Source organism: Callospermophilus lateralis, chromosome 3 (genome assembly GCF_048772815.1).
Source record: "Callospermophilus lateralis isolate mCalLat2 chromosome 3, mCalLat2.hap1, whole genome shotgun sequence".
NCBI lineage: Eukaryota > Metazoa > Chordata > Mammalia > Rodentia > Sciuridae > Callospermophilus > Callospermophilus lateralis.
Genome location: NC_135307.1, coordinates 62,639,568 through 62,783,046, shown reverse-complemented (window position 1 = coordinate 62,783,046; position 143,479 = coordinate 62,639,568). Strand labels below are relative to the sequence as shown.

Sequence of the window (143,479 nt, the reverse complement as noted above, 5' to 3'; positions counted from 1 at the left end):
CTCCCTCAGACTCCCAAATTGCTAGGATTACAGGTGTTCACTACCACGCCTAGCTAGTTAGTTGCACTTCTATAGAATAAAATGATCAGTTTGAAAAGGAAATTACTAAGACATTTTCATTTATAATAGCAAGGAAAAGAATAAAATACTGAGGAATTAGTTTATCTGAGGAGGTAAAAGACTTGTACAATGAAAACAACAAAATATTGCTGAAAGAAACTAAGGGAAATATAAATAAAAGGGAACATATTCCATGTCATGAATCAGAAGTCTTAATTTATTAAGATTTTAATAAATTAAATCAATTTACAGATTCAATGAAATCTCTATCAAAATCTCAATGACTTTTTTTTTTGGCAGAAATAGAAAAGCCTTCCTAAAATTCATATGGAATTATAAGGGATTGCAAGTAGTCAAAGTTATGTTTAAAAAAATGAAGCTGGAGGACTCAGATTTTTGTATTTCAAAACTTACTACAATGCCACTATAATCAAAACAATGGGATACTGCCCTTTTTATATATATTTTATCTAGAGACAGGGTCTCACTGAGTTGCTCAGTACCTCACTAAGTTGCTGAGGCTGGCTTTGAACTCATAATCCTCCTGCCTCAACCTCCTGAGCTGCTAGGATTACAGGCATGCACCACTGAGCCCAGCAAGTCTTCTTCAAAACAGGACATACTACATATAGGATGTATAGGCCAATGGAATTGACTAGAAACCCCATAAATAAATCCTGAAATATATGGTCAAATGACTTTTGACAAGGGTGCCAAGCCTATTCAATAGGAAAAAAGAACATTCAATAAACGGTGTTGGGAAAACAAGATATCATATCCACACACAAAAAAGCAAAGCTGGACCCTTACCTAACACCACATTACAAAAGTTAGCTTAAAATGAATTGAAGACCAAAATGTAAGACCTAAAACTATAAAACTCTTAGAAAAGTAGGGCAAAATCTTCATGATGTTGGATTTGGTAATGATTTCCTAGATATGTCACCAAAAGAGGGGCTGGGGTTGTGGCTCAGTGGTAGTGCGCTCGCCGCAGTATGTGTGAGGCACTGGGTTCGATCCTCAGCACCACATAAAAATAAATAGATAAAATAAAGGTATTGTGTCCAACTACAACTAAAAAACTAATAAATAAAAGACATCCATAAGAAATATAAATAAATTGAACTTTGAATTTCTTTTAATTTTGTGCATCAAAAGACCCTATCAACAGGGTAAAAAGGCAGCCTACACAATGGAAGAAAATATTTGCAAATATCTAATAAAGCACTAATATTTAGAATATTTCTGGGACTGGGGAAGAGATTGATTGGGGAAAAGTATGGGGGAACTTTTGGGCTACTGGGAATGTTTCATACCTTGACTGGAGTCTGAATTACATTAGTAGAAGCATTCATTAAAACTCAGTTATAGGGGCTGAGGATGTGGCTCAAGCGGTAGTGCGCTTGCCTGGCATGCGTGCAGCCCGGGTTCGATCCTCAGCGCCATATACAGACAAAGATGTTGTGTCCGACAATGCTTAAAAATGAATGTTGAAATTCTCTCTCTCTCTCCCTCTTTCTCACTCTCTCTCTTTCTTTAAAAAAAAAAAAAAAAAACTCGGTTATAGTAAGTATATATGTATATGTATCATTGTATATAAGTTTTACTTCAAAGGGGAAAAATTCCTACAAGCGACTACTCGATCCTGGTTGCATGTGGATGTACCTGGGGTGGAGGGTGTACTGATCGCTCCACCTCCATGGTTTACTCCCATGAGGGAAGGCTGAGCGCCCAGGTTCTCTAACTCTCCCATGCACACAGATCAGTCGGGCTGGATGGCTTGACAGTTGCAGGTTCTGAGTCCATAAGTCTGTCTGGGGCTTGAGACTGCATTTCTAACAAGCTCCCAGGTGCTGCTGCTGGTCCTTAGGCCACACCTAGAGGAGCAAGGGCCTAGCGTCTGGCCTCCCCACCTCTTCACCTCCGTCTCTGTCCTCTCCAGCTTGGACTGCCTTCCCCGCTCTGGTGTTCTTCTCTTCTGGACCCTTCCATGTCCCACCTTAGCCTGTCCTCCCACGCTGGCCTCCTTCCTCCCCTCCTCCCATCAGAGCCTTCATCAAAGTGAGCCTTTCCAAAACAGGACACACCTCAGCACAAGAGCAAACCCTGGCCTCACCTGTAGCTGGGGCATGATGCACCGTTTCCCCTCACACAAGGTTCTGGCATACGCGTCCCCCAGTGACCCCAGGTAGCCATTTCTCTCCCGCTGCTGTGGGCCTCTCCAGGCCATGACCTTGGATTCAGCTCATCCGGTCTCCCAGTTCACTCCTTAAAGGGTACCACCCATCCCAGGGGGGTCCTGAGTCTCCGCAGCAGCCTGGTCCTGGAGAAGACCCCACCAAAGACTCTACTCCCACCCAAAGGCCCTGAGAGTCAGGTCCCCCACTGCGCTGCAGGCTCTGAGAGGGCAGGGACCAGACCTGTCTTTTCCTAGCTCTATCTTCAGTGCCTGGTGGAGTGGGGAGGGGGCTCCTTCCTGGCCTGGACCCTCGAGGGCTGAGCAGGACACCCTCAGCTGACCCCAGGTAATCTCGCCCCCACTCAGTCTCTCCAACACCCTCCAGGCTAAATCCAGAGCCCAGGGGGGGGGGGGGGGGAGACTCGGTGTCCTCGGAGCCCAGGCAACTCCCACTCTAAGCCCTAAACCGAGCAGCAGCTCCCAGCCCATCCTCCCCAGCACCCCCGCTCCCTCCATGTGCTTTTTGGCGGTTTCTCTCCACCCTCCCTAGGATGGCTCTTGGGAGGATATTTTACTTTCCCAGACAAGCTCAGCTATGCAATTTCTCCTCCTCAGAGGTTAGGCTAATTGCTCTTCCCAGAAGAAAATCCTCAGAGGTTTTCCCTGTGGTGGAATAGGAGGTTTGAAAATTACACATTGGAGGCACTATTGGGTTACTATGTTAAGACCAGTGTCACAGACCAGTGTCACAGACCGTGGCACTGGAGAGCAAAAGCGCCACCTGCTGGTCGGCTGCGGGACTCCAGGAGAGGATGGGCCCAGCCGTGTCACTGAGACCACTGCACACCCAGCACAGGTCTGAGGCACAAGCCAAGCGTTCAGTCTCTCATTCACTTTGATGTTTCTCATTTTAAAAGCCCCAGGACAACGCAATGTCAAAGGCACCGACTCCCACACACAGAGATTGTGTGATTTCCAGGGTGGTGAATGTCAGACACACTTTCCTAATGTCAGAAAAAAATGATGACAGTATGTTCATACACATCTGGGGCTCAGAAAGTGATGCTCCAAAATATAGCATCTTTGTGTGCTGCATATATTGAACTACAAGAAACTAAAACTGCCTCGGGGCAGTTTCTCTCTGCCCTCCCACCCTCCTGTCTTCCCCAGCTCCTCTACTCCCTACAAAGAGATGTGTAGAAACCAGAATTCCTCTTCCCCAAAGCAAGCCACAGAAATGTCACTCTCCCCCTTCTCCCTGGAAGACCTACCCTCCAGGAGGAAGGAATGCTGCAGAGAAAGACCAAGAAGAATCTGAACAGGTAGGCCTTGCTGATTCCCCCCAGCCCAAGACCATCCGATCACACCCTTATCCTAGCACATTTTCACAGGGCTCTCAGATATTTTTTTTTTAATGTCTTTATTTTGTTGATTTAGTTTTATGTGCTGCTGAGGATCGAACCCAGTGCCTCACATGTGCAAGGCAAGTGCTCTGCCACTGAGCCACAACCCCAGCCGCAGGGCTCTCAGATCTTTAGCCAACCTAAGCATGAAGATGGACCGGTTCCCTGGGTCTTCAGGTCTTCATTACTGAAGGCTTCTCTGTCACATCCAACTTTGATGAAGTCAATTTGTTATGCTTTTCTCTTGTTAACCCTTTGTTATTGAGGTGTTGACCATGAACTTAGTATGGGTAAGGAAAGATATGAATTGGGGGCAGGAAGTTGCTGGGGATCGAACCCAGGGGCACTTAAGCACTGAGCCACATCCCCAGCCCTTTTAATTTTTATTTTGAGACAGGGTCTCACTAAGTTGTTTACGGCCTTGCTAAGTTACTGAGGCTGGCTTTGAACCTGCCATCCTCCTGCCTCCCCCTCCCCTCTCAGTCACCCAGATTACATGTGTGTGCCACCACACCTGGCAGATAGTCATCGTTTTCACTACTATACACACACACACACACACACACAAACACACACACAAAGACACTAAGACATCTCTACCGCTTCTTATATCAAATTAGGTTATGCAGCTTTTAGATTATTTTATTATTATTTATTGACTTATTTTTGTGGCACTGGGGATTGAACCCAGTGTTGCTATACCACTGAGCTATATCCCCAGTCTTTTTTTATTTTTTGAGACAAGGTCTTACTAAATTGCCAAGGCTGGCCTTGAACCTGCAATCCTCCTGCCTCAGCCTCCCCAGTTACTGGGATTGCAGGCATGTGCCACTGTGCTTGATAGTTTTAAGACTCTCAATTATGAAGGTATGTACTCATTAATCTAGCATTCCCGTTACTGGTAATGAACCCTACAGAGATATCCATGATCAAAGTTGCAAAGACTTAGGTACAGGAATTTCCTCTGCAGCCCAGATAATAGCAGCAAAAGACTGGGAATCACCAGGACACTGCTTGAATAAATGACAGTGCATGCAGGTGATGGAAAACCACAGGGCCCTTGAAAAAAACAAGAGAGGCCACACCTGGTGCTGTGGAGCAGCTCCAAGTTATGATGTTGAGTGAAAGAGCAGCAGGATGGGTCTCACCCGCGCTGATCTTTGTACAACTCTATAAATTGACTTTAAAAATCACTGAATTGTACTTTTAGAACCAGTGGATTTTATAGTGTATAAATTATGCTTCAAGAAAGCTTTTTAAAAAGACCATAAAAGATAATATGTAACTTATTCTCTTCTATAAAACTAAATAAAAGACACATATATAATCATATATGGTTGTCTACACAGAGTAAAATTCTGGAAGAATTTATAGGAAACTTAGTAATGGTGGCTTCTTAGAGAGGAAATTTTTATTACTTTACTTACACTTTGTACAATAAATATTTTTTACTATGAGCATGTATACTCTTTCAATAATTTCTTTTGCAGTACTGAGGATTAAACCCAGAGGCACTTTACAACTGAGTTATATCCCCAGTCTTTTTTTTTTTTTTTTCTTTTTATTCTTTTTTTTAAATTTTGAGATGGTCTGACTAAGTTGCATAGGGCCTTGCTAAATTTCTGAGGCTGGCCTCAAATTTTTGATTCTCCTGCCTCAGCCTTTTGAATCACTGGGATTATAAGCATGGGCACCCAAGAATTTAAGTAAGAAATTATTTTAATATTATTTTAAAACTTCAAGAATGTGGGGGAAAGTTACACTCATACATTGCTGGTGTCTACTGCAAATTGGTACAACCACTCTGGAAAGCAGTATGGAGATTCCTTAGAAAACTTAGAATGGAACCACCATTTGGCCCAGTTATCCTACTCCTCAACATATACCCAAAGGACTTAAAATCAGCATATTATAGTGACTCAACCATGCCAGTGTTCATAGCGGCTCAATTCACAATAATAGCTAAGCTATGGAACCAATCTAGATGCCCTTCAATGGATGAATGAATAAAGAAAATGTGGTACATATACATAATGGAATATTACTCAGCCATAAAGAAGAATGAAATTATGGCATTTGCCAATAAATGGATGGAATCAGAGACTATCCTGCTAAGTGAAATAAGCCAATTCCACAAACCAAAGGCTAAGTGTCTTCTGATATGCAGAAAATGACTCAAAATAGGTGTGGGAGAGCGAGAAGTGGAGGTTCACTGGATTGGACTAGGGAGAATAGGGAGAATGAAGGGGGATGGGAATGTGAAAGACAGTAGAATGAATCAGATATAACATTCCTATGTTCATATATGACCACACAACAAAGTGTAACTCCACATCATGTACAGCCACAAAAATGGAAGTTATACTCCATGTACGTATGATGTCAAAATAAATTCTAAATGTATAACTAAAAAGAACAAATTTTTAAAGAGTTAAAAAATATTTTAGCCAGGCACTGTGGCCCATGCTTGTAATTTCAGCCACTTTGGAGGCTGAGACACGAGGATCACGAGTTCAAAGCCAGTCTCAGCAAGGCACTAAGCAACTCAGCGAGACCCTGTCTCTAAATAGGGCTGGGGATGTGACTCAGTGGTTGAGTACCCCCCTGCACCAAATTTTAAAACTTGAAGAAAAGAGGAACCATATTTTACCAAAAAATATAGGTTTCATACACAAGGTACCTATTTCCTCATAAACAGAACTTAAAACTCTCTTTTTCTAAATTAAACACACAAGCACACAGACATAAACAGCAGGGCTTTTCTTCTGTTTATAAAAATAACACTTGTTTATTACATAAATTTTAAAATGGAGATAAATATAAAAAGAAGAAACAAAAAGCACCTATAATCCTACCTGCTCTCAGCAACTGCAGACAGGTTGGGGTCTTTCCAGCCTGTTCCCAGGTGCACATATTTTCTGATTTACAATATTACTAAAAATAGTTTTGTATCCTGTTTTCCCCATCAATTCCCATATCACACAAAACTCCCCACACGTACATAATATTACCTCCTATGGACGTTTCCTAATTCATTTAACCCACCTTTCTCGTTGACGGATTCCAGAGATTCACTTTATAAACAGTGCTACCGCCACACAGAGACAGATCTTGGTGCACATCTCTGACAGCTTCTCAGGACTGATCCCTGAGCTGGATTATGGGGATGTCAAAGGACAGGTGTCGGGAGCTGCCCTGGATGCAGACGCTTTTAAGTCCTGATGCCCTGGGTTCTGACCAATCATTGCCTTCAGTCTGGCACAGCAGGGCCAGGTCTCGGAACTTGGGCGTTACCCTGCTTGGATAGTGAGGCGTGGCTCCAGGTGTAGGCATCACCCCCAGGGACTGAGTTCCACTCACCTGTTCCTTTGTAAACCTGACCCCTTGCCTCATTTGAATGGCTTCTCCCCAATAAAAGAATACAGCACGTGCTCCTGGCTCTCTTGCCTCTCTTGCCTCCCTTGTGGGAGCTACGACAGAGGATCCGTCACAGAATTCAAAGAAAAAGGTATTTCTCTGTCTCTGTGTGATCATCTCTGGGTTGCCAAGGCCCTCTCTGTGGGGGTCCCAGCAGTTAAATGAGAGTTGGGCCAATACATGGGCAAAGGAGGTGACTCTTAGAATAACAGCAGCTGCTGCTGCAACCATCTTTACCAGATCCCTGCTAAGTACACAGAGCCACCCCAGGCATTTTGTTGCTATTATCTCATTTAATTCTCACAAGAGAGGTGCTATTACTATCTCCACTTTACCCATTAGGAAGCTGAAGCATAGAGGCTAAGACACTTGCCCATCCTAATTCCCAGTTATTTAGTGCCAAAAAAGCCAAAAGTCCCATCTATCTTATTCCCAAACTCATCTGCTTCAATGACAAAAAAAAAAAAAAAAAAACAAAAAACTAAGTATGATACATTTTCCAAAGAAAACCACTTTTCTGGGGCTGGGATTGGGGCTCAGTGGTACAGTGCTTGAGCAGCATGCATGAGGCACTGGGTTCCATCCTCAGCACCACATAAAAACAAAATAAAGATATTGTGTCCATCTAAAACTAAAAAAGAAATATTAAAAAAAAGGAAGAAAACCACTTTTCTGGGAGTCTGAGTACCCAGCACCCACCAAAGTTTCAGAGTAAACTAAGACAGACTTATTGCTTTTGAAATGCTAATACAGTGTTCATATAGGAAAAAAGAATTGCCATGATATCTCAAAACAAAAAAAAAAAAATTGGGGGCGGTGAAAATTTCTGTTTCAGGGCTGGGCTGTAGCTCAGTGGCAGAGCGTTTACCAAGCATGTGTGAGGCACTGTGTTCGATCCTCAGCACCACATAAAAATAAACAAAATAAAGGCATTCTGTCCATATACAACTAAAAAAAAATTCTGATGCATAGCCACCTGCCTTACTTTAAGAGTGTGGAGCTAGAAGCAGTGGCTCAGGAGGCTGAGGCAGGAGTACTGGAGTTCAAAGCCCTGAGCAACTCGGTGAGACCCTGTCTCTAAATAAAATATTAAAAAGGGCTAGACAAATAGTTAAATGCCCTGGGTTCAACCTCTGGTACCAAAAACACGTGTGGCAAGAGTGGAAATGGAGTCATGAGCTCTGTATTAAAGGAGTACACTGGACAGCTCAGGACGGTGGGAGAGCCAAATCACAGGCCACGGCTGGATGACCAGCAAGCTCAGAGACCCTCACAGCACCTTAATCAGTCCCTGGGACACTGACAGTCCCACCTGCAGCTCCGCCACAGTGAAGGAAGCTGTGTGGCAAAGCTCTACCCTCAGTGGCCAGTCAGACAGACATGCAGGCCTTGGGAGAGCTGGGAGACCCAGATAGGCCAGTGCCCACAGCCCAGAGATTACACATGCAGCCCTGCCTGGGACCCCACAGGGATGGTAGGAACCAGTCAACAGAATGTCACTTTACTCTTTAGAGAGAAGCAAATCTGAAAGAAACTAGTGACATGGCTCCTTGTCAGCCAAACCACGCAGCTGGCCTACAGATCCCTGCCAAGTAGCTGTAATGGAGCAGCGGCCCGGGTGGGTTGGAGCACCCATGGCAAGCACAGTCCATGGGGCATGGAGCCTGCGTGGCTGGCCTAAGGCACTTGCAGTCAGCACCTTGGGCTGCCAGGGCAAGCCTATCAGTCTAAGTAAGGGATTCAGGGCTAACTAATAGCATTATTACTTTTCCAAAGCCTAATTAGTATAAGCTTGGGCCAATAGCAGTGAACCAGGTGCTATATAAAGCCCTGGAGAAAACCTGCTATCAGGGCCTGTCCTGTACTGCAAGAGTTCTGTTCTTGTTTCTATTTTTCAGTAAGTCCTGACTCCTACACTCACTCATCCTCACTCATCCTCACTCATCCTGGTCTGTGGATTTCTTTCTTTTTTTTTTTTTTTTTTTTTTTTTTTTTTGTGGTGCTAGGGATTGAACCCAGGGCCTTGTGCATGCAAGGCAGGAACTCTACCAACTGAGCCATACTTCCAGCCCTGGTCTGTGGATTTCATTCTTTGAATTCATAAGAACCCAGAAAAAAGAAATTAACCATGAGTTGCTGGGGTCTGCTGAAACACTTGAGGGCATGGCCCCCCATTAAGAGTTGCAACACTTTTCCACTGCAGAGGCCTGCAAGTTGGTGCAGACACCCACCCACGCCATTTCCACCCAGCAAGAGCAGTTTCCACCCAGCAAGAGCAGTCAAAACTCCAGTTTCACTAGGACTGAGCAAAAGCAGGGTGTGGGGACAGTGTCCTTGTCTTGCAGATCCTCCCTGGCTGGTCTAGGTCAGCAGAAAAATAACTGCAGATGTCATTCTAAATTGTCTTCTGGCAATATTATACAAGCAAAAAGAAACAGGTGAAATTAATTTTTTAAAATTTCTTTTGTAGTTGTAGATGGACAGTATGCCTTTATCTTTTTATTTTTATGTGGTGCTAAGGATCAAACTCAAAATGACTCCCCTATTGCCTCATACATGCTAGGCAAGTGCTCTGCCACTGAACTATAGCCCCAGCCCATGAAATTAATTTTAACTTTTGTAGTACTGGGGATGGAACACCGTGCCCCCTGCATGCTAGGTAAGTGCTCTACCACTGAGCAACATTTCTAACCCTTCTTACGTTTTTTGGTTTTGTTTTGTTTTGAGAAAGGGTCTTGCAAAGTTGCTCAGGCTGGTCTCAAACTTGGAATGCCTCAGCTTTCCCAGGAGTGGGAATTGTGGGTATGCGCCACCATGCCCAGCTCCTTCCTCCCCTTCTCTTCTCTCAAATGTTAGAACAAAATGTAAAGATATCTCTTAAAATTAATGGCATGTAATCCCCCCAAAACCAAATGCTTTCTCTGATATAAGGAGGCTGATTCATAGTGGGGTTGGGAGGGGAAGCATAGGAAGATTAGACAAACTGTAGATAGGGCAAAGGGGAGGGAATGAAAGGGAGGGGGCAAGGGGGTAAAAAAAGATGGTGAAATGAGATGGACATCACTACCGTAATCACATGTAGGAAGCAGACACGAATGGTGTGAATATACTTTGTATACAAGCAGAGAGATGAAAAATTGTGCTGTATATATGTAATATGAATTGTAATGCATTCTGCTGTCATATATAACAAATTAGAATAAAATTTTTTTAAAAATTAATGGCATGCTAGATTCAATTGAATATGATATTCTTTTTAAAATTTTTGTTCTTTTTTGGTATCAGAGATTGAAACCAGGGACACTTAACCACCAAGCTACATTCCCAGCCCTTTTTTATATTTTATTAGAGACAGGATCTCACTGAGTTGTTTAGGGCCTTGCTAAGTTGCTGAGGCTGAGTCTGAACTTGCATTACCTACCTCAGCCTCCCCAATCTCTGGGATGGCAGGTGTGTGCCACTATACCCTGCTAAAATACGTTTTTTTTTTTTTTGTTTTTTTTTTTTGAGCCCTAATTATGCTGCAGGCACCGTGTTGGTCCATTAGCACACACCATCACACAGCTTTGAGAGTCCTGCATTAAAAATGAGAAAAGAGACTCAGAGATTAACTAAGATTCCCCAAGTCACACAGCTAGTCAGCAGCAGAACAGTATTCACACTCAGGTTAGCTGGTCCCCTCCTCCCTATCTTTACAATTGTATTGCTGTAGTCTCCTTCCCTTCTAGATGAAATGGGAAGGGACAGGGCCAAAACCAGTTTGTCATTTCTGTCCTCAGGTCTGTAGGCCCTGGGTAATTCTCCAGGGTAAATGACTCCCCTGTTGGCTCTATATAGACCCTGTTGTAAGAGACTGGATAGTTTCTGTCCCTGCAAAATCCTCATGTTGAAACCTAACCCCTAAGGTGATAGTATGAAGAGGTGGGGCCTGACCATGATTAGGTCATGAGAAGAGCCTTGTGAAAGGGATTAGCGCCCTGACCCTAGAGGCCTCCAGCCAGGCTCTGTCGTCCCAGCACTTGAGAGGCTGAGGCAGGAGGATAGCTTGAGACCAGGCGTTTGAGGACAGCCTCGGTTACACAGGGAGACCCCACCCCCAAACTAAAATAAATAAGGAACCCCAGAGAGCCCTCCCATCCCTGTGCCTTGAGAGAAGGCCTCGTCTGTGGACCTGGACATGGGCCCTCAGACACTGAATCTGCCAGCACCCTCACCTTGGACTTCTGGCCTCTAGAACCAGGGACAGTAAAGTGTTCTTTGCCAGTCACCCAGTCTGGTATTCTGCTATCGCAGCCCGAATGGACGGCTTCCAGTTCAGCAGCGAGCTCAGAAGCTTCTGGGAAGCCCAGGTTCTGGGCTCCTGGCCCACCTGGCCGTGGTAAACTTGGCCCCCGGGGCCTGTCTGCACCTCCCATCCTCCCCAACTCTAGTTGTGGTTTCCTGTTCCCTTCCCGGGCCCACTGGGCCCTTCCCTGGTCAACCCTGCTCCTCTGCCCACTCCAGGCCTTGGGTAAAGAGACCAAAGTTCCTTCCCAAGGTGGCAGTTTGGGGAAAGACACTAATTGCCAGTTCTCTCATCAGACTGGAACTGGCCAGCTCAGGGTCCAACCAGGACACACCTCACTTTCACGCCCGCAGCCACAGTGGGGTCACTGAGAAGGCCTCCTGGGTTTCAGCCCCGGGGGATCAAACCACACCAGAGTCATTGTCCCCCAAATAGGCAGAGTGTCACTCCTCTTTCTCCGTGCCACAGCACCCCACCCCCACTCCCCAAGGACCTGATATTCTCCACATATGCCCCCCCCCACCTCTGGCTTTGTTCTTTCTTTCCCCGCCCCCTTGGTACCAGGGATTGAACCCAGGGGCACTTAACCACGGAGTCACATCCCCAGCCTTTTTTATTTTGTGACAGGGTCTTGCTAAGTTGCTGAGGCTGACTTTGAACTTCGGATCCTCCTGCCTCAGCCTCCCAAGCCACTGGGATTACAGGTGTGTGTGCCACCACACCTGGCCCCTGGCTTTGTTCTTACAGACCACTGCATGTTCAAATTCTCCCTGCCAGGCCTGGTGGACTCCAAGTTTATACCTGGAATCATGAGCCTCCGGTAGGAGGCTGCCTCCAGGCAGCTTTCAATGCTCTCAGGCTGGCTGCAGCCCTGTCCTGCGTCTGGGACACACTTCAAAGCAACAGTTCTCACACCGCCAGGGGGCTTTGCTCCCTCTCCTGCACTTGACAAATATATGTGCCTAGGAAGAGTGGACACTGCCAAGTGCTGAGGATCCCCCATGTAGGGGACACAGAGCAGCAGACAGGTGATCACAATCAAGGGTGGAAAATGTTACAGAAGCCACCTGCACCGGAGCCACTCACAGGGCTGAGTGCCTCTTCTCAAAGCTGAGGTCAGGTTGGTGACGTCAGTTCAATAGATGAAAATCAGCTGTGGTTAGGGAAGTGTTTGCCGCGGAAATCAGAAAACTGCAAGCCAGGGTTCTCACCTCCCCAGACAGCAGGTCAAATATTCACCCCGACGGAGGAGCATGACAGGTAACGGGAGGGCCACTGGCTCAGATTGGGGCTCTAAGACAAGGATTTAAGATCAGATAAGATATTTGGAAGGTGAACGTAGAGGAGAAAAGTTTTTTCTTTTCCTGTCTCATCATGAAGTTCATGGCTGGCAGCCCTGTAAACAAAATATAATATTTATAAACAAAATTAATAAAATTCAATTACAGGTTAAATACAAATCTAATACTGTACATTTTATGTGACAGGAAAGCCTTCAGAAGTGAAGACCCAAAGAAACAGAAATAGGTGAGCATTTTTTAAGGACAGTTGTACAAAACTATGATCAGGCAAGAGCGTCTGACCTCATGGTAATGAAGGGGGAGGGCTTAGCAAGAACATTCCTTCAGATTCTCCTCTGTGTCCCCTTTCTGTGTCTTCAAGAGACAAGGATGTTAATGAGGATCTTTGACCTACTTCAGAGGAGAAGAGCAAAGGTCAGCAAGTGGCCTTCCTGCGTCTGTGGTTTTCTCAATTTCCTTGAGCTTCAAAAATGCTCAGTATGTTAAGGTGCCCGATTTGGGGGCAGTGTATTCTGTGCCCCGTCAGTGACCACAGGGATCAGCAGCAAGACTGGGAGGGAGGAACTTAGTCAGAGGGATATTATCAAGTCATCTTACCAACATGAGCAGCCGGAGCCGAATCCTACGGGGATGCAGACAGTGCGGGGTACTCCTATCATGAGGAGGCCAGGCCACTTATCCACCAGTCCCTGTCACTCCTTGGTTGGGCCGTGGCGCCTGGAATTTCTAGCAGGCTCTATGCTTGGATCCAGGTTGCTCTTGCCTCTGGGAAAACTCACTGTGAGCAGCCTTACTCAGAGGCCAGGCCAGGGAGACCTGGGTGGGGGGACAAGCATCTGTTACAGGGAGCCACCCAGACCGCAGGCTCAGCCTCCCCTAGACTGTAAATTCCCTTCTACCCACTGGGTCCTAGAGACCCTTTCAGAAATCCATGAGGCAGTCAGCACTCAGAAACAGTACCCCCAAAATGGCATTAGAGAAAACAGCAAAACCTGGGAAGGTCACTCTGACATTTTCCCTCCCTTCTCCCTAGAGGCCCCATACGACAGGTGCCCTGCCTTCTACACAGAGGGGAAAGTGTTCTACAGGGACATCCAGAAGAATCTGAAAAAACAGAAGCTGCTAAGTTCCCTCGGTTTGGTGCCCTTTTGTTCTCCGATGCCACTTCTTCGCAAATTAAGTTTCCCAGATCACATAAAGCTTATCTTGACTTGTTAAGCTTTTCTCTTGTGCATCTGTCTTTGCCAGCGAGACATTAACTTTGTGATGGGTGAGAAGAAACTCCTTTTCCACATCTACAAGATCTGAACTCTGTTGGTCCAAGGCCAGTAGTGCTATGGATGACACATCTGACTGTGCAGCAGAAGGTCTCCTGCTTTGCCCTTTCATTCCCTCTTGAGTGTACAGGAACAATTTTCCAGAACCTACATCACACGTGATATTACAGTAGATTAAAGGCAAGAACAAATATGAGAGTCCAGTTTAAAACCAGACATTAAAAAGATTTGCAAAAAATGAGCCAGGCATGGTGGTTCATACCTGTAATCCCAGCAGCTCAGTAGGCTGAGGCAGGGGGATGGCAAGTTCAAAGCCAGCCTTAGCAACTTAATGAGACCCTCTCTCTAAATAAAATCAAAAAAGGGGCTGGGAATGTGGCTCAGAGGTTAAGGGCCCCTGGATTCAATCCCAGTACTCCTCCCCACACACACACACAAAAAAAAAGATTTGCAAAAATGCATACATACCTGTAATCCCAGTGGCTCTGGAGGCTAAGAGAAGAGGATCACAAGTTCAAAGCCAGCCTCAGCAACATTGTGAGGCACTAAGCAACTCAGCAAGACCCTGTCTCTAATAAAATATAAAAAAGGGCTGGGGATGTGTCTTAGTGGTTAAGTGCCCCTGAGTTCAATCCCTGATATCAAAAAAGAAAAAAAAATTTTTTTTTTTTTTGCAAAAATGCATTAAAGGTTAAGGAGTACAGCTCAGAAATAGAGTGTTTGCCCAGCTTACTCGATCCCCAGTACTGCAAAATATAAAAGCAAAAACAAAATAAAACAGATGGCTTCATGATTTGTTTTGGAAAATACAATTAAAAACATTTTATTGTAGACATAACAATATTTACATGGATTCTTTTTTCCCCCCACAATAAATACTATTTTAAATTTTCCTTAATTTTCATTTAATGTGGTAAATATTTTTAATATTTATTTATTTACTTTTAGTTGTAGTTGTCAACACCTTTATCTATTTACTTTCATGTGATGCTGAGGCTTGAACCCAGGGCCTCGCACATTCTAGGCCAGCGCTCTACTGCTGAGCCACAACCCCAGCCCCTAAAGTGGTAAGCATTGATAGCTACAACCTCATAAAAGCTTTTGGAAGTCCTCAGTACTTAAGAATGTGAAAGGGTCCTGAGCCCAAAATGTTGGAGAACCAAGGAGTCACCTGCACATGTGTCCTGGAGCCATGGAGAGCAGGTTCTCGGCAAGTCAGGCCTGAGACTAAAGGCTAGGCGGCCCCTTCGCTGTCTCCTCTCCACTGACCCCATGCAGAGGAAGAGGAGATGGGCCCAGAGAGGGGAAGGGTCTTGCCAGGGCGAGCCCCCTTGGGAGTTGACCGAGGCAGGGTGTCTGAGCCCACAGTGCTCACTCAAACTCTGCCCCCTCCCTGTCCAAGGCCAAGAGCACATCCATGCTGGGCCCCAACCCCCCTCAGCCCGGTGGAGGAGCTAGGGCCCAGGGGAACAGGGCTCTGCACTTCTGTTCTCACTCCCCACCACAAAGCCCTTCTCAAAGACATTCATCAGCCCATGGCTTCCCTACAGCCTAAAAGACCCTGTTCCCACTGCTCAACATCTCAGGGACCCAGACTTCTGGTGATAACAAACGCACATGTGCCATCACCACAAACAAGGGGCAAAGGCGGAGCACACAGGTAGGCAGAAGGCAAATCCACACTGCAGGGGTAGCTTCCTCCCCATGGGTGTGTCAAGGAGGGGGGCTGCCCCAGAGAGACCACCTGCACCAGACCTTCTCTACTCACTGCAGCTCCTCCCTCCCTCACCCACAGCATGCGTCCCCACTGCCCTCCAGGACCCCTCCCCATTCCTTTCTGAAGTTCAGGATGCTATATAAGCTCCTGTCATCTGACCCTTTTTGCAGTCTCATGGTTGGTGGGACACCTGTGCATAGGCACATAATTGAAAATGGATTCCTCCTCTTCATCTGCTTATGCCAATTTAACTTGTAGCCCAGGCAAAGGACCTAGAAGGGTGAAGGGAAGCCACTTTCCCCTTTCCAATGTAATTACATATGCAATAAGAGCTCACTGAGGGGACTGGAGGCTGCTGTCAGGGGAGGGAGCAGGCTGGAATGCCTGCAAACCCCACACCTTCCCCAAGCCAAGTTGGGAACTGTGGTCCCAAAGGCAGCAGCGTGATCCCATGGGCCCCGAGGAGGCAGGAGCCAGCTGGAAGTCCATATTTTGGGTTTCCACCTAGGATTAGCTCCAAAGGGTTGCAAAGGTGGGCTAAGCAATAGATCTGCAAATGGGGCCATCCTCCCAACCCGATTCTGCCCCCAGGAGGGCACACAGGGACAGCCCAGGTAAACCACAGCCCCCTCAACTCCAAGTCTGGTAGAATAGATTGTAAATGAATACAAAGGAGATGACAATAGGAAGTCATATAAACACAGAGCTGGGCACTGGTGGATGGCTTATTCTGCTCTTTGGGGGAAGCCCACTGGGGTGTTCTTATCTTCCTATCCCTGTCTTAGATCAGGAAATAGGAGATGCAGACAAAGTGGCCCAATTGGGATTTGCACCAGGCCACAGTCCAAATCCTTTGCTCCTACTCTGAACCAAGCCAAGACAGCCTCATGAATAACTGTAGAAAGGGGCCTCTATTTGCACTCCCTGCCAATGTTTTGTATTTCTTTCTGTGGAAATAAAAATGATTTTAAAAAATCATAATTTTTTTTCAGTGCTAGAAATCGAATCCAGGGCTTCACACATATTAGACAAGTGCTTTATCACTTAGCTACCTTCCCAGCCTGCACCATTTTGTAAAATTTTATTTTTTTTATTTTTAAAAAGGTCTTTGTAGGGCTGAGGTATAACTCAGTGGTATAGCATGTGCTTAGCATGAGCCAGGCCCTGGGTTCAATCCCCAGAATGTAAAAAAAAAAAAAAAAGTTTTTAAATTAAAAAGGTCCTTATGACCCTTTATCTGATAAAAGTTAGAAGAATATAAATAAGAAGTTTAAATCACATGATAATGCCACTCAGAAATAAGCACTGAAAATATTGGGTGTGTTTCCTACATTAACTCATTTATTGACAATAAATACAATATTGTATATACCACTAAAATGTGGGGCTCAGACCGGAAGTAGGGTGCCTTGGCCTGCTGAGATTGGAAAAGCCTCAGAAGCACAAAGCTCCGACTTTCTCCTTCCTTGCTTTCTCCATCCCATTTTTCCACCTAAGAAAGACATACAAGTCAGGACTTCTGTCTCCCAAAGCAAGACACAGCTCCTAAAGAGATCACTCTCTGACTCACTTCCCCTGAAAGGAAGCCATCACACCCTCATTCCAAAAGAATCCTGCCCCATACCTGGGGTGAGGTAGAGGGCAGGGAAATCAGAGCAGAGAGGCCTTGCTAAGTCCCCCTGGTTTATTACTGCTGTAGTTCAGATCTGAAATGTCCATATGAACATGGGCCCAAAGGCCCACGTTAAAGGCCTGATTGTCAGCATGCGTGGCTATCAGGAGGTGGGGTTTGGTAGGAGGAAGTTATGTCATTCGCAGTGTGCCCTTGAAGAGGATACTGGTACCCCAGTCCCTACCCCTCTCTCCCTCTCCTCTTCCCCACTGCATTGAAGTGGGCAGCTCCTTAATCCTGCACTTCTGCCAGGATATATTGTGCAGTCACAGACCTAAAAGCATCAGGACCAAGCAGCCATGGACTGAAACCTCTAAAACCATGAGCCCAATCAAACCTTTCCTCCTTATAAGTGGTTTATCTCAAGTATGACAGAAAGCTACCATAATCACCATTGCCTCATACCCGCTTGCATTCAGTAATTCTTCTACATGACTGTCCACTCGATTAAACCTAGACATAAAAATACAGTTTCCCTGGTCTCTGAGTCATCATTTCTGACGGCTCCTGGCCACATAGAAGTTTAAGTAAATCTGTTGCCTTCCCTTGTTAATCTGTCTTATGTTGTGGGGAGTGAGCCATGGCCTTGAGATGGTGAGTGAAGCCGTCGCACCTTCTGGTCCTGCAGAGGGCCGCTGCCCTTAGCTCCTCTTACCTGCAGCCTGACATCTGCCTCCGAGGCCCCTCAGGATTTCCTAGACCAGAGTTCCTAGACCTGCCACGTGCAGGAATCCAAATTCTACGAGCACTTTAAGTCTTGTGTTTATTTAATTAAACAGCCTTAAAATATTTTTAGTATTTAAAAAATTGGCACATATTTATAATAATAGGGGGTTCGTTATGCCATATTTGTACAAACATGATTTGATCACTCTAACCCCCCAGTACCTTCCCTCCCTCCTCCCCCTGACCTGCTTGCTTATTTTTACGTGTTTTTAAAGACGTGTTTTATATTGATATCTCACATTTGAAAGGTATTTTAATAGAATAAGACTTTAAATGTCCAAGTGAGAGTTCCCCAAACTGGGGCCCAAGACGTTTTCTTAGAAATCTCCTTTAATCTGTCTTTTGTTATAGGCATCTTAGCCACAAACCTAAGATAGACATCACTTTTTCTTCCCTTAAAGCCTGTTTGCCGGAGGATCATCCAATTTGTGGTTTTCTCCAAATGAAAAGGGTTTTTAAATATATGACCATAAAACTAAACTTGCTTCATGCAAAAAAAAAAAATAGGCAAAATACAAAATACTATAAAGAAGAAATGTGAGGGAACTCGAAAACAAAGGAACATGCTTGAGGAGTGGAGGAGAGAAAGGCCTTGGGTCCTGGGGGATGTTCTAGTCCTCCAGGGGGAGAGCAGGCAAGCAGAGGCTGACCCTCTGGCAAGTTCCCACTTATGGATGCGTTGCTGCTGGAAGGAGCAGTTGAAGTAGCCACTGACCCCCCGGCCCCTGCCCTCCAGGGCCAGATGGCCCCAGAATCCATCCCAGGTTCCCAGGGCTGAGGCTCCAAGTGAAGCTTACATGACCTGGCAACTGCCAGAGACCACCCACCCCATGTAACGCAGAAGTTTAAAATCCCTACCACCACCCGCCCGCAGTGGGTGTCCCTGCCCAGCCTGCTGTCCCTCTCACACCCACCTCACAGAAACCCTGCCAGACAGCTTCTCAGCTCCTGAGGCACATCCAGGAGCCAAACCCTTCTCCACACAGCTGGGAGGGCTGGGTCCCTACTCCACAGCAGGCGGGAGTAGTCACCTGTACCTGTTTACCTCTCAAATCCCTTAAGGTCCCGGCAGAGGCCCTGAAGGTCTCCCAAGGTCTTGAGCCTGGGAAGCAACTAGGCCTATGGCCACTGCCCCGGGGGTTTCGCCATCTTCTTTTGGTGCCCACACTCAGCTGGAAGGCGGGCCAGGAGCTCACCCATGCATGCAGAGGCAGGAGGGCACACATGGGAAACGGCTGGTCTCCTGCCTGCCAGCCTTCCCCAGGGTCTTCACACAGCTCAGGTTCCTGGGTCCCTGGGAGAACCCTAGACTTACCTTCACAGGATCCTGTCCCTGCAGAGGATGTGTCCTGAATTGACAGCACTCTGTGGGCTGTCCTGGAAAGCAGCTTCAGGGCGACAGGCCTCAGCCCTTCATCTCCCCTGCAGGACCTTTCTCCAGGCATTAGCTGCTCTAAATACCAGGATTGATGCTACCCTAGCGACACCTGAGCAGCTGCTCCCTAGGTTTACCAATCCTCCTCCCTCAAGCCTGTTGACAGCAGGTGGCCGTTTCAGCTCAACCAACACTGCTGTGCTCCTCTGTGACCCTTACCAGAAAGCACAAAGTTCCCCAGTGACACTTCATCCCCATGAGCGAAACCCACTGCAGACACATAGTGGAATGATGAATAGAAGCAGGTATTGGACCCTGAATTAGAAGAAATGAGAGATTAGTTCCCTAAGAGATATCAGATCCTGGTGTCCACATCAACAATTGGGAACACCCACCTCAAAGAACCACCAAGGAGTGCTGGGGATGTAACGCAATGGTAGAGAGCTTGCCTAGCTTGCATTAGGTCTTGGGTTCAATCTTCAGTCCGGTAAAGAAAAAAAAGTCACCAAGGAAGAATGTGTATGTAAAAATACCTATCAAAATGCTTACATATAGCATAGATTACATCAGAATATATACTCCTCAAAAGTTCTTGCTAACATCCAGACAAAATTTCCCTTTTAGTAATGGTGAGATTTTAATCTAATGCTTCTCAAAATATGGTCTATAAACTTCTTTGGTGGCTACTGCCTTCCAACCAGAATGTCTAAGGGACAAATTCCCAGTTGTCCTTTCCCCCTCTTACACTCACTCAAAAATCTCTAAAAATAGAGCCCTGGACTCTCCATTTTTAACAAACTCGCCAAGTATAATTCTTGGGCACAGCAAGGTTTGAGGACTGGTGATAAAGTGGATTAGCACTGCTTCTGTAAATTAGAAAGACTGGGTTCACATTCCAGTTCTGGAGATCTCACTAACTTGAGATTTCAAAGCCTTGGCTTTCTGTCTTTTAAAAATTGAGATAATAATAGTATGTGTAATTACTAAATACAGATAAATTGCTTAAGACTTAGGCCAACACAAAGTAAGGGCTCAACAAACACAAGCATTTTTAGCTAGGGACAGGTGCATGCCTGTAATCCCAGCAACTCAAAGAGAGGGTAAGGCAGGAGAATCACAAATTCAAGCCCAGTCTCAGCAACTTAATAAGACACTGTCTCAAAAAATAACAAGGGCTGAGGATGTAGCTCAGTGGTAAAGTACCCTAAATTCAATTTCCCGCATGGAGGGGGAAACAAAGTTAGACACTGTTTTTCTCCGGCGAAATGTGCCTATTTGCCTTCTACTGTCCCTCTGTTGCACAGATCCTGGGAATAGCCAGCCCAGCCAGGCCTGTCCAAAGCAGGTCAAGGAAGCAAGGTTTGGTATGAAATATTGTAATATCATAATTGGCCACTGGAGGGCAGCATCCACCTCTCTTCCTCTTTCATACTGGGGCTTGAACCCAGGGGTGCTTCACCGCTGAGCTACATCCCTCAGTCCTTTTTATTTTGAGAAAGCGTCTGGCTACTTTGCTGAGGGTCTCTCTGAGTTGCTGAGACTGACCTCGAACTTATGATCATCCTGCCTCAGGCTCCCGAGTCCCTGGGATTACGGACATGTGCCTGGGGCTCATTTTCGAGAATAATTTTCCATAAAGAAGCGCTTAGGACCCCTTGCTGTGGGAATGGGGAAGAAGCCTTCCTGGGGGCTTGCTGGACACTGAGTCAGTTGCTTTACCCCAGTACTTCATTTACTTGCAACCTGCATGGCAGCCACTTATGAAAAGATGTAGCCTGAATTATAACATATGATATTATAGGTTATTTTTTAAAATACAGCCTATAGCTGGACATCGTGGTGTACACCTATTATCCCAGAGACTGCAGAGGCTGAGGCAGGAGGATTGCAAGTTCGAAGCCAATCTCAGAAATTTAGGGAAATTCTAAGCAACTAGAGAGACCCTGTCTCAAAATAAAAAATAGTGCCCAGCACAGTGGCACACACCTTTAATCCCAGAGGCTTGGGAGGCTGAGACAGGAGAATCACGAGTTCAAAGCCAACCTCAGCAAAAGCGACATGCTAAGCAACTCAGTGAGCCCCTGTGTCTAAATAAAATACAAAATAGGGCTGGGGATGTGGCTCAGTGGTCGAGTGCCCTTGAGTTCAATCTCCAGTACAATACATACATACAAACATACATAAAAGATCTGGGGATGTGGATCAGTGGCTAAGCCCCCCTAGGTTCATTCCCCAGTACCAAAAAAAAAAAACAAAAAAACAAAAACAAAAACAAAATACAGCCTATAAAATGTAACCTACATAGAAAGATTTTGCTTAAGAATCCAGTTTCCTCATTGCCTTGAATCATAAAATTAAAAAAAAAATTATTCCCAAATGTGGGGTTTCTCACAGGTGCTCAATGACAGTTTTCCAACCCCTCTAGTGCCACATTCCTGCATACCAGGACCCCTCCTCCTCCATGTTTTCCCACCCTGCCAACCACGGGGCTGCACACGGACATAGATGCTGTCGCATCTCCTCCTTCATGCACAGCAGGGATATGATCCAGTACTAGGGGATTGGAAACAGGGCTCCCATCTCAAGGTCAGACAGAGGCTGCCAGGGGGGTGTCACTCCTCCCAAGCAAGTGCTGAGAGTGATCATTTGAAGTCTTCATTTGGGTTACCCCCAAAGCATCCCCTACATGAGGTCTGTGTGGGAGAGGGAGGGGATGGACATGGAAAGAGCTATTGAGAGGGACAGACAGCCAATCAGGGAGCACTGGGAGCTCAGCCACCACAGAGAGCAGCTGCACCGAATCCCCAACACGTGCCCCACAATCATCCCTCCAAGGGGCAAAGGCGCCGGGCCGCTCATACACCACCCTGAGGTAGCCCACCCCACCTCAGAGGGCAGAGTGGCCTCCTGTCATTCTGGGAAAGGCCCCAGTCACAGAGATGCAGGTACTGGCAGTTGGGAGTTTGCTGGAGGAGACTGAAGGGGGACAGGGTATGGGGTGGGGTGGTGACAGAGGCTGCCTTCACCTCCGACTCAGGTACTGACTGCTCATCCTCAGATTCTGATTTCCCTTTCCTTCAGCAACAGCCCCGGGCCTGGTATTTTAGTCAAATTTTTTTGCTGCTGTGACTAAAATAACCTGACAAGAACAATTTAAGAAGAGGAAAAATTTGTTAAGGGGTTCACAGTTTCAGAGGCCTCAGTTCATAGACTGCAGGCTCCATTCCTCAGGGCTTGAGGTGAGGCAGAACATCATGGCAGAAAAGTGTGGCAGAGGGAAGCAGCTCACATGATGATCAGATAGCAGAGAGACTCCAATCACCAGGTACAAAATGTGTACCCCAAAGTCATGACCCCAATGACCCACCTCCTCCAGCCACTCCCTACCCACCTTCAGTTACCACTCACTAATCCCTTCAGGGGATTAATTTGCTGATTGGCTAAGGCTTTCACAACCCAATAATTTCTCCTCTAAACCTTGTTGCACTCTCTCACACATGAGATTTTGGGGGACACCTCACATCCAAACCATCATACCTGAGGTGGGAATCCATTTCGTCCCACTTCTTATTGACTAGCATCAGCATCTGGAGAAGCAGCCCAGTCCTCATGTGAATTTGGAGAAAACAGGGTCCATTTCTATTGCTTGTAGAGCCCTGATACATCACACTGAATCCAGGTGCCCTGGGGCTGAGGGAGCTGCATCCTCTACTCTAGGAGGAACACAAGACCCAAGCCAGGCCTAGTTGACCAGCAAATTCCCTTTCCCTAGCTGGGACCACCATATTGCATCCCACCAGCAGATGCCACTCTTTTTTCAAGTGTCTTAGCTAGATTTGGAATGGCAGGGTGGGGAAACTGGGGCTGCTGGAAGCTATTTTGCCAGCTCAGGGAGAGAGATGTTTGGGAATACAGTCAAGCCAGAGAAGCCAGTTCCTGCGGGTATCACTTGAGCCCCTGCCTCAGCCATCTGGGAAGCCAGTAAATGATCCTGCTGGCTTTACCAGCTTGGGTTGTGTTTTGTGTCTCTTGCACCTAGAAGGGTCCTAACCAATACCCAGACTAATAGTTACTGAGCATTGCCCACCAATGACACTTGGTTGGGTACATTCATGAGTTGTTATTTAATCATCTCAAGTTAATTTTATAGGAAGCCAAATATCTCTAATCCACCCCCTGCCCCCGCACCTCCTGCCACCCACCTTGAATTCAAACTCTGCCATTCTGTAGACCACTGAGCTATCAGTTGGAAGACCTGGGTTCCGGCTCTGCCTCAGTCTGCCCCTATGAACTAGGGCAAACAGTTAGTACTCCCAGGCCTTGGTTCTCTCCCTACTGAATGGAAAGGTTGGACTCAGTGCCTTTAGAGGTCTTGCAACACTAACCTTCTATGAACAGTCTTCCCCTTCACGTCCTATAAATATGGGCCTGTTAGCGAAATCTCCAACCTTTCCTTCTCCCCCTTTCCCACTACCATTACCTTTGCAATAGCAGGGGTCCCTCCCTTTCTTCTTTAAATGCTGCTTTCAATATGGGGTCCAATTTAAGACTAAAATCTTGCCCTGAATAGAGGCTGGGTAGTACTCCTTCTCCCCTCCTCTACCTCACCCCCACAAAAAAAGATATTGGAAGTTACAAGGGGAGACCTCAACGAATTCTAATCCTCAGAGTAAGTCTCAAATGACACTCAGTCCCTGATTTCATCAGATAAATTGGGGTCATTGATCGTCTGCTCATGCCCATCTCCTAAAGTAGGGTACATCCTCTTCTATTGGTTATTGGTTAGGACTTTGGGTTAGTGTCCCAAATCTAACTTGAATTAGGAAAGGGAAATGTCCCCACGGGCTTGGGCTGATATACGGGGTGCAGAGAATGTAGGCACTGAGAGCTTCTGCGTTTCTAAGCTACTGGCCCAGCCCAATTAACCCATTTACACTGCTTCCAAATTGTTACTCATTCAGATTAGACTCTTCTTGGTCCCTTTTCCATGTGATCTCTCACATCTTCCCAAGTTGGAGTTGGGATTGGGGGGGGTTGTTTTTGTTTGGGGACTAGCTTTGGAGTAGAGGCAATGCAAACACTGGGCACTGTGGGATAGACCTCTGCCACGGCAAGTCAGGAACACAGAGCTGCAGGAAGGGCTGAGATTTGCAGGAGAGACAGCAGGATCCCCCTTGTCAAGGGCTTTCCAGGTCCTGTGGCTCGTCCCTAGAAGCTGGCTGTCTCCTAGCTCCTGAGCTCAGACACCCTGAAGCCTGTCGTCATTTCCCATGTGTCTTTGAACTGGCTCATTGACCATGTTATTGACAAAAGGTCCGCTGTGTTTGCTCAGGTCTTTGCTTTTCCGACAAAGTCCTCCCCGCCTCCAGGGTTTGGAGAGCCTCAGTGATCAGAAACCAACTTCTCGGCGGCTGTTCAGGTGATGTTCTCAGTGTCTGCAAACCTTGGGTCCTGCTGCTGCCCAGTTACTCCCTGTTCTGTCCCCGTTCATGGGGCCAAAGGAGGGACAGACAGCCTGTGACTCTGGAGGAGACCTCCATGGGAGGTCACCTACTCCATTCAAAGATTAAGCCCTCAGCGTTTAGTCCCTCAGCCCAATGCCACCAACCAGTTTAGCCAACTCACCTACCCACTGACGCACCTCTGCTGGGCCCGGCCACTCTGGCCCTTCCATGACTTCAGAGCTTTGTAGCCTCAGTTTCCCTCCTTTGGGGGTAGGGCCTGTGGCCCAGCTGCTAAGGCAACAAGGGCCAACATCCCACACTTAGGCTTTTGAAGCTCCAGCAGTTTCTCTCCCAAGTCCCACACCTAGAATATGGTCGTTCTCGCTAAGGGGTGGTCAGGATCCCCAGAGGCATGAACCACAGAGCACTTCAGTTCCCAGTGGTGGTGTTGTAGGGACAAACGAGACAAGGCACCGAAGATAACAGGAAGCAGTTTTATTTGGCTGCAGCCAGGTTCAGAGGGCACAGCTTTTGCTGTAATCAATCAATCCCCTGAACCCTGAGTTCAGGGAGTTTCAGAGTTTTATACCCAGCATGTAAGGGGAGGGGCTCAGAAGTTCACAGTCTGCAGAAGTTCACATAAAAGCAGCTTTTTCTTTCACTGTTCTGGGCAAGTTAACTCTTCAAGGACAACACCTGAGAACGGGAGAGCTTCTTCTCCCCTTTCTTTCCTCCCCCTGCCAACTGTTACCATGGAGCCCAATTGTAACTTATCTTAAAAATGTAGATCCCTGTGAAGCCCAGCTCCAGGCCAGAGGCCTTGTTTGCACATTTCTTCAAAGTACTATACTGATACGTTTGTGAAAAACTAGTAAGGGGGTGTTCAGCACCTGGAGTGCTGGTATCTTCTCGGCCAGTGGCCAAGTAAACAGGGTGACACGAAAATAGGAAGTTTATCTACAATGGACTCTTTTGCTGACAGTCCTAAAATTAGCCATGGTGAAGAGGGCTTTTCTGTGGAGAAAGGGGGTGCCACTTCAGTGGTTGCAGCGAATTGCCACAAATGTAGTGGCTTAAAACAACATGAATTTATCATCTTCTAGTACTGGAGATTAGAAACCCAATACGGATCTGCAGGGCTGTGTTCTTTCTGAGGGCAAATCCCCTGCCTTGGCTTCCTAGCTTCTAGCGGCTGCCTGAATTTCATGGCTTATGGCTTCTCATCATTCCAACCTCTGCTTCCACTGTCCCGTCTCCTCTGACCCTGATGCTCCTGCACCCTCTCATAAGGGCTCATCCAAATAACGCAGAATAAGTTCCCCTTCTCAAGATACTTATTCACATCTGACAACAGCGCAGGTTCCAGGGATTAGGCCATAGATATTGAGTGGGAGCACATAGATTGAAGGAGGGATCTTCTTAACAGTATTTCTCTATAATCAGGTTTTTTCCTTTAATAATATCTAAAATAGCCAGGTGCAGTGGCACGCGCCTGTAATCCCAGCTGCTTGGGAGGCTGAGGCAGGAGGATTGCAAGTTTAAAGCCAGCCTCAGCAACTTAGTGAGGCCCCCCAGCAACTCAGCAAGACCTTATCTCTAAATAAAACAGGGCTGGAGATGTGGCTCAGTGGGAAGGCACCCCTGGATTCAATCCCTGGTCCCAAAAAACAACAAACAAGAATATCTAAAATAGCATAGCTAATTTAAAAAACTGTAGTTAACAGTACTCACTGCTATTTATTAGAAGCCTGCTATGCACCAGGACCAGAAATAAAGAAGCATTATCAGTCCTAGTTGAGAAAGTCATTTGCCCAAGGTGACCCAGCCAGTAAGTGGCAGAGAGACTTGAGCCCATTTGTTTCGCTTGTCAGGCAGTGGTGTTACAAGAAGTTGCATTTCTTCCTTCAGGGACACAGGGCAGACCCTAGTCTAGGCTGTGTGGGAGAGCTTTGGAGCCTTAGATTCAGAGATACCCTCACCACTCACATTACCTGTGGACACACCAAAGGCCTGGCACAGGCGAAGAACTGGCCAAGTCCCCCGTCTCTCCTCACCACCTCAGGAAGTCTAATCTATGCTCAGTCTTAGTATTTGTTATGCTTTGGATATGAAATGTCCCCAAAAGCCCATGTGTTGTCAGCTTGGTTGCCAGCCTGTGACACTTCTGGGAGGTGGTGTAACCTTCAGGGAGTAGGACCTGGTAGAAGGAAGTTAGGTCACTGGGGGCATGCTCTTGAAGGGGGTATTGGCATGGGTCCCTTACCCTCCTTTGCCTCCTGGTGGCCATGGCATAAACAGACCTTCATCATGCACCCTCCACCTTATTGCTGCCCACTACAGACCCAAAGGCAATATACCATGTAACTACTTACTGAAACCTCTGAAATAATGAGTCAAAGTGGATCTTTCCTCCTTACAAATTATCCCAGGTATTCCATCACACTGTGGAAAGCAGACTAATACCTGTAACCATGTGCCCAAGGCCAGACAGCTCTGAGCTGGTCAGCACCTGAGGACATGAGATGGGCTGGGGACTCACTACATTCAGATCTAGCTAAGGGACTGGCAGTCCAGAGAGGAACTGTTTTTCATAGATTGCCCTTCATGAGGCTGTCAACAAAGTCCTGGAAAGGTATAGTGAGAGGCAGATTAAAATACAAAATAAAGGCATGGTCCACACAGACAGGGAGAGAGGCAGGGAATCCATTTCACCAACATAGGAACAATTAATTTTCATCTTGGCCAGAGTAGCAAATTCCATCTGCCCAATCATTTAAAGTGAGTTGGAACAGGGACCTTAAAAAATGGGCAAGTGTGATATACAAAAGATATCCAGGGGCGAGTAATATAGGTCACACAAAAGGCATGGGCTCAGGGACCCGTTTCAGAGAAAAGAGTCAATTGGGTGGAATCACCTGTGTACACCCTGGAAGTGTACACACCTCAATGGTAAAGTGTTGCAGGGGACAGATGAGAAAAGACACCAAATAGGAGCAGGAAGCAGGTTTATTTGGCTATAGCCAGGTTCAGAGGACAAAGCTTTCCCTATAATCAATCAATCCCCCTGAACCCTGAATTCAGGCAATTTCAGAACTTTATACCCAGCACTTAAGGGGAGGGGCTCAGAAGTTCACAGTCTGCAGAAGTTTACATAAAAGCAGCTTTTTCACTGTTCTGGGCAAGTTAACTCTTCAAGGACAACCCCTGAGAAGGGGAGAGCTTCTTCTCCCCTTTCTTTCCTCCCCCTGCCAGTTGTTACCATGGAGCCCAATTAGTAACCTCTTCTCTGAAATGTAAACATCTCTGTGAAGCTCCAGAGGCCAAGTTAAAAGTATCTGTTTTTCTTATGATACTCTGTATTTTCAAGCACACTTCTACAAACTATTATATATGTTGTTATTTTAGGTAGTCCATAAATGTTTGTGAAAAACTAATAACGGAGTGTTCAGCACCTGGAGCACTGATCTCTTCCAGGCCAAGTAAGACAGAACAAGAGGATATAAGAAGTTTAGCTACATTGAATTCTTTTGTAGAGATTCTTGTGCTGATAGTCCTAAGATCAATTGTGGTAAAGATTTCTGGAGAGGCTTAATTAAGACTTTCTGTGGAATAGGGGAGTGCCGCTATGTTACCATCTCCACATGATAAGAGACCACCATTCTGAATCTTTGATCCCCAAAGCCAGCCAACTAGCAAGGGATTTTAAATCTATTAAAGAATAAATAAGTGGATAAAATAAATCAGGTTCTTAGTACTACTACTTCAGCCATGTTCAGCAGTTCTGGGCCTATCATGACAACCTATGGATTAATCTAGGATGCTTCAACTCACAACAGAATCTGGTGTATATTAACTTTGTGGTTTTATTAGACTGCAGTGTATAACTGAAAGAAGACATGTGATTTTAATTTTGGAGGTGTAAGGGAATTGATAGTCAGTAAACACCATTAGCTTGCTCAAAGGGACTTGATTTATGACATTGATAACATTTTCAATTACATTGTGCTGAGCAAGAGTTCACTGCTTGGATTTGAAAATTCCTAAGTGGAGAGTGTGATGTCCTGGAGAGAGAATTATTAAAATATGTAAATATGGCTTAAAATGTTTAAGGAATTTAATGAAGTTTGCTAATGGGGTTGTTTGGGGGATTTTTTTTCTTTTTTTTTTTTTTTGTACCAGGGATTGAACCCAGGGGTGCTTAACCATCCAGCCACCACCCCCAGACCTTTTTTATTTTTTGAGACAGGGTATTATGGTTTGAATATGAAGTGTCCCCCAAAAGCTCACATGAGACATTGCAAGAAGGTTCAGAGAATAATTGAGTTATAAGTCTTAACCCAATTGTTGTGGTGTAAACTAATCAATAAAATCAGTAAGAATCTAAGTTACAGGTTATAGATTAGTGAAAAATATAGATTATAGATATAAGATTTTGATAAGTGAGATAAGACAATTATAAAGCAAGAAACGGCATAGACAGGTCTTCTATAAAAAAAACCTGTAGCATGACCCATTTCTGAGAAACAGAAATGAAAGCTGTCTTCTTTTAAAAAATTGATTTTCTGTACTTTGTACCCCACAGAATGTACCCAACTCAGGAGATGGTGGTGGTCATGGTGAGCTACATTCTGGGTTTTGAGTACAGTCATGGGTCTACATGACTTTAAAATAGATTATTGTCCCTGCTCAGCTGAAACTCAGGATAAGGTTGTCTAACGCTTGTTTGGAACCGAGATGCAGTTAAGCTAACTGCTTTTTTTTTAGCTTCTGTAACTTGCTTGCTTGCATGACACTGAGAAAAGCCCTGGAGTTGTGATTTTTGGTCCTTAAATTCCCAAGACACAGGCCAGGAAATTGCTGCTCTCCCACAGAGCATCAGTCTCTACAGGTGGGGAGACATCCCTGGCCAGGTAAATAAAGCTCTCTTTTGTTTGAATTCAGACTTACAGTATTTTCTGAGGCGGCTCCCCATAACATCTCGGAGGCCCCAGCGAGATGAAAGAGATATTTCTCTTCTCATAGGTAGGAGAATGCTCAGAACCACCCAGGAGACCTGGTGGGCCGGAGACAACCTGGGGAAGGCCCCAGGTCCTCTCCTCATCGGCTCCTGCCAAACCTGCAAACTGCTTATTTGAGAGCACTTGCAATTTGCACTTGTGACCGGGAAAGAAAAACTTAACTCGGTTTGTGTGAAGCCACAGTCTGGGGACATCAGGGAAGGCTGGACGCAGCACCTACCTCCCAGTCCAGGGAAGCAGCAAGGTGTCACTCAGTGGCCCATCTGGGGCTAAAGACCCCGGGGGTTGGAAACTCCATCTAAATCTCTGGTCAGTTAGGTTTGTCTGTTGTGTGTCTCATTGTTAGTCTCAGTCTCATTATGAGCAAAATCGGTCCACTTCATGTTCATTTTGTACACTTCTTAAATGTCTTCTTGTCTAACTTTAAAGAGTTTTCAGAGAAAACAACTAATTATAAAACATCATGTAATGTTTCCTCTCTCAGAAAACTTTGTGAATTAGCCTGGCCAGCCTTTAAAGTCAGATGGCCCCCAAAAGGGGACCACTGGCCTCTCCACCACCTATCGAATTCAGTCATCTCCGGGCGGCCTGGCCATCCAGATCAGTTGCCCTATACAAAGGTTTGAATTGAAATCCTCCTAAAAGAGCCAAGATGGTTAAGATTTTTGCCTTACAGGAACAGCTAAGAAAAACAAAACTGAAACTGTATGGCTAACAAAACCTTCCTCCCTGAAGAAACAGGTCCTACAAGAGAGCTCTGAGGACCAGGATCTTCCTCCTCCGGATCCCTCTGTCCCTCAGGCACGGAGTTCCCCCTCGATGCCTAAGCCTTCCCATCCTATATCCAACTCTTTCTCTCCTACTCTGGTCCCCACACTTCCCCTCCATCAGACTCCCCCTACCACATCGGGAGAAAACAGAAAGCCCTTTCATAACACATGTTCCTTTTTCTACAAGTGATTTCTCTGTTAAAATCAGAAGTCCCAAAACTTCTCTCGGTGTTGATGGCCAACCCGCTGATGATCCAACTCATGTGGAACTCATTTTCCCTTCAGTTCATCCCAGTTGGACAGGTAAGGAGGTGACTGACCAGTGCCACCAGGCTCCAGAAAACCCACCAAACTGGCAAAGGTAAGCGAGACAATTCAAGGCCCAGATGAGCCCCTGGTGGCTTTCCTGGAGCGCCTTCCCAAGGCTCATCCTGTGTACGCACTGATGGACCCAGAGGCTCCAGAAACAGAGGGCTCTTAACATTACTTTTGTGACTCAATAGGCCCCAGATATTAGGAGAAAGTTAGAGACAGAAGGATTTGAGGGAAAGATGCTGTCAAAATTGGTAAAATAGCCCAAAGTGTCTACAATAGTAGAGGAACCCCCCCCCCCAAAGAAAAACAAGCTAAAAGGTTGACAAGAGTCAAGGTGACAGCTGTGTAAGAATCTCAAGGTGCCTAAGGCCTCAAGCTCCTGGACAACAACCCCAAGAGCTCCACTCCCTAAACAACAGCAGCCCCCAGGAATGGAAACTGAAGGGCCAATTTCTAATGAGAACTGACTTAAAAAGGGACAATAACTCACTAGTTCCTTGCAAAGCCAAAATGCCCCTATCCCCTATTGGGCAGAAACTTGCTACAAAAATTGTAAGCTACCATTTCTTTCCAGAAAGGCACAGCCAATCTGTCATTTAGAGGCCCAGAAGCTATTATATACTTGTCCAATTGAGGAAAAATACCTGCTCTTAACAAAAAGACACCCATACCTCATCTTTCAGTTTCCTCACAAGATTTAAAAAAAAAAAAAAAAATCCCAGGGGTTTGGGCAGAAACCAGCCACCTATTACAGTGCAGCTCACCAGCACTGCCACCCCTGTGCAGATCCGATAGTATCCTATCAGACTAGAAGCTAAACAGTCTCCTGATTCCCTGTCAAGCAGCCTGGAACACGCCATTGCTGCTTGTCCAGAAACCTGAGACAAAGGACTACCGACAGGTACAAGACTTAAGAAAAATCAACAAGAGAGTGGAAATTATTCATTCCACGGTACCAAATTCCTACACTCTTCTCAGTTCACTGCCTCCTTCTCACCAAGTCTACACTATCCTGGACCTCAGAGATGCCTTCTTCAGCTTGCCACTGGCCAAGGTAAGCCAACCAATTTTTATTTCTAAATGGCAGACCCAGAAAGGAGATTTTTCAGGACAATTGACTAAGACACAGATGCCACAGGGAGTTTAAAATCTCTCCAACTCTATTTGACGAGGCCCTAAGCAGGGACCTCACGGCTTACAGGCAGCAACACCCCGAGACTGTACTTTTACAATATGTAAATGATCTCCTGACAGCAACCAAAACTAGGACTAAATGTGAACAGCCAACCAGAGATTTGTTAAAAACCTTAAAAACCTTGGGGTACCAGGTGTCAGCTAAAAAGACCCAAATGTGTACCTCATCAGTCACTTTCTTGGGCTATAACCTAAAAGAAGGAAAAAGGAGTCTGTCACAGGACAAAATCAAAGCAAACATGCAGATTCCTCGCCCCAAGACTAATCATCAGGTGCAAAAATTCCTCAGGGCCGTTGGGTATTTCCGCCTTTGGATCCTTGGTTTTTCTGAACTAGTCCAAGCCCTGTATGTTAGTACAGGAGGAAAAGAAGAATTTTTTTACTTAGACTGAGAAAGAACAAGAGACATATTTAGTCTCTGCACCTGCATTGGCCCTCCCAGATGTTCTAAAGCCATCCCAACTGTTTGAACATGAAGTTAGGGGAATAGCAAAAGGGATGCTTACTCAGACTTTGAGGCCACGAAAATGATGAGTGGCATATCTATCCAAAAGACTGCAGGAGGATGGCCAAACTGCCTCCAAGCCATCACTACCACAGCAATCCTGGTTAAGGAAGCAGAAAAGCTTACACTGGGACAAGATTTACAGGTGATAGCCCCACATGCTGTGGTAACCTTGCTCGGAGCCCTCCAGAGCGCTGGCTCTCCAACACTCACATCACCCAATACAGGCCCTTTTTCCAAATCAGTCCAGAATAAAGTTCCTAAAAACCTCAGCTTTAAACCCAGCCACCCTTCTTCCTGATGAAGATCCCTCCGAGTCCCTGCACAACTGCCAGGAAATCTTGGAGTTGCTCCAAAATGTCCAGCTAGACCTGACGGACACACCTTGGCCAGAATCAGATGAGACACTCTACACTGATGGCAGCAACTACATCCAAATTGGAATCAGGTATGCAGGGGCGGCTATAATTACCTTAAATAAAATTATCTGGGCTCAAGTTCTGGGACATGGAAATTCTGCACAAAAGGCAGAACTAATGGCACGTACCCAGGCTCTCAGACCCGACAAAGGAAAGACTGTTAATATCTGTATTGACAGTAGGTATGCCTTTGTTACTTTTCAGGTACATGGAGGTCTCTATAAAGAGAAAGGACTATTAACTTCAAGAGGAAAAGATATCAAACATGCTGAAGTAGCTTTGCTAAAAAGCCCTCTGGTTACCAGAGAAAGTGGCTACCATACATTACAGAGGCCACCAAAACACAGAGACACCAGAGGCAAACGGAACTCCTTTGCTGACAAAATAGCTAAAAAGATGGCTCTAAAACCAGTGGGGACTTACAGATCTTGCCTGTATTGCCTAACCATTTGTTGCCCACTTCCCCCATGTATATAGAACAAAAGAAAGCCCTAGGAAAAACCTTAAAAATGACTGAGGACCAAAACAGATGCAAGATTCTACTGGACAAAAGAATCCTGATGCCGGAAACATTGGAAAAAACTGTTAATTAAGCAATTACATCAAGGAACCCAAATGGGTAATACTAAAATGGCTAAATTGTTGCAAAAAGATTTTTACATTCCTAAGATAACTCAGTTAACAAGACAAGTTTCTTCCAGGTGCCAGACTTATGCTCAAAAAAAAAAAAAAATCCCAATCCAAAGGTAAGCCAATTTACAGGAACCAGACTGCAGGTGGTGGGTGTGGGGAGGATAGACTTCACTGAAATAAAACCTGGACAATATGCTTATAAGTATTTACTGGCACTCATGGGACACATATTCCAGATAAATTGAGATATTTCCTACCAAGACAGAGACAGCAACTATTACAGTTATGAAACTTATTCAGGAGATAGTTCTCTGATTTGGCCTCCCAATAGCCATGGGGTCCAATAACAGCCCAGCTTTCATAGCTCAGATAACTCAAAATTGATCCAAGGCCGTTGAGATTAAATGGGACCTACATTGTCTATATAGGCCCCAGAGTTCAGGACAAGTAAAGAGGATAAATAAAACTGTAAAAGACACCCTTACTAATTGCATTGGTGCAGTCTGGATGAGCCTCCTTCTTCCCTTTGCTCTAAGACCACCCTCGCTGGTCCTATACTGATGGCAGCAGCTACATCCAAAATGGAATCAGATATATGGGGGTGGTAGTTACTTTAAATAAAATTATCTGGGCTCAAGTTCTGGGACATGGAACTTCTGCACAAAAGGCAGAACTAATGGCACTTACCCAGGCTAAAAGATAAAAAACTAAAATAAGTAACTACTCACTTCTTAAGTCCTTATAGGCTCTCCAGCAAGCCTCTCACCAGATTCAGGCTTTAACAAAAAGCCTGACAGCCAGTTGCAAGAGAGACCTTCACTTACCCACTCCAGCAGAGCCATCATCCATTTACCTTAGAACCTTGCTGGCACAGACCCTTTCCGGTCATCCTAACACCCCTACTGCTGTAAAAGTCACCAGAAAACAACACTGGATTCATCACTCCCAAATCAAGAAGACAGCTCCAACAGAAGATCCACCTGGAAAACCGACAATGAACAGTACTCTTGATTTTTACCTTCTGTTCTGTTTCACTTTCAGGCATGCATGCTGCACACAGCTCTACTCAGAAACTCTTGAGGCCAGAAAATGACAGGGAGCCTGCTTCTAAAAGACAGTCGCTGATCAAATGACTACCAAGCTGCTAGTCCTTAGAAAATATAATTATGACATGGTAAACTTAGATAAAGCTAAACTTAAATAAATCAATGATTTGATTTAGTCTCATAAAGCTAGTGGGGAATGTTGTGGTGTAAACTAATCAATAAAATCAGTAAGGATGTTAAGTTAAAGGTTAAAAATTAGTAAAAAATACAGATTATAGATATAAAATTTTGATAAGATAAGGCAACTATAAAGCAAGAGCTGTCATAGACAGGCCTAAGACTCCATTTTGCTGCCTTCTGTTAAAAACAAACAAACAAACAAACAAACAAACTGTTGCATGACCCATTTCTGAGAAACAAAAACAAAAGCTGTTTTCTTTTAAAAAACTGTTTTTCTGTACTTTGTACCCCACAGAATGTACCCAACTCAGGAGATGGTGGTGGTCATGGTGAGCTACATTCTGGGTTTGAGTACAGTCATGGGTCTACATGACTTTATTAAAATAGATTATCGCCCCTGTTCATCTGAAATCAGGTTAAGATTATTTAACACTTGTTCCGACCCAAGACATGGTTAAGCTAACTGCTATTTTTAGCTTCCTTGCATGACACTGAGAAAAGCAACTGAGTTGTGGTTTTTCGTCCTTAAATTCCCAAGACACAGGCCAGGAAATTGCTGTTCTCCCATAGAACATCAGTCTCTCTGGGTAGGAGTCAGTCCCTGGCCAGGTAAATAAAAGCTCTCTTTTGTTTGAGTTCAGACTTAAAAGCATTTTCTGAGGAGGCTCCCCATAACAATCAGTGAATTAATCCCCTGATAGGGATTAACTGAATGGTAATTGAAGTGGTAGGGTGTGGTTGGAGGAGTTGGGAATTGGGGTGGTGGCTTTGGGGTACATATTTGTTTTAGGCAAAGTGGAGACCTCTTTCTGGTTCCTGATCATCATGTAAGCTGTTTCCCTCTGCCACACTCTTCCACCATGATGTTCTGCCTCACCCCAAGCCCCAAGGATTGGAGCTGGCCTTCCATGGACTAAGACCTCTGAAACCATGAGTCCCTCAAATTTTTCCTCCCCTAAAATTGTCAGATCCTTTAGTCACAGCAGCAAAATAGCTGACTAAAATACAGGGTTTCAATAACTGCTGAGGGCCTCACTAAATTGCTGAGGCTGGCTTTGAATTTGCAATCCTCCTGCCTTAGCCTCCCAAGTTGCTGGGATTACAGGTGTGTGCTACCATACCCAGCCAGGAGATGAGTAAGAAGAAAACGGAAAAAGCTGGAGCAAACCATCTAGGAGTCTTATTAAAAATGCAAATTTTGATCCAGTATGACCAGATTTTGATCCAGTATGGCCTGAGATTTTGCATTTCCAACAAGCTCCCAGGTGATACCAGACAGCTGCTGTCCGTGGGCCTTGGTGTGCTGAGGACTTAACTCTAGGTCTCACATATGCTAAGCAAGTATTCTACCACTGTGCTATACACCCTAGCCCTTTGTGGGACAATTTGAATAGGAAGGGGTAATTCTGAGGTGACTCTAGCTGTACCCTGTAGAAAAAACAAAAGGAGTCAGGGATGTCACATAGCTATATGATGCTATAGAGAACAAAGGAAGATGGGGCTTATCATCTGGGAGTGCCCCACACATTCTTGATCTTATTTTTAACTTCTGTGAGGAAACCACCTTTTCCTTTTCTAAATGAAGAAACTGAAGTGTTTTAGTCAAAAACACATCAGAGGTAAGTACAGGTGTGTACAGGTGCCCCTCACCATCTCTAAACACCCCCATATTTCCAGAAAACAGCAAGCAAGGAGCAAAGAGACATCATGGGAGCGTTGTTTTAATATGGTCTGTGCCAAGCAATATCAAAGTTGTCCATAATCTCCAAGTTTGTCTATTTTTGATAGCAATATTAAATTCTTTTTAAAAAAGTATGCACTGACAAAGAGGCTAGCCACACCTCTGAGGAGATTTAAAAATCAGAAGCCACATAAATTATCTTCCTTAAAAAACAGCCATTTCAAAAGATTTTCTTTAATATCATAAAATATTTTCATGGACAAGTGAGCTAGCAAACACACATGCACCAATGTGTCTTTGACAAGAGTACCCCCTCCCCCCACCCCCCACCAAGAGGACATGAGATTGGAGAAATGAATACAGCAGATGAAACAGATAGAAGAAGAAAAAAAATCAGTAAAAGAATGGAATAAAACTTTGTGCTTGGTTATTTTCCTATGTCACAACAAAACAAAAACATTTTGGTGCAAATAGTTAATTTTTCCTCTTTTCCATTTAAGTCTGGTGGAGAAAAAAATACTTTTTCTATAATAAAATATGTAATTTTTTGTTTTTTTTTTTAACTTTTTAACATAACTTTTTTTTTTTTCCTTTTTTGCAGAAAATAATTTTGTAAACTGTCACTTCGCGGGCAGGGAGGTTCAAGGCCGTGTGGTCCCAGCTTGCTCCGTTGGAGGCTGAGAGCTGAAACCAAACTCGGGCAGGAGATGGGGGCAGCGGAGGTGCAGGGCGGGGTGCGCACGGCGGGGGGCCGAGGGGGCTGGGATGGGTTAGAGGTCACTCTCGCCATACAGTGCCGTGGAGAAGGACATGTAGTCCAGAGCACCGGGCACGGAGTCTGGGCCGTTGTAGGGGGCCATTCGTGCGATGCAGTACTCGGCCTGGTCGGGCGGCAGCTCTCGGCGCAGTTCGTCACCTGTGATGTAGTTCTGCAGAGAGAGCGTGGTCAGGTGCCGCAAAGCCAGTTGGCCGTAAAGCAGTATGGTGCGGCATAGCACAGCAGGGCCGCAAAACCCTGTGGCTGTAAACTTTCCTGTAACCTTAGGTAACCTAGGCCATCCCCGTTTACACTCCCTCCTAGTTCTTTTGGATCTATACATATAAATCCAAACATACATCCACACATACACACTCTGTATATGTATATATTCACCTAATATATTTTAAAAATCACTTCATATTTTCCGCTTCTGTATCTACTTTAGCCTCTTTCCAAACTAATTCCACATTTTAATTACACTAATAATCTTCTCATGTATCACACTACTAGTCTGCAATAATCCCATGCTGGAGCAATGTCAACAGGTACTCTGCCTGAACACAGAGATTCCTGAGGGATCCCATACCCACTTAATTGGGCTCTCTGGAAAATCTCAACCAGAGAGTTAAATTTTAAGGAGACCTCCAGCAGATTAAGATGAGCATCCAGTTTGGGTATCCCTGCCAGACCGCATTTAAAATCTATCTGGCTGTCTTAACCATCTTCAAAAGTATGACCCTTACCCCATTCTAGCCAGCTGTCAGCGTTGGTCTTTGCCTTCACCCTGCCCCTCTTGTGTGCCTGTGATAGGTCTGCTCAGAAGCTGTCTTTTCTAGAACATTAGAGGGATCTGTGGCTCTGACAGATCCCTTCAGTTCTCTGGTCTAAAGATGGCTGTGGGTCTGAGTGACATGGGGGGTTCACCGATGATCATTTCAGATGGCTAAGACCTGGACTGGGCTTCTGGTCTCTGCATACAGATAGCCCCTCCCACTTTTCCAATGCTAAGTGGGGCATGACAGGGGACCCAGATTTGGAAACCTGAAGCAGGCCACTGCTCAAGAGTAGAAAAATGAGAGGCATGCTTCCTTCTTATACCCCATCCCCTTATCTTGCTTCCCACCTATATTCCATACCTGTGCCCAGCAGGGCATAAGGGTGAAATCCCAGGGATTCTCAGATAGAGTTCCATTGTTCAACCACATACCCCAACCCATTCTACTACCTTCCACCACCTTCCACCCTCCGTAATCTCATCACAATGTGCAGGAATCCCTCACTGATATGTAGTGCTCCTGGAAGGGGACTCTTTAAACTAATGCGTTGTCCTAACACCTTTGCTGAGCCCCAGGCATTGCAAAAAGGGGTAGAGGTACAAGTAACCAGAAGCATAATGGGGTCCTGGAGAAAGGGGCAATGAGGTATTCACATCCCACCCCATCCCTCCAGATCAGATCCAGGCAGTGCCTGCCACCCAGCATGGTGCCCACACCATAGTAGACTCACCTTGTCTCCAGCCAGGATCTTGAAGGAAGCCATGACCTGGTCTGCTGTATCCGTGTCAGCCGTCTCTCGGGACATGAAGTCAATGAAGGCCTGGAATGTCACTACCCCCAGGCGGTTGGGGTCCACGATGCTCATGATGCGGGCAAATTCTGCCTCTCCCTGGAGGAAACAGTCAACCCAGGCCTGTCAGCCCATGGCCTGCTGAGAATATATCAGATGGACCTCAAATCCCTGGGGGATCAGAATAGCCTATGGCTGGAAGAGGAGGGTACAGCAGTCCCATGACCTTAACCTGGGTCACACTAAGGGTATGACAGGGTCTCAACACTCAACAGTGGAGACCCAGCTCTGGGCTTCCCACCCGCTACATGTGTCTGGGTTCTCCCTGGAGAAAATAATGCTGGTATTCATTATAATGACAATACCATTAACAAAGGCTAATTCACAGAGCATATACTATATGCCTGGCACTATTCTAAATGCTTTTAGATATTTTAGTTCATTTAAGACTCTCTAGAACCATATAGAATCTTATTATGTCCATTGTACAGATGAGAAATCTGAGGTCCAGACAGAACTAAGTGGCTTTCCCAAGGCCATGTAGCCAGTGAGTAGGGAGCTAGTATTTGAACTCAGACAGGCGCTCTCTCTCTACCACACTGTATTTTCTAAGTACCAGCCTTATGTTAGGTTCCCTCATTTCATCTTTACAACAGTCCTATGGGGTTCCCTTTACTTCATCTGAGGCCACAAGCTAGTAATGGAGGAGCAGGGATTTACTTCTAAGTTCATGGTTTCTACCCCAGCCCTCACCCTTGCTGGGAAGCCCATGGGCTCTGCACTTTGCGCCATGGCCAGAAGTTACTTAACTGCCCAGCAAAACACCCTGCCCTGCTTAGAACCCTAGACAAGGGAGGGCATGCTAAGAAGGTTACAGAGAGACCTGGGACTATGGTAGAGCGGTGGCAGGCCTCAATGGAGCCATCATCAGGGCAGGGGAAGAAATCGAAAGCTCCAGGCCTCATGTGAGATGAACCAGGGCCAACCCAAAACCCTGAATGTCCAAACCACAATATTTCCTGCCTGTCTTAGGGTCAGCCCAGTTCTCCATAGGAGTGAAAAAGCTGGTCTCCACAGTAAGTACCAGAGACTAGCCAGTCTAGAGACAGCAGTGAGAATGCCCGGGCCTCCCAGCCCATACAGCTTCCATGGCTGGGCCTTGCTTTCAAGGACTGGGGATTTGAGTTTCCTCTGAGAAGGGCAGTCTTAGGCTCAGGGCTTAGGCCTGCATTGCTAGAACTTGGTTTCTCCAGCCAGCTAGCTGCCTCCTCCTGCCAGGGCAGGCCAAAGCCTGGCAGACAGAGGGTGGGGTTTACGTTACCATGTTGTAACCCATGGAGATAAGGCAGGCGCGGAAATCATCCGTGTCCATCATGCCTGTCTTCTTCTGTGGGGCAGTGGCACCAAGATACAGGAGGCAGAGACAGGTGGAAGAAGGAAGGGCCAGCCAGGGGCCAGGAAGACAGGGTATAGACAGCCAGAGAAGAGGGTAAGGTTTATGGTTTGCGGGTCAGGAAGGAACAGAGAGGAGGAACATGTCCGGGAAAAATGTCCACATAAAAGAGAAAAGGAGAGAGGGATGCAAAATCCATCCACAGAATGAAGAGCGGCGAGGAGGTGAATGTGGGCCCCAGCAGGTTCCCACAGACGACAACCAAGGGCAGAGGGCAGAGAGGTGGAAGGAGAAGCCCGACACAGAACAGGCATGGATGGCAGGAGAGGACGAGGCCCATGGCCCACGGGAAGGGGTCAGGGAGATCCAGACAGAGAGAGAAGAGAAAAAGGAGAAACGTGTTATTTCTCGCCCCGGAGGCCACCCCTGAGCGTGCTCCATGCAGGAGGCGAGTACCTGGGGGTCGTTGCCAATGTCATAGCCCAAGCTGATGAGGCAGGCTTTGAACTCCTCAGGACCCAGCGTGCCGGAGTGATCCTAGGGCCGTGGTGCGCCAGGCAGCCAGCCATGCGGTGCCAGGGAGGTGAAGGCCGTGAGGGTGGGGGTGGGCCATGCCCCAGTGGAGGGTGGTGTATGGGGAGACACAGGGACAAAGGCATGCGATGGAGAGGGTGGAGGTGGAGAGGCAGGGGAGAGGGAAGATAAAAGTGCACATAGTTAGACACACGGATGATGTTCCAGAGGGGCCCAGTCTCTGGCACACGCAGCCCTGCTCTGTGAAGCAGGGCAGGAGGGGCGCAGGAGTGAAAAGCTCCCCCAGGAGTGCCCCAAGCCACCCAGGTCTCCCCCAGGCTCCTCCCACCCAGGTGCCTGGAGGGCAGGAAGCAGGCAGGGTGGTGGACAGCAACTGACCCCATGCTTCCCCCACCATTGTGGCTGCCCCAAGCCCCAGGGCACTGGGAAGGGGCAGCCCACTGTACGCTTGGCCTGTCCTGGGGCTGAGATGAAAACCCAGGACAGAGGACTCCAACATCCCCAGTAAAGGATCCCAAAGGCAGCAGGTTGGGGTAGGAAGGAGTCTCTTCTCTGTCCCCTGAGGCAGAGGTGAGGGTCGGTTCCCACAGCCAGGGGCAGCAGGCCTTCATTTGAGACTCTGGCAGCCTCGCTGTGAGGGTTGATTCCTCATGGTAGGAGAGCGAGGGCCAGGGGTCAAGGGTCTTCTCCCCACCTTCAACAAGAGCACTCTCTCCAGGAAAGCAGGGAGGCTTAGGGGACGTCACAACAGACTTGCCAAGGCAGGCTCCGTGAGGCACACGAGTCGGGCCAGGCTGGCGGAGCTTCCTCCTCTCCCTGCTCCTCACCCGCCCGGGAACCAGGCCCTGAATAGTGGCCCACACCCTGGGCAGTGCCCTCCAGGGCCCTAGGTCAGGGGCTGGGGGCAGCTCTAAATGAGTGAGGAGTGGGGCTCTCACCCGGTCAAAGTGGTTGAAAGAGGCCCGGAACTCATTCATCTGCTCCTGGCTGATGCCCTTGGCATCTCGTGTCAGGATCTGGTTTTCCACCTCGTTGATGGTCCTGGCGATGGTGGTGAGCAGCTGCTCCCAGCCCACGCGGATATGCTGCAGTGGGCAAGAGGCTTGTCAGCAAAAGGGGCTCCAGGGCCTCATGAATCTCAGTGGAGATTCCCCAGGCCTGGGCTGTCCCTCCCTATTCCTCCTCTCCACTCTTGAAAACAGTCAAAGAAATCAAACTGGGCCTTCTGTCTGCAGTCACAGTATCACCAGAGGGAGAAGAACTGAGACAAGGACAACCTATCAGGACACAAGACTCTAGAGAATGAAGGGGACATGGTGCTGGCCTCTGTCTGGGACAGCAAGAAGACCAGGCTTGGCAGTGGGGCCGGTTGGGGAAGGAAAGCAGACTTGACACGGGAAAGATTAAACTGGGTGATTCCCTGAACCTAACCCCACCACACACAAACACGTGCACGTGCTCGTACACACTTCACAGTCAACACAAGTGCCGTTATGTGCCACAGGAGTACCTTCTGATCAGCAACAGGCCAAATAAACAAAGGCGGTCCCAGCAGTCACCTAGTGATGGTGTGGCCGTCTTAGTTTGTGTAAGCATCCTCTATGATGTGCACATAGGAGGAAACTGCCTAACAACATGCTTCTCAGAATGTCAGTCATTTGAAGCTGGTGCCCAGGCCAGTGTCTGGAGCCCACCAGTATCAGATTCGCTGGGAGTGCTTATTAAAAATTTAGATGCCCTTGGGGCTGGGGCTCAGTGGTAGAGGGCGTTGCCTAACATGATTCCTGGAACCACATAAAAATAAACAAAGGTATTGTGTCCATCTACAACTAAAAAAAAAAAAAAAAAATAGATGCCCAAGTTCCATCCCAGAATGAGAAAGCAAATTCCAGAGATAAAGCCAAGAAATATACACTCCCCAAAAGTTCCCTGGATCATCCAGAAGGCATTGCAGATTGAAGATGGGGAGCTTCAAGGGCAAAGAGACGTGAGCACTTATCCTGCTAGTATGACCAGACTCCTTGGGAGGGGGTTAACTGCTCCTCAGCCCACCCCAGCCCAGGTGGAGGACAGAAGGGGACCTGCAGCTCTGACCCACTCACCTCCATGGTGTAGTTGGTGTGCTTGTTGTCAAAGATGAGAGCCTCCTGGATCAGCTGGTGGTCACCTTCCAGCTGGTCAATCTTTGGCTTGTAGTTGACAATGCTCTTCTCGTATTGTCGCAGGTGGCTGAGCTGGTCCTCCAGGGTCCCATGCATTTCAATGGAGATCCTCCCAATCTCCTGCTCATCCAGAAGGAGGTACCTTGTCAGCTTGCCCCACCCTTCACTCATGGAGTGGGGACTGAGCTCTCAAGGTCATTTACGTTAACTACCAGGAAGATTCTCAGTTCCCATCCCAGGCCTAGGGAGGCCAGCACTGGTGATCACTACACATTTAATGTGATGTTCCTTGGTATGGAAAGAGCATCGTAAAGTTGTGAAATAAGCATTACCATCGGATGAAATCTCAGGTACCTGTCAGCCTCAGGACAGGGCTGCACAGTCAGTTGGTGACCTAAACATTCACTCCTTCGCTTTCTTTTCAAATCCTCTTCCCAAGCCTCATTATTAACCACTGACCATCTCAGGGATCCTCTCAGTGTCCCCTGAGCCAGGTCCTCCCCAGTGGCCACCGTTCCTGCTCTTTTGCCTCCTAGGCTGCCTGCCCAGCCCTCTTGAGCCTCCATCAGCACCTCAAAGGACCAGACCTAATGTCCACATCTACATTTGCCTGTCTTCACTCACATCAGCCGACCTCGCTGTGAAAGCATTCTCGGACCATTCAGTTCAGTCCTGCCAATATTCCCTGAGCATTTACTAAGTACCATGTGCTGGAGGAGGGGAAGATACACACACGAACATGAACTTCAAATGGTCTCTGCCCTCAAGGAGCTCAGAGACCACGCTCTAGCCAAGTGGTGCACTTTCCCCACTAATGAGCCCACATAATTCCCCCCCCAAATCTACACTTGATTAGAGACAGCTCAGCTTGCTTTCTGGGCAGATCACCCTCTTTGACTGAGCCTGTTGCCAGGGGAGCAGCAATGGAGGAAGGGGTGGCCCAGCCAAAGAGGAAAGCCATAGGGCTGAAGCTGACCCAGGTGTTCAGGAGCTGGTGGTCCTTTGGGACTGCCATATGCAGCTCTGTAGTGTGTGCTTACTCCCAGATCAGACACTGGGATAGAGCCCATCTGCCTTCCCTGCACAGCAGCAGAACAACTGTGGACTCAGTCTTCAGTTCTCCATGGGTCCTGCCCAAGAGGAAGCAGGCCGCCTGCCTGGCAGGGATGGTGCGGGGAAGCCCCCAGCTTCTTACAACAGGACCCACCTCCATCTTGGTCTGGATCCAGGGCCCGATGATGTTGGCCTGGGCCCCAAACTGCTTGCGTAGCCTCTCGTTGTGCTGCTGGCGGGCATGTTCCTCGGTCAGAGCTTGGTCCCTCCGCGGCACAAGCTGCCGCACCTGGGGTGGAGACAACCGTGGGATGTCAGGGGTGGGTCAGGACAAGGACAGCAGTCAAGGTGTTGACCTGTTCCAGAAATTCACTCACTATGCGGACAAATAATGAATGTTCACTATGAAACAATAAAAATGAATCAAGGAAAATCAGTCAGCCAGGCCCTTCAACTCACGTGGTCCCATTTGCCATTGATCTCCTGAGGCGTGATGGTTGTGTAGGGGTTGGTGCCTGCCATGTTGACGTGGTAGGTCTGGACGATCTTGGACACCTCGTTGTGGATGCCCAGGATGGCCAGGCGCTCCTTGTCAGCATCAGGGAGGGTGGCCTTGAACTGCTCGTGGGCTGTAGTCAGTCCCTAGACAGACATGAGGATGCAGGATCAGTACAGACATTCAGTGGGGGCTGGTGTGTCCCTTGGACTAGACGAGTGAAGGGAGCCCTAGAAGTCCCAGGACAGAGGCAGGTAGAAGGGCCAAGGGAGACCTGGAGGCATCTCGGCCACTTTGGTGGCTAAGAATCAGGAAGGCAGGATGGCCACAGGAAGGGGAAGGCAGAGCTTCCATCAAAGCCATGGCTGCACCTAAGAGACTGGTGAGGCTGTCCAAACCTCTCTGGGGCATTCAACACCCCTCAAATCAAGGACAATGGGGACCCCTGAGCTCTGCTCTCCAGGTGACCTCCCTCAACAATAGCTCCCTCAGCTCTCTGCAAACCCTTTTGAATCTAATACTTTGCAGTTATATAGCAGATAGAGGAAGATGTGAATTATGCAATGAGCTCCAAGATAAATATTATAGTACAAATCAAGGCTCAGGATAAATAATATATAACAGAAGCTTTTTTTTTTTTTTTTTTTGGTGGTACCAGGGATTTTTCCAGGTACCTCCAAGCTACATCCCCAGCCCTGTTTTTTATTTCATTTTGAGACAGGATCTCACTAAATTATCAAGGCTGGCCTCAAACTTACAATCCTCCTGCTTTAGCCTCACAAGTTGCTGCAATTACAGGCATCTACCTGAAGCTACTTTTTGTGTACAAAAATGAAGGGTAGGGGGTTGAGAAAAACATATAAATGAATATACTTGTTTGTGTATGCAGAAATATTTTGCTTACCTCTGGGGAGGGGAAATGGGGGGTTAGGGGACAGGAGCAGATGGTAGACCTTATCATACACCCTTTTACTTTGGGATGTTATAGCATGTACACATATTCTCTGGTCAAAATAAATGAAATGCAAAGTTTCAGATCTATGGAATCTTGGGATGCTCTTCCTCATCAACCCTACAGGGCAGGCCCAGGGAGTGGGACCTACAGAGTCATGGGTCAGGAGCAGCAGGGGGAGAGGTCTCTGGAGAGGGGATGTGGCCTACCTGGATCTCCTCAATGGTGTGCACGATGAAGGTGTCCTGCAGGTCCTCCATGGCGCCCTCCATCCAGTTGTTGAAGGGTGCGGCTCGCTTGGCATACTCTAGGTACAGCTGGTCAATGGTCTCCAGTAGCTTCTCCGTCCGCTGGGAGTGCCGAATGGGGTGGGGGGCGGGGTGTTTAGCAGAGGGATGCCCAGAGAGCCCTCACCCCCACCGAGATTTTCCTGGAGAGCCCTAAGGGGTCCCAGTCTAGAAGCAAGGGACTGAGCCAGGCAAAAAGAACAGGCTGTCCCTAGGTGGATGGGCCACCTCTCGCTGGAATCACCTGGCCTGGCCCCCAGAGAATCCGACCCGCAAAACAGGAAAGTTCTCAAATGGCTGAGGTTGGGTCCTTCAGTGAACTCAACTGGGAGGATGAGATAGAGTTGAGGTCAGAGAGGAAGCATTTCCACAGACAGCCCAGGGTGGAGAAGTCTGGGGAAACCATAGCCGTTTAAAGCAAAGGGAACCAAGGAGGAGGAAGGTTACCCAGAAGGTAACCAAGGAGGAGGAAGGTTACCCAGAGCCGCAGACCATGTTCTACCTCTAAGCTCCTCACCTCTAGAGCTTCCCTCCGCTTCTGAGTTAGAGCTCCCAGATTGTCCCACTGGTCACAGATCTTTTGGCAGCGAGCATTGACACTGGGTGAGTCGTAATAGTCGAGCTCACTGGGGAGAAGAGACGAGGAAGTCAGGTGAGGTCGGTTAATTTGGGGGCTACTCTTCCTCCTCCTGCAGCTGGGAGTACCAGTGGTGCTGGAGAGTCAGGGGTGCCCCCTTCTGCAGACTTTCCAGTACCCTTCTCACTTCCTTGGCCTCAGAAGACTTCAGGCAGGAGATCAAAGGCCAGTCCCCCTCTCCAGTGGCCCCGCCCCAACCAAAGCAAGAAATGATAACTTCCTTGACCTCAGTGCCCGATGGCAGGGAGCCACCAAGGACCAAGGAGACAGCTCAGCACTCAGAACCAAGGTTGGGTCACCCTCTGGCCCCATATTAGTGACAGATGAGGACCAAAGGCCTATCACAGGAAGGGAATAGTCCAGGGCTCCTTCCCCAACAGGAGGCATTCCTTGCCTTCTGTATGGACTCCCTCCACACCTAGGCACCATCTGTACTCCTCCCTCATGTCCCCCATCCACCTGGCACTCCCACAGCAGCTGTTTCAGGGCACAAAAGGATGAGGGTAACCGGGGCAGGCCTACTTGAGCTCCTGTGCGATGGCCGCTATCTGCTCCACGCGGTCCTGGTGGGCAGCCAGGTCGCTCTCGAAGGCCTCGTGCTTCTTGAGCAGGGCCTTGATCTCAGACAGGGTGGCCGTCTCATAATCCTTCTGCCGCAGCATGGCCTCTTTGCCTGGGTTGAGAGAAAGGGGTGCTCGGCTGAGCAAGAGATGGCGAGCAGGGTAGGGGGCATCTTCTTGGTCCCAGGCATTCCTCCCTTGGGCCCAAGCAACTCCACTGGAGGTGTGCACCACACAGCAATCCGCGGTGTGAGAAAGCGGAGGTGCCGCCAGAACAACTACGGGGAACAACTAGGAACGTCAACCCTCCGCAGTCTCTTAGAAGTCTGCTTACAACAGCACCCGCGGGACCTTATGAGCAATAAGGGGTGGAATACTGTCAGGGGTGGAAAGAAAGTGAATCAGCTAGGCCACTGAAATTTCACCTTTCCCAATGCTCTTTTTTTTTTTTGGCACTGGGGAGTGGACCTAGGGGCCCTTTTTTTTTTTGTATTTTATTTAGAGACAGAGTCTCACTGAGTTGCTTAAGGCCTCGCTAAGTTGCTAAGGCTGACTTTGAACTCATGATCCTCCTGCCTCAGCCTCCTGAGCCGCTGGGATTATAGGTATGTGCCACTATACCCAGCCCAATGTTCCTTCCATGAATGCAAGCTTGTTTGATTTTGAAGCTTTCTGGATGCCTATATATCAGAATGACTTAGGAGCCTACTTATTTACTCCTATCCAGTTTTTCCTTATATGGACATTATATTAAGACACTGGGCAAAAATTGTTTTCTGCTTTTCAAATATTTAGCAGCACATGATCAGAATTTCTCCTGTGGCTCCACAATCTTCCCATGTCCCGTAGTCCCTCAGTGTCCAGGTGGGATTTTCCAGGATCCCTTGCAAACACCAAAACTGGCAGATGCTCAAGTCCTTTATATAAGATGGTGTAGTATTTGCATATAACCTACGCACATCATCCTGTACACTTTAATTTTTTTATATTTATTTTTGTTGGGTTTGGGTGGTATTGGGGATTGAGCCCAGGGACTGGTGCATGCTCTAGACAAGCCTCTATTTTTATTTCATTTCAAGACGTTTCCCTAAGTTGCCCAGGCTGGCCTCCAGCTTGTGATCCTCCTGCCTCAGCCTCCCAAGGAGCGGGATTGCAGATGCACAGCTTCTCCTGTATATTTAAAATGATCTCTAGATTGCTTGTAATAACTAATACAATGCAAATGCTATGCAAATGGTCATTATGTTGTATCATTTAGGGTGCAGTACAGATGAAATTCATTTTTGTTTTCAACATCCCAACCCACAGTTGGTCAAATCCTCAGATGCAGAAACCATGCCACAGAGGGCAGCCTGTGCCACCCCACCCGCCCAGTTGAGGAACCATTCACGGCCCTGCTGTGGGCATGAGGGCGAGATGCACTGTGGTAGATGTCTCACCACAAAAGCCTGCAGGCCTGATTTCCTGAGGTTCAGGGTTGATTCCTTAGTCTCAAGAAATGCAACTCCCAGGTTAGACTGCAATTAATTAAGTCATTGGGTGTGAATGCAGATAGCCAAACTGCTTTCCCTAGAGGTTATGCTGGCTCGCCAATGGGGCCATCCTTGCCTGTGTCATGGCTGTGAGCTGTTTCTTGACCCAGGAGAGGATACTAGCAGCAAGCAGGTGAATCAGTGCCCTCTCCACCATCCCCTTCTACTCAGAACTTGCCCATGCACGCGCTTCCCACAGGGAGGTACACCCACACCCCTTAGCTGAGTCTAGCTCACTCCTAGCCCCTGCATCAAGCCAGGCTACTCTACTCCCAAATGGCCACAGAGTGTGGCTCTCCTTATTCATTTCTAGTCTGAGAAGCACAAAAAAGGGCTGAAAGGGGGAGTCTTAGGGCTTTGAGCTCTGCCAGTCCACAGGTCTGCCCAGGGGCGTCAGCTGATAAGACCTGCAGGGCAGGAGAGGCAGCCATCCCTCCCTCCAACCCCCCAAGTATGACTGTCTCTTCAGAGTTAACCTCGGCCACTCATGAGTAGACTCCAGACGTGGTTCCAAGTACCTCACGGTCAAAGAAAGGGGGTCATACATGTTCTAAGGCAAAGGCCAGGAAAGAGAAAGAGGGAAGGACCCAGAGGGAAAAAATGTCAAGAGCTGCTCTTTACTGAATGTACTCTACCCGCTGGGCCCTGAACCAGGTGGAAAATGTAAGCCTCACAGACACCCTAGGAAGAGGTTTCACCAGGTTGACTAGTGTCACCCTCTCCACTCATGTCACTCCAGAACCCCTGAATTTGGAAATAGGGATTGTGCAGATATAAGCAAGGTAAGATGAGGTTAAACTGATTTAAGGTCTTTACTAGGAAAAGGAGCAATTCAGTCTCAGAGACACAGAGAAGAGAAGCCCCGTGAGGATGCAGGCAGGGTCCAGAGGACACAGCGACAAGGCAAGGGATGTCAGGGATGGCTGGCCTCCACTAGAAGCTGGGAAGCAGCACAGAACATTCTGTGCAGGGTACCAACCCTGCTGACACTTCAGTTTAGGACTCCTGGCCTCCTGAACCGTGAGGATGAATTTCTGTTGCTTTAAGCCACCAAGTGTGTGGTGACTCATTACAGCAGCAAAGGAATCCAACACAGGAGGGCACACCATCCCCTGTATTTTACAGGTTCGGGAACAGACCAAGGTTAAGGCACCAATTCTAACTTCTAACTTCCAAGGGGCAGAGTCAGGGTTCAAACCCACTCAGTGACTCAGGGGAGGAAAAACAATGACAGTGACAAGAACAATTACAAACTAGCATTTAGATAGCACTGTACTATGTCAGGAACTCCTGTCAGTACTGCCCATGCCCTTGTTGATTTACTTCTCCCCTATCAGGTTGGAACTGTTATTTTACAGATGAGGAAACCAAAAGGCTAATGAACTTGCCCAGTGCCAGAGCACCAGTACAAGATAGGACTAGCAAGACAAGGTGCCGCAGTCTGGCTGGGCACAATTCAGGAGCCACTTATCAAAAGAAACGAACTTTATTTTTAGAACACACGCCACACCACAGAGCTCCTCAGGAAAAACCTTCAGAGCCCAACTGCCACCACTGGCTTCCCACAAGCCTCTCAACCTCCCCCACTTCTCCTGCTCTTGAGGCCTATTGGCTGGGTCGCGTGGGCGGAGCCAAAAAAGTCCCCCAGTGAGCAGCTCTGTGGTCTGAAAGGGCAGGGAAACAGCCCAATGAGCATCATCGCAGAGGAGCCAATCAGTTGGCAGCTAGAAGTTTGCTGGGGCCGCTGTGAGCCAATCATCAGCTGGCAGCTGGAAGTTTGCTGGGGCCCCTTTTGGCTGTGGCTCTCAACATCTCCCCCTCTCTGTTTAAACAACAAGCATGTGGCTTAGGGACCATGCTTGCCTTAGGTTGTCCAATACTACAAGAAGGAAGGAGCCAGGGCTGGTGGCCAGGTGGGAGAGTTGCAAAGCCAGAACATCTGGGGAGGTGGGGCTGGGGGGGCCTCACCATCCGTCCAGGCCTCGTGGATGGAGGCCTTCTGCCGGAACTTCTCCGCCAGGTGGTCCAGCCGCTCCAGCCTCCGGATCTCATTCAGCAGCCACTCCTCATAGCCCTTCTCTGCCTGCTCCAGGCAGCCCCAGGCATTGTTGATGTCCTGCAGGGATAGGAGGCACAGGGTCAGGACCTGACCTGGGCCTGGACCCCAGCCCTCTGGGACTCCTACAGCTGCTCCATGTCTTCCAAGAGGAACCTCTTCCCAATCTTTGTCCCACACCCACCCCAGCCAGCCATCCCAGCCCACCTCCACATAAGCCACCCAGCCACAGGGCTTCTGAGCATGAAGTCCTGTAGGATAAGAGCTCAAAGCCCTCCCTGCCCAGTCTGGCTTCCCACAGGACTGTGGTCAATCACAGAGGTATTCAAGGCCAGTCAGGGAACCAGAACAACGATGAATGAGGCAAGCAGGCACTGGGGCCACCCCACCGCCACCACCACATTCCTGGATTCAGGCCTCTGGGCTCTGGGCAGTAGCCTGGGTGACCCAGCCCAAGGTTCTGAGAGGGGCAGCTGCTGAGTACAAGCACACACATCTTTTCAGACAGGGCCACCTCTACTGTCAGTGCAAGGACACCCAGGTGAGCACACTTGGGGCTGAACCTGGCCTATGCCCCCAGGGCCAGGCTGCATCTGTCCCACCCAGGGCAATTTTTCAGCTTTGCAAGAGCACCCCAATTAGGCCAACAGCTGCTCTCCCTAAAAGCTACTGAATCAGACCTGGAACCCAAAAGAAGGCTGTAGTTTTCCACACTGCACATAATATCAAAAAGTTGTAGTGTTTTGTTTTGTATTAAGGATTGAATCCAGGGGTACTTTACTACTGAGTTATATCCCCAGTCCTTTTTATTTTTTATTTTGAAATAGGATCTCACTAAGGTGCTGAGGCAGGTCTTAAATTTTCAATCCCCCTGCCTCAGCCTCCCAAGCTGTTGGGATCATAGGCGTGTACCTCCATGCTCTCAGCTCCTATATAGCTTTAAGATTTACCTAAAAATCATATTCATATATAAAGACTAAACAATTCTTTCCGAATTTTTTTAAAAACATTGATAATGGGTAATGGGATCATGAATAATTTCTTTTTTTTAATTTTACTTAATATCCTACCTTAAAAAAATCTACTTATTAAAAAATTAACATTTTTATTAAAGTTATTAAAGTTCCATGAAAGTAAAAAAAAAAAAATTAACTTGTGGCTTGGTCCAACATTTCCAAGGACATTCTATTTACAGAATGATTTGCGGGTGGTGGGGGGCTAGTGGTGCCAGGGAGGTCAGGGGTGGATGCTCAGCCTCTGGAAAGGCTAACCTGATCTGGGTTAGCAGAAGCAGCTGTCCCCTGAACTTGGGCTGGAGCCTGGGTGGGAATCTAGAAGGGAGCACTGTGGATAGGTAGAAAACAACCCACCCCACGGTGCTGCATGGGCCCTAATAGAAGTGGCTGGGGGCTCCCGGCTGCTCACCGAGACCATCCTGCCCTCGGAGGGCATGAAGGCGGGCCGGTTGCTGAGGCGCAGCTTGGTCTGCAGGGTGTTGAAGTTGATCTCCAGCTGGCACTTCTCCTGCACCTTGGGCGGCTTGTGCAGGCGCCGGTAGTCGCGGAAGTCCTCCAGCTTCTGCTGCATGGCGTGCATGGTGTTCTCGGGCACCCGGTTCTCCAGCCAGGGGATGGTGCGGCGGATCCACTCCAGCAGCTGGAGGGAGAGAGTGGAGGCCCTGGGGCTGAGGATGCTGGGAGGGGCTAAGGATGCTGGGAGCAGGAGTGCCTACTCCCTTCGCAGGGCAAAGGGTCTCTCCCCACAGCACAGTCCTTCCCTACTACCATCCTTGGGCATTCCCAGGCCTTGAGGCCAGGGTCCAGGGTGTTCCCTTTAAGAACCAGAGGCTGCATGAAGCCTGGCTACTGGGACCTGTCAATTTGTGGCCAGCTTCATTCACCCTATCCACCCTGCAGGGGAAGAACCATGGAACTGTAAGCTGCTGGCCAAGAGTCAGAGGCCTGAGTTCTAGTTCTAGGTCCTACTGACTGAGTGGGCCTCAGTTTCTTTGTCTATGCCACAGACAGAGGATCTAAAGGCTGCTACCTGAGGTCCCTGTCACCAGATTTTCTGGGATTTAGAATGTGGGTCCCTGACCCTAAAGAGTTTCTAGGGTAGAGAGCTGCCTAGGGAATAGTCTGCTTGCTTTTCCCGAGTCAAGGTAATGGTGGTGGAGAAGACGAAGGAGGAGTAGAAATGATGGCAAGTACATGCAACACCTGCAGGGTGCCAGGCACATCCCACGAATTAACTCATCTGAATAACCACAGGAATTTTATGGTTTAAGTATGTGACCTCCCCTTGACATGGAGGAGGCAACCAATGCCCAGCGTGAGACTGGCTACGGCAACCTGGCTGGAACAGTGGGTCAGAGATTTAAGCCCTGGATCCTCTCTACTTTCTGAGGGAGCCAGAGCAGAGCCCAAGCTGTCCCATGCTAACTGCGTCAGGATCATGGATGACACCCAGCCTAGGACTATGTCTCCATGATAGATTTGGAGGTATAGGCTCTGGGGGCTCCTTTTCCTTCAGGATGAGGAGGTGCAGGAAGGACCCTGCTGGGGCCAAGTCAGAAGAAACCCAGAGGGTACCCACATCGCTGGCCAGCTTCTCGTAGTCTTCCATTAGCTGCTCGTTCTCCTGGTTGACGGCCAGTACCTTGCAGATGCGATTGGCAGCTGTCTCCGCCTGGCAACAAGAGAAAGTCATGAGTAGCCGGCCCCAGCAGCAGGGGCACCTGGACACACCTGTGCTGACCATGCTCCTCCTCCTGAAGCTCCCTGTGGATGGAAGGGAGCCTCCGAGGTCCTGAAGTCATATCCCTCCTCCCTCTTCCTCACCACCCTCTTTGCCAGCCCCCATGGCCAGGTCTCGTGGGTCATGGGAGCCTGGATAATGGTCTCAGTGGCTGACCCAGGCTCCTGGAGAAGGACCTGAGTCTGGGACCCAACATGCATGTTGGGAAGAAACCAATCCAATGACAGTTACACTCAAAAAGCACTCAGGTCAGGTGGAGAGGTGAAGAAATGCACGCCCATCCTGGAACTGCAAGTGGAGGCCTTGGATGCAAAGGTTCAGGGCCTCAGTCTGGATATGCAAGGATCTTAGAGATGTAGGAATTCAAATCTGGGAGTCTGGGGAGAAGATGCCAGCTGAAAAACAGGAAGAGCTCTAAGAATCCCTGCTAAGGATCCCTGCAGAACCTCCCAAGAACCTAGGCCCATCAGGAAACCAAGGGGCATAATAAGGGCAGGACAAGGGATCAACCCAGCCCGGTCACTGCTGGGAAAGCTAAGTGCCAGGCACACAAACACCACAGCCTTGAGAGGAAAGAAAGGGGACAGAATGGTAACCAGACATAGGCCTGGAGTCCCCTCAGAGACCCATCTTCCGCAGCCTAACACTAGCAAGGGCCCCACGTTCCTAGATATACTTCACTTAGGTGGTTTGGGGATGGAGCTGTGTCCTTGCACACTCTGCCTCTACACCGAAGGACAGTGAACTCAATGCCCTCTGGGGGCCACAAGGCAGAAGACAGCCAGAGTCGGAGAAGATAATGCCTGGGGGGAGAAAGAGATGCATCCTGGGAATATAGAGAAAGGTGACCGGCAGCCAATAAAAGATGCCTGATTTACAGGGGAGGAAGACAAAACCTCACATCCGGCTGATGAATGCAACAAAAAGGGTTTCAACTGCAGCAAGACCACCTGAGGCCAGGCAGAAGGAAGAACCTGAGAATGAGGACTCTTGGAACTGGCAGGAATGAGGGAGAAGACGCAGAAGCTTTTTCTGTGAAGAACTTTTCAAATAGGATGCAGGCCCCCCAACTCACGGGCCTTGTGAGTGACTGTGCTGGGGTATACATCGGGGTGGGACAGAATGAGATCATCTGTCATCACCTCCAGTTCCCTTCCAGTGTAAAATCAAGAGACCGTATGCTACAGGGCAAGGTGTGAGAGTGGCTGGGACTTCACCAAGAAAATGTGGGGATGGCTTGAGGGTGACCTAAGAGTCCTTTGGACAGAGACTTCAAGGTCTTCAGAAACTGGGGCAAGACGTCATCCTGAGGCCCTCATCTCCTGTCCCCTGTCCTGGAGCTTCCATGGCCATCTCTCAATGGAACTCCAGATTGGCGTCATTCCTCTTGAGAACCCCTGAGTAATAACGGGGAATCCCAAAAGGCCCTGAGGAGGGAAATTCCCCGCCTGGAGCCTGTGCATAAGATGCGGTTGCAGAAAGAAAGCAGGGTCATGCCAGCCAAGCCCATGAGACTGGCTGGGGCGGGCACACTGCCCGAGGTCACTGAGGGCACCTCCACTGAGGACAAGGGCAAGGACCAGGAAGAGCAGAGGCGTTTGACTCCAGGCTGAAATTTACGTAAGGAGGTGGGGTGACCGCAGACCCTGCCACTAATGCCCTCATGAGCAGAAAAGGATGGGTGGCCACCCATCACAGGTGAGCAGCAACTGCAGCTGTGATTTCTGACAGGAGAAGCCCACCTGCACCTCACTACCCTCCTGGTGGGTGCTGAATCCTGGGCTCCGTCGCCCTAAACTGTGACGTATATGTCATCAAACTGATGCGATGGATGAGGTCTGAGTTGGTGGGATTTTAGATGTGTCCGTGGGCCTCAAGAGCCTCACCATCCCCCAGGGTCACTTGGGGCTTCTTTGGATGAAGTCTGGGGAGATTCCCATGTGGGCCTCGGGGGGACTTTTCACAAAGATCCAACTTCTTTCCCAAGCCTGTGTCCTGGCCTGCCCCTCCCAGGGGGGCCTCAGCAGGAGAGGATGACTGAGAACAGGACCAACACAATCACCACGGTCCTGCCTTTGGGGATCACAGGGACACTGCACATGAAACTAAAGGTCACTTTCTTTTTTTCTTTCTTTCTTTTTTTTTTTTTTTTTTTTTGTGGTGCTTGGGATTGAACCCAGGGCCTTTTGCATGCAAGGCAAACACTCTACCAACTGAGCTATATCCCCAGCCCCAAAGGACGCTTTCTTTACAGAGGGTCTATGGGCAAACATCTCTGGGTTGCCTCACAGATCAGCACTGTTACCTCCCGGAAGCAGGAACCTGAAACTTGATTTTGTTTTTGAATATTTTTAGTTGTAGATGGACATCATAACTTTTATTTGTTTATCTCTATCTATCTATCTATTTATTGTGTGTGTGCTGAGGATTGAACCTGATGCTTCACCCATGTGAGGCAAGCGCTCTCCCACTGAGCCACAACCCCAGCCCCACACTTGATGTTTAGAGAAAAACAAGAAACCTTGCTGCTTCCCTCACCCTCACTTCCTGACTTCCTCGGCGGGGGGCGTGTGCTAAACTTGCTGTCAAGTGGCTCAGTTACCACCAAGCCCCTCCCAGGAGGTAAGAAGAGGTCAGCCAGGAAGCACCGGCTCAGCTGGGCGTGGAGTTCAGGGAAGCTCCCGTCCATGACCCCAGTTATCACTCTCTAGCTTTCCCCCATCACTGCAAGAACCCCACACACCATGGGGGGTTTAGGAGAGCGACACCCAGACCAAAGGGATCTCAGAGAGACTGCCTGAGGGAGAGGTGGTCCCAGGAGGGAAAGACATTCCCTGGGGGAATGGCAGAAACCGGAGCAGCTTCAAAAGACCAGGCAAGTCCCCACCTCAGGTTGGTTCCTGCAAAAGGAGAGGGGATGCTCTGGAACCCCAAAGCAAAGAACCAGAATGCTCCAGCCTTTCTGATGAGGACAGATTGGTATGAGATCACATGACGTAAGCACAGATAAGCAAGGGGCAGAGAAAACACAGAAAAAAGGCAAGGTGCTTTCCAAGTGTCAGGGAAAAGACAGCCGGAAGTTGTTTCCTGTTCCACAGTCTGTACTTTCATGTCTTTCTGTGACCTACTTTCCATCTGTACCATCATCCAGCTTAACACACAGCAGGACACTCCGTTTGGTATCCAGGTAAGTTTTAAAAGGACTGTGGGCTGTTACCTCTGGAGAACTTCACAACCCAAGCCAGCGGTTCCCTTCATAGTCAGCACCAAATTATCTGGTGCAGGTAGAGGCTAGAGAGGAAACGTCCTCAACGTGACATAAAATATCCAAAGAGGAACTGGCCCGAGGGTGGCGGAGCCCCTCTCTCCAGCTGCACCTTGGCTCCCCCAGGAGTCCCTGCTCTATAGCAGCCAGACAAGGCAAACTCACTCTCCTTTCTCAGGCTTCTATCCCTGCACAAGTTGCAGCCACCTTTCTCTACCCATGTTCGCCCCTTCCCAGTGGGAACCCCGATTCCACCCTGAGGCCCAAGGTCAAGTGCTGCTGCTCAGGAAAAGCCCACAGTCAACCTCCCCTGCTCGGATCTGCAGCAGAATGAGAGCACTGCTCAGGCCTGATGGCTCCCCGTGTCCAGGGCTTTCCCAGACAGACCATGAACTCCAAGGGCAGGAATGGGGTTCCTCCCTGAGAAAGTCCACAGCAGTGGAGCATGTGTCTGATGGACCCATGGATCCCTCCATCCTGAAAAGCATCCAGAAACACCTGCATCAGCCTAAGCTCCTGCCTACAAGGGCTGATTCTCAGAAACAAGTTCCCAATAAGACCATGAACTTCAAAGGAAAAACTATACAAACCAAATCTTGAGATGCTCTCCAGCCATTCTAAATCCCCAGAGTGGAGGAGAGCAAGAGAGAATCAGCACCCAAACCAGCCTGCCTGAAAGAAGTCGGTCTCCATCTAACGAGGAAAGTCAATCAATAAACTTACATGTGTGGGCACATGTGCTGGGTACGTGTGTGTGTGCAAATGCACACGTGCATTCCCCTGCTGCCTTTCTAGTTCCACTATCCACAGTTTGTCCAGAGAAAGGCAGGAGAGGAAGGAGGGCCCTGGGTGGGCATGGGTTTTGGAAGAGTTCTGATCAGTGCCAGCCCCCGAGACAGTCAGTCAAGGCCAAGGCCACGTGAGGCAGAGCCTCCTCCTCCCCCATTATCCCCTTCCCACAGGAGAGGTGAGAACCCCTGCCCCCTGCCTGCTTAGCTCTAAGTAGGTGCTTCAGAGGTGGCTGGGGACACCCAGGACACCAGAGGAGCACCACCCCTAGTTTGTGACCTTGTCCTCAGATGGAAACAAAAGCAGCATGAAATGATTGCAACAGAGGTGGGTAGATGGGAGAGGGCACAGGGGAGGTATAGAGGATTGCAGAGGGAGAGCAGGCCGCCACCCTCCCATATGCCACACACTCCTGTATCACACCCCGTGCCCCCCCCACGGCACACACATGCACACTCCCTCCCCCACACACAACCACATGCCCCTTCCGAGCAGCAGCAGCCAGGACACAGACTTCAGAGACAGGTAAGGCCAGTGCCAACAGGCATGAAGCCCAGGACAGAACCCTCAAAGAAGGAGAGGAGGTGGAGGAGGAGGCAGAAGGAGAGAAAGGCCCCGCAGAGTCAGCCCGGTGGGCCGGGCCAGGCACTCTCTGTGGTCACCAGGTTGGGAGCCTGACCTCAGCAAGCAGAGATGCTGCTCGAATCCTGGCTAGGAGGTGGGGTGGGGGCACAGGGTCAGAGGAGGTCAAGGAGACAGAGTGTGGGGGACAGAAAGAAAGCAAGTAGGATCCAGCCAGAGGGGGCTGAACAGGCCGTCCTGCCTTCAGCAGGTGATGAGGTCGGCCTTGGGGGCCCAGCTAGGTAAGGAGCAGGCTGCTGGTGGTCCATCTGGTTACTCTGTAGAATTTTTTAAAGGTGCCTCCTCCCCAAAGCACTATTATTTGAAAAAGGTCACACTGATTTTGTTAGAAGATGTTTTTACTGCCATCTGCAGGATAATTTTTAGTCACAAATATTCAAACCGGGCTGGGATTGTGGCTCAGTGGCAGCACCACATGAAAATAAATACACAAAATAAAGATACGGTGTGCCCATCTTCAACTAAAAAAAATATTCAAACCCCCATGGTCTAGGGCACAGGCCGCCTACTCTTCTGTAGTACACAACCTCCACAACCATCCAGGGCAGGTCTGGTTGGGAGGTATCAGGCAGGGCTCTGGCCTAGACACCAGGGAGAAGGCAGGAAGACTTCTCCCTGCACTGGCTGCTGGCTGAATTTGAGATGATGACCTTGCTTAAGCAAGAAGGAGGGAGGGAGAGACAGAGGGAAAGGGGTCTTGGGTATTTAAGGGACTAGCCGGAAACCATAGCTAAGCGCTTGCACTGCATGGGACATGGACTGTGCTGGGTCTGGTAAAGGAGCTAGGGTGGTAGTCCTTCCCGTCTCGGGGATCCACTGCCTCAGTGCACGGGGAGATGTGGGGGCCGCGCAGAGGCAGGGTTCCTCTGGCATCGTCAAGTGTCCTGGCCAGGGTTCAGGGAGCACCCCGTCCTCCTGCGGGGAGGAGGGGATTCTCTCGCCTCCTTGGCCCCAGGCCTGCTGCCGGAGTGTCCAGAGAGGACGGAGGGAGGGTGGGCGAGGCCGAGGGGGAGCTCACCTTCTGCGCACCTGGGAAGGTGTGGCAGTGACATGAGACACTAGGTCACATGGCCTTCCCATCCAGCCTTAGCGTGCCTACACATCTGCACAGAGAAGGAGAAGAGATTGAGAGGAGAAAGCAGCAGCCGCAGCACAAACCCAAACAGCCATGTCGGACAGAGAGAGCACGAGACAGGAACCAAGAGGCAGAGAGAGAAACGGGAGGTGGGAGGGAAAGGGGCAGGAGGTGGATGAGCAGGTGGAGATCAGCGAGGGGGACGGGCAGAGGGCAGGAAAGGGCCTCCTGTCCTGCATTTCACGACAAGCCACTCAGGGGCCACGCAGAGCACCTGGCAGGCCCACAGACTGAAGCCAGAAGGGTTTTGTGGTCAGGGCAACACCGCTTCTTCTGGGGTCCGGCCTTCAAGGGAGGCCTGGGGGAGGGACATCTGCTATCCAACCTCAGTCATGGAACATTCCTCGCATCGTGACGCCCCGCCTAGTGCGGAACCTGTACAACTGAGCTTTCACCTGAGGCCTCCTTGAGCAAACCTGGCCCGGGACATTTGAAGGGGCTCACGGCCGCCCACCTCCTCTCTCCCCTCCTTGTCCTAAGGGTCACAATCCTGTCTGGGAACACAGAGTGCAAAGTGGAGGTACTGGGGACAGAACTGCGTCCTCAAGGGAAATCCTGGCACTGTCGAGAACACAGCTGGACCTGGAGGGTGGCAGCCCACTCCACCCACTCCCCACACCCAGGCCATTCAGGAGGCTGACATCACACAGGCAGGCTCCTGCCTCCACCAGGTGGCTGGTCCCAGAAGGCCCAGAAGCTCTTGCTTGAGTTTCTCAGTAACAGAGAAGAAGAGAGCGGGAGGGGGGAAGGGAGAGGGCAGAGGTGCAGGGTGGGAGAGGAGCCAAGCCAAAGAGAACACGCCACCTAAGAGCCAGGGCTAACTCTACCCACGAGACGAGGCCATCCATCCAGGCGCTGGATGGGGCAGGCAGGTGGGAGGGGCAGGAGGGCAGGGCTCAGGGTCCGGCATGAGGTGTGCTGGGCATGGAAGGAGCAGGGGCCCCGGGTACCTTCTGGGCTCCAGAGAAGGCATGGTAGAAGCTGGACACGTAAGTCATGATGGCTTTCTCATCAGGCCGAGCAGTTCCAACAATGTCTGTCAAGAAAAATTGGGAGTTAAACCCAGCAGGTGACAGTTATCCCATTCCTTGGCAAATACCCAAAGGACTTAAAATCAGAATACTATAGTGATGTAGCCACATCAAATGTTTATAGCAGCTCAGTTCACAAGCTAAGCTATGGAATCAACTTAGGTGCTCTTCAACAGATGAATGGATAAAGAAAATGTGGTATATATGCACAATGAAATATTACTCAGCCATAAAGAAGAATGAAATCACGGCATTTGCTGGTACATGGATGGAACTGGAGAATATCATGCTAAGTGAAATAAGGCAATCCCAAAGAACCAAAGGCCAAATATTCTATCTAATATGTGGATGCTGACTCACAATAAGGGTGAGGTAGGGGGAATAGAAATTCACCAGATTAGACAAAGGGGAATGAAGGGAAGAGAGGGGAGATGGGAATAGGAAAGAGAGTAGAATGAATCAGACATAACTTTCCTGTGTTCATGTATGAATACACGACCAGGGTAACTCCACATCACACACAACCACAAGAATGGGAATGTTAGGAGTCGCCCTGGTTCCAAAGACTAACTTCTCCATCCCCCCCAGAAGAGCCATCCAATGGTGAGCCCTGCTGGCTCACATGATCCTTATCCACCAATCAGACTAGCCCTGCCTGCTCACATGATCCTTATCCTCCAATCAGACTAGCCCTGCTGACTCACATGATCCTTACCCACCAATCAGAAAGCACCCCATGCCAACTGTCACACCCTTCAACCATTAAACTGTCATAACTGTCCAACCACCCCCGGGGCTCTATAAATATGCAGAGCTGATCCTCAATAAACAGGCATTTTCTCCGATGGCAAGTCTTGTTTGTTCTTTCAGGGAAGTTATACTACATGTGTGTAATATGTCACAATACATTCTACTGCCATGTATAACTAAAAAGAACAAGCCAATAAATGAATAAATGAATGAATGAATAAATAAATAAAATAAAAAGCCAGTGGATGAGCACACAGCACACCTCCCAATAAGACGCAAAAAGAATCCTGTAGGACCACGAAGTCTTCTCACCAAAATGCTCAGCCAAAACCTAGCCGGCCTCCCGCTGATGGGAATGGAAGAGGCAGGGAAACAAGAAAAGCCGTAACCCCAGGAAGCAACAAACTGGGAATACAGAACATTCCACAGGACAGCAGGCCCCCACCTCCAGAAGTTCAATGGGAGGAATGACAGAGTGAGCAGAGAAGAGACACCCCAACTGCAAAGCCAAATGCCACCCCTGACCCTTGTGTGCCTCCTAATTAGAACAAAACAACTCTTGGCTCTTGGTTTCCAGTACAGGGATTGCACCCAAGGCTCTGTGGGTGCTAGGCAAGGGCTCCACCACTGAGCTACATCCTTAACCCTTCAAAGGCATCTTTTAAACAACTAGGGAAATTTGATAATGAACTAGATAATAGATATTTCAAGAAATTATTGTCGATTTGCTAGATACGAAAATTATTTTATGGTTACCTTAGAAAATATTAATATTTTCCAGGTATGTATTCTGAGGTAGTGGTGAAGTTATGCAATAGCTGAGATCTGACTCAGTATATGTCAACAAAGAAAACAGAAATAAAAAGAGAAAAATAAAGTGACAAAATCTTAATAATCTATATCTGGATGATGGATATACAGAAGTTCATTATACTATTATCTTTTTTTTGGTAGATATTTGAGATTTTTCCTAATGACATTTTTTAAAAATGTCTTTAGTTGTTGATGGACCTTTATTTTATTCATTTATTTATATGCAGTGCTGAGAATTGAACCCAGTGCCTCACACATGCTAGGCAAACGCTCTACCACTGAGCCACAACTCCAGTCCCCTTAATCAAATTTTTTACTTTTTTTCTTTCTTTTTTGTTGTTTTGGTACTGGGGATTGAACTCAGGGGCACTCGACCACTAAGCCACATCCCCAGCCCTATTTTGTATTTTATTTAGTGACAGCGTCTCACTGAATTGCTTAGCACCTTACTTTTGCTGAGGCTGGCTTTGAACTCATGATCCTCTTATCTCAGCCTCCTGAGCTGCTGGGATTCAGGTGTGAGCCATTGTGCCCGGCACCATTTTTTAATTTAAAATGTCACTGGTGGTTGGGGGCAGGGAACAGAGGGAAAGGGGACAACCTTCACATCCCTTTTCCAACCTCTTGACATGAAGCAGGCACTTTCAAGATGGCGACTGAGCATATGGGCCCAGGGAAGGCCCAGAGGGAAAGTGGCCATTGTGTCCAGGGCAGAAACAAAGACAAGAAGATTTAGATGGATCCCAGCCATGAGCCTCCCTGGCCCCCATGATTCCCCTCAACTGACAACTTCTGTCCCCCCACCACCCATCAGAGCTGCTGGGCATGGTATGAGGCAGAAAGCCGGGTGCAGTGGCCAGGAAGCACCGAGTTTCCAGCCCCAGGACCATATGTGTGATCAGGATGTTCTTGTATTAAACCCTGGACCTGTCCCCACCCAGGTGGCCGGACTAGCACCTCTCCCTCTGGGCCTCAGGAAGACATGGAAACCCTTATAAGTGGGCAACTCCTGGGAACCTCAAATGAGGTCCCAGATGGCCAGGCCTTCTCCCTTCCTGCTGCAGGCTGCTCGGGCCCCTCTTAGCCCCTGGGGAGCAGCTGGAAAGGACTGGAGGCCCCAAAGGGGAGAGAACACTGTTACCTTCAGCATCGAGCATCTTGGGGATGTCCAGATACTTCTCTGCCACATCGAAGGCCGTGTTCAGGTTTGTGAGTGGATCATCCTAGAGGGAGGAGAGGAGGAAACAGTGATAAGGGAAGCCATGACAAGTCACAGGCCACCCCTGGGAGGCCACCAAAACTGGGGGGCAGAGGGGCCTTCCCGCAGCCCCTCCCAGGCTCCAACCTCAGGGCACAGCCGTGGGTGGACAAGGCTGGCCTCATCACCAGGGTCACGGGCTGGAGGTTCAAAACAGTCTCTTTCCTCCTTAAGCTTCATTTTCTTTTCCAGGGAAGTGAGGATACCTGCCTGCAGCCTGAGTCAGGATAGGAAAGAATTGCTAACAAGTACATGCTGGGAGCAGGATATCAGCTGTCCTGGCTTCTGGCTTCATCCCCAGCCAGAGGGACTCATGGGTAAGTGACAAGGACTCAGTTTTTCCATCTGTAACTCAAGAGTTGGGCTAGGAGATCTTAACTGTGGCTAGTTAGTGGGAGAGCACGGGTCCTTTCCTGTTCTTATTTCATGAAATCTTGGCGTTTCTTCAGATAGCCACAGCTTCTAAACTACTCCTACCTCTGCTAACTTTTCCAGGAAACCGAGCAGGATGAGGAGAAACTGGGATCCTTGTGCATTGGAATGTAACGTCATCATGATGGGAGTAGAATAAGATGCAGCCACTTTGTGGCAAGACCATATGATCCAGCAATTCCAACTTCTGTGTGTACAACCCCAAAGAATTGAAAGCAGGGTCCCGGTGAGATATGCGCACACTCACATTCTCAGAAGCATTATTCACAAGAACCCAAAGGTGGAAGCCAAGTGTCCATCAACAGAGGAATGGGTAAGTGAACCACGGTTCATACACACACGGAATATCACTCAGCCTTAAAAGGGCGGGGGGGGATTCTGATACGTGTTCCAACACAATGAACCTTGAGGACATTATGCTAAGGAAAAACACTAGAGGATGCTACTTTTTTGAAGTACCTAGAGGGTTGAATTCGTGGAGACGGAAACTCCCCAGGGGCTGGCGAGAGTGAGGGGGCACAGTATTTCAGTTTTGCAACATAACAAGTTTTGGATGTGTAATGTTTGCACAACAATGTGAGTGTATACACGGGCACTGAACTGCACACTTAAAAATATATTTTTTTAATGTTATGCATTTATTTTACCACAACTTTGTTTTGTTTTATTTTGGGGGGGCTCTTTCTTTTTTTGGTCCTGGTGATTGAACTCAGGGGCACTCAAGCACTGAGCCATATCCCCAGGTCTATTTATTTTTTTTATTGAGAGACAGGGTCTCGTTTAGCTGCTTAGGGCTTCACTAAATTGCTGAGGCTGGCTTTGAACTCGGGATCCTCCTGCCTCAGCCTCCTGAGCTACTGGGATCACAGCGTGTGCCACCACACCTGGCTAGTTGTTTCTTTGTTTTTTGTTTTTTTTTAAAGAACTTTAATGTAGGGTGAAAAAAACCAAACCTTTCATGAGGAGAGTCCCCACTCCCCTGCTGTTCCCTGAGACTGATCTAAGAGGGCCAGTTCTGCCAGTCTAGGGCTGTTTCCCTGTTTTACTCAAATGAGAATCACAAGCAACAAAGAGATGAAGACGTTCACTTTAGAAGTTTTCAGGAGGAAATTGCTCAAAATAGAGCAAGTAGAGTCCTTCTAGGAAAGTCTCTGACAGCAGCCAGGATGATAAAAACACAGCCAGACGGTAAAGGTCATTTCCACCCCGGGCCTGGCACGGCGGCTGCCAGCACACAGGCCTAGGTGCACCCTGGCTGCCCCGTGTGGGACCGCCAAGGGGCCTTCCCACAGCCAGGGCCAGAAAAAAAGAGCTTCCCAGCTGGAGTCCCTGGACTCTGTCCCCAGTGCCCAAGGCCCAGTGGGTTCTGGCCACCTGTGTGCTCCAGAAGGCCTCCTCTGTTCCCTGGGCCTGGCTCTGTGCTGGGACTTGGGCTGGACTTCAGTGATGAGCTAAAGAGACGGGGAAGCCAAACAGGGAAGAATGTGCAAGGGCAAATCAACAGACCCAGAGAGGGACAGAGGGTGGGGACAGCACTATCGGGTACCAGTCGATGTCCCCTGGACTCTCGACTCCCAACGAGCCAAGACGGATGGGACCTCTGGGCCAGGGATGGGACTTCAGAGGCACGGTCAGCCCAGACCCCTCTCTATACGACAGCAGGCAACGGCTGTGTGTTCACTTGACTGCTGACACCCACAGCCCCCACAGGGACACAGGCACACACACGCCCATCACCAAAGCGCAGCAGCGCAACAGGAAGCAGGCGTGTATGACGCCTTCAAAAGAAAACGTCGCTGACTGTAGGGTTTCCCACTTTGGCCCTGTTTGATTTGGGCACAGAGTTTCCAGGCAGGCCAGGGGGTTCTCAAATAGACTTTCTTTCACTTTCAAAGCAGCTGATCTAGTGAGCTAGGATCCACCTTCTCCCCCAAAAGGTTAGCTGGGGAAAGGCTGTTGTACAGCTGTGCACAAGGCCACATACAGGGCCAGGCCAATGGCCTTCTGCAGAGAGGCCCTTCCTAGGGCTGAGGCCCTGCAGACAAATGGAAAATGGGAATCTCCTCCTTTCCTCCCTCACAGATGCCCTCTAGTGGCTTGCTCACCTACACCCGCAGAACAGGGGACCTGCCACTACCACAAGTTGCCAGGGCAACATCAAGCCCTGCTGGGCCACTGGTTAGCCTCAGGCCTTTCCTGGGGCTCAGGCAAGGTGGGGTCTTTATTGAACACTGCACCTTCTAGGTGTCGAGGTGAATGTGAGAAACATAAGGCTATCATTCCTAAGCCCCCTCACCAAGAGATTCCAGCACAGGTGACATTCCAATTCCAATTCCATTCTAGATCACCAACCGGAAGCTTAAGGAGAGCTCCCGAGGTACCCTTTCCCAAAGTGGCCTTTCCCAAGATGCTCACGACAGGTCTCACCAAGGTCACGACCAGTGCCCTTTAACCCCTATGCTGGTTCCTGGGCAGCAAGATTCAGGGAGGGTGGTTTGCTGCTCGTCTCTAGATGGGGCTCTGTCTGGCTAGCCTACAGGGCCAACATCCCTCAGCCTGTGCTCTCAGAGTGGAGTCCCTGTCTTGCCCTCCCTAGGCCTTGTCCCCAGCTGCTGGAGGCCAGGGGATCAGGGGCTGGTGGCATGAAGTCAGGTGAGTGTATGTACCTTCCGCAGCTTCCCGTAGTCAATCAGCTCAGGCCGGTGTCGGTGGATCAAGGCACAAAAGCCAAGGCCATCCTTCCAGCTGCCGGGAGAGAAAAGGGGGACAAGCTGGTGAGAAGGTGTCTGCAGAGCGTGGCCAAAGAGAGGCCATCAAGCCCTACCCCAGGGCAGAGCACCAAGAGGAGCCTTCTGTATTCAAGAAGAATATGTAACTCTTCAAAGCACAAAACAAAGCAGGCCAAAGAGACCCCTTCATGCCATAATCTCAGGCAACTTGAGGTCAGGCCTTGGTGGGGGGTTGGCAAGTTGAGATAAACCAGTCACACACATCCCTCCCCCAATGGAGGTCCGTGGCCCTAGTCTGCTGACCTGAAGCCCCAAATTGGGAATTCCTGGACATTTTTCTTGGGAATATTCCTAGTAACACATATCAACCAAAGGCTTTGTCCAAGGCCCTGCAGGGAGGGGGAAGGGATTCAATGGGGCAGCAATACATTCTTTCCCAGAAAAGCTACTACCTCCCCAAGGGCCTCAGCTGTTATAGAGCTGAGACTGAGTAACCAAGGGGGCCTATAAGGTCTTTCTTTTCTTTTTCTTTTTATTTTTAAAATATTTTTTGTAATTGTAGATGAACAGCATGCCTGAATTTTATGTATTCATTTTTATGTGATGCTGTGGAGTGAACCCAGGGCCTCACGTGTGCTAGGCAAGCTCTCTGCCACTGCGCGACAGCCCCAGCCCTACGAGGTCTTGATGGAAGCAGCCCAGTTTCTGCAGGAGCCCCTGCCCCTGGCACCCACCTGATGTGGAAGTTTTGGATGTTGACATTTTTGTAAGGGGCCGTCTTCCTCTGACACCACAGGAGCAGCCCTTCCTTGGCTGAGGTCTCTGTGGGGAAGGGGATGAGCAGAGGAATCAACGGGCTGATCTAGGGGAGGGAGGGGCGCTGGCTTCCAGGAGGCACTGCAACCTCTAGATTCTAACCCTGCTGCTACCAAGGAAGAAAGACATCCCGGCCAACATTTCTCTCTCCTTGACAAATCTGAGAAGTTATTTGAGAAATAGAAGAGCGATGTAGGAAGCAAGCTAGCCACAAGACATTCAGAGGCATCTCCCCCACTCCCATTATTCAAAGTGGTAGGGATACAAGAAAAGTCAGCAGCCTGTCAGGCAATCACTTTGGAAGCCACTGGATTAGTCCGGGAAATCTAAAGGACCAGGAATCTCCAGATATAATCATGTAGCCTGAAGAGCCAGAAGAAAACCTGAGGATTCTTACTCAGGTTTCTTTTTTCCATCTAAAAAAAACAAGGTTTCTTTGTATTTACTGCATGGATTGGCGGTGTTGCCCTCTGCTGTTGCCCTCTGCTGTTTTGTGCGTGAAAAAGTCACCTAGCTGTAAGTTAAGGCAGGCATCTGAGGAGATGCGGGGACCTCCCAACACCTGAGAGGCTGCACACTGCCCCCTTGTGTTCACACCTGTGAATTGCAGGTTAAGGTATCCAGTGAAATGGGTCATAGTTGACCTCATTTACTTCAGATTCACAAAATGGACTTCAAAATGATGGTAAAGCATACCTAGAAAAATTATAATTCAGGCAAAAACAAGATCAAAATTTTGGCAAGGTGAATGTTTTTTAGTTCAAGCTTTTTTGTTGACTATATAACAAGATTAAAATAATGATTCAATGGGAAATAACAAAAAGTCCACCCAAAAGAATAAAAAGCATGAAGAAGGCTATCGGTAAAATGGATTTACAGCCACTACCATTAACAAGTGATTCAATTCACCGACTCTAGCCCTTAACATTGTATACACAGAACTTAGACCCTCATACTGCTAGTGTGGAACCAAGATTCGCATAACAATTCAACTCAATCCACATCATTTTCATTAAGAAATTCCTTTGAATAAAAATGTTGTTTTAAGATTTCTATGCCATTAAAATGAACTAAAAATATTTTAGAAATATTATCTCCGTATCACTTTTAAAAAATTTTTTGGGTGCGTGTGTTTATCATGTGCATGGCAATGCATAAATGTTGCAAAATAAACACATGCGTATCAGACATAAAGTTCAAAAAGTGCTGGAATGTGGAGTCAAAAGTTTAGATAGAGATCACTGTCCCAGACCAGGACAGGCCCTGAATTTCTGAAAAGTGGCCACCAGGGGGTACTGTGGGAGCAAAGTGGAAACCAAGTCCTCATCTTTTCCCACCCAAGGGCCAGGCAGGGCTTCCAATACACTATCCCATAGCAGACTTGGGATCTTCACAGTGAGGCGTTTCCATGGGGCCAACAGGCCTATAGCTTGCTTATTCCTTTGATGTACTTGCTTCCTGCTATAAACTTTCCTCTTAGACAGCTTTTGCTGTATCCCATAAGTTTTGGCCCAACATGCCTATAGGAATCAGCACCTCAAATAGTTCATACTTTTCAACATAGACTAGGAGAGAGAACAGATACGGGAAAGCAGAAATGGGTAAGAAGCCCAGGACACAGCCTGTAATCCAGTGTCACTGCAGTGGTGGTGTTGGCGGGTAGGGATGGGGTGAGGGAGTTCTCCTGGCTGATCCCAGGGAGGAAGACACACACAGGCAGGGGAGAGGCACAAGTTTGGCAATGAGGCAGAAACCCACCTTCCACAGAGATGTCCTGGATAGCAAAGCGGAGGATGATGGTCCAGATCATGCCCAGGGTCATTTTCACATTCCCATCCACGATTTCTAGAGAAAGAACAACAGGACACGTTAGGACAGGTCGTAGCAGGACAGAATTAACATTCTCTGAGCTCCTGGGTCACTCCATGTGACACTAAGAATCAAAGACCACAGAGCCCTACTTCTGGAGGAAAAAGAAGAAGACACTTTTATTTATTGATTCAGTGCTGAGGATGGAACCCAGAGTCTCTCACATGCTAAACACATGCTGTACTTCTGAGCTACACCCCAGTCCCTAATAGGAGGTTTGGTTTGGTTTGGGTGCATTATAATTATACATAATAGTGGGATTCACTGCGACATATTTGTACATGCACATAACGTAATTTGGTCAATTTCACTCCCCTTCTCCCACCCCTTAGTTCCCCTGCCTTTACTCTTATAGTCTTAATAGGAGGTTTTGTTTTGTTTTTCTTTAAAGTTAGTACAATCAACCACAACAGGTGCCAGGAGAGAAGTCTATTTGAGGCACAAGGAAGGTGGAGGTGATTCTACTTGGAGACAGTGGATGCGGCATCAGAAAAGGCCACAGGGAAGTGGGGGTGCCCTTAGCCCTTGCACTGTGCCTCTGGCCTGATAAAGAGGGTTTGGGTTTCTATGCTGTCACAGATGTCCCAGCAGCCCTGTGAGTTGGGGGTCTCTGGGCAATCACAGCTCTTAAAATACCATCCGCACATGGAAAGCCACTAAGAGCAACAGAAAGTCACAGATTTGACATGGTTTTGCCAACCACCATTTGAATGATCTAATGACTCAAAAATCAAATTTATAATGCCATTAGTTAGGTTATTAAATTTTTGTTTATAAATCACGCAACAGCTTTAAGATCTCAACTCAGAGAGATAAGCCGCTGTATTTACTCTAAGTAACATTTTTTAGATTCTTAAATGCCATCAATTCTATTAATGTTCTTTCTTTCTCTCTTTCTCCCCCTTATCATGCCCAAAGGCAGGGCATTCAAGCATAAAGAAGCCCATCTTCAGGAGCCTAAACGTGGAGCTCATTATGGTCTTGGTAGCTGAACAGGTGCAATAACCTGGCCCATGTTGAGGTACACTTGGTTAAATTTTAGGAAAGACAACAGACCCACAAAGGGGCCATTTTCAGGGAGTCCAGATTCCCTCTGCCCATGTCCACTAGGGTTCGTATTCCATAAACTCCTTACTTACAGTATGGATTCCCACCAAGAAAGCTCCACTAAGAACTCAGCCCTTCCTCAAAGGCAAGGTCAACGCCACACACTGCTCCATGACCACCAAAGACACAGAGCTCGGAGCAGTGGCTGGCCACAGTGAATTCCAAGGGGTGGGCAACCCTTGAGGGTCTGCCTCAGGGTGCTGGGCCCACCTGAGACATGGGATGGGATGTGACTCTTCCTGCTATTAGAGTCCCAGATGCCAGGTTCAAAGCCTTGGGTTAGAGACAGAGCAGCAAAAATATGCCACCGTTCATGAACAAGTAGCACAGACAGTGAGTGTTTGACAGGACACACTAAGGGTAGCCCAAGTCACCCAGCTTTGATGTTTTAAAACATGGACTTTCTGCTGGGCATGGTGTGCACGCCTGTAATTCCAATTACTTAGGAGGCTGAGGCAGGAGGATTGCAAGCTAGACCCCAGCCGGTCAATTTAGCAAGGTCCTGTCTCAAATTTAGAAATAAAAAGGACTGGGCAGTTCAGTGGTAGAGCACCCCTGGGTTCAATTCCCAGTCCTGGAGAAAAAAAATCACACTTCCCAATGGTTTAACATCTCTAACATTTAAAGAGTTTAAACTGATTAAAAAAAAAAAAAAAAGCCTCAACTCTCAATAGATAAAACAGGTAAAAGATATTAAACAGACACATCACAAAACATAAACTACAAATAACCAATTCATAAGATCTTTCGAATCTCACTTGGACTCAAACAAATAAAACACCATATTCCCGGCTATTAAATTAACAAAGTTAAAAAACAAAATTTCAAAAACAGGCACAGGCCTTGGTACAAACAAGGTTATCACATTACAGCTACATGGGTAAATTGACTTAAAAAAAAAAAAAATTGCTCAGCTTTTGGGCAGTGAAATTCTATCTCCAGGAATCTATCCCTGGCCCATGACCTGAAAGGCAGAGTGAGCTTCTGTCTAAATAGCTTGTTGTTTGGTTACTTATCACAGCCCCAAAGGGGAAACCGTGTGAATGCGCAGAGTACAATAGTAAATCCCCAGAGCCCAGCGCTCTGCTCCAAGGTGCCCCTCACTGAGCAGAGGCGCCCCTCCCTTCGGGTCTGGTGGCTGGGCCTCTTACCCTCCCCTCCCGCTCCCTGGATGTCCAGTGGTTTGTCCTCAGGTCAGCTCTCTGACACCTTCCTGGACCACCCACTTTACTCCCTGCTTCATTTTTCTCCACCTGACAGTCACATGTATGGATGTTCTCTCCCCTTCTAGAAAGCGAGTTCCACAGGGTCAAGATTCTTTCCTGGTTTTGTATCCATCACTACCTGGAGCCCAGTACAGTGCCAGGCACTGAGAAAGCCCTCCATCTGTTGATGATTGGGTGGCTGGATGGACATCAAGCGGGCACTAACCACAGTGGGTGAGTGGGCCAAGGTGATACATTCTTGTTATCGGCCCCCTGAGAACAAAACACTTAGTCTCTTCCAGGGCAGGGCCCAGGTGTGAGAAGGAGCACAGATGTGCTCAAACAGATGATTAAAGCAGCCATTTAAACATCACATTCATGAGTTTTTAATGACTTGGAAAAAATCTTTATAATAAAACTTTACAGACACCATTTCATCAAATATGAGGGGCTTTTATTTGTTTGTTAAGCTTAGAAAAAGTGGTAACCCTGCAGCTGGGCCTTTCCAGGGGTAGGAGCTGCAGTGCTGGTTCCCCTGCTCCTACTCTCCACCCCTTTGTCCCCCTGCCCCTTTGTCCCCCTGCCCCTTTGTCCCCCTGCCCCTTTGTCCCCCTGCTAGAAGGCCAAATACCTTGGCCTCCCACTGGCCTTGAGCTCAGGGCCTGCAGCTTTGTCTTCCCCACAGCACTCCCAGCACCCAGGGGGCCAGTGGCTTCTTTTGGGGTCCTAATTACTCCTCTCCTCCTTCTTCAGAGCCCCCCGACGGATCTTGGTTTACTGAATTCTCATTCATACCAAAGAAGTTGTTTCACCAGAAAACAGAGGTTCAAGGGATAAACAGAGTGAGGTAAGTTCAATTAAAGAGCCCACTCCAGCCCAGTCCCACCTGGCTCCTGTCCCATGTCCCAGCAGAGCAGAACTCTCCCGGAAGGCGCCCCTTCCCAACCCTCAGCAAGGGAGATCCTTTTCCCAGGCCTCTGTGAATGGGAAGCAGAGGTGACCCATCTCACAGACACTTTATGTCAGGAGGCTGCTTGGAAGGCTACACCCAGAGAGTTCCGAAGCCACACCTGGGCACTGTAGGAAAACCATGTGAGATTCTCCGAGCCCTGTGGGAGAAGCAGTGGCCAGCCCCGTGAGTGTGGCTCCTGGTCTAGGGTGCGTTCCCAAGCTGCTCATAGGCTCCATTTCTCTGTTTCCCCACAAAAGGGAGGCAATCGCCTATCCACTTTCAGAAAGCAGAGTGAATTATGCTGCAGAAATCCCATGTTACAGAGACTAGAACCCCAGGGCCACCACCTTTCAGACCAAGACTTTTGTTATTTGCACCCACAGCCCCCTCCATTCTGACAGATGCTAAATCATCAAGACTATCCCCAGACTCTTCAGCACCAAACCATCAAGTTTTCTCTGCCCAAAGATCTTAAAATATCCTTCTCTGGTTCCTTTACCTGGTTAAATTCCAACCATTCGCCCAGGCCACGACTCAAACTCATGATGTCCAAACATTCTAGAATCAAGAATGGTGGAAGAGCCAGGCGTGGTGGGGCACATGCCCGTAATCCCAGCGGCTCAGGAGGCTGAGGCAGGAGAATTGAAAGTTCAAAGCCAGCTTCAGCAAAAGCCAAGCACTAAGCAACTCAGTGAGAGCCTGTCTCTAAATAAAATACAAACTAGGGCTGGGGATGTGACTCTGTGGTTGAATGCCCCTGAATTCAATCACTGGTACTCTCCTCAAAAAAATAAAAAATAAAAAAATAAATAAATAAAAAGAATGGTAGAAGAATTCTTAGGCATCTATTCTAACTTCTGTCTGACATATGGAAGTGTTCTGCCTCTGGCCTCCATTTGGACACGTTCAGGGACAGGGACCAAATGAGGAGCACTCATTCCATTCCCCAAGGCTAAGCACACTGTCCAGAGTCTACCTATCCATAGGGTCTCCCTTCGTTGCCTGGTTCTGCCCTGTAGAGTGGACCAGAGAGTCTAGCTCTTGCACCAAATGACTGGGCCTGCTCCTAGCTCCGATGCTCCTCCATTAGGAGGAGTGACAGCGTCCCCCGCGCCAGCCCCAGGAGAGCTCATTCCCGGCCACCCCATCCACTGCCTTTCACTTCATACTTTACAGCAGCAAACCTCATTTCATTAAAAAACAAACCCACTGGGCGGCTAAGCTAGCTTCCTGCCTTGGCAGAGCAGCCCTTCCCACAGGGTCCTCGGGCTCAGCTTGAAACGAGTAGATGATTCAAACCAGGAAGCCTCAGCTGGACACACTGGCTCCCAAGAGCAGGGAGGAGATAAAGAGCATCTCACATGAGGCCTGTGTCAAGGGAATTGGAACACCAGGGCCGGCCCGGGGAGGGACTTTACAGGACAGGTGGCAAGATCAGAGTCCACACCAGGGTACATCTCAGCTCCTGGTCACTCTGCTGGGACCTGACCTGCCCCTTCATTACTGAGGTAGACCAGAAGTTCAGGTTGGGTCCTGGAGCCCACCCACCTGGTTGAGCACTTTGGGTCTGAGCCTGGGCCCCCTTGACTATACTCTTCCTCTCTGGCAATTTTTCTGAGCCTCAGTTTCCTCAACTATAAAATGTGGCTGGTCCTTCCCATCCTACAAACTGGCATGATGGGAGAAGGAGATGGCCCATGGAAGGTGTCTGCCCAGCCAGGGGTATTAGAAAGTACTCATCTCTTCCACTGCCCCTTTCCATCCTCTCCTCTCGGAGTCTTTTATTTTAAAAAAAAGAAGAAAAAATATTTTTTCTTATTGTAGTGAATTGCCAATTTTTCCTCTCTAAAAATCAGTATTTCTGGCTTCTTTTGAAAAGCTAGAGGAGCCTGCTGTGCTAGACCTGGATTCCCAACACCGCGATGACTGGTTAGATCTAAGTGGCGTCTGCCCTGCTCTCTCAAGTTCACCACAGTCCCCATCTACCCCCCCTTCTACTCGCCCCAGCTCACCTCACAGTCCCCTGCCTCCCTTCTTTGGGGGGCAGCACTGGCACCAGGCCACCGAGTGCGGCTGTGTGGCTTTCCGTGCAGTTAGCTAAACTAGTTTCTGCCAAGTTTTTTATTCCTCCAACAAATTCTTTTGTTCTTATTAGATGGCCAAGAATATTTTCCCGATCACAAAAGAGAGCACTCGGCTATGTGCAGGTGCTTTGAATATTTCCCGAGCCCTCCACCACCATCTGCAGGGATGCTCAGGGTCCCTAGCCGAGTTCTGACTAGGGCAGAGGTTGGCAAACATTTTCTGCAAAGAGCTTGATAGGAAATAGTTTTGCTTTGCTGGCCATATGGTCTTAGTAGCAAACTACCCATTGTGGCCCGAGAGCAGCCACAGATGACACGCATACAGTGGGTGTGGCTCTGTTCCAATATTTACAAAAACCCGTGTCAGCCAGACTCAGCCCCATGCACTAGAGTTTGCTGATCCATCTTAAGTTTCTCAATTTGGGATTTCAGCATAAAAGCCCTCCATTCCAGAAGAAAGGGGACTCTGAGCATCATCCAGAAGAGATCTGCTCCTGTGGGCTTACCAGGAGCAAGACCCCCACTCTGTCCAAGGACTGGTCTCTCTGGGGCCTTTCTCTGGTGTCAGGCAGACCTGGATTTGCACTCTGGCTTGGCAACTTACATAATGCAATGTAACCTCTGTGTGCACACCTTCTCACTGTAAAAAGATAATAATAACTAGAGCTACCTCAGAGGGTCACCGTGAGGACTAAGTGGGATCGATGGTTAAAGACCTCAGCCCAGCACTTTCCACCCCATGAGTGCTTGATTCTCAGCTACAGCTGTATCATGAATGGATGAATGAATAATGCGGTGGTGTATCCATCTTTAGATCTCTGCATCACACAGCAGGCATCCCATAAATACTTGCTGAGTCCAAGGGGCACATTAATGAAGGGCCCTGGTTAGCATATTCTAACTGCCTCAACCTACCCCAATCCTGCAGAGCCACTGCAAGGCACCCCAGGACACATGCTACCTCCTTTTAATTGTTAATAACATGCTCAGAGTTGTTTAAAAAGCTTGGGGGGATTCAGATTTTTTAAAGTGATGGCAAAAGAGCCAAGAAGCTACATTGCAAGAAAATGCTATTAAAAATGTGTTTTCGGGGGGCTGAGGCTGTAGCTCAGTAGTTAAAGTGCTTGCCTCATATGTGTGAGGCACTAGGTTCAATCTCAGCACCACATAAAAATAAATGAAGATACTGTGTGTTCATCTACAACTAAATAAACATTTTTAAAAAATGTGTTTTGGGGGATCAGGCCGTCTCCCCAAGGGCAATGGAGCCTCGTGGCTTCCACCAGCCTCCCCTAGCCACATACAGCAGGCAGCAAAGTGTGGTGAGGCCAAAGTATAGGGAGGCAGCTTTCCACCTTGCCAGACTCCACAGTGCAAAGACTTGGCAGAGGGGCTGCAGGAACAGTTGCAAAGAAAAGGGTGTGTGAATCCTTGGTGTGGGGCAGGGCTGAGCCTGAAAGAAAAGTGCTGCCCTTACATGAAGAATTCCAGGCTGGCCAGATGGAGGTGCTAGAGGACCTGCTTCCAAACGCCAAGTGATACTTGGGAGTCAGGGCGGAAAAGACCAATGAAACTGGGGTGCACAGGACATCAGGCTCCCCCGAAGAGCTGACGGCAGGCCTTACTCACCCTCGGCACCAATGGACACCAGTTTGACCCCTTTGCTTGCTATGAAATCGAGGGCCTTGTTGACATTGGAGATCTTGTGGACCCGCATCTTGCCTCTCTCCGGCTTGGCCAAGCGTTCGCCTGATTGAATCAAGGGGAAAGAAAAGGGAGGTGAGATGAAATTATCCAGGACCCGGGGCTACCCTCATAACCCCCTCACCTGAGGTGCGTGTGTTTGAGGTGGTGTCCCTGTGCAGGCATGCCTCTGAGCAGCTGGGGAATGCCACCTGGCAGGCAGGGAGAGGGAGAGGCCACCTGCCTCTGCTCTCCTCCGCTACTCAGATGGAAACCACATGCATTCACTCAACATCTATTTATTAAGCCTCCAATATAATCAAGCGGCTGGATGCAGTGCTGGGGATATGGGGGAGGGGGCAAGCCAAATAGTTTCTGGCCTTTATAAAATTATAGTCCAGAAGGACTCCCAAGAAAGAGACACACAGAGAGAGACACACTATGGACAAATACCAAGAAGGGTCGGTGCTCTTCCCAAGAGGAGGAACTGAGGAATGGTCAGGGGAGGCCTGAGTCTCTGTGGCCAGGCCAACGCTGCAGGGAATGGTGATAAAGGGAGAAGGAACAGCAGGAACAGAGGCCCTGAACTCTGAGGCTATGGCTAGGTCACTCTAGAGCATTTAGAAGAAGTCCCTGGTGGTGAAATGGAGCTCTCTACAGCATAGCACCCCCCTCCCCATTGGAGAACACTGCTTCCCTGTGAGCACCCAGGGCTCAGCTGCCAATCAAACCTCCACCCTACTTCCCCTCCTCTGCCCCAGCCTCCTCCAGCCTCCACTCAGAGGAGTTTCTTCCACTCAGGCTTCCAGGTCAGAGGGTGCAGCAGAGTGAGCAGAAAACCCATTCTGCAGATATCCCGTTAAGAACACTTCAATCCCAGGACAGAGAGCAACCAGGAGCCTCCCGAAAGGATCTGGAAAATGTGTAAGCACATGGCCATACCTAGGGAAAGGGGACGCGGCTTTCAGAATCCCTGAGGGGCCAAAGACCCCAAGGGGCTTAGATCACTATCCTAGAGCCTGGCCCCCAGTGCAGCATGGCAGCCCTGGCTGAGGGCACAGGGACTACAGCTGGGACACTGGGCCAGGCCCACCCTGTCAGTGGCCACCTGCCAGCTTCTAGAAGAGACAGACTTCCTGCTGAGATGTGACTGGGCTGTCCGCTCCTAGGAAAGCACAGCTGTGGTCTTATTAAATCAAGACCTCTCACCTGGGAACCTCCTTAGGCCCTGGCCACTGCCTACCCTCGGGAGGCTCCCTCCCTGAACAGCTGCTCCTGCTAATGCCCAGCCCTGGGTCCTGCCATGCCTGAGCTCCCAGCCACTCCCCATCTGTGCACACTCGCTGCACCCAGCCCTCCATGAGGACAGAGGACGAGGCCAGGGTTAAACACTGGAGGGTGGAAAGAGCTTCCTAGGCTCACATCAGCAGTTCTCAAACTTCAGTCAGCACAAAACCCCCAGAGAATTTGCTATGTAGATCTCCAGTCCCCCCAACCCCACCACCTCCAAGTGGCTGGTTTAGGAGGCCTGGGTTGGGATCTGTCTGGGCATGTGGATTTTAACCAGCAGCCCTGATGACTCTGGTGTGCACAGTCCAGGGACCACACTTTGAGAGGCTCTGTAGGTTACATCCCCCGGCCTTCTCCTCATCCCGGCAGTCAGCCCACCTCCAAAGACACAGGAGGAGAGCACCATGTTGCTGGTCAGGCCTCCCCCAGCCCTAAGAGATAGGTTCTTAAGCTTTGCAGAAGGGCCTGGCTCCCTGTGGGCACAGCCTGACCTGTTTGGTAGGACAATCGAGGTCACGCACACAAGCCCGTCTCTGGGCATCCATCCAGTCATCCTAATATTTCCAGATGTCACCTGCCTGCCACAGTTCTAAGCACCTGGGACACAGAAATGAAATAGTGCTTACCCCCAAAGAGACTGCATGGAGTGGGAAAGAAAACAAGTGAGCCCCAACAGAGGAAATGGTGGGATGTTACTGGCACTGGACAGGGGTGGGGGAGTCTGCCTCTGCAGGTAGCATGTCTGGGAATCCCCCCTGGTGGACATCCCCAAGCAAGCCAAGCGGTGAGGATGAAGATGAGTAATGGCTGGTTGATTAGTTGGTTTTCAGCTGGGGAATGTTGGAGAGATGGGAAAGGACATTCTAAAAAGCAGAACAAAAATGGTATAGTGTTTCCTTAAAAATTAAACAGAATCACCACATGAGCCAGCAATTCAACTTCTCGGTGTACAACCAAGAGTTAAATGTAGGGGCTCGAAAAAAAAAATGTATTTACGTACTCATGTTCACAATAGCCAGAAGGTGGAAACGACCCAGGGATCTATGGGCAGATGGCTGGATAAGCAAAATGCACTAATATACCCAATGGAATATTATTCAGACGTCAACAGGACAGAAATTCTGACTCGTCCTACATGAATAAACCTTAAAGATATTATGCTCAGTGAAACAAGCCAGTCACAAAAGGACAAATACTGTGTGATTCCACTTGTACAAGACACCTAGAGTAGTGAAGTTCACAGGGACAGAAAGTAGAAAGGCATTGTCACAGGCTAGGGGGAGGGGAGCTTGGGGAGCTTGGGGACAGAGTTCAGTTCAGGTAATGAAAAGGCTGGCGATGGACAGTGGTGCCATGCCGGGCAGTGTGAGTACACATCAGGTCACCAAACAGTACACTTAAAAATAGCGGAGTGGATGCCGGGCTCAGTGGTGCACCCCTGTAATCCCAGGGGCTCGGGAGGCTGAGACAGGAGGATCGTGAGATCAAAGCCAGCCAGCCTTAGCAACAGCGAGACACTAAGCAACTCTGTGAGGCCCTGTCTCTAAAGTACAAAATAAGGCTGGGGATGTGGCTCAGTGGCCAAGTGCCCCTGAGTTGAATCCTGGGTACCCCAAAAAACAAATCAGCTAAGTGGCCAATCTTATGTATAATTTAACTCATACACGCAAAACCAAAAGCACTACATAAAGGTTTTTACCTGAAAAGAAAGTATACAAAAGAACTTAAAATAAAGGAAGAAAGAAACAAAGGGTCATCAGAGCCTGTGCAAAGGCTCAGCAGCAGGGGGTGCACGTCTTCTGGGAGACAGTTGTCTCCCATTGCAGCAGCGGCCTGAGGCCTGCTACCTTTTTGGGAATGGTTGGTTGAAAAGAAAATAGGTGCCAGCTCACCAGGAGCCCTGCGATCTGCCCCAAGGAATGTGGACTTGGGCTCAAAGCTCTGGGGAGGCACCAGGGCTTTGAACAGGGAACAGCATGACCGTATTTGGCCTGTCAGAGATCCCTGAGCTGCGGCTGCGGCTTAAGGGATGGAGAGTGGGGAGGTGGGCAGGGCCTGAGCCCGTCAGTTGCCATCTGGGTGGGAGCGGAGGCGGGCCCCACGGACACCAGAGTCAGGTTAAAAGTAGAATTCTGAAGAAGGAAACAGATGACCAGAACGTGAATGTAAGTTGGAAGGAAAAGCAGAAACAGAGCTGTCTATGATTCCCAGATCAGGCTAAGGAGAACAAGATGGAGACCACAGGAGGGAAGGAGGTTTGCTAGCACCAAGAGTGTTCAGGACAGTTTGGGCATGCCAAGGACACTATAATTGGATACGTTTTGTCCCCCAAGGGCTCAAGTATTGGGTGCTTGATCCCCAGTGTGGTCACATTAAGAAGTGGTGAGACCAGCCGGGTGCAGTGGTATCCGCCTGTAATCCCAGCAGGTCAGGAGGCTGAGGCAGGAGGATCATGAGTTCAAAGACAGCCTCAGCAACATAAAGGCACTAAGAAACTCAGTGAGACCTGTCTCCAAATAAAATTCAAGATAGGGCTGGGGAGGTGGCTCAGTGGTTGAGTGCCCAAGTTCAATCCCCAGTACCCCACCACACACACACACACAAAAAGAACTTTCAGAGGTGGGTTCTAGTGGGAGATCACTGGGGTTGTGCCTTCTGGAGGAATTAGGGTAGTTCTTGTGGGGCTCTGATTAGTTTTCACAAGAAAGTGGTTAGAAAATAGAAGCTTAGTCCCACCACACTTTCTGGTATCCTGTCTTGCCAAGTGATTTCTCCCTCCATGATGCTGTCTCCATGATGGGATGTAGCCCTCACCAGAGGCTGAAGTGATGAGGTCACCTGACCTTGGATTTTCAGCCTTCAAAACTATGGGCTAAACAAATATCTTTTCTTTATAAAGTACCCAGGCTCAGGCATTTTGTAATAGCAATGGAAAATGAACCAATATACTCAAATAGGTTGAATATTTAAGACAGGGCTCAAAGAGAAAGGAGAATTCATGGGTAAGACTAGATCTAGGACTCATTAGCATGAAGGATGGGATGGCTGAAGAAAGCAGTTAAGATTGCTCAGTGTATAAACCAAGGCCAGATGCTCAGGGACCACTGACTTCAAAGATGGTGAAGGATAAGCTTTTACAGAAAAGCTCAGATGTACCCTCAAGTGGAGCCGTGCTTTCAGACATCTGGACAACGTGGGAATTGCATAATCGCCTGTGTTATCTGGGGTAGTTAGGTAGTACAGGAGCCAAGGTTTGGGGATAATCTCTGATGGTTATATTCTTGGCCACTGAATTCTGGCAATTTGGGGAAGGAATCTCGGAGACCAGCCTTCAAAACCCTTACTTCTAAAGCACGCCCAGGTTCAGAGCCCTGCCTCAAAAACAAGCCAAAACCTACTTTTGTAACTGAGGATACTAAAACAGAAGGGTGTTCAAGACACCCAGATGGTCCGCAGCAAAACCCAAACAAGACCTAGTTTCCTCATCGGATTTCATACACCTCATCCCCATGGTGGTTCAAGAGACCTGAAGCCTGCTACGGCCATGGACAGAGCAGAAGCAGGGGGCAGGACAGAACCCAGGTGACGCCCCTCATCCCGGGCTGGGGCCACCTCACCTGAGATAACCTCTAGCAGCAGCATGAGCTTCAGGCCGTCTCGGAAGTCCTCCTCGATGTTCTCGATCTGCGTGCCCGCCTTCCGCAGGTGGGAGTTGCACCATGCTGTGAATGTCTGGGCAAGAGAGAAAGAGCAAGTGGTCAGCCTCCTCCACAAGCCGCATGGACCCTGAGGTGCCTCTGGGCAGGGCTCTGACGACTCCCCAGGACCGGCTGCCTTGGGCTCTCCCTCCAGCTGTTCTGCATAAGGGGAGTCTGGTGTGGCCTCCTTCAGTGGACAAGCCACCTAACAGGGTCAGAAGGGTGGACGGCTGACAATAGAGGCCACAGACCCTCTCCGCACGGTTGTCTCAGACGGGTCTCCCATCAGCCAAGGAGTGAGCTCCTCCAGGACAGCAGCTGGGGTGCCCTCCTTGGAGCCCAGCGCCCTGTGGGGTACCCGTGGGGCAGATAAAGTGGCATCCTCCTACAATGCTCGGTCACCCACCTCTCTTCCAGACCCACTGTCCCCACCCACACTGAGAAGCACCACAGTTCCATTATCTGCAATTTCCCTCTTGGGTAAATTAGTTTCAATCTTCTCATTTTGAAGGCAGAATAACTCAGAGGTCAGACCACACCCCGTTGCCGCCACCTTCCATCAATCGGGTTATTAAGTCCTTTCCCACTGGGGAGCGAAGGGCAAGGATTCCTACATTTTGCTGGGAACAGAGCTCAGCAGCATGGTGTCAGAGTTTGGGTGGAGTTACCTTGAGCTACAAAAGTGCAAAGGATTCCAGAAATGGAAACTAAGGAGGTCAAGTACAAAACCCATCGCTCTGTAGCTACTTCTCTATTGAGCAGATCACAGAGAGGACGCCCACCAAGCTGTCCTGGGCTGACAGCACCCCTCGGTGGCTCGCACAAGGAGCAGGGTGACTCAAAAAGGAGCAACGGATATGTGCACTTGATGTCACACGTCCATATAAAACCTGGGCCAGTCTCTCTCTGCAGCTGGCACCGTCTGTGGAAACCAGAGAAGAGCTACCGTGCTCATTTTTGTTTTTTCAACCCTAGATGTCCCCTGCACCCAACATCAGGTCTCAAGAGCCAATGTCCGCTCCTCCCCTGGCAGCTCTCAGCCCACCTGGCCTGCAGCGTCCCAAGGGCGAGCAGTATATTATTTATTGTAAAAGTATCAGCCATGCTAGAACCACCCCTGCTCTAGGGAAGGTCATCAGATACACGTCCTTCTGCCCTTGAGGAACTACAAAGTGAAATGGCAGCAGGCGGAGTACCAGGCGCAGCAGCACACCATTACTTAGAGGGGAAAGAGCCGGCTGCCAACTTTACCAGCAAGGCCTCTGTGCAGGGAGAGGAGGGACGGAGACGGGAGAGGTGGGGAGGGACTACATTATGACGCCACCCAGCTCTGGGTCTCATTTTTAAATCCTGTCTCATGACCTTCCTCTCCCTACAAACACACCTGCACTCAGAGACCCCAGCACTCCCATGACAGAACAGGGCGCATATACCCGCAAACTTTGGTTAGACTGGCAGTGATGGGGAGGGAGGCAGGGCACAGAGTGACTCCTCAGTGTGGAATGTCCTCTGTGTCTTGCTTGGCTAACTCACATTCATCTTTCCAAAACAGGGTGAAGACATCACTTTCTCCAGGAGGCCACCTGGATTGGGGGCAGAGCTGGCAGCACCAAGCACTGCCATATGGGGTCAGCCCCATGCCCCAGACTGGAAACTCCTGCGAGTCAGGACTCAATGTTCACCTCCATAGCGGGGAGTCCCCAGGCACAGAGTCAGGGTTAGAGCAGTGAACGGCACAGCAAAAGCCCCTGCTCTCGTGCAGTGGGTTAGCCTGGACATGGAGAGCAGCTTAGAGGACAGGGGCTGCCTCGGGGTAGCAAGGACAGGGTACCCTTCTCTAGTTTGGCAAGGCCTTAGCCTTTTTTTTTTTTGTATTGGGAATTGAACTCAGGGGCACTCAATCACTGAGCCACCTCCCTAGCCCTTTTTGTATTTTATTTAGAAACAGGGTCTCCCTGAGTTGCTGAGGCTGGCTTTGTCTCACCTCCTGAGCTGCTAGGATTACAGGTGTGAGCCACCGAGCCTGGCAGAACTTTTTTGATGAAATAAAACGGGAAAGATGGGGCTGGGGTTATGGCTTAGTGGTAAAGTGCTTGCCTAGCAGGCGAGGCCCTGGGTTCAATCCTCAGCACCATATAAAAATTAATCAATTAATTAAAGATATTGTATCCAACTACAGCTAAAAAAAGAAAAAATTTCAAAAAAAAAAAAAACAGGAAAGGATTTTTACATCTTTAGAATAAATGATTTATTTTGGTTTTGCCAATCTTCTCCCTGCCATCATCTGTCATATGTCACTGTTTCACAGAACTGTCGTCACCTTATAGGATCACATTAGGTGGGATCTTATTGGGGGGCGGGGGAGGGTCTTTTCACTGGTCTTGTATTTCCCAGCACCTTGCTTTCATCAGCCTCAGCTAAAGGCCAGCTGCCACCCTGAAGGAGACTATCAGCCCCAGCAGCTTTGTTGAAGGGAAGGGCTGGTTTGAGGTCCAGGGCAGCTGGCTGGGGTCCTGGTGAGAGCTGCCGGGGTGCGCCCAGCTGGGGGCTGTGTTTTCTAACAGGTCTTGAGGAGGGTGATGGGGGGGAGGGGAGGGAGGGGGAGGCTCTGCTGTCTTTTGTAAGAAGTCACAGCTGGTGAAAGAGGAAAAGTCCTGTTGAAAGCTGGGGCTCCATTTCCTGGGGAGGCGGAAGCTGCAGGGGACCAAACACACCTGTGTTTGCTCTGGTCTCTGGAGAAAGTCCTGGTGCTGAGACTCAGGAACTAAGCTTCATTAAAACCCCCAGGCGGTGCCCTAAGCCCCTGGCCCCACAGCTCAAAGCCTGGAAACACCCTCCTCAGGCCCCTCCCAAACTTTAAAGTGCCCCCAACAAGCAGCACATCACCAAGTTCTGGAGCAGGAAGGAAACGGGGGGGGGGGGGGGGGGACAGTAATTCTGAAGTTAAGAGCATGCGCTTTGGGCAGTACCAAAAGATTCAAGTGTCAGGTCCACTACTTACTAGTTGGGACCTTCAGATTAACCTCCCTAAAAACCAGTTCCCCCAGCAGTATAATAGGGAGAGTCTCAGCACTTCATAAAAATCAAGAGGTTTAACTAAAAACTAATTACTAAGTACCTGCCACTTAGTAAGTGCTCAATAAACAGTAAGAAAGGAAAGACAAGCTCCCCCAAAACACGCCTGTGGCTGGGCTGAGGAGCGCTCCCTCTAAACTGCCTGCTGGGCATAGTGGCTTGCCTGTGGCCCACGCCTGTCATCCCAGCAACTTGGGAGACTCAAGTTGGATCAAGACTCAAGGAGGATCACCCAAAACACTAACACCATGCCTCTGCACTCTGTCACCCTGAGCTACCTGGTGGAGCCCCTGTACTCTGAGTTCCCGGATGCCCTGAGATCCCAGGAAAAGTGCTTGGAGCCCAGGACCAGGCTGGGACATGCTCACAGAGCCACAGCAAGGACCAGCTCCCTTCTGGGCAGCCCCCCCTCTGCGCTCAGCCCCCCATCTCCCCATTTCTGCTCAGCCTCTGAGGCCCCAGCAGAGGGCTGGGGGGGGCAGAACCAGGCCCCGCTCGACCTCTCACTGACTGGAAGCACCCACCTGTGCCGAATGACCCAAAGGTGGCCTGAGGAAGGGACAAGTACACTTGCCCAGCACTGCAGTTCAGGGCTCCAGCCCGGGCCCCGGTCAGCCATGGGCAGGGGAAGCAACTTCGTCTACCTTCTCCACAGGCCTCAGTCCTGCTTTTATAGACCCCCACATCTCTACAACTACCATGTCCACATATTGAGAACACACCCACTCCACGAGCCTCTGTCCTCGTATCTGTAAAATGGGAAACCAAGAACAGGTGTGCAGTGTGTTACCTGTCACTACAAAGAGGGCTTGGGGACAGCGCTGGGGAAGGGGTTCAAGCAGCCCCAGGGGCTGAGCTGAGGAAGGTCCTTTATAATTGTGATCTGACAGGAGCCCAGGCAGCCCTTGAAAATGTTATTTGGAGATTTACCTGAAGAGTTCACTCAGACACTTCCGCACCTGAACCTCGGTGCTTTTGGAATTTGGGGTCAGAAAATTCCTTGTTGTGGAGAAGGGCTGTCATCTGCATCACAGGAATCATGGCAACGCCCCTGCACCCCACGTAATAGACGCCAGTAACACCCCATCCAAATCTATGATATCCAAAAATCACACACCCACCCACTGACTACCTGGTCTAGGGCCATGGATCATCGTAATCAAAACAGCAGCTGTGGGGACTGGGGACTTTCTGTGGTCCAGGGCCTCTGTACTCTACCCCCTTTAACTCATTGAATCTTCACTTAGACACAATGAGGCAATAATTCCTGTTCTCCCCGTTGTACAGATGAGGAAAATAAGGAACAAAGGGATATCATAAATGAGCAAAAGAAGCCACGTGGAAGAACAGCAGAAGGAGTGAGTCCTCGCCTCCATGTACTCTCAGGCATTTTGTTAAAACTCTGATGCTCTGCAGCTCACCTTCAGGGTGTTGTTTGTTTTGTTTTACCCACAGGACAACATGGCTGCAGAGGAGTACTTGAAAATGTACAAGAGTATATCTGAGCTGCTAAATGGCAACTGGGACAAAGCCTCAGTGCCAGGGCAGGAGGTAGCTAGGGATCGGGAACAGCCCCTCCTTGCCACCACATGTGGACACCTCCAGGGAAGAGGAGCTAGGTATCAAGACTTTTAAATTTCTCCCTGCTGCTACAATTTGAAAGATTAAACATTCCATAGACCACCGCCCCAAATAAAAATAAATAATTCAGAATTAGCCTGCTGACATAAGACTCATTGGACTGCTTGGAGGCGCATGCCTGTAATCCCATGACTCAGGAGGCTGAAGCAGGAGGACAGCAAGTTCAAAGCCAGCCTTAGCAACTTAGCCCAGGTCCCAAGCAACTTAGCCAGACCCTGTCTCAAAATAAAAAATAAAAAGGGCTGGGGATGTGGCTCAGTGGTTAAGCACCTCTGGATTCAATCCCTGATACCAAAAACAAAAAGACTGATTGGATCTCTGGTTCCACTGTGGGAAAACATGGAGTCTTTCTTAGTTTCCTAACAAGTAAATTACACACACAATAACACATGGTGTGCTAAAACAAACAAAGCACCTAGGGGACACTTCTGTGCCTACACAGATGACTCTCCTAAAAGACCACTGGCAACATTAGCCATCTGGGAACATGCTAGCAAGAGCTGAGGGGACTTCCTGTGAGGAGCAGAGGGCACTCCTTTCACTTGGGCTTGACCAACAACCAATCACTTTCACAATCGGATGTGTCACACCCATACCACCATGCCTCGTGCACTGAAACAAGAGTATACGTCATCTATTATTTTTGCAAGCTAAGTTTCTGCTAATACCCATTGTTAGGGTGGGTATGACGGCAAAGTCCAAAATATGTCACTGTGAGCAGCCTGATTTGGTGCAATCCAGAAGAAAGCCATTTGCCAAAGCAAACTAAAATGGTATAAGCCTTGACCCACATTCTGGGACTCCATCCTGGGTAAATAATGCTAAATAAAGAAAAGGTTATAAGCATGAAAACATTTTTGTTAGGCTTATTTGAGAGGGGAAAAAATTAGAAATAGCTCCAAATGATATTAAGGTATTAGTTAAGTAAATTATGGTTTGTTCACTTGATGGAACAGACATGGCCAAATGATGGGTCTGAAGCTCCATCATCAAGGGGAAGGATTGCTTATATATAATTAGCGAAATAAACCGGGATACCAAGGGGCACATGCTGCAGGTTTAAAACTCTGAGCGATCTCACAAACATGACAAAAATGACTAAAAACCAAACACATCCAAACACAAACAGCGCTGTGCTCCAGTCCCTGAACTGGCCAGGATCCTTTGCCTCTTTCCTTGCCTGGTCGCCTGCAAATGCGCCTGGTCTGCCTGGCTTTTGTCCCTGGCTTCTTGCTGCTAGAGCTCTCTTGGATGTTTACTCTCCCACAATTCAGACTGTGCGCTCCTGACGGATCTCCCCAGAGAGGCCAGAGAGCTAACAAAGGTGTGGAGTCAACAGGATAATCCACCTGCAGCCAAATGAGACTGGCTCAGCTGTGATAGGACAGCAGGGTCACCTCACTGGCCTGGTGGCCACAGTGTCACGTGCTGACCACACCTATCCTGGGCCATCCCCCCTCTCCTGGAATCAAGGATACCAGCCCTGGTTCACTCCAGGGGAGTTATTGTTCAAAGAACAGGGATCAGGAAACCCAGGCCCTGCTCTGGCTCAGCTGGACATGTGACCGCAGATAAATTCACCCAGTCCAGCTCCATAACCCTAATGAGACCTTATACTTTCACAGATGGAGCTCAGTGACTTTTCCCATCATGATACACCTAAGAGACATACCCACCACAATCTTTTTTTTTTGTTGTTGTTGTTACTGGGAATTGAACCCAGAGCACTTAACCCCTGAACCACATCCCTGGCCCCTTTTTATATTTTATTTAGAAACAGGGTCTTGCTGAGTTGCTGAGGCTGAATTACTGGTGTGTGCCACCATATTTTGCAAAAATAATAGATGACATATACTCTCGTTCAGCAGCTAGAATTACTGACGTGTGCCACCATGCCCAACCAGGAAAATCTTTTATGCCTGTGCAGGGCTTATACCAATCAATAGGTGGTACTCCATGTCAAAGGATGCCAATAAATTCCACAGAGACATTTTCATCTCCATGAACTCAACATGGGAAGCATCTCAGCCTCCAGATTGCAGCTCCCAACCTCCCAATCCAGCAGACACCTGTGACGAATTTACTAAACGTCCTTGAAAACTTGATGCCAGTATATCCCTGAAGGACACACAAGGACTGGAAACTGTGGCTGCCTCCGTGGAGGGAGGCCAGGAGTCCAGGAGGACATTTGTTTCTCACAGAATACTCTTTTGTTTCTTTTGAATTTTGTCCCATGTACTGTCAATGTCTATTTTTTAAAAAATAACTATGCAAAAAAGGGCTGGGGATGTGACTCAGTGGTTAAGTGCCCCTAGGTTCAATCCCCAGTACAAAAAAATAATAATAACTACAATGCAAATATAAGCAAAGCAGGTCTGGAAGTGTGTGCATTTCACTCCGGGCTGGGACGGAAGGGACTCACCATTCCTCTAAGATTATTTAAGGAAGGAGGGAGTCGGGGCTCATGAATTACAGAGAGGGATGTTTCTAAAATAAAGAACAGGGGGGAAAAGGAAAACAAGAAAAATCACCCAATCTGTGTTCAGGTGTGTGTGGTATTGGGGATTGAACCCGGGGTGCTCCACCACTGAGCGACACCCCCAGCTCTGTTCATTTTGAGACAGGGTCTGGCTAAGTTGCCCATACTGGCCTGGAACTTGCGATCCTCCTGCCTCAACCTCTGGGGTGGCTGGGATTACAGGTGTGCACCGTGGCACCTGGCTACCCCATCTATCCAAAATAATAAGAGAACCAATAAGAGAGGAGAGGAAGGGCTTCTTGAGAACGTGGAAATGCCCTCGTCAACATGAAATATTATAAAGAAAGCCACAATTATGGACACCGTGAAGGAGGTGAGTCTAAACCAGAGATCGACACATGCACCCCCACCTCCAACACAGCGGAGGTGGCAGTTTTTAACTAGGAGAGACACAGGCAGTGCAGTAGCCCCAGAAAACTCCCCAAACATGCCTCTGAATCTCCTGAAGGTGGTGCAGAACTTCCTGGAGAAGCTGCCTCTCCTTCAGGGGTCTTCCTCTTCCTGGCACAGATCAGCAACAATTCTGATTCAGGCTCAGAGTCAAAAATCAACTCAGTGGCTCCCACAGCCCTTCACCTCCCAGGGAGCACCCTGCTGCCGGAGACTCCCAAGGCTGCCGCCAGTGGCGTGTGGTAGGCATCAGGCCAAGAGGTGTGCCCAAGGTCAAGTTCCCTTCTTGGCTGATGCTGGGAAGGTAACTGCAGAAGAATCATGAGACCCTGCTGTGTCCCCTGGGCCACCCTGGAGTCCTTCGGAGCTCTGCGCACGTGTGGCCAGTCTCGTCAGGGTGTGGGCCTTGGGTGATTTGTCTAAGCAAAGACCAGCCCAGAAGTGATCTCAGTCAGATGCCCAGTGTTCTGGGTTCTGGTAACATAAACAAGAGTATCTGGTTAACTGATCAAGGGCCAACTGCCAGCCTTTCAAAGCAAGCAGGCAGCTGGTTCTCGCATGATGAAAAGCAGAGTTCTCAGGAACATCTCCACCCAGATCTATTGACTTTCCACCCACCTGGGGCGGCTGCTGAAGAAGATGGCAACCACCAGGCAGCCCCCTGGAGCTACAGCGTGCACCACCCCCAGGTGCATGCTGAGGTCCTGAAAACTCAGTGTGCAGGTGGCCGGGTGCCCGAGGGGCCTGGACTGTGAACCCAACGGCCCCAGGCTGCACGTCTCATTAGACCCGCCTCCTTGAACAGCATTCTAAACTCGGCCTCAGGATGCCCTTCTGTACCATGGGGATAATAAGACTTAAACAAAGCACAGAATGGGACCCGTGGACTTAAAAACACTTGGTCCAATGCTGTGTCCACAGCAGACACTTTAAAATGCTGATCCAGCTGACCCTTGCCACCCACTGGCTGAGGCAACCTGTCCAGGACTCAAGCGCCTCATCTGACAAATGCGGATAAACAACATCACTTATCTGCAGGGCTGTTGTCAAGATGAGGACAATGGATGAAAAGGGGCCAGGAAGATGCCCTGGTTACAGCAGAAACCCAATAAACCTCTGCTGTCACTTCCCATCCTCTGTTTAATCAGAGTTAATCATTCACAGAGCTCCACACATTGGCAAGAAAGAGTTCTTATTTTTCCCCACTGGTGAGACTGGGAGGGACAGCGGACCTGCATTTCCTGGCTAATGCCCATGTACAGCTCCTTTCAGGAGCCACAGTGCCAGACACCCAGAGTGGTCAGCAGGGCCAAGGAGCAGGGTACCCCAAGCTCATCCTGGGAGCTATTTGATCTAACAAGCCCACCTTGCTCTGAGAGGCTTCCAGGCCCACCGTGAAGCCCAGGTTCAGCCTTCCTGCCTCTTGCAGGAGTTACCTGTGGGCCCCTGGAGGATGCAGAGCGATTGGAAAAGTCAGATGGAGACATAATCTCAGTGAAGAAACGAAGTCTGTGCTCTTAGCTCCTGGCCTGAGAATCAACTGCCCCCTCCCTCCACTCTGCCACCGTCCACGGCCTCCCCTCTCCCAGAAACCAGAGAGCTCCCAGCAATTGAGCAACTCCCCGGCTGCCACAAGCCATCAGTTATGGACTCTTGAACTCCAGACTTGTTGCTTGGCTGTGAAGTTGTAGGATTATATTTCCATAAAGTTTCTATTAAAAACATGCAAAACAAAGACAAAAATGACCGGGCACGGTGGCACACACCTGTAATCCCAGCAGCTCGGGAGGCTCAGGCAGGAGGATTGAGAGTTCAAAGCCAGCTACAGCATCAGTGAGATGCTAAGCAACTCGGCAAGACCCTATCTCTAAATAAAATACAAAATAGGGCTGGGGATGTGGCTCAGTGGTTGAGTGCCCCTGAGTTCAATCCCTGGTACAAAAAAAAAAAAAAAAAAAACTTAAAAAATTAAGATGAAAATATAAAAAACTTAGAGGGCTTCTAGAAGATTAAGATTTGTCTTTTTTTTTTTTTTTTTTTTTTAATCCACTTGGCCCATTAGCAAGAACAGGGTCTCTAAGTCACACCCTGGGCCCTCACCTCCTAGGGAGGGAGGAAAGGACTGAGCCAGTTCTACCCTTGGTAGCAGGTAAGCAGGCTGGCATGAAGATTCCAAGGCTGGTCTTCTCCAAGCAAAGTGGCCCCCAGCTCCAGAAGGTCAGTGTGGGGACAGCCTGCTCTCTGCTGCTGTCCCTGAGATTGGCCTCCCACGTCTGGAGTCTGGTTCTGGCCCTTGCAGATCTGACAGCACACAGACCTCTGAAGGCTATGGCTCACAGGAATGGCCTGCACATTCCTTCTCCAAAGAAGGAAAAGCCACCCAAAAATGAGGTCATTTGGTTTTTCTGGCACAGTTGCCAAGAGCTACAGGTCACCCAATTCCACAGAGAACTTCCCAAGATGACAAAGATTCAGTCCAGGCTGGTCATCGTCCAATATGGGGATGTGAGTCTGACTGACTCTAGACCCTAACGTGACTCCTCCATGTAGCTGAGGTGTGACACGGAGCTTTAACGGTCTCACCTGTGAAATGGGAATGATCACATCCAGCTCTCCTGCAGGTGTAAAAAGAATTAAATAACATGCTATTTGACTTACAATGGGGCCCCCCAAAGAAAATAAAGTAAAACACAGTTTAATCTGCTGAATGTGCTTTTCTAGCCAGGAATGAAGAGCCTACCTAGATTCTGAGCCTCCTTTGTGAAAACTCTCTCCATTGATTACAAATTTGCAAGAAAGAAAAAAAACACACTGCATGAACAACAACAAAAAACAAAAAACAAAAAAAATTGCCCAGGTCTCTTCTCTGTGCCCCTAAAATAACCGCTGAGAGCAGAGCTTCTGTTCTGGCCTGTCCCACAGTTCACTCTTGGTCATCCAGGATCAGCTCAACTGACACATTTTGGTTACCTCGCAGGGGCTTCTGGAGGCCCCAGATCCAATGGGGAGAGACCACCGCACCTCTCTGTCATGGGCATGAAGCACCAAAGAGCAGCAAGGGCCCCAAAGTCTGGGCTCACACTGACCAGCCCAGTGATAGAGGAGAAGCAGAGAAGAAAAAGGAAGGGCAGAATAACTCAGCGCAGCGAGCCTCCCCTTGAATCCGCCTCAGAACCACGGGAAGGCTGGTGACTGGGTCCCACCAGCAGAGTTTCTGACTCGAAGTTCTGGACAGATGGAGAAATGACATTTCTAACAAATATCTAGGTAATGCCGATGCCCCTGATCTGGGGATCACACTCTGAGGACTTTAGGCTAAGAAAACAGCTTTGAGCACATGGGAGCTGGTTCATTCAAGACTTGCACAAGTTCTTGAACTTTCTGAGCCTCAGTTTTCTTATCTGTAAAATGGGAATAACCCTTCTCACTGGGTTGTGAATGGTTTTCAGTAAATTAATCTATGCAAAAGGCCTAGCACATTGTTAAGTAGTTAATAGAGTCTAGAGTTCATTACTAAAGTACAAGAAAGAAGCCAGGCACCGTGGCATACACCTATAACCACAGCTACTCAGTAGGCTGAGGCAGGAGGATCACAAGGTTGGGGCCAACCTCAGCAACTTGGTGAGAACTTGTCTCAAATTAAAAAAAAAAAAAAAAAAACTAATAAAAAGACTGGGGATGTAGCTCAGTGGTAAAGCAGCCCTGGTGCAATCATACTACACACATACTAAAGTAAAAAAAAGAAAAAGGTTACTCATGGAACAGAGACTACTCTGGGGCCCATGGAATTGTCCTCACATACTAAATGGTCCCCAGCACCTTGGAAGAAGGGTCATGAGGCATGCCCTGGTGCCCAGTGAGTTTCTGCATCTGAGCCAGCAGCCTCTAGCCCTGTGCCCCAGCCTCCCTGAGCCAGTCAAGGAGACATATCAATAGGATTTCAGCTCATGTCCAGCCCAGATTCTAAGCCAATGCCACAGGGCCACCCACTTCCTTTCCAGGGAACCACCACCCAGCAGCTACATGACCTCCAGAGGGAAAGCTCAAAGCTCCAGGGAACCCAGAGCCCTCAGGATGCCAGAAATGACTCAACCAGAAAGCAGGGGTGAGTCCCAAGTTCAGCATCCCAGGCCACCATAAACTGCACCAGTGATTTGTGCCCCAGGGGTAGGATTGGGGCAGACAACCCTAAGCAGACCAAGGCATTAAAAATTTTATCTATAATTGCCTATCCCTGGGGAGCACGGGTTTTCTACAGAGGATCACCATGATTCTTGACTATGACAGCCATTATCCCATGTCTAAGAGGAAGTTTCTAGGTTCCAGGAGAGAAGGGAACAAAGATGCTTGGCACTTTAAGACTTCCTCCTAGGCTGCATATTAAAACAATAATTTATCCCTTTACACCAAACAGCCTGGCAAACAATTAGAAAGGCGATTACGTCAAGTGATGACAGGGTACAGGGATTCAGGAGCCCTATACCTGCCTGGCTGGTGGACAGTGGACCGTACAGCCCTTCTAGAGAATGCTCTTACCCTATAGCCCCGCAACCCCAGTCTGGGACATTCCCAACTGGCTGAATACTGAGATGCAGAATGCTAGTCACTGAGTTATTCTTGACAGCAGGGGAAGAGCTGGGGATGATCTGCACGTCCACCCAGGGGAAAATGTGAGGGATGCCCAGGGGCCTTGCATGGATCTAAGATAACAGTGGGTCATGATATTAGGGGCCTAATTACTTCAGTATTCTTCACTTGAGGTCCAGGAAAACAATGCTATTCTCTCAAAGCACACCCAACACAGACTGGCACGTTAAAAAATAGCTTAGAAGGGCTGGGGTTGTGGCTCAGCGGTAGAGCGCTCACCTCGCATGTGCAAGGCCCTGGGTTCAATCCTGAGTTCTGGGAGGGGGGATGGAGATGGATGCTGAAGGCAATGTGGACCCCCAGGAAGCCCAAGGAAGGCAAGACAGGGAATCAGACCCTGCAGCCACTCAAAGATCCTGGAGCGCTCGCTCACTAGTGAGCCAGGAGTCGCCTCAGCTAATCTGTTCAACAATCTATGCTAAGGGAGGAGGAAACCAGGGTCAGGGGAAGCAGCCACCTCCACAGCTCCAAGGTTACTACCAAGAGGCAGAACTGAGGCTTGAACCAGGGTGTGCAAGATGTCAAAGCCTGAGCCTTTCCACTGTCCAAAGACTGAGGCTCCTTCAGGCAAACCATCCGCCTCATGAAAGTCAGCCGGACCACCCAGGACCACCCAGTTCCGCCCATTACCCTGAACCCTGCCAGTGCCCCATGAGGACCTATTCAGCTGTCCCCAGGCCATTCTGGGCCAGAACTGAGAAGGGTAGCTAAAGGGCAGCCCAGGACACTGAGCGCCGAACCACCTCCAACACTCCCATCCAGCCAGGAGAGAAGGTCTGGACCCTCGGGCTCCCTGGGGATGCAGAATGGGTGAGGCAGGGTTTTTCTTCTGTGTCTGTTCTGGGGAGGCAGAAAAAGGGTTTGAATTCTTGTCTCTTTTGGCTTCTGAACACAAAGCCCATTGAGAAAGACAGTGAATAACTAAAGGGGCAGCCAGGCGGGTGGTGCAGATGCCAGGGAGTGTGCCACCAGCTTGTTTGGTCCCAGGTCAGCAGCCTCCCTCACCGCAGGCCACAGCAGCTCCCCCTGACTCCCCCAAGCTCCAGGCAGGGGGCAAACTGATTGATTCATTCATTCAGTTAATTCTTACTGAGCATTGATTCTTTGTCAGGCACTGAGGCTACATCATGGGCAAATGAAGGTACAGTCCCCTAAGTCACAGAGCTTGTGGTCTCAGGAGATGCAAACAGTAATGCAAGACCCTGTCAGTGAGCTCAGGTGCATACAGGAAAAGTCCTGAAAGCCGGATGTGTCTGTAATTCCAGTGCCTCAGGAGGCTAAGGCAGGAGGATCGAAAGTTTTGAGGCCACTCTCAGCCAATAAAAAAATAAAAAGGTCTTGGGACATAGCTCAGTGGTAAAGCATCCCTGGTCAATCCCCAATACCAAAAAATAAAAATAAAAAAAAAGAGTCGGGCTGGGGATATAGCTTAGTTGGTAGAGTGCTTGCTTCGTATGCACAAGGCCACATGCACAAGGCCGTGGGTTCAATCCCAGGAAAGGAAAGGGAAAGGGAAAGGGAAAGGAATAGGAAAAGGAAAGAGTTCTAAAGGCACAAGGTTCAAACAGGGCCCTAAAGGTGCTGATCCTGGTTCTGGGGGTGATAGGAGTGGGGGGGTCTAACCCCTTCTCAGAGGAAGTGTGAATCCCTAAGCCTGAGGAGTGCTAGTTACATGAAAAATTTACAAATGTGAACAGGTGCCATGTAATCTCCTATCCAAGCCGGGACACTTGAAAATAAAAGCTATTAACAATTACATCAGGACACCAGGGACAAACGGAGCTGCAAGGTCACCCTATGTCAATCCTGAGTCAACTCCACACACTATGCATGTGTGGGAGCAGGGATGGTCAGGAGGGTGGTACTGCCCAAGCAGAGGAAAGAAACACAGTGTCAGGGCTGGGGATGTGGCTCAAGCGGTAGTGCGCTCTCCTGGCATGCGTGCGGCCCGGGTTCGATCCTCAGCACCACATACAAACAAAGATGTTGTGTCTACGGAGAACTAAAAAATAAATATTAAAATTCTCTCTCTCTCTCTCAAAAAAAAAAGAAAGAAAGAAAGAAACGAAAAGAAAAGAAAAAAGGAAACACAGTGGAAAAGGTCCTAGGGAGGAACATAAGGTTTGCTCAAAAAACTGAAAAATGGTCCCTGGGGCTGTTGCAGAAAGAGGAGAGAGTGCCAGATGCCAGGGTCAGCAAACCACTGGGGAATGCGGGCGTCTGCAGGATGTTGTGATTACTTCCCCTGAGAACAATGAGGGCCACTGAAGATGGTTTTTATCTGATTTCACCTGAGATAAATGAATGAGGGGGTGGTGAGGCGAGCCTGGGAGTCAGGAGTAGGTCAGCGCACACCTGCATCTTGGAATGAGACCTGGGAAGAGCAGAGAGGGGAGGACACAGGCAGCCAAGTGGCCAGGTGGAGACAGGTAGCTCAGACCAGCATAGCGGTGGCCACAGAGGGACCCAGGAGGCAGGACAGGAGGGGTCAGAGGCCACACCCAGATTTCAAACCTGGGTATGAAGGGAAAGTGCCGTAACTGACATGCAGCTGCCCACCCCAAACTCCTCACCCTAACCACAGACCCCAGGTGGACAGTCCGGTTGGAAAATTGGAGCAGGACTTTAGAGACCAGGGTTCCATCCCCAGCCCCCAGAGTGCCCCAGCCCAAGTGCTCCACCAGCATTAATTTCATCCTCCCAGCCACTCTCTGAGGGAGGTACTGTCACCAATTCATGTTACAGATAAGAAAACCAAGGCTCAGAGAAGCTCAGTCGCTCAAGGTCACAGTGAATAGCAGGTGGAGGAGCCAGAGTCCCACCCAGGGCACAGAGCTCACACTGCTCACCATGGCTGGGTCAGCACAGGCCTCCCTGCCCCTTCCCACCCAGTGCCCCTTCCTGAGGACCTTGCAGCAGGTCAGTGCACCAGCCATGCCACACACCTGGCTGCTCCTCCACCCTCACTGCCACCAGCCCACCTCACCACGCCCACCCCGGCCCACCGCCTGTCAAGTAGCATGGCGGGTGGGAAGTGGAGGCAGGGGGGATATCATCCTCCACAGCAGGAAAAGAGGACCCTGTAAGTGCCTTCTCAGGGTACCAGACCACGCCAGCGGGCAAGGCAGAGGGAGCCAGCCTGCTCATGCTACTAGAAGGCTTCCAGATCAACCAAAAATGGACACGGGGAGAAATGGAAGCCACCCACACACTGGACTCCACCAACAACCCTGGGGAGGTGGGCTGCCCCGTCCACCTGCTTCCACTAAACACCCTGCTTCCCCCCTTGCTCCCCTTGATCTCGGTTGATTCCCAGTGGCTCCGAGACTCGGCATGCTCACCCAAGCCCTGGTTTTCTTTCCTTTAGAGAGGTGCCCAGTGGGGTCAGGGCCCCACCTCCCCAACTGTCCCTCAGGCTCGTCTCCAAAGGCCCCTAAGGCCACCACTGCAGCCTGCATGCCTCACCTCCTTCCTGTTGCTCAAACTCAGTCCATACTCCACCTTTGCCATGCTTTAGTGGAATGTTTACAGGGACAATGGAAAGATCTCGGGAAGATCTGAGTTCTAATTCCACCACCAGGGAGCTGGGGGCTCAGGTCCATGCCATCCAGCTTCCCCACCCACCAAGCCGCCCACGCTCTGTGAGGCCATGTCTGCCTCCTTTCTGGGCTGCTGTGAAGACCAAGTGATACAGCCACCAGGGGAGCACTCAGAGGGAAGCAGCGTTTCTCCCACTCTCCTGTTTACATCAAATGCTAAGCAGAGATCTCACCCTGACATGTGCAATTCTGGTTCAGGAGTTCTGGGGTGGGGCCCGCCAACGGGTCCTGTAACAGCTACTCCAGGTGGATCTGTCATCAGGCAAGCTTGGGCAGCTCTGGGCTGCACAGATGCCCAGAAAGTCTGAAGCACCTCACCTCGTGTGCAGAGAAGGTAAAGGAGAGTTTGCTGAAAGCACTCCTTGGTTCACCCAAAACAGACAGCTGTCCACAGCCAGGGAGCCCACCAGGGGCAGGACCCAACCTGGGTGGTTTACTTACATCACCTTGTGTAGTCCTAGCAACGACCCTGCCTGACAGGCTGCCTGCCTTTTACAAATAATAGAAACCTGGCTCAGTGGTGCATGGCTATAATCCCAGCAGCTCGGGAGGCCAAGGCAGAAGAATCCCGAGTTCAAAGCCAGCCTCAGCAAAAGCAAGGTGCTAAGCAACTCAGTGAGGCTCTAATAAAAAAGAAACCCAGGCTCAGAAGAAGGTCCTGCTCAAGAACACAGCAAGATGGCAGCGCTGCTGACTCCAAAGCCAGGCTCTCCCCAACACCCTGCCACCTCTGCAAGCTCTACTCTCCAGCAGGCAGCGACGGGACTTGCTCTCTGATTCACTGCCCTGAATCTGAACAAGGATCACAAGGATCACGCTGCAAGACAAAGGGGCATCCTACTGCATGGAGATGGAGGTCACCGTTTCCTTTCCCCAAATATGACGGAGAGGGGTCACTACAGACTGGGAAGCAGGACCTACCTATGACACAGTCAAGTAGCAATCCAGGGCAGCCGGGAATTCTGAGCCAAAATGCCTGGTGCTGAAACGAAGGCTCCAAGAGGGTCTGACAAGAAAGGGTGCCCACAATCAGAGGACACAGTGCCCCTGGAATGAAGCCCCTCACACATAATCCCTCAGGGCAAGTAACTCTCATCTCCCTGATAAGGAAGCAATGGCCTCCTGCAGGAGAAGCCACTGCCACCCGGCCTCCCAGGTCTCCCAGCCTCCTAAGTCTCCCGGCCTCCCAAGTCTCCCGGCCTCCAGTCCCTTCTTCCTCTCATGCAGCTTCTCCAGGGAACCTGGCCTGGAACAGACAAAGGAGAAGTGGAGGCAATGTGTGCAGGGTCCCCAAACTCCCTCCTACAGGGAGTCCTCCCCAGGCCTCTCCTGCCCAGGGGAGAGCATAACAATGACAATAGCTGACACTTCCTAGAGGCCCTTTCTACTGAGGGGTCACACTTACTCTTCAGAGCAAGCTTATTAAGAGGTAGGTTTATTTGGTTCCCATTTTAAAAAAGAAAAAACTGAGGCTCAGGTGAGTTAAGTAACCCAGCTAGCAAAGAGCTGGCCCCAAACCAACACCAGGTGTTCCCTCAAGTTCTTTCCACCATTTTCTCCTTCTCTCTCTCACTGGGTATCCACTCAGTATAATCATCTCTGACCTACAGGGACAACCTTAGGATTTTTCTTCTTTTACATATATATTTTTAGTTGTAGGTGGACACAATACCTTTATTTTCATGAGGTGCTGAGGGCTGAACCCAGTGCCTCACACGTGCTAGGCAAGTGCTCTACCACTGAGCCAAAAGCCCAGCCCAAAGGATTTTTCAACTTTACAGTGGTGGGAAAAAAAAAAGCAATGCCCATTCAGTAGAAACCACTTTACTCTCTCCCTGGGCTGGTGACATGCCACAGGAGGCTCACTCCATGATGCTGGGCAGTGGCAGCATGCTCCAGGTCCCTCGGCCATGAGATTCTGAGGGGGAACAACCAGTGCTCTACGTGGACCATGTTGCTAAGCCAAGATGTTCTTAAGTTAGGTGTGTTGAGTGTGTTTTTTGCTTAGGATAGTCTCAACTTACAATGGGTTTATCAGGATATAACCCCATCGCAAGTCGAGGGGACAGCTACTACCATCTCTTTAAAAAAAAAAGTAGTCAAGGAACTATGTCAAGCTGACAGACACACACTGTCACTGAGAACAACATAGAACACCCAAGGAGACCAGGTGCAGATTCCTGCCAGAGCCAGGAACACAGACTGGTGTCTGCCTGCACAGGGTCCAGGTGGGGGGTCTGAGTGGGACTATATTTGAGGGCTGACATGACATAGGAGCAATTGCCAGGTACAGCAAGCTCAGTGAGAGGAGGACAGGATCCTGCCATTAGCAAGGAATGGATAGAACTTTTCCCCAAAGGAAGCTAGAAAGTTTTGCATTAGTCACTGTAACTCACCAGCCAAAAATGTGTCACATACTAACCCTCTGGGAAAGTCCTTGAGAAAGAAATAGCCTGGGGCAGGAAGAAGAAAGGGGTCTGCAAGCTCTGGGGTCCCCACTCCTCCCCAGGGTGCCCAGAAGGCTACAGCCCCCTTGCCCTGGGTCCAAAGCCAGGGGAGGTCAGGAGGAAGGGAAGGCAGAGGGACCTGGCCCCAAGAGGCTCTTCTCCACCAGAACATGCCGGAACTTCCCATTAGCTCCATGGTCCCAGACTTCCCCACAGCTGCACCACACTCATATGTCCTTGGGGACCGAGCTGGCTAGCCTGCCGGCCTCTGCAGACTCCTGCCAGCCAGGAGAGGAGGAGAGAAGGGAGGTCTCCAAGATCATCTGTTGACCTGTCAACCCCACCTTGGGGCCTCCAGGTGTATTTACAATCAGTACATACATAAAACCTAGCAATTCTACTTCTGGCATACACACCTACACACACACACACACACACAGTCAAATGCAAGGACTCAAATAGTTGCACACCCTATTTCATAGCAGGATTATTCACAATAGCCAAAATGTGGAAGCCACCCAAGTGTCCATCAACAGATGAACAGATAAACATAATGTGGTAATTCAACAGAATATTGTTCAGCCTTAAACAGGAAGGAAATTCTGACATTGCTACACCATGGACGAACCTGAAAGACACTAGGCTAAGTGAAATAAGCCAGTCACAGAAGGACAAACACTGTGTGATTCCTCTTCCATGGGGTACCTAGACTAGCTAAACTCACAGCAGGAAGTCTCTCTTCTACCAGGGGCTGGGGACAAGGGGAATGCAAAATTGTTTAACAGGTACAGAGTTTCAGTCTTGCAAGATAAAGAAAGTTCTAGAAATGGATGGTGGCGACAGCTGCACAACAATGTGAATGTAACCCCAATGCCGCTGAGCTGTGAAAATAAAACTAGTTAAAATGTAAATGTCACTATACATGTTACCATAATAATGTGTATGTTTAATTTTACATCTATATGATCAAGCATATAAAATTTGATATGTGGCAAAGAAAAATAACAGTGTTATCTGTGGGGAGTTGTTTTTTATTTTGCCAAAAGCAGGCCAAACTCTTATTTATTTATTTTTTTAAAAAAGACACTAAAAGGTTTGTAAACCAAAAACATTTCCAAGAGGGTACTTAAGAAGTCCTGGTTAGGAAGCCAGGTGTGGTGTCACGTGCCTGTAACTCCAGCAACTCAGGAGGCTGAGGTAGGAGGATTGCAAGTTCAAAGCCAGCCTCAGCAACTTAATGAGGCCCTGTCTCAAAATAAACAAAAAGGGGCCGGGGATGTAGCTCAGTGGTAGAGCACTTGCCTGGCATGTGCAGGGCCCTGGGTTGAATCTTTGGGACTAGGACAACAAAATGCAACGAAGGTAGACTTGAGGTGGGGCCCAGGTGGACTGCTTAGGCCCTTTCCTGACCTTCCATCCTTACAGAACAGCAGGAGGGAAGCATGAGGCACGGGTTAACTGGTGGCCCCTCCCTGGTCCCTGCCTGCAAGGTGACTCAAGCTGAAGTTTCCCGGGAAGGAAATGAACCAGTCTGCCTTTTTCCCTTTCTAGGAAGGCACAAGGGAATGATGTGGCCCAATCCCAGAGGCCCAGACTTTTTATTCAGTCTACTCGGGTGACACACACCCCACCACCCCCACCACCCACCTCCAGGACAGGACAGGACAGGGCAAGTGGAGGCTGCTCACCCACTGAGGAAGATGTCGCAATGGTCAGGACAGGACCTTCCGTCCCTCTACCCTCTGCTCCTAACATAAACACACCAGACCAGGAGGGTGTAGGGAGGCTCTGGAACCCAGCAGAGCCGGCTCTGTTCCTGTTGGCCCCACGGCCTGTGTGGCTTTGCCTCAGTTTCCTCGAGTTGAAGCGGGTGGGAGAGTTAATAACTCAGGCCCCGTCTGAAGCTTTAGGTTTCTGTAAGAGCTGGGTGACGTGCTGGGACGGAAATGACTGGGGAGACTTCCTTCAAGCAGAGACCCAGCCCTGCTTTCCCTGCCAGCAGCCGCGGTTCTGACTGGGACACCAGGCCACCCGCTCAGGCCCAGCAACCCTGTCACTCACTCATTTAATATTTTCTAAGCTCCTACTGTGCAAGGTCCCCTGCTCGTACTGGGAGCCCAGTCTTTGGGGTAGTCACAGCCCGGTGAACTTTCCAGAGTTTCAAGGATGAGGCGTGGAAGGGAAGACGGGAAGCCACACAGAGCCGCACCACACCCAACAGAGCCGGGAAAGCAGGGTTTGATCCCCAGGCTGTTGGACATGGTGCCTGATCTTGGAGGAGCTTCTTCAGCCCTTGGGGCCTCTGTTTCCTCCTCTGGCAGAGGATGCTGGCTCTGGTCTCCACAGGGGCCTCCAGCCCTGACAGTCCACAGGGGAAAGGTAGGAGCTGCCTCGACCCCTTGATCCTGGGGTCCTGGGAGGGAGGCTTGTTGGAGCCCAGCCCCGTGCAGCAGCTTTCTGCAGCCCCCACTCAGACCCAGCAGCCACTGACCCATCCGGGACCCTGCAGACTGCAGACAAGCGAGCTGACAGTGGGCCAACTCCAGGGAGTTCTGAGGCACGAGGGACGCAGCTTCGGTCTGGCAAAGTCCAGCTGCTGGAGGCAGTTTGAAGGCAAACATCCTGCTTTCAATTCAGGGATGAAATGGATGTCGCAGTGTTCTCAAAGTTGGAGCCATGTGGCTTAGGACAGGGTCAGAGGGCAAGACGGCAGCTACTTGCATTGTCCCTGTGTCACATGGCTTACTGGGGGAACTGGCATCCCTCCCGGTCCCCATCTCTGCCGGATTTTAACCATAAACACAGCCCTTTTCTGAAGGGAAGGGCTTAACACAAACCAGATGCGGTGGGGACTCTCCCCCACCCGCCTCCTTGGCCCTAAAATTAAATGCTCAGTATCTCCTCTGCCAAAATTCACTGCAAGGTCCAGTCTTAAAGAGCCAGAGCCTCCGGTTCTCTCTCTCGCACGCCCTCAATCACATCCCCACTTAAACAAAATGTCAAAGTTCCCCAAATGGCAAGTGTGACTGGCAGGCACCCTGGGAGTACGTGGCACCCATGCAGACAGGGACGGATCTGAAATGAGAGGTCGCTGGAGAGCTGAAACTGATTCTCCACCACCAGGGTCGCCACCAGATCAAAGGGGTCAGAAAAGGTGACTTCAGGGAATCGGGGAGAACTTGGGGATTTGCCCCTGGGGAGGTGTGGAGGGGCTTGTGGCTGGAGTAAGCCCAGTGAGCCAGTCTGCACACTGCCCCTGTCCCCTGTGTCTCTGGAGATTCCTGGAAGGATTCATTCCCTGGATTTCAGCTTCCAGTGTCTAGCAAATGGGTGAATAACAGACATCTTACTTAACTGAGCTTATACAAAAGTGTGATGATCTAAACAGAATCTATCTTAGGACAACTGGACTCTGGGGAACGTTCTAGGCTTCCCCAGTCATGGACTGGTTGCTTCCCTATCCTGAAAGCTCTCCTGGTCCTATGGATTCTTCCAACCCCAGCTGAAGGGCCAGACCCCTCCTTCCACCCTCAGTCCTCACGGACCCTTAACCCATCCATAACTTGGCACCCAGCTTAATCAGCTTGTCCAGCACAGGAACATCTGGTCTACCCGGCAAAGGCACCCATCCCTCTGCTCTAGGCTCAGGACCACATCTCTACTATGTGCTCCAAAGAGCCTGCACCGAGACCCCTCAGAAGGGACCGTCAAATCTTACCAAGCTGCCATATCAAGAAAAAGGGACAAGTGACAGCAGAAAAATATTTGAAGAGAGACAATGCTTCAGATAAAAATCCCCTGACTTGCTATAAATTTTAAATATAATTTTTGATGTATTTAATCCTACACCTTGAACGTAGCCATTTTCATAGGGCTGGGGACATAAATCAGTAGTAGAGTGTTTCCCTAACATGTATAAGGTCATGTGTTTGACCAGTATCACAAAAGAAAAAAAAAATAGCCATTTTCATTTTTACATTCTGTCTTCTGTATCTCCATTAATTTTACAGTTGCACTCAATTATAATGTATATACTATTTGGTATTCCCCTACTTTCAATAGTCCATTGACTATTTTGTTACCATACAATTTTGCTAGTTTATTTATTTATTTATATTTATTTATTTCAGTATCAGGGATTGAATCTAGGGGTGCTTAACCACTGAGTCACCTCCCCAGCCCTCATTTTTTTTTTTGAGAGAGAGAGGGAGAGAGAATTTTAATATTTATTTTTTTAGTTTTCAGCGGACACAACATCTTTGTTTGTATGTGGTGCTGAGGATCGAACCCAGGCCACACGCATGCCAGGCGAGCGCGCTGCCGCTTGAGCCACATCCCCAGCCCCTCCCCAGCCCTCTATTTTTATTTCTTATTTTGTGGCAGGGTTTGCCAAGTTTCTTAGAGCCTTGCTAAGTTGCTGAGACGAACTTGAAATTGCAATCCTCTTGCCCCAGCCTCCTGAGCCAATGGGATTACAGGCAAGCACTGCTGCAACAGACCTGAGTTATTATTTTTAAAGACTGAAAAAATATTCCACCACCATGATGTATGAAAATGGCTTGTTAAAGCCTCCGGCTTAGGGTAGTTAAACATGAAAGCACTTTTTCCCGTTTTGCTCTGATTGATACCACACAGAATATTTCCAAGCATGTCTTTATTTCTGTTGGTCAATTTCTATCAGCCTCAATCCTGGGGATGGAATTATTAGACTAAAAGGTATGTAAATTTCATAGCTTGGTTGTATCAAGAACCATAGTGTTATCCAAAGGCTGTCCCAAACTGCAACTTTTTAGAAATAAGCACATTCCTATATCTACAATGCATGAAGGAAGTAGGGAAGAGAAAGAGAGAGAGAGAGAGAGAAAGAGAGAGGGGGGGTCTGGGGTTGTAATTCAGTGGTAGAGCACTTGCCTTGCACGTGTGAAGCACTGAGTTTGATTCTCAGCACCACATAAAAATAAATCACAAAATAAAGGTATTGTGTCCATCTACAACTAGAAAAAATTTTTTTAAAAGAAAGAAAGCTCGACCATCCATTCTATCAGAATCTTATCCTTCTTAAATTGTTTCTCAGATACATTGTTTTGACTGGAAGATGTCACCTTCTCTGGGCCTCCGAGTTAAGCATTCTAGAGATCCTTTTTCTTACATCTTAGCTCAAAGTCCTACCTCCCCTCCAATCCTCCCCATACCCCTAGTACACCCTGATGCCAGCAGCTGGTAAGGGCTGCCCTATGTGCCCCACACATTCAATTCCCTGCTCCACTCCTCAACCGCCCTCCGTTTCCCAGCCCCTGAAGCCCGTTCTGCTCAGTGGTCCCACAACTCTCCAGTGAAGCTTCTACTCGGCACAGAAGCAGCCAGAGGGTTTCTTGACCTATGAGCCTCCAAAGACACCCTAGCAGTGTGACATCTAGGGGATCTCCTGTTAACCTGAGTCTGCCAGGACTTCCAGGATTCCCATTGCCTGGGCTTGTCTAAGGAGGCAGATGGAGTCTGTGCCAACAAAACACAGCTGCAGGCAGACCCCCAGAGGAAAGCCACTCAGCCTCGTGACAATGGGGAGGTGCTCACAGAGCCCAGGGCCAACCCAAACCCCCACTGTCACACTGCCTGGATGGGAGCTGGAACCCAGACAACAGTCACAGTCAGAATCTGGCTCAATGGAACTAAAGGATCAGAGGTCACTAAGGTGGGCCTGGGAGGGGTGTCAGAGCAAGGAAGGATGCAGAGAGTTGAAAAGACCCCTCTCCACAGGAAACAGAGCCGGCACAGATGTTTGTGTTCAGTGGCGGGAGAGGGCCCAAAGCGCAGCACAAGCTGCGGGGTACAGTGGGCAGGGTGGGCTGTCTTTGCCAGGCAGAAGCCCAGGATGAATGAAACTCATCAGGACAGTCCTGCTATCGCTGCAAATTACTTTAAAGCAGCCTTGCAGATGCCAACAGGCCCATCTGCTCCAAAGCCTAAGGCAAGTGCCAATCAGGAAAGCAGTAATAGACTTCCTTCCCTTTCTTTACTTACCTTCCTAATAATAGAGATTTGAGGCCCAGAAGAAGTACCTGATTCCAATTCGAGGGTAGCTAGCAAATTTCTGGCCTATGTCACAAGGAAACAAAGCTTCATCTGAATATCCTGGGGGAGAGTGAAGAGGAGTAAGGGAGTTTGTTTAGCTGAACTATTCCCTTTCAGACTCAAGCAATGATATGCCTCCACAGAACTCTCTAGATTTATCTAAAAATTAACTGAAGTGCTTGCTAGAAATGCAGATTCCTGGGCTCTGATTGGAGCATTTGGTTCGTAGGTCTAGATGAGGCCCAGGTGGCCCAAAAACCACCCTTTAAGGAATACAGCCCAGGAGCAAAACTTGGATAACAGAGGGTAGACACATGCATGGGAACCAGCACATCTACAGGGAAGTTGTGGTCACCTGAAAGAAGGGACCATTTAATACAGGCTGAGGTGGGAGCAGGCCCTTTCATTGTGTAACCTGCCTCCAGTCCTTGCGCAGTTCCTTCACCAGCCTCAGCTAGAAGTCACTGTGCCCCAGAGGCTGCCTCTTGCCTCCCGATCACTGTGAATCTTCACTGGACCTGCCAATGTGGCTCACTGTGGTGGTTTTCTGGGTAGGGAAGGGCAAAGAGGGTATAGTGTCGGACAGACCAGACAGAACAAATCAATCCCAGCCCGTCCACATGGCCACAAGCTGGAGGCACGAGAGGCCCCAGTGGGAGCTCTTTACTCCAACAACATGAACAGCAGCTGAGGACATTCCAGTGGCTTTCCCTTCGCCGCCCCCGAGGAAACATGCCCAAACCAAGATTCTCTCTGGCAAATCCCCTGGTTCCAAAGTTCCGACCATCCTCAACCCTTGGAAGTCGGAAAACAGTTCCAGACTGTGGGTCAGATAGGCTGGCCACGGGACACAGGGATGGGGAGGCAGAGGCAGCCCTAGGGTTTGGATGCAGGAGTGTTCAGAGGTGATATGATCAGGTTGTGAGCTGTAGAGTCATCAGTGGATTCATCCAATGGATGGGTTACTGCGTCCAGTGGTGATTGTAGGCAGGTGGGGCGCGGCTGGAGGAGGTGGGTCACTGGGGGTGTGCCACTGGGAGTTTTATCTTGGCTCCCCAGCTCCTCTCCCCACCCCATCCCACCCCCCCTCTGCTTCCTGGCTGCCACAAGGTGAACCACTTTCTCCCCTCGGGCCCAAAGCAAAAGAATTGTCCAACCATGGACTGAACCTCTGAAACTGTGCATCAAAATAAACTTTTCTCCCTCTAAGTTGCTCTTGTCAGGTATTTTGGTCACAGTGATAAAAAGCAGACTAACAGAGACATCAAGCACCCTCTGGGGCATGTCCAGTTCCACACGGGGTTCAGAGGTCCGGGGAAGGCTAGAATGTCAACATTTAAGCCTTCGTCTTTCCTCCCCCCAAGGGACCTTCAGCTGTGGTCCCATCCAACTCCACACAGCGGCGTGAGTGGCAGGACGGGGCCTTCTGGGCATCAGCTCCTATGCAATGCTCAAGACTGGGCCACGCAGGTGTGTGACTGCTGTCTGCACAGCACCAAGAGCACCCACACAGTCACCCATTTTGGCCCCAAGGCCACCTAAGAAGTTTCTGGTCAGTTTTTAAAGCGCCTAAGGCCTGAGGACAAGTAATTCCATGAACAGACCACCTTTTTCTTCCTGTTCTAACTTCTGGGAAATTTAGCCAGACACATAATGGCTCTGGTGACAGTGGAGCCACTCAGTAATGGAAGTGACACTCAGGGGTAGGAGTGGGGGGTCAAGAGTTCAGCAAGGCATCTAGCCAACACGGAAGGGGTAACCCCCTTCCCTGGAGCTTCCTTCTAAAGATCAGGGAGTACAAGAACACAGGTACCCAAACCACAGGATGGTTAACTCAGAGAAGAGGGGAAGTGAGACCCAGGCCAGAAGCAGCGGGCTGGGGTTCTTGTCTGTGACTTCTCCCACTCCCCTCAGCTGCACCGAACACTGTGACTCTGCAGAGCCTCCGAGACAGGAACTTGGGAATGTGGTCAGGAACCGGATCCCGACAAAAATGGGCCAAAATGGGCCCACACAGATTCTACTTACTGATTGCTTCTCCCCTGAAGCTCCTCAGCTGGGCGCCTCTACCTACCCCTCGCTCTAGCCACCGAAGAAGCTGCTAAGGTGACAACAGGTGACACTGACTTAACATTTTCCTCCCAAACACTTAAAATTCTGAGTTTCCCAAACCATGTTTTATGTAGTCAGCACTAAATTAAAATGCTAACAGGGCCTTTAGAGACTCAGAAACATAAGCCCAGGACCACAGAGGTCAGATGGTTTGGGATGAAGGAAAATCAGCTCCCTCCAATAGGGGAGCACCTAGGCACAGTCGCTAACAGGGGACTGTCCCAAGCTCAAGAGGTCAGAAGGGGCCACGAGTTCACAGTGGCAGCACACCAAACCTTATACCTCTGTGTGGCAGAAATTCTGGTAGTCATTGTTTTCTTCTTTATAATTTACCGTGGTTTCTATACTTTTCAAAATAAGTATTAAAATATTCCCTTTTAATTAGGAAAAAACAGGTACATATTGCTGATGGTGCATGAAGCTGATCAGTCTGTTAAAAGCAACTGATTAATATGTAAAAGAACTCAGAAACGATCCTCCCTTCCAGGACTATTAACCCAGCCTCTGGGTAGTATCTGAAATGTGGGAAAATGTCCACGTGAAGGGAATATTTCAAGGCATTTTCTATGACGGCTCAAAGTGGGAAAACAAAAATATGCACTCAACAGGGAAATGATAAGGAAAGTATGCCACCTGCCCTGGCCTGAGGCAGCAGGTAAAGGAGATGGGCCAGCCCAACTGACCACGTGGTTTCCTTCCTCGAGAGCCTCCCTGATCTGTGGCAAAGGGTCCAAGGCCAGGAGCACCTCGCAGGCGCACAGAACAGCTCCCACCCCTCTGGTGCTTCCAGAAGGCACCTTAGCCTGACAGTCCCAGCTTGTGTCAATGGCCAGCCGGATGAGGCACCGGGAAGTGCTAGGAGCATCAGCTCCAAGGACCTGTGCCTCTCTGAGGTCAGAAACAGCAGAGCTGGTTTCACGGCTTCAGTCCCCCCAGAAACACCTTCAGACAAGAGATTTACAGCAGGCCTTTGGGTTTTACTGGGAGTCGTCTTAAGGACCAAGAATATAGAAAAGGTTTCTATGTACTCCATGAAAAACGGACACCATCATCCCATGCACTGCTCTTCTGAAAGCGGTCCAGCCTTCAGCATTTAGTGCTATCAGAAGTATGTCCTTCCCATGAAATGGTATATACTTCCTCTTATTAGGAATAAGCACTGCTTATTTCCAATTTCCCTTTTTGTTTTGGTGGCCAGGAAGCTCAGAAGCAGGGTCAGTACTGACTTACAAAAGCTAACCACTTTTAATATCAGGCTAAATGAAGGCAAACACAGAAAGATAGATACTACATGATCTCACTCATGTGAAATCTAAAATGAACTGAGTGTACAGAAACAGTGGAGCCATAGTTATCAGGACTGGGGTGAAGGAAACAGGTGATGTCAGTCAGAGGGAACAAATATTCAGTTACCAGATGAAGAAGCTCAGGGACCTAACACAGCATGGCGACCCTGGTTAATGATCCTGGTCGGTTTAGTTGGGGTTTGCTAAGAGTTCTCAGTATCCTTATCTCTCTCACACAATGATGACTATGTGCGGTGAGGGATGTGTTCATTAACTTGTCTGTGGTCATCATTTCACAATGTACACGTCTATCAGATCATCACACTATACACCTTAAATATATACGATCTTCAACTGTCAATTATACCTCAAGAAAAGCTGAGGGGAAACCAGGTGAGGTGGCACACACTTAATCATCCCAGAGACTCAGAAGGCTGAGGCAGGAGAATCCCAAGTTCTAAGCCAGCCACAGCAACTTAACAAGACCCTGAAATAAAAATAACTTCAAATAAAAAATAGGGCTGGGGTTGTGGCTCAGTGGTAGAGCACTTGCCTAGCATGCTCGAGGCACTGGGTTCGATCCCCAGCACCACATTAAAAAATAAATAAAAATAAATAAATGAATAAGCAAAATAAAGACATTGTGTCCATCCACAACTAAAAATCTAAAAATAAATAAATAAAAATAAAAAGGGCTGGGTATCCCGTTCAGTGGTAGAACACCCCTGGGTTCAATCCCCAGTACTGAAGGGGGAAAAAAAAGGAAAAACGAAAAAGCTGAGAGGAGAAAGCTTTGTTTTTTTTTAAACTAACCTCTTTTACCAGTTTCCTGAGCCCTCTGACAAAGCTCTAGTTCTTCTAACTGGAAGACTCAGCTGTACACAGCCCTATCATGTGTCCACCTCAACTTTTGGGGCAAAGAGGCAGGAAAGGTACAAATACATATATATTCATGAAACACTCTTCCTTTCCCCAGGAAAGGCGCATAAATGCACTGTAGCTATATAAGAAAAAAAATTTTTTTTGATAAAATGCCAAGAGGGGAAATAAAAAAGCCAAGCTCCATTTTATATGCACTATGATCACCACTATCAAAATCCTGCAGGCACGAACGTACAAGCACAAATAGGTTTCTGCAAATATAAAGGGTTTTGTTTAGGTGAAGGGGTTAGACAGTCCCTTTCCCTCTGAAGTCCTTTATCTTCTCAGAAGGAAGGGGAGGCCATGGGGGTGAAGCCAGCAAGGGAGCTGCTGCTGGCCTTTCCTAAGTCATCTCAAGGGCTGCTACTGGGGTGGAGGAGGGGACCCCATTTGGATCCTTAGAGGACGGCTCCCAGTGGCATTTCTGAGGGCCCTGGGGAAGGTACCTGGTGCCCTGAGTCACACACATTGTTCAAGACTCCTGCAGTCAGTCCCCTGTCCTGACTTGTTCTGCTGAGCACTCAACTGGGCAGGCACACAGGGGATGGGGTGCTGAGAGAGAAGCCATGGGCCACGATCCCAACCTCCAGGTGCCTGGGACTTTGTCACCCAATTGGCTGCTCCTCAGCCTTCCTGGGTCAGGTCAAATGCTGAAAGCTCACCTCTTCCACCTCCAGGGACCATCCCCATCTGCCCAACAGACTCTCCTACGGCCAGCGCTTCTCCTTCCCAGCCCTCGGCACCCCTGAAATCACCCCCTCAGCAGCTAGCTAACCAGCCCCAGACTCTGAGCCCAGGTCCAGCACAGCTGCGGGTGGTGCCGGTCCCCACTGGCTGAGGGACTAGAACAGTGGATGGCTCCCAGAATGGCCAGGAGCCATCTTTACTGGCTGGTGAAAACAGCCTACATCCAGGCCAGGGCCATGCTGGGGGATCCGAGAAGTGGTACAGGCAGGGTCGGCCGCTCAGATTCCCCCCTAGCCTTGGAGGGCTGGCAGAACAGGCAGGGCTGGCTCACCACCTTGCAGGTGGGATGAGCTCACTCCCTTCCAGGGCATCCTTGGAAATGGAAACCCACAGTAGAGATGGTTCCCATGGCAACAGGCCAGCACCTCCTCCACAGCCTTCCCTGGAGCACCATTTGCAGATGCCCACGGTCACTCAACCCACCCTCTCTGGCCTGAATCCTCAGAACACAGAAGAGAGAGGCCTTCACAACAGGCAGCAGAGGCCACCCTCCCAGACTCCAGTACCCTGAGTCTACTCAGGCACCTTCACATGCCACTCCCGCCCTCCCGGATCATTCCTCCTTTAGAGAGTTCACTATGAGAAATTCTATTCTGAGCTAGACTCCTTCTCCACACGGCTTCCAACAAGTCCTACTTCTCCCACTTGGGCCCACCCAGTGCAGCCCCTCTTCCAAATGACATCCTAGGTCCTTCTCTAAGCAGCCAGCTTCCAACAAGTAGCCTCTGCACACTTCCCACCCTTCCCCACCCAACACACAGGCTTCTGCACATGGATGACACTAGTCTGCAATCCTCTCCACATGTGGGTGCAGGTCAGATGGCCATGTGCTGAGCAGCTCTCAGGACAAGCCCATGCTATTGCCCTGAAGATGGCCAGAGCTTGTCCCTCCACTGACTCAGCCACTCAGCAGGCATCGTCACCCACCCCCAGGCATCTTTCACTCCAGCTGCGTCCGCCCACTCCCTCACACTCATCTCCCGCCTTTCTCCTGCCTATGGTCATACTCTTTGCCAGGCCCATCTCCCTGCACCCTTCGCCACCACCCCCTTTGCCTGACTCACTCTTACGTTTTCCGATTTTTTACTTTGCTGTGCTGGGGATCCAACCCAGGGCCTCATGCATGCTAGCAAGCACCCTGCCACTGAGTGCACCCAGCACTCCAGATCTGACTTTTCACTCACAGTTATCACCTCCTCCAGAAGTCATACCTGCCTCTTCCAGGCTGGATTGGGGTCTACCTCTCTGTGCTCCCTTCTATACTGGCTGTGACCTCTTTGTACAAGATAGGAAAAGTGACAATCCTGGGTCCCTCACCCACTGGCCTGCTCAGAAGCACACAGATAAAGCACTGGCTGTTACCTGGAAGGAACTGGTCTATAATGGGCTGCAAAAGCCTCAATGGTCCATAAGATTATAATGGAGTTCAAATATTCCTATCGCCTCGTGACTCATAGGCACTTAGCTTGTGTAAGCATACTTTCTGAGGCTCACACAACCATGCAATCACCTGACAATGCAGTTTTTAGACCAATCCCCCATCGTTAAGTGATATGTGACTATCTGTTACATCTGGGTGGCAAGATGTGACTATCTGTTACATCTGGGTGGCAAGCACACGGGTGTCCGTTTTACTCTTCTCTGTACTTTTGCACATCTCATGTGGAGGATCTATGGCTGGCTGTGTAGTACTTCTGATCCCAATGTGCCGTTTGAGAATCTCATGTGCCCTGCTGAACTCGCCCCTCAGACACTCTCCGGCCACCCCGGGGCTGGAGCTCAATACTACAGCTGAGCACCTGCACGCGCCTGGCAGAGCATGAGGGTAGGCTTTATTCACACCATAACATCACTCCATCTCCCCTTATGCTTTTTCACTTGAGAAACTCCCAGCAGAGCATCCTAGCACACTGATCTCAATGTCCATAAAACAACCCAGATGGTTCTACACTACAGGCAGGTCCTGTTGCTAACTGCTGAAGCTGGGTTAACAGGCACACAACACTAGTCTCTCTGTGCCTGTGGGTGAATTTTCCATAATAAATTTTTAAAATTCTTCCTGCCATGCACCGTGGATAAGGAAGGAAATAAGAGTCAAACACTCCATGAAATGATACCTTTATTAAACTCTAAAGTACTTGCTGGCTGGGTGTGTGATGATGCACGCCTGTGATCCCAGCAACTCGAGAGGCTGAAGCAGAAGGACCACAGTTTGAGACCAGCCTCAGCAAATAAGCAAGGCCCTGTCTCAGAATAAAAAAATAAAAAGGGTGAGGGATGTGGCTCAGTGGTAAAGCACCTCTGGGTTCAATCCTCAGTGCCGCCCCCCCGCCCCGCAAAAAATACTAGGTGACGGGACTTTTTCAGTTCCACTGCAACCTGATGGGACCACCTTCATCTAGGCAGCACACGACTGTACCATGACCCACCAGGTTCCCGCAGCTCCTGTAAAACACGTCCAGGTGACAACGGACACTGAAACTTGACTTGAAAAGAAGGAATCCCAAAGGCAAGGCCAGATTCAAGAGACAGACTGAGTCTGGCTCCTGGCAATCAGAGCATCTCAGCACTCCTAAGCAATGGCCCAGCCCCCACGTAATGGGTCAGAGGGGCCCACAGCCTGGGAAATGCTTTCCACCTGGCCTCTTCCCAGTAGAGACTGGTAATGCACAGGGAGACTGGTAACGCGTGTTCCTGGCATTCTTCGGGGACACGCTCCTGCTCCCCCAGCCCAGGATGCTGCAGCCAGGCTGGGAAGTGCACTGTTGCCGTCTTTGGTTTTGCTATGCATTACTTCTCAAGGTTTTGGTTCCCAGTTAACTGGGCAATGCCCGCTCCCTTGTTGTGGGGAGAAAGCAAGATAACTGTGGGCAACAGCCAGCCGGCACAGGAACTTGACTTGAAAGAGGGGCAACTCAACCAGCTGTTTCAGAGGGTGCAGGCCTGGATCACCTCGACACAGCCAGGAAAGTGCCCAAGAACAGCAGCCATCAAAGGCTGGGCCAGCACTGAGCTCTCGGGAGGACAAAAAGGCTGCCCCTGCCCAGAGCAAGGCGCAGCACAGTCTCACTCTCAAGATCACTCTTGGATGTGGCTGATGCTGGGGTGACACTTGGGGGTGGAGGGAGAACAGGACAGACATGAGAAGAAAGGAATTGGGCAAAGAGAAGCCTGGAGAGGTGGCTAAAAGCCCCCATCTGGCCCTGAGCCACGGCCCCGCCACTGCTTAACACAGCACCAGGAATTCAGTCTCCATGACCAGAGAGGGCCACTTCCTGCTTCCTCAGGAATGTGCTGGAACGTGCAAGTCAGAAGAGAAGTATTTGGAGCTCAGCGAGTGGGGAGACTCAGCTCCGTCTCTAATGAGGGGCTTCTCTGCTCACCACCAGCAAGGATGGCCTGGCGGAAAGGAAGGAGCCAGGGCAGTGGTCAGCAATATGGGCTCTGGCCACTCAGTCCTGGGGCCCACGTCTAGTTCCCACCAAGATCTGTGCAAGGAGGGGCAAATTATTTAATCTCTCTAAGCCTCGGGTGTTTGGTGTTTTTTGCTATTGTTTTTTGGTTTTTGGGTTTTTTTGTTTTTTTTTTTTTTGATGGGGGACTGCTAGGGATTGAACCCAGGGGTGCTCAACCACTAAGTCACATCCCAGTCCTTTTTTATATTTTATTTAGAGACAGGGTCTCACTGAGTTGCTGAGGCTGACTAACTCTCATTCCTCCTGCCTCAACCTCCCGAGTCGCCTGCACCACCACACCCGGCTGCCTCAGGTGCTTTTGCAGAGCAAAAGTAAAAATACCAAAGTAGTTTTTGTTTTTTTTGTTTTGTTTTGTTTTAAGATGACTATGATGATTTACTGACAGAATGTAGAGCTGGACTCTGCACATAGGAGTAAATGTGGGCTGTAGTTACCAGGACCATAGCCATCACTGCAGCCTGTCCCCAGGAGTCGGTGCTGGAGGGTTGGTGAATAAAGGTCCACCCACCTGTCCATCACTACCTCCAACAGGTAAAATTCACCTGAAATGGAGGAACCTGCAAGGGTGACTTCAAAAGGTGGTTTGTATATACTCAAAATAAAGAATCCTTAGAAATCCAGCCCCACAAGGAAAGAACTCAGGGTGTCCTTGGACAAATCTTGTCAGACTGCCATTATGGACCTCAGTCTCTTCCTGTAAATACGGGGAGGGTTCGATGACAGTGTAGGCTTGACTATTCTATGATATAATTTCTTCAAACTGATGCAGGGGAGAGAAGAGTCAGAGCTGGGTCCTGAAAGTGAAGGACGGGCAGCCTATTGCCATCAGTCCCTTGGGCAAATTCCAGGCTGAAAGTCCTACTCCCAACCCACCGAGCCCACAGGGCAGACAGCCACCCTCACACCAGGCCTGTGCGTCAGGCAAACAGACACAAAAGATGAATTATGAACAGTCAGTCCACCTTGCAAGGAGGTAGAGATGTTTCTCCCACTCCTCTTGAGCCACCTACCCTGGACGAGACCTGGACACCAGGCTGGGGGCGGGGCCAAAGCACCCTCCCCAGCCCCTCCTCCCCTCTCCAGGCACCTGGCTTCCCACTCAGAGCCACACCCTAAGCAGGCATTTTTAGAGTCAGAGCAAAGCGAGGCCCTGGACCCAGAGCACAGGCTTCTAGCCTGCCCAGAAGGGAAGCTCAGTCACCTGCCCTGCCACACCCTCCCCAGAGGGTGGGGACAAATTCCTGAAAGCTGAAGACACAGAAGGCTCCTAAAACTGAAAGACTGTTTGCCAAATAGCTAGCCCTAATGGCCAACTCAGAAGCCTGGAGGTCAACCTCAAGGACACCTGAAGAAATAACTGATTCTGCTGAGTGTCCACCCAAGAGGTCAGAAACACAGAACACTGGCACTGCCCTGAGCCTAGGGATAGTTTCCAACCGCCCTCCTCCAATCCAGCCCCTCGCTTTACAGGTGGAGCCCAGCATCACAGGGCCACAGTGGGCACTAATGCAACCCCTGAGGCCCTGGTCCAAACCACTAGCATCCTCTTGTTCCCAGGAGACTGGATGGGATTCTACCAAACAGTTCTCTGGCTTAATAGTTCAAAAAGGACCTTTCCACACCTACCCCCTCTCCCAAATGCCACCTCCAAAGTCCCAACAGAAAGAGAGGAGGCCAGTGAACCAAGGTCCTGTAAGACCCCACCTCCTGGGAGCAGGAGGCACCACAGTGCTGTGCAGATCCACACCCCAGGATGTGGTTGCTAAGACAGCTGCTGTCCCCTACTCAGGAGGGAATCCTGGTCCCCGGCCAAGAGACTGGAAGGAGAAGGAAAACTGAAGGTCTTACTTCCTTGAGGTCCCCAAACCCACAAAGAGGATCAGAAACTCCCTAAGATTTTCTGAATCAGAGGCCCTGGCAGCAGGCAATGACCCCACCCTCCAGGGAGGAAGGGGCAGCTGTAGAGGGACATGCCGGCATGTCTAGCACCTCAGGAGAGGAATGTGAAGTGGGCAGCTGGCCAAGAGGAAAACCACAGCTGGTCTTTCTATAACAGGGGTGGGAGGCCAGTGCCCCCACCCCACCCCACAATTAGACACCAGAGGAGGGGCACTGAGCAGCATCCAAGGCGCTCACCCCATCCCCACCATGAGGCCAGCTTCCCTGGCCTGTGGCCTCCTCCTGACTCCAGGGCACACTTGATTCCAGGTCCCTGCCCTGGGCCCAGGAATCAACCCCACTACCAGAGCAGTCCTTGATGACTGAGGTCATCACCAATAGCATCTGCCAGACATATCCTGCTGGACTGTAGCTGCCCACACTCCCAGCCAGAAGCACCTACTCTGTGCAAGCTCTTGCCTGCTTGCTCTTCAGGGAGCTGGGATGAGGTGGTCAGGGAGACTCCTGAGAAGTCACACTTTCCAAGGGCCCCCAGGAGACCCTACAGGCCCACCTTCCATCATCCAAGAAGCCTTGAATCAGTGAGGATCAGCAGCATCAGCTTCAATGTCCTTAGCCAAAAGTCGAACAGCATTGCCCAAGAGAGTGCACTGAAGGCCACCAGCAGGCTGCCAGCACACTGTCCTCTCCAGCTTTCCAGTCCCTCCTGTAGCCCAAAAGGCTAACTGAGCAAGGCAGGAAGAAGTGGCCTAGAGTCAGGGAAGGGGAAAAGGAGGCGAGAGCCAGGAGACCAGGCAGGGACAAGGACGACATTGCTGTGACACCACTGGCTATCCGTGGAGCCTGGAAAAAAGGGGGTCACCATGACTACCCACCTCTGCCCTCTTCCCGGCTTCATATCCAGAGCACAAATGCTTGTCTTGCAGACTAAACTGGCTTCCAAACACTGCAAGATGCCACTGAGAGACACGAACTATAAATTCATTTAGAAGCACTCCCAAGTTCACAGTCACTGCTTATCTGCTTCAGGGAGATGTAATGAAAGAATAACTGCTACCCTGGGAAGAGGGAAAAATGGCAAGGTGGCGCCTGTCTCTAAGAACCTGTCAAAGCCCCAGAAACAGTCACAGACAAAGGAGCAGGTACCCACAGGGCAAAGGAGCCAGATGCCAAAAACACACCTGGCAGGAAAGAAAACAAGAAATGGAGACTGACTTCTGCCCTCCCTCATCAAACCCCAGCAAGCCTTTGAACTCTGACAGAAGCACTGGCAGCAGGAAGCCACAAGGGCAGAGAGCCAGGTTCCAGTTCCACCTGCCACCTGCAAGAAGCTGAGTGACCCAGACAAGCCCTCCAGGCCTTAGCAGTCTCGGCCATGAAACAGGGATGCGGCACTCCCACCAGGGACATCTCAACAGTTCAGGCAAAAAGCACAACACACAGAGCCATGATCAGGTGTGACACCGCTGACCTGACGCCTTCTTTTCCTTTTGTGGTACCGGGGTTTGAACCCAGGGGGCTTCACCATTGAGCTGCGTCCCCAGACCTTTGCGTTTTTTTATTTTGAGACAGAGTCTCACTGTGTTGTTTAGGGACTCACTAAGTTGCTGAGGCTGGGCTTTGAACTTGCGATTCTCCTGGCTCAGCCTCCAGAATTGCTGGGATTACAGGCATGTAGGCCACACTGAGCCTGGCCTACTTATCTAAAGTTTTAAAACAGGCACAAACATATAGCCAGCCAGATAGAGGCAGGAACCATGTAAAAATGTAGGCTTAAGAACAAAACATGGACATGGGACAGTGGAGGGCTCCAGCAAAAGACAGGAAGGGAATTCAGGAAGAGAAGGCTGGGGCCTCAACTCTGTAATGTACTCTTTCCTTAAAAATTCTGAAGGCAACATGATCTTTGTGAACTAGATTCAAGATCAGAAAGATACAGAAATACCTGCAGTAATCACCTGAACCTTTCAGTTCTTCAGAAACACCTGCAGTGCCCACCAGCCATCTCATTCAGGCCCCATGGATGACTATCTGCAAGACACACCACAGCACCAGGGTGTTTCAAGTCAGGGGCAGAGGTGGGACAGGGGAGGATCGGATGCTCAGTGCCCTATTTCCAGACAGTCCCCTGGGCCAGCAAGGTAGGCCTCAACTGGGCCTTCTCCTGAACCTGTGGCTTCTGAAAAGGGGATGGGGCAGGTTCCCCATCTGAGCACCCTGGGGAACTAGTGTGGCCTCACTGTCTGGGCCAAGCAGCCTCACTCAGGGAGTGCTAGATGGATCCATCAAACTTAGACCCCAATGAGGCATTACTTAATTTAAAGCAAAAAAAACAAAACTACATATGGTCAACCTCTGAATTTACTGTTGCTTAACCTTAATAAAGAAGAAGCTAGGCAAAGTGGTGCACAACTCTAATACCAGCTACTTAGAAGGCTAAGGCAGGAAGATTACAAGTTTGAGGCCAGTCTCAGCAACCCAGGGAGGACCTATATTCCCAGCACAGCAAAAAAGAAAAAAAAGAAAGAAAAGAAAGAAAGAAAGAAAGAAAAGAAAAAATAAGAAAAAAAGAAGAAAATGTGTGGGAATATAGCTCAGTGGTAGAGTGCTTGCCCAGCATGCACAAGTCTCTGGGTTCAACCCCTAGCACTGTAAAACAAATGAAAACAACAGAAAAATAGAAACACATCCTTCAGGGCTTCACACATGCAGAGACACTTTCAAACAGTCCTGGCCACCAGTAACCTCGACCAAGGGCAGGAAACCAGGGGTCTGGCCCCATTTCCCTGCCTCCAGGAAAACACGATTCATGAGCCTCCGCCTCCTCCACTTCCCAGCCCCCAGGGCTAAGTCTGGAAAAGCACTTTGGGTTCCTGGAAAGAAAGGCCCTTCCGAAATATCGGGAACTGGACTGGAAAGTGCCATTATGTACTATCTGGAGGATGTCTGCTAGGTTTGAAGGGAGCCACTCCTCTGCCAAAGTCAAGGCTGTGGCCAAACACAACAGAGGGGGCTTCTGGGAGCCAGTCACGCGGGCAAGCTGGCGCTCACACGGACAGGGGAGGGAGGGATCCTGCTTTCTGTTGCTGGGACTTGACTGACGAGGATTAAAAGCTCTACTTTTCTCTCCATCTCCAAACCACAAGATGTGAAGCGTGGCCATCTCCACGTGGGACATAAGGAGAATAGATAAAGTCTGGTCTCCATGGCCCCCTCCTACCCATATGCAAGCTTGGTGCCTTTCTTCCAACATGGAAAGCCAAGTTCCACCAGGGGACCTGCCTGAAGGAGGCCACCCACCTCGAAGTTCCCTCCTCTGGTGTCATTTCACCTACAGAGGACTTGAAAATAGAGCTCAGCACCCGTCCATCCTACTCCCATCAGTTATAATCAGCTTTGCAGATGGCTTTTAAAAAATAAATCTTCAGGCCCATAAAAATGTTCCTTTACAAGCCCCAGCCTGGCCTCCGATCAGTCCCCACAAGCTCTAACCACCAAGAAACAGAAACAGCAGGTAAGGAAGAGGAGGCTCCCTTCCTGCTTCTCTGCACAGAGCAGAACCATTTAGGGATTGTGACTTAGTCCCTCAGCCGCCCCATAAGGCTCAAAGGTGGGGGTCAGGAAATGGCCCTGTCCTGTTGGTGCTCTGACTCAGCCCAGCTCCACCAAAGCCAACCTGAGTTCCCACACTTGCCCTCACCACTTTCTTAACAGTCTCAGGGTTTAAACAGAGCCTCACACTGTGTGGGTTCCACGTGCACAAGACTCTAAAATCAAAGTAAACCTGAGCCCCAGCTACCTGGTTCAAAGCCTGTTTGGTGCCTGTGGTGACCACAAAGGAAGACTCTCCAAACAAAGGAGGCAGGGAAGGAGTCACAGAAAGGAGGCAAGAAGAGGCAGCAGAGGGGGGCAGGGCTACGAAATCTTCCAGCAGAAGAAGCCAGTTCCCAAAAGCTGCAGTCAGCACCAGAGAAGCCACCAGGGACCCAGGGGGCCTCCAGCTCAGACCCAAGTCTATTCCTGACAGTTAGTCTTTCTACTGAAAAATGCAGAAAAATAGAATTAGCATCCTCCACTATCTTTTCAGTCAACAAAAGTTAACTTCAGGGCTTGGGGACACTGAGTGGCAGGGTGCTTACCTAGCCTGCACGAGGCCCTGGGTTCCGTCCCCAGCACCACAGTGGAAGAAACTTCAGAAAGGCCTATGCCTATCCCCTCTAGTCTCAGGACTCTCTAGTCAAAGACTTGGATTCAAAATCAACTCTACCCCCTTGAAGTTGCAGCCCCCGGTAAAGTCACTTAACCTTTATGAGCCTTACTTTCCCTGGCTATAAAATAGAAATAAGACCCCAAAAGTTGTCTCATCATGATTTATGAAAGAAATCACATCATATTTAATGTGAAAGCATAAATGTTAAAAATCATGAATCATCTCATGAGTACTTAATTACATGCCATCTCCAATATTATTTCACTTATATTTAAAGTTTGTCTCTCATTAAAACAAACTCCTTAATAGCAAACGGGGTGTGTTTGTGTGTGTGAGTACTTTTAGTTTGACCTCGGCATTCTGAGGTCAAACGGCCTGACTTCATCACCTGGCTTAGCACTGGTCACTCCTCTGGGCCTCAATATCCCTGTGGGTAACAAGAAAACCAACAGTCCCTTCCTCAAAACGATGCTGGGCAGACTGAGGTAATCCAAAGCATTTTAATCCAAACCATTTTACCTTTAATCAATATCAACTAAGATCTTTATTTAGTTGGCAAACAGAGACACTGTTAATAAACACTGATTGGCTGGTTGATATAAAACAGGCAACTCTTCCTGGCCTTTCTTTTCCCATCTTCTCTTCCCTTCCCAGGAGGTAGATGGTGTTTATTACCACTGACCTCAGCATCTAGGGCTTATGAAATGCCCAGTTCCCTTTAAGGGCCAAAGGTACCAGCACTGTCACTTCCAGCCCATTCTCTGTGCAATTGTGAGCATGTGACTCTGTGGCTCTGGCTGGGGATCTTCGTCTATAAAGAGTGAATATTCTACATACTTGACCAAGCTGCCGGGAATGTGAAACAGGGCCACCGACAGAATGTGTATGACACACAGTCCACATGCAGGAAGGGTTTCTCTATCCTAACCCCCACCCTGAGGGTGATGGGACTGGAGAGGACCCCATTTCCTCTCAGTGGAGAATCTCCCAGCCCCAGAAGTGGCCCACGGTCGCCAAGGACCAAGCAGGCAGTTTCCAGGGGAACAGCATCCTCTGTATCTACGCCCAGTTCCCATCCTCGGCTGACTTTTATTCTCCTCCTACCTCTGTAGTGGGCTAAGTCACCTTCCCCGCGATTGCTAGGCAACCTCCGGGAGAGGTGCCCTGCCTCCCCATCCTGCCTCTCACCCTGCACCTGGGACCCTGAGGAAAGCTGCCCAAGCCTGTTAACCCCAGCGATGGCAGGAGAGAAGCAATTTAGGCCCAACAGGGCAGCGGGGTGGGACTTTCCCCAAGGACTGGGAAATGAGGAGGGCCTCCCCCGCCCTCCCCAGCCTTCTGTTTGCCTGTGCTTATCTGTCATCTATTCTTAGGCAGTTTCCAAGAAAGGGGCCACATCAGACACCAGGCTTTTTATGAAAGCTGCCCTTCCTGATGATTTTTCTCTCCTCTCTCCCCCATTAGCCCAAATCCTTGGCCCCAGAGTCAAGATGAACAAGGGGGACACACAAATAAGGACAAGCGATGAGGATGGCAGATACCATCAGAACTTCTATGAAAGGGGCTGGAGATGTAATTGGTGGTCGAGCCCTCGGCTAGCATATGCAAGGCCCTGGGTTCCAGCACTCAAAAAAATCAAAATTAAAAAAGAGAAAGGAATTCCTGTGACAGCATTCACCTCTAGGAGGTGAATGACAGGCAACTGTCATTTTCTTCTTTATATTCCATATTACTTAGTCTCTTCTTAGGTTTTTCCACGTTGAGATCTAATTCCTATATCCTCAGCATCACCATTTTGAGGAGCAGAATTCAGCGGTTTTAAATACTTCACGAGGTTGTGCAACCATCACCGCTACCTAATTCTAGAACATCTCCTCACTGGGGTTTTCTTTGTATACATTTGTCTTTGGTTAAATGTTCCAACACACGCTTATGTGTTTCATAAGCATCAGAGCAAAGTCGTGAGGAGTGGAAACACCAGGCCAGGGCGGCCTTGCTTCAGATCCCAGGGCCTCTGCTGGCTGGCTGGACGATCCTGGAAATATCCTGCGTTGCTGAGCCAGTCCCCCCCTCTGCAAAATGGTGAAGCAGTTGTACCCACCTAACAGGGTAAGAGCAAATCTTAGAAAGGGTGAACCATTATAGTAAGAATTTTCTTGACTCTTTTAAACTGTGGAGGGCAGGAGCCAGCACTTTGTGGTGGTGAAGGCAAAGCTGCCTGTTTGAGCAGCATCTCGGGGTGCACAGGATATAAGAAGGTTCTGTTGGGAAGCCACGTTCCCTTTTAAACTCATTCCCGCCCATGTCAGATCTGTGGAGATGATCCAGCTCTGGCTGCTGGGGACAACCAGTTTCTACTCATTGGTCCAAGAGGGGGCTGGATCTGGACCAACTCCTAGCTGCTGTGCTCACACCACCTGGGCTCACACCACCTGGGCTGAATCACCGAGGGGCAGGTCGGGTTCAAGGACACTGCCATACTTGGCTTTGAGGCCTACATATCACTAGGCTGGCCTCACAATGCCCCACTCACCCAAATCCTACCAGATAACCTCCAGGAAGGATATAAACCCATGGGAGAAGGGGAGGCAGGGCCTGACTAACCCTCTCTGGTGGCTCACCCCCCCTGCTGGGGAGGCAGGACTCAGGGAGGCTCTGGCTTGATGCCCAGCTGGGGAACAGGCAGGAACTCTTGGTTGTGCATGGAGAGCAAGGAAGGTGGGCTGGCTCTCAGGGTGACTCTGCACGCTGGTTTGCTGAGTCCCCTGCAAACTCCCTGCTGCCAAGGCTCTTGGCCTCAGTTAGGACCAGTTTGCATGAGCAGTACTTAGTAGGATGCTGGCACCTTCCCAGATAGGGACAGAACCCTGTGCTGAAGAATGAGTAAGGCTAGGGCTGACCTGTCTGAATGGAACCAGGGAATTAGGCTAAAGGGGTTTCCTCTGCCTGTATCCTTTTGGCCATGACCTCTCCAAGGACCTGCAAACAGGAACCATCCCATCCACCTCTAGCCAGAGGTCTGCAGGCCATGCATCAGTGTCCTTGAGGAGAAACTCGGCCTAGTTTGTGTGACCCTTCCTGCAGAGAGGTGGCCCACTGACTGCTGTCAAGGGGGAACAGAGACAGGGTGGGCAGGGAAGGTGCCCCCCGGCTCCACACCAGGCCATTACACACGAAGGGCAGCTCAGTGGGGCTAGCTGGCTGGGATGACGCCAATACCTGCACAGAGGTGTGGGCCTTGACAGCCAGACCTGTGACCTGCTCAGACAGCTTGACCTCAGCAAAGTGAGAGGTCAGCCCTGGGAGGGATCAAAAGAATGAGAAAGAAGCCCAGTGAAGGAGAACAATGGAGGGGGGTGTCCCCAGCGAATGACTCACTGTGGCTCTTCTCGGCCCTTCCAGGCTTCATCCCTCTCCCCTTCTCTGTTCTATTCTCCCTCATGCACATGTCCACACCCAGGGAACGTGGCTTCCCAACAGAGCCTTCTTATATCCCATGCACCCTGAGACACCACTCAGCAGGCACCTTTGCCTTCGCCACCACCCCAGGACAAAGTGCTAGTGCCTGCCCTCCATGGCCAATGTGTCTGTCTTGGCCACTCCCATAGTGATTTCTTGACCCCACACACAGAAAGCAGAGCATCTGATGTGTTCAATTAACACCCGCTGACCAACTCTGCAGGAGGAATGGCCAGCATTCTTAGGCTAGGAAGGAGCTGGATGGGCTCTTTCCTCTAGCCACACAGAAGCATGGCCATGAGACCAGGTCACATCTCAGGCTGCCCCACCCTGGCTCTAGACCCACAGGAGGGACCATGTCTTGTGTGACAAGTCCTCAAGCCATATTTACGGTTTGTGGTTATTGGCCAGGTGCCCAGCCCCAGGCCTTCCCTCAGAAGATGGAAAGACAGGGGGCCTTGCAACACCTCCCCAAGAAGTGAGATTCAAGCCAACAAGTTTCTTCCTTTTCTTCCTCAGAAGGCCACATAGTGACCACGCAGCCTGCAGGAGCCTGCCAGCCTCCCTCCCACACACCCAACTCCAGTGCTCAGCAACACTGAGGCCGTTGGAGGGCCCCTGGAGGGCTGCCATTCCTCAAAACTGGAAAATCTGGTGCACGGTTATCTTCTACCTGCCTGACCCAGGGCCAACTGGCCCCAGAAGCCTGATGGTCCAGCCCCTGACCCTCCCAATAACTTGTCAACCAGCAGGGCACCTGTTCTCAGCACAACCACGTGGAACAGGTGGAGAACAGGCTTGTTGCATCAAGTCCTGGGTAAAGTGGGGCTGGACAAGCTGCTGGAAAGTGTGGGCAAGACCCAAAGAATGCCCTCAGCTACACATTCCTGGGCTAACTGGCACACAGAGGTCATTTATACCAAATGGTCATTTTTCCTGTACCCTAATAAGCAGATAATTTTTGGGGGGGCGGGGGGCGTGTACGAAGGATGCTTAACCACTGAGCCACATCCCCATCACTTTTTGGTATTTTATTTAGAGATAGGGTCTTACCGAGTTGCTTAGGGCCTCACTAAATTGCTGAGGCTGGCTTGGAAATCATGATCCTCCTGTCTCAGCCTCCCAAGCCATTGGGATTATAGGCGTGCACCATCATGCCTGTCCCCAGACACAATTTTTAAGCACTTGGAACATCTATCCCTTCATTCTGTATACCAAGTAGGAAAGGGCAAGCAAGGGAGCCTACCTCATTCCCCAGGTGAAGAGATTGTACAATCAGAGGGGTTTAGTGACTTGAAATGAACTCAGGGTTAGAGACGAAGGACAACACAAGTCCCATATGCTTCAAGCCAACCTGGCTTGTTAAAGATAGGTTTATAGTCTATGTCTTGCCTATTGGGTAAAAGCCATAGGCACTCTGGTTTCTCCAAAGAGTTAACAATGATTGAGCACTCACTATATGCTAGGTGCTATGCTAACTCTCCTACAAACATAGCTTCCCTTAAACCTCCACCAAAACTGTATCAGGCAGGAACGATATTATTTCCATTTCTCCAAAGGTATCATCAGGCACAGAGAGGTAAGTGGCTTGCCCAACGGAGCCCAGCCAGTCAATGGAAAAGCCAAGATTTGGATTCCCCAGTGTGCCCAGAGCACATTTATCTGAGGAGGCTGTAATCAGGATGCAGCCCCAGGATAGGGTAGTTGATCTGGAATATAAAGCATTTCACTTCCACTCCCAATCCCCAGCCTGGGACTGGAAGCCAGAAATAATGCCATTTATCCAGTTTTTCAGTGATACTTCTTAACCAGGCCACCTACAACAGTGCTGCCCCTGTGATGGGCACTCGGAATTCAGGAGAGAACAGGACAGGCTGGGTCTCTCGGTGCCAAGGACACTGGCATGGGGTGAAGCCATCAGGAGTGGAGAACAGTCTCAAGATGGAAAACCCAGTTTTTTCTCTTTCAGGTTTCATTTCCACCAGGCATTACCCTGGTGTGGGATGTCCTGTCCTTCCCCAGGTAAACCCATCCACAGTAGGCCTTCCTCTCTGCAGCCCTCCACCTTGATTTGTGTCTTTGGTTTATGTCCTGCAATGGTCTCCTGTCCAGAAGTGAGCCTAAGCCAGGAGGCCTCACCCCAGACTCTCCTGATCAGCCTATCTCCCAGCTGCACCCTATTGAGTAGTTTCTGGCAATTCCATATGGAATAGAGAATTGCTGTTCTGAGGTCCACCTGAATTGCTGACCCACTGAACAGAGATACAATTAAAAGGTTGTTATAGGCTGGGGTTGTGGTCCAGTGGTAGAACGCTTGCCTAACACATGGGAGGCACTGGGTTTGAGTCTCAGCACCACATAAAAATAAATAAAATAAAGGCATTGTGTCCATCTACAAAAAAAAAAAAAAGGTTGTTGATTTAACCCACTGAGTTTTAAAATTTATTGCACAACCAAAGATAACCAGAATATAAGTGTAACAAAAGTAATTATAAATACTGGAGCTTATAAATGAAGTTATACATGGATGTTTTCTCTCTCTCTTTTTTTTTTTTTAAGAGAGAGAGAGAGAGAGAGAGAGAGAATTTTAAAATATTTTTTTTTTTTTAGTTATCGGCAGACACAACATCTTTGTTTGTATGTGGTGCTGAAGATCGAACCCGGGCTGCACACATGCCAGGCAAGCGCGCTCCCCAGCCCTGGATGTTTTCTCTTAAAAAAAAACGAACGAAGCCTGTCTCCCTATGACCTGGGTTGGCATGGATACAGAATTAGGGTCTGGGCTTAATCCACAGCCATCTTCATTCACCTGCCAAGGCCACCTCTTTGTTTCAACATCCATTCACTCTACAAATATTGATTAAGCTTCTCCATATAAAGAAGCCCTGAGGCTGGCACCTGTGGGAACACACGTTCAACCAGAATCTCCAGGACTTCAGAGGCAAAAGGGAGAATGCAATTTTACAGCACAGCTGCCATTTTACACATCTTCTCCAATCAACATACATCAACTCATTTTTATACATAAGGACTTGATGGTTCCAAGAAGAACCTGCCCGAGGTCACAAGTACAGAGCCAGGCTCCTGCTCCTAGTCTACGTTCCCTTTGTCTGCCTGACACCTGCATGTACATACATACACATACAGGCACACTCAAGATCCATGAGACAATGAGCCGGGATCCTGAAAAGAACAATTGCTCCTAGGAAAGATGGTTCAGAACTCAGCCTGGAAGATCGGGAAGACTCTGGAAGTCAGTCAAGTATAGGAAGCTCCTCTACTTCACATACTCTGTTCCCAGAGCACTGCAATCTGGGTCTGGAGGTATGGAGACCAGCCTGAACAACTCTGTACTAAAATATTCTTGGAAGGGACAAGTCACAGCCAACCCCAGGCAGCTCCTTGAGTTGTGCCTCCTGCCTGCTTAGACTCCCACCTGCATCTGCACCAGGCCTCAACTCCATCAATGAAGTATTTCCTACTGTACTGCCTAATCAAAACTCCACAAGAGCCCTGGAAGGTTGGCAGGGCAGGAATGAAGCCGTTTACAAACAAGGAAAAATAATGGAAGCACCCCAAAACAGGGACCTGGTCTGTCTTGCTCAGTGCCCTGCGCCCAGCACCTAGAACCATGCATGGCTCAGAGTCAGTGCTCACAAAGCCATCTGTGGAACAATCTAATGAAAGTTCAGAGAAGTAAGTGACTGCCCAAAGTCTCAGAAATAGCCATGGTTGCCCCAAGGGTAAAAACAGAGTCTTCAGTCTCCTACCTGGTAACCCTGGGTTCCAAGGTACAGTGCCCTACCTCCCATACCTCCTCTGCCTCCCTCTCCAATGACTGGTCTCTGTCCTCTTGTGGACCCTGGAGAGTGTTAAAACCTACAAGTAGCTTTAAGTCTTATGTAATATCAACTCCTTATATCCCTATCACGATGCTGAGATACGTGCAGGAAAGAAGTTCTGCCAAAAAGGAAACCGAGGCCCACAAAAGGTGACAGACAATTAAATGGCAGGAGAAAATTTAAAAAAAAAAAAAAAAAAAAAAACCTAGGCCAAACCAGGAACAGTGGCACACACCTGTAATCACAGCAACTTGGGAGGCTAAGGCAAGAGAATCTTAAAATCAAGGCCAGCCTCAGCAACTTAGTGAGAATCTCAGCAACTTAGCAAGATCCTGTCTCAAAAAATGAAAAAAAAAAAAAAAAAAAAAAAATTTTTTAAAGGGTGCTGGGGATGTGGCTCAGTGGTGAAGCACACCTGAGTTCAACTCCTAGTACCAAAAAAAAAAAGAAACTTGGACCTGATTTTCCAAGTCAGAACCAGAGACACTTCTGACAGTTTCTGGCCAGGAACCCTAACAAAGCAGGTGAGAGCCCCTGGTCCAGAGATCCTGTCTCTGGATGCCAGGCCCTGCTGTACTGCCTCCTTCCACCCAAAGGAGGGGCAAGTGAGGAGAAGCTGGGCTCAGGACTGGCTACTTCCCCTCTCTGGCTCATTTCCTCATCCTCATGTGTGCCTGGCTCACAGAGCTGATGGGTACAACTAATCTAGGTGACATGATTAGAACAGTGCCTGGCACACATCAGCCCTTGCAGCCCCTGACACTGCTGCCTTCGCCTCCTAGATGACCAAATTTCCCAGATGATCTGCTCCTACCAGCTCAGAATCCTGGGAATTAATCCTGTTGTTAGGTGAATGTGAGAACGGGAGTGTGACCCTGGTGAGAGTTGATGGGTTACTTTTGCACTCCTTCATTCACTCAGTAAAACTGAATGTTATGTGTAGGACAAGGGGCCTCTCTGTCCCCCAGGAACTGGGTCTCACAGCCCTTACAGGGACCAGGTTCCTAGAAAGCTCTATCACTCCTACCCATCCCAGGCACAAGTTAAGGCTTCAAGCAGAGACTTCTCTACTACTCCCCATGGACGATCCCAAAATGTCCATCATCCTAATCCCTCTTCTCCTGTCCAATTTAAATTAAAATCCGTTTAGACTAAAATTTTTCTTTAAAAAGAAAGGTCACCCTTGGACACAATGCCTATATGTACTTATTTTTATGTGGTGCTGAGGATCAAACCCAAGGCCTCGCACATGCTATAAGAGTGCTCTACCACTGAGCCACAACCCCAGTCCCATTTAGATTTAAATTTAAAATTATTTTCAAGGGGCTGGGGTTGTGGCTCAGTGACAGAGCACTTGCCTCACACATGTGAGGCACTGGGTTCAATCTTCAGCACCACATACAAATAAACAAAATAGGTATTGTGCCCAGATATAACTAAAAAAATATTTTTAAAAAATTATTTTCAAGGAGGCTTTACCTTGAAATTAAAAATTTAAAGAGAGAGAGAGAGAGAGAGAGAGGGGCATCCCACCCCAGCCTTATTCCTCATGGAGATCTCCAAATTGCTCACTCAACCTTCAGTTCCATCAACAGCTCAATGGTCCCAGGAAGTAAGCTAAATAGGGGGGGGGGGGGGCTGGCAACAGCCCCTCAGCCCCCAGCTCTCCCTTACGAAGCTGACAGGAAGATGGGTAGGGTGTGTTTAAGCAACTGCTAAATTACAAAGAAGTCAGTTCAGAGCCAGGGGAATCTTCCCAGGTTGATGTCCTCTAGTGCCAGGCCCAGCAGAAGCCCAGGCACATGGACCTCGGGTCACCAGTCTGAGGAAGCCCATTGTGGTGTGTTTCAAATTACCTCTGCGTGTCTGATGAAGTGAGTAAAAGGGAACGGTTTCAGGGCTTAGGATTCCTGAGTGAGCTAATACAGGATGCCTTTGGCTAAAAAAAAAAAAAAAAAAAAAAAAAAAAAAAAAAAAAAACTTCAGTCGGCTCTCTAAACTCCCCCCCTTTTAAGTTTAAAAAAGGGAATGAATGTTACCATTTTTGGACATGAGCATTCTCCCTTAAGCCCAGCCCTAACCGCACTATCCAGAGGGACGCGCCATCCTGCCCCCCCCCATTCCCAGATCAGCGGGGGAGGGGGGTATGAAACCGGGAGGGACCGGATGGGAGCGGGCAGCTGGGGGGGTGGGGTTCAGGGTACGTGGCTGCCTGGGGCAAGGGCTCACAGAGCAGGCAGGAAGCAGCGGCGGGGTTGGTGCGCCCTCCTCCAACAAGAGTGGTTTCTGACCTCTTCCTACCACTAGCCACTATGCCCGGGTCCCATCGCCAGCTTCCCAGCCCCAAGCCCCAGTGGCGCAGCGCGTACCCTGCACACGGCGCCAGGGACGCAGCTCCGTGGTTAAGCAGGGATCCCCACTGACCCCAGATAGCTCCGGAGACTGTTACTCATTCTAGAGACCCTCAACTCGAATCAAATTAGCTTTCCTCCCAGGAAAAGAGCAGGTATGGTAGTAACAGGACGCAGACGCAAAGCTTGCAGCTACCGACCCACAGAGTTAAGCAATAAAACGGTTCTCGGTCCTGACCCCGCCCCCACAAGGCCGGCTGGAAAGCCAGCGGACGCCCCCCAGGTTTTCTCGGCCCCAGCCACACTCCAGCAGGTCCACTTCCAGTCAGATCCGAAGACCGCCGCCAAGCCCCCCAGCGCTAGCTCTCCGACCGCCTGCGAGCTGGAGCTAGGGAGCCTAGAGACGGGGGCAGCTGGCCCCTCAGGTACTGAGCCCTGGGCGGCCCAGGAAGCGCGCTGCCACAGCACGCCATATGGAGGCGACCAGGGGGCGGGGAAGGGAAGGGAAGGGAAAACCGATACCCATAGGCAGCCACCGAGCTGGGGTCTCAGCCCCAACCTCAGGAGCACCGCCTCCGCTCCCTGCCTACGCGGGGATGGTGGCAGCAGTAGTCGGGTGGCCTGAATCACCCGCCTCAAGGAGACCTGCCCGCCGGCGGCGCCACCTCCCCGTGCCGGAGCTCGCCGTTCGCGGGCTCTGGGGCAGGGGCGCTCCCAGCTTCCGCCCCGAGCCTGTAACCCAACACCCCACCTCGCGGTGGCCGCGCAGTCCCCGCCCCCGCCCGTGCGCGCCCGGAACCCGTTCCGAGCCCGGAGCCCGAAGCGCGGCAGGCAGAGCAGAGCAGGTCCCAGCTGGGGGCTGGGGGCGGCGGTGGGAGGGCGAGGGCGGCTAACCTTTCTCTGCTGCTTCTCCCAGGCCGGGTCCAGAAGCAGGTCCCGGTCCCAGTCCTCTTCGGGCTGCATGTAGTCATTGGTTTGCTGTGAATCATAATGGTCCATGATGGTGTGCGCGTGGTAGGGGCTGAATTTCTTCCTCCACCTTCTCTACGGGCGACGGCGGCGGCTGCCCCGGCGTGGGGAGGGAGTCGGCCGGACTGGGCTGGGCTGGCGGGGCCGGGCTAGCTCCCCTGCGCCGGTTCCGCCGCGGCGCTGCTCGAGGAGGCTGCGAGTGCTGGCGGAGACAGCGGCGGCTGGAGCTCGCGGACTGCCTGCCTCGGGGCGGGCGCTCGGACCTGGTCTCCACGCACACTGAGCCCGGCGGACACACTCGCGCTGCGGGAGCCGAGGCGGGCGGGGGCGGGGGAAAGGGGCAGAGCCCTCCCGAGGTTCTCCATTGGCCAGACCGAGTTGCCCAAACTTCCCCCCATCGCCTCTCATTGGGAATTCCTGGCATCCGTCAGGCGGGCTGCGGTGCATATAGGTGGACTAGGCGGCCCCCTCCCGGCGCGCACGCCCCCGCCCACTCTCCGGGTTCCCACTCACCCGCGGCTCATGTGACACCAGCTTAAGCTGAACAGGACCGAAGCCGGGGACGCCTCCAGAGCTCGGGGACCAAGCGACAGCGCGCTTGGGAACCCCGGGAGCCACCGGGAATTGGACCCATTCCCCGCCCGGGAGAAGGCCCCGAACTTGGGCGCACAGGCGTTGTTGCGCTCCCACGCGTGCTTCAAACCCCCGGCCCGGCGGGGGCTGGAGAAGCGCGGAGAAACCAAAGGAGCATTTTATTTTTTCCTTCTCAGGGAACCTGGTCTGGACGAGTCGGCACCCTAGGAAAGGGGGCGGGGAGGGGCCCCTTAGGGGAAAGGAATTTCCTGGGAATTTCCTGACTCCACCACCATCCCCGCCCCTCCCGGGGCGACCCGGCTGATCCCAGCCCTGTGGGAGCCAGGTTTCTCGCCAATAAACGTCTTTCTGAGGCCACTGAGCTTTCCCGCGTCCATACAGGGTCCTCTACGGGCCGGCGCTTAGACTCGGGGGACTGCTCCGCCGCGGGCTTTCTGGGTGGAGGCTGCGTTGCCCGGCTCCCCGGTATTCCCGCGGGCAAGCTTTGTGGCTGGAGCTATCTTTGATTGGCCTTCCCCTTCACACAGACCCTCAGCACCACCCTAAAAACTGGGAAGAAGGGCCCTACAGCATAGCCCCTTGCCATAAACACACACCTGACATATGAGGAAACTAAGGTCCGAAGAGCTGAGCTGGACAAGAGTTTTAGCAGGCTCAGGACTCCGAAGGCCAATACTGTAACCTTATGCCCAATAAACAAAGCCTTACTGTTACTGGATGAGGAAGGAGAACAAGATTGACTATACTGCTGCTTGGAACCTGGATGGCCTTTCTCAGACCTAAGAAGAATGAAACCTGTTAGTCCAGCCATGATAGCTCCCAGGGAGAGGCAGGGCTCACATCCAGATGGGCTCCCCTGTGGGATGGTGAGTCTAGAAATCAGTAGTCATTTCTTCAATAGATGGTTCCCACGTGGACAGTGGAAGTGTCAGTGTCACCACTATACCTACCATGGTAGGGCTTAATTTATATAGTCATCCTTCCTTTTCAGGAGGATTGATTCCAAGACCCCTGCAGATACCAAAATCTACAGATGCTCAAGTCTGTTACATAAAATGGCATAATATTATGTAAAACCTACATACATCCTCCTGTATACTTTGAATCATCTCTAGGTTACTTACGATACTAATACAATGTAAATGTTATGTAAATAGTTGTTACACTGTATTGTGAAGGGAATAATGACAAAAGAAAAAGAAGTGTATACATTCATCAATTTTCCCCCAGGATATTTTCAATCTGGTTGGTTGCATAGCAGATTCAGAAGCATGAAAATGGAAGGACAACTGTATTTGGAGAATGAATGGCTAGGTCAACTGCAAAACACAAACACACATGAGTTCACAAGCAAATATGTCAATCCAGAGGTGAGTGAAGGAGTTAGAAGAAAACATTCACTGACAGGAAATTCCCTGAACTAAAATACTTGAGAGGCCATGTATGGAAAAGGCAAAGAAAGTGCCTCTGATTCTTGGAGAAGCCAGCTGATGCTGTTGTAAGCAGATATTGGCAGTGTTGGTCCACGCACCATTAGTCACCCACACACGTTTATGCAAGTGTCACCATCAGCACGGTGCCTTCCACAAGCTGCTGGCCAAGGAAGCACTGCTTCTGAGCCACAGAGACAGTGGATTTATGGACTATTTTATAACCACTTCTAAACTATGGCTCTAAACCTAACATAGAGGGTAATGATGGTGCTATATCTATTTATTCACTCAATAAATATTTCTGAGCACTGTCTGTTAGGAAATGTGCTAGATGTGGTATACATAGAGATGAAAAAGACACAATCTCTGCCCCACGCAGCCCAGCAAGGGCAGATGCAGAAACAAAACTGTGATGCAGAGAGTGGATGCAGGAAGAGATCTAAGGGGGTTCTATAGGCACACAGAGGAGGAGCACAAAGCTGCATGGGAAAGGAGGCCTGTGTTTACCTTTTTGAAGGAGGAGAAACTTGAGTGAGACTTAAGGAATGAGAGACAGAGTGTGGGAGCTCATTCCAGGCAGAAGAAACAGCATAAGCTAACAGGGACAGGAACCAGCAGGGTATACAGAGGAATGCCTCCCATGGGCTGGAATGGGCTGGAACAAGGCCAGGTGGGGCAGGGGTGGGAAGTGTTTAGTGTTGCAGAGGTGGGCTCATATGCTGTGTCCAGTGTTGTCTAAGGGGAACAAGGCTGGCTGGACCAGTTGCAGAGGTGTTATCATAATCCAGATAGACAAAATACTCAAGAGCTAAAACTGAGACACCTAAGAATTTTATTTGACATATGGAAGAGACAGGAGTTTTCATTGAGATCTAATATGGGAAGAAAATGTACTTTACCTACAGTGTGTTATCCTATTTAAGCTCCTTCTAAGAGGAAAAAAATGAACCAAGGTTCAGGTAGCTAGTCCAAATTTGCACAGTGACTTCTAGACCCATGCCTTTATCCAGTGATTCTCAACCACAGAATATTCACACACCTGCCCCCATGAGATATTTATCAATGTGCAATCATTTTTGTTTGGGGGGGAGACTTTGCTACCGGGGATTGAACCCAAAGTGTTTAACCACCAAGCCACCTCCCCAGCCCTTTTTTATATTTTATTTAGAGACAGGGTCTCACTGAGTTCCTTAGGGCCTCGCTAAGTTGCTGAGGCTGACTGAATTTGAGAGCCTCCTGTTTCAGCCTCCAGAGCTGCTGGGATTACAGGTGTGCACCACCATGCCTGGCTCAACGTGTAATCATTTTTGATTGTCACAGCAGATGAGTTATTATTGACTTCAGGTGGGGGGAGGTCAGGGTTGCTGCTAAACATCCTACAATGGATGGACCCACCTTCCCACAACAGGGAGTTTTCTGGCCCCAAATCCCCGTAGTGCTGAGGTTGACAAACTCTGCTTTAATCAGGAGTTTATAGTTTTGGTGATCTGAAGAATGGAAGAGGTACAACCAACTGAGACAGAACAGAAGACAAGGTTTGGGAGCAGAATCTTGTGTGTGTGTGTGTGTGTGTGTGTGTGTGTGTGTGTGGTTTTTGCTGGGGATTTTGAACCCAGGGCCTTGTGCATGTTAGGCAAACACTCCACCAACTAAGCTATATCCCCAGCCCTGAGAGCAGAATCTTGAATTGAGTTTAAACAGACTGAATTTGAAGTGCCCTTAGAATTCCAGGTTCAGCTACCCAGCCAGCAGCACATGGGTGGTACTGATACCATGAAAAGATCATGAAGGATGCCCATGTGAAGATGAGAAGAGAACCAAGGCAGAACTCTGACCTGCAATACTTAGAGAACCAGATCCCTGAAAGAGACACAGAGGATATGATCACTCAGAAACAAGGAGAGTCTAGAACTTACTGTGTTGAGCTGGTCAAGGGAATTAGATTTCAAAGTGAGAGGAACCAGCAATATCAGCTATATCTGAAAAGTCTGGAAAGTAAGGCCCAAAAAGTATTCTTTGGAGGGGCTGAAGTTGTGGTTCAGTGGTAGAGGGCTCGCCTAGCATGCACGAGGCACTGGGTTTGATCCTCAGCACCACATCAATGTAAAATAAAGATATGGTGTCCACCTAAAACTTAAAAATAAATATCTTTTTTAAAAAAGTATTCTTTGGATGTGACAGTGAAAAATTCACTGATGGCCTTGGCCTGTGGATTTTAGGAGTGGCTGAAGCTGTGAATTTAAGAAGCAGTAGGAGAGAGGGGCATGGTGGGACATGCCGATAATCTGGTGACTCAGGAGGCTGAGTCAGGAGGATTGTAAGTCCAAAGCCAGCCTCAGCAATTTAAGTGAGGCCCTGTCTCAAAAAGGGCTGGAGATGTGGCTCAGTGATTAAGCACCCCTGGCTTCAATCCTGGTACCAAAAAGAAGAAGAAGAGAAAGGAGAAGAAGAAGAAGAAAATTAGGTGAAATAATGAAAACAGTTAATATAGAAGGGGGAAAATCAGGGACTGGGGTTGTGGTTCAGTAGCAGAGTGCTTGCCTAGCACATGTGAGACACTGGGTTCGATCCTCAGCACCACATAAAATTAAATAAATAAAAGTAGTATGTCCATCTACAACTAAACAAATATTAAAAAAAGAAAAGCAGGGGTGGGTGGCTGGGGCTGGGGCTCAGCGGTAGCACACTTGTCTGGCATGTGTGAGGTTCAATTCTCAGCACCGTGGATAAATAAATAAAATAAAGATCTATCAACAACCAAAAAAAGATTTTTTTAAGCGAGGGGAACAATAATAGGTAGTAGCTAGAGGGAGACTGTGGTCAAAGGAGGATTTCTTCTAGAATTGGAGAAACCGGATTTGTTTATAGTCTGAGAAGAAGGATCCAGTTGAGAGGAAAGGGTTGACAATGTAAGCAAAAGAAAGTTAGGGGTGGGGCTGGGGTTGTGGCTCAGTGGTAGAGCGCTTGCCTAGCACATGGGAGACACTGGGTTCAAACCTCAGCACCATGTAAAAATGAAATAAAGATATCATGTCCAATATCCACCTACAACTAAAAAATAGATATTAAAAATAAAAAAAAGAACCGTGGTCCATTTAAAAAAGAAAGAAAGAAAGGGACAGCATGAAGTCCTTGAGGCAGGACTCTGTTGGGTTCAAGGAGACCCATTAAAGAATAGATCATGAATAAGAAGAAAGACCCTGGTCTTCTGAGAAACCAAGAGAGAAGTAAGAATTGGTGAGGCTGTGAGGATAGCGTGTAGGGAGTCAGGAAGTGGGTGGGAACATCACTGAGGGTCTTGATCTTCTCAATAAGGGAGGAGGCCCTAATGGGCCAAAGCTGGTGAATGGATGAACTGACCAGTCTTCTAACTAGCACAATCACACTAGTGATGTGACACTGCTGATATGAGTCCTAGTCCTGACATACAAGAAACATGACCACTAAAAATGTTCAATTTTTTATAGGAATGTTAAGGTATGTTTATAACATCCTTTTGTTTTTAAGTTAGGGCATAACATACAATAAAGTGTATTAATCACATGCACTAATCTTAAGCACATAACTCCATAAAATCATACACGTGTCTACATCTATATTACCTCCAACCAGGTCAAGATATGAAGCATTTCCAGCACCTCAGGTTCTCATGCCCCTTCCAATCAATCCACTCTCAATCCACACAAGTACCAACCATTCTGACTTTGTATCATAAATAATTATTTTTATTTTGTTTTTTGAACTTCATATAAATATGTAAACTTTGATTTCTGGATTGTTTAGCTCAATTAAATGTCTATGAGATTCATTCACATTGTGGTTTATATCAGTAGGTTTTTTTTTTTTTTTTTTTTGGTTGTGGGTTTTTTTGTTTGTTTGTTTGTTTGGGCTTGTTTGTTTTGTTACATGAATATACCCCAAGTTGATAGGCAGGTGCATTGCTTACAGTTTGGAGCTGCTATGAATAAAGCTAGTATGAACACTTTTTGTGTATTTTTATGAACATATGCATTCATTTCTCTTGAGCGTATACCTAAGAATGGAGTTGCCAGGGTCACTGGGTAGGCATATGTTCTACTTTAGTAAATATTGCCAGTTTTTCAAATTGGCTGTAACAACTTACTCTCCTAGCAGCAGGGTATGAGGATTTCCATAGATCCTCCTTCTACCTAGTATTGTCAATTAAAAAACTAAACAAACAGGGCTGGGGATGTGGCTCAAGCGGTAGCGCGCTTGCTTGGCATGCGCAGAGCACTGGGTTCGATCCTCAGCACCACATACAAGTAAAATAAAGATGTTGTGTCCACCAAAAACTAAAAAATAAATATTATTAATTCTCTCTCTCTCTCTCTCTCTCTCTTAAAAAAAAAAAACTAAACAAACAAATGAGCCATTATAGTGGGTAAATAGTGGTCTCTTTTTATAGGTTAAATCTTTTCATATGCTTTTTGGCCATCTGAATAAATAACACCCATCCCTGCTGCCATTGATTCATGGCTCTGTCCTCTGCTTGAGGGAGGGGACAACAACATGCATATTTTATTACTTCCCCAAATTCATTCATTTTATTCATTCAAAAAATATTAGGCCACTTCTCTGTGCTGACACTGTGATTGAAGCAAAGATAAGATGGGAGAGCTGGGGCCTAGCCAGTCACAGTGGCACCTTGTGTAATCCCAGCAGCCCTGAAGGCTGAGGCAGGAGGATCACAAGTTCAAAGCCAGCCTCAGCAAAAGAGAGGTGCCAAGCAACTCAGTGAGACCCTGTCTCTAAATAAAATATAAAAAATAGGGCTAGGGATGTGGCTCAGTGGTCAAGTGCCCTGAGTTCAATCACCATAACAAAAAAAAAGAAAAAGAGCAGGGGCCTAGGGATGTAGCCCAGCAGTAGAGTGCTTGACTAGCATGGGCAAGGCCCTGGGTTCAATCCCCAGTACCACCAAAATAAAAATAAATAAATAAGATACAAGATCAAGGGCTGGAGTTGTGGCTCAGTGGCAGAGCACTTGCCTAGCACAGGTGAAGCACTGCATTTGATCCTCAGCACCACATTAAAAAAAAGGTTACTGTGTCCACCTACAACTGAAACAAATATTTTTTTAAAAAGATACAAGACCAAATAACACAGATGAAGTCCTGTCTCTCTAAGAATAAATAGCATATGCTTAATAACTATTCCATGGATGATTGTTGGGATAGGCTGTTTGGTCCTGATAGGAACTGTTTGGGTTTGGCTTGCTTTGGTGGGAAGCTGGAGCAAATATGTTTTAGATGACTTTTGTTTGTTTGTTGGTAGCAGGATTAAACCCAGGGGTGCTGGGGCTGGGGATGTGGCTCAAGCGGTAGCGCGCTCGCCTGGCATGCATTTGGCCCGGGTTCGATCCTCAGCACCACATACAAAGATGTTGTGTCCACGGAAAACTAAAAAAAATAAATATTAAAAAATTCTCTCTCTCTCTCTCTCTCTCTCTCTCTCTCTCTCTCTCTCTCTCTCTCAAAGACTCCACTCCAGTTCCTTTCTAAACAAAACAAAACAAAACAAAACAAAACAAACAAACAAAAAAAAAAAACCCCAGGGGTGCTTAACCACTGAGCCACATCTTCAGTCCTTTTTTTTTGTATTTAATTTAGAGACAGGGTCTCACTGAGTTGCTTAGGGCCTCACTAAGTTTCTGAGGCTGGCTTTGAACTTGAGATCCTCCTGCCTCAGCCTCCCTGCCATCCACCTGAGCTGCTGGGATTACAGTCATGTGCCACTGCACTCAGCTTTGAGATGACTTTTCAATAAAAAGTTTAAGAAAAACAGCTCTTTAAAAATAATCCTGGCTGGGTGTGGTGGGCTGCCTCCCAGCTACTTAGGAGGTTGAGGCAAGACAATCACTTGAGTTTATGGATTCAGACCAGCCTGGGCAACAGAACAAGAATCCATCTCAAAAGAAAAAAAAAAAAAAGAAGAAGAAGAAAGAAAGAAAAATATATATTGTTTGAGCTAGGGCTATAGTTCAGTGGTACAGCACTTGCCCAGCATGAAGGGTTCAATCACTAGTAATGCAAGAAAAAAAAAATACCTGGGTGTTCATGTACAGCCAAAGTAGAGTGAGGTAAGATGGAAAATGGACATAGTAGGAACAACTTACCTAGGAAACAATGCTGACTGCTTCTTTCCAGAGGCCCAGGCTTTGGTGTCCTTTTATCATCCATTCTTTGGATTTCTCTGGGTGCAATCACAAAGGAACCTTAGGGCGGTGGTGAGGAGGAGGACACTGGAATGGCTTCCTCCACCAGCTGGGGGCTTTCTGTGGAGCTGCCCAAGGAAGAGAAAAACACCTACCCCCGACTCCCAGCTTCTCCACAGCAGCTCAGACGCCTGCCTCATCCATCTCCCACACTCTGGGCAGCTGCTTCAGTGAGTCACTCAGAGCCACAGGTGCTTTGTTGTCTAAAGAATCTCGTTCTGGGGTAGATGACCCAACTCCCTGGGAAAGAGGGAAGCATTCGGGACATACTCCCTGTGAGTTCTGGGAGTACTTCCCCACGCTCATCCTGCTCCAGGCAGGATGCGGGCTCCAAAAAATCCCCGGTCCTCTCAAAGCCAGTGTCCCCAGATCAGGGGCTTCTTCCCCTAGAATTCAAACATCTAACAGCCACCAACAGGTTCAGTCTGAGAGGGCAAAAATGAACTGGACAGACAGGCAAGGTGACAGAAAGAAGGTAGAGTGTCAGCCCAGGGCCGGCACGCAGCAGACATTTCAACTCTACTAGTTCCTTCGGCTTGACCTACTGTGTGACATTGGTACCACAAGGCCCTGCAGGAAAACAAAGGCAAGGAGGGTCTGCAAGATTCTGGAAACTAAAAGCACTGTGAGCTCCTTAGCTGCAGATCTGGAGATTTTCTTCCTTGTTTCCTGAGTTTTCTCACCTCACTGAGTGATGCCAACAGTCTCTTTATGGCTAGTGATGCTAACAGGCTCTTTCTTCCTAAGAGTTCAAGAGCACACTAGCCAAGAGTGTGAGATGAGTGTTCCTAATGTGAAAATCCAAAATTTCAAATGCTCCAAAATCCAAAACTTTTCTTTTTTTATTTTTTCTTTTTCTTTCTTTCTTTCTTTCTTTCTTTCTTTTTTTTTTTTCTATTTAGAGTCAAGGTCTCCCTTAGTTGCTTAGCACCTTAGCTGAAGCTGGATTTGAACTCGAGATCCTTCTTCTCAGCCTCCTGAGCCTTGGGGATTATAGGTGTATGCCACCGTGCCCAGCTCAAAAACTTTCTGAGTGGGCTGGGCTTGTGGCTCAGGGGTAGAGCGCTTGCCTAGCACAGGCGGGACCCGGGTTCGGTCCTCAGCACACATAAAAAAAAAAAATAAATAAAGGCATTGTGTTGTGTCCATCTACACCTAAAAATAAATAAATAAACAAACAAACAAACAAACAAACTTTCTGAGTGACAACATAATACCATCTTTGGAAAATTTCACATCCAACCTGTGTGATGGGTTATAATCAAAACAGGTGCAGGGGCTTGGGGCTTGGTTTGTAGCTCAGTGGTAGACTGCTCACCTAGCATAAGTGAGGCACTGGGTACAATCCTCCGCACCACATAAAAATAAATTGTGTCCACATACAACATATGTGTGTGTGTGTGTGTGTGTGTGTGTGTGTATATATATATATATATATATATATATATATATATATATATATATATATATATATATTTGCATATTTAAAGAATGATAAACTCTTAAAAAAAATCCCACAGGTGCAAGCCAGGCATGATGGCTCATGCCTGTAATCCCAGCAACTCAGGAGGCTGAAGCAGGAAGATCTCAAGTTTGAAGCCAGCCTCAGCAACTTAGCAAGACCCTATTTCAAAATAAAAAATGTAAAGGCCCAGGAATATAGCCCAGTGGTAAGGGACTCTTGGGTCAAATTCCCAGTACAGCACACACATACATACACACAAAAGCACACAGGTGTACTGAAATTAGGGTATTAAATTACTTTCAATCTATGTGTACAAGGTGTGTATGCAACATAAATGAATTTTGGATTTAGACTTGTATACAATCCCCAAGATATCATATTGGGTATATGTAAATATTCCAAAATTTTAAAATCTGAAACACTTCTAGACCCAAGCATTTCGGATAAGGGATACACAACCTATATTTGTAGAAGGCTAGATGAAGGTAGGAAAAACTCACTATGGTTTCTTGGAAATCCCAGGAAGCCAGAGGCTTCACTTTTGTCCCTGTTCCCAGTAGGAATCTAATTAATGGACACTCTTTCCCCTGAACTTCCACAGTGTACCATTTGTGACTGAGAAATCATTCTCTGCTTTATTTGAGCTCTTTGTCCATATTTTTTCTCCTAACCATCCCTATGGTGATGAGAAAAGGTTCTGCCCCTCACAGGGACAGTAGGACACAAGCCTAACATAATAGATGCGCCACTTCAGTCATGGTCGAATGAAATCTGGCTTTAGTCAAGTTCTATCTCTCTGCTTCAATTTCCCCTCCAACCCACGGGCAGCCCTAGGAGGCCAGTCTTCTGCCAGAGTCCACATAAGGATGACCTAAGTTCTTGAGCTTCCTGAGAAGCTGCTGCTGGAGAAATTGAATCAACTATGTTTCTCATGTGCCTCAGCCAGCCACTGTCCACCTTCACTAGGCCCGACTCCTAGCGGTCAGCTGCTGCCTGATGGAGGCTATTTGCCATGTGGCCATTCCTCTCTTTCCCATCCAAGGCTGGTCAGGGACAGCAGTTTCCCTCTTGCAGGATCTTTTTAAAAAGACTGATCAGAAGTCAGGCACAATGGTGTACACCCAGAATCCCAGCTACTCATGAAGCTAAAGCAAGGGGGTTGCAAGTTGGAGGCCAGAACAGGCAACTTAGCCAGACTCTGTTTCAAAGTAAAATGTTTAAAAGGACTGGGGATGGGCTGGGGCTGGGGCTCAGCGGTAGTGCACTTGCCTGGCATGTGTGAGGCACTGGGTTCGATTCTCAGCACCACATATAAATAAATAAAATAAAAGTCTATCAACAACTAAAACAAATTTTTTTTAATAAAATAAAATAAGAAGGACTGGGGATGTAGCTCAATGGTAGAGCACTTGTCTAGCATGTGCCAAGTCCTGGAATCGTCCCCTGTACTGAAACAACAACAACAACCAAAAAAAACCTGTACTGGAGTAAGCAGAAAGGTTTTCGTTTTTTTGTTGTTGTTGTCATTTTTTTGTTTTTTGGTTTTTGGTTGGTTTTTTTTTGTTTGTTTTTGGTGGGGAAGGTGCCTAATTCTCTTGTCTCAGGTGATGGAACGTCTCTTTTTTCCAGTGATCATGTCTCTCCCCAAATTCTAGGGATAAAACTGAAGCAGCACCCTAGGGTCATGACCTTGAAGTAATCTCTGAGAGCAGAGATAGCCATGCCTGAGATCCAAGGAAGACTGGGAGCTCTCCCCCAGCTATCTCTAACCCACACCAAAGACCAAAGCAAATGCTCTAATCACAGTGGGGAAATTCCTGCTGAGAAACACTCCCCTTCCCTGGGGAGCCTGCAGGCAGACTGCAGGCTGGGAAAGGGAGTGGCAGGAGAGCTCTTAGCAACTGGGTCCCCTGGCCTACCAAGGACGGATGCTCGGTGCTAGAGGCCTGCCCAGATCACTTCTAGGGAAATGATGGGACAGCATTGGGAGACAGGTATTCTAATAAGGTCGGGAAAAGAGCCCTGGGGAGGGCGGGGGATGTGGCTCAAGCAGTAGCGCTGGCCTGGCATGCGTGCGGCCCAGGTTCCATCCTCAGCACCACATACAAACAAAGATGTTGTGTCCGCCGATAACTAAAAAATAAATATTAAAAAATTCTCTAAAAAAAAAAAAAAAAAAAAAAAAAAGCCCTGGGGTTGGGAATCTAGAGCTTCTGAGCCTGGACCACTGATCTACAAAGTAAGAGCCTGGACTCACCAGGTGGTCTTGAAGCTTCTGGCTACTTGTCCTAACCAATACCCTTCTCAGACTCCTCCTTTATAACCTCTAATGACCATAGGGACGGAATGTTTTTGGAAAGTGTTTTGCCATCTCAATTACTAAGTTTCTTTATAATGGATACAAATCCTAGCAGATACTTAATTTTCAGTTCTAATGTTCCTTAAATGTATACAAATGCAAAACTAGGTACAAACTTAAGGTTTTAGGCTTACCATCAACAATAAAATCAAAACAAGCTTACAGATTCTATTTAAAAGAAACTATAAAACCAGTAAGATTCAAATTAGCCACATTAATTTAAATGTGATTGTTGCTATTTGCTGAAACTAAATTGCTTCTCCCATTTAGGTCTGACTGTGATGGAACAGGTGGGTCTTTGCACGGGATGTAATACCACGTGCCAGATGACTCAAGTCTCCTACCACTTTCTCTATTTGAACCACTATATCAGGGCATCATTTAACCTTCACTTGGTGGGAACACAGTATAATGCACAAAGTTCCCCTCTGTTGTTTTCTCATTAACACTTAACAATTAGTTTTTAAAGTTCTTTTTTTAAGGCTTTGTGCCAACAGGATCTTTCTCTCAAGTCTCAGGGCTCTTTAACAGGAGAGCTATCTTCATCCCACCTACTTCACAGGATGGCTGTGCACACGCATTCATCCAATCATTTATTGAGTACCTACTATGAGCCAGGCATTGTTTCAGGTACAGAAGATGTAGCAAGGGCCAAAATGAAGTTCCTACCCCATGAAGCTGTTTTCCTTTCTCCTTCTCCTTCTCCTTCTCCTTCTTCTCCCCGCCCCTCCCCCTCCTTCTTCTTCCGGTGTGTGTGCGGTACTGGGGATTGAACCCAGGGGTGTTCTAGCACTCACAACC

General features: G+C 48.9%; 1 protein-coding gene and 1 non-coding gene across 4 annotated transcripts; one reads left to right on the top strand and one right to left on the bottom strand.

Annotated features, from left to right (window-relative positions):
- Nucleotides 1-36,961: 36,961 nt before the first annotated feature.
- On the bottom strand, nt 36,962-130,905 carry Actn1 (actinin alpha 1). 3 transcript variants are annotated; one of them, XM_076850325.2, is made up of 22 exons: nt 130,518-130,905; nt 80,830-80,944; nt 75,869-75,988; nt 68,781-68,867; nt 66,941-67,028; nt 66,144-66,222; nt 62,929-63,010; nt 60,144-60,229; nt 53,201-53,293; nt 52,031-52,261; nt 50,518-50,665; nt 46,980-47,130; nt 46,338-46,446; nt 45,743-45,883; nt 44,545-44,727; nt 44,240-44,374; nt 42,973-43,152; nt 41,809-41,955; nt 40,793-40,873; nt 40,265-40,330; nt 38,884-39,042; nt 36,962-37,546 (listed from the first exon to the last, which is right to left on the bottom strand). In XM_076850325.2, exons 1-22 carry the CDS (start codon nt 130,620-130,622, stop codon nt 37,388-37,390), a joined length of 2,745 nt encoding a protein of 914 aa, XP_076706440.1. In that variant the 5' UTR covers nt 130,623-130,905; the 3' UTR covers nt 36,962-37,387. The 3 variants fall into 3 exon arrangements, with proteins under 3 accessions (XP_076706440.1, XP_076706438.1, XP_076706439.1); XM_076850323.2 differs by lacking the exon at nt 40,265-40,330; XM_076850324.2 differs by lacking the exon at nt 40,793-40,873.
- On the top strand, nt 109,241-109,313 carry Trnaa-agc (transfer RNA alanine (anticodon AGC)). Its single transcript has one exon. It is a non-coding gene; the product is annotated as a tRNA-Ala (tRNA).
- Nucleotides 130,906-143,479: the final 12,574 nt, after the last annotated feature.

Excerpts from the sequence above, each read along its gene's own strand:
- Actn1 (XM_076850325.2), bottom strand. The coding sequence starts at position 130,622 with ATGGACCATTATGATTCACAGCAAACCAATGACTACATGCAGCCCGAA. Across the intron at positions 68,868-75,868 it reads GGTGTCCATTGGTGCCGAGG|AAATCGTGGATGGGAATGTG; the intron begins GTGAGTAAGGCC and ends TTCTTTCTCTAG. Across the intron at positions 44,728-45,742 it reads ACACCATTGAGGAGATCCAG|GGACTGACTACAGCCCACGA; the intron begins GTAGGCCACATC and ends ATGTCTGTCTAG.